Raw genomic sequence first — 144,179 nt, 5'->3', positions numbered from 1 at the left:
CTGGCGTGTATCTATATACTGTGTGTTCCACAGAGGATGAAACGGGGCTGGTAAAGGCTGTCGGGCGAATACAACTTGATGTGTTCCTTGCAGGTTGAAACGGGGCTGGTAAAGACTGTCGGGCGTGTAAGTATTAATGCGTTCCACCCATGTTGAAACGGCGCTGCTAAAGGCTTTCGGGCATGTTTGTTTTGAGGTGTTTCACAGCGATTCAAACGGGGCCGGTAAAGGTTGTCGGGCTTGTAAGTATTAGTGTGTTCCTAACAGGCTGAAATGGGATTGATAAAGGATTTCGTGCGAGTAAGTATTGATGTGTCTTACAGCGGTTGAAGCAGGGCTGGTAAAGGCTGTCGGGCGTGTAAGTATTGATGTGTTCCACACAGGTTGAAACGGGACTGATAAAGCTTCGCGCGTGTGTTTTATGATGTGTTCCAATACGGTTCGAACGGGGCTGATAAGGTATTTCGGGTGTGTTTGCTTGATGTGTTTCACAGAGGTTGGAACGGGGCTGGTAAAGGCTGTCAGGCGTGTATTTTTGATGTGTTCCACAGTGTTTGAACGAGGTTAATGAAGACTTTCGCGCGTGTATGTATAAAAGAGTTCCAAAGGGGTCGAAACAAGGCTGCTCAAGACTGCCGGCGTGTATATATAGATGTTCTTCAAAGAGGTTGGAACGAGGTTGTAAAAGGCTTCCGGGCATAAATGTATTGATGTGTTCCAGAGAGATTGAAACCGGGCTACCTAAGATTGCCGGGCGTATATGTATTGTACGTCGACAAAGGTTTGAACGGGGCTGTTAAACACTGCCGTGCGTGTATGTATTGATGTTCTTTAAAGAGGTTGGAACGAGGTTGTAAAAGGCTTCCGGGCATAAATGTATTGATGTGTTCCAGAGAGACTGGAACCGGGCTACCTAAGATTGCCGGGCGTATATGTATTGTACGTCGACAAAGGTTTGAACGGGGCTGTTAAACACTTCCGTGCGTGTATGTATTGATGTTCTTCAAAGAGGTTGGAACGAGGTTGTAAAAGGCTTCCGGGCATAAATGTATTGATGTGTTCCAAAGAGATTGAAACCGGGCTACTTAAGATTGCCGGGCGTATATGTATTGTACGTCGTCAAAGGTTTGAACGGGGCTGTTAAACACTTCCGTGCGTGTATGTATTGATGTGTTCTAAGAGGTTGAGAAGATGTTGCTTATTACTCCCTGATGTGTATGTACTGATGTGGTAAAACGAGGTTATGGTTACCTTTTTGTTCCTTGGAACAAGGCCGTTAAAGGTTGCAAGGAGTGTCCCTGTATTCCAATACATCATTAACAACACGTAAATACAATGCAAGTAATAATGTACAACGTACAATACCTCACAAACGTAAAATCAATGTAAAATCAAATACTGTAAAATGGAGGTGCAATTTGTCATTTATTTCATTAAAGCAATTACTGGATATAATAAAATAATTCATCACATTGAAAGCAAGCAAAATATAAATAATAAATATGCTATTACATTGTAATTACCACTATGCCACAATATGAACTACACATTTATTTCCACTGCACTTTGTTTCACATTTCCATTTGATGACTTTCCGTTATTTTTCATTATTGATATTTGAACTGTAACGTCTTTATAAACGCGAGACAGCCAGTAACGTTATAGTCGTTGTTGACTCATTTGGGGCTCCCGTGTACCTGTTTTTGTTAATAAGACTAAACCCGCTTGGCCTCCTTCATAACAAGGAGACAAGGAGAACACGAGAACAGAACCAGATGCTCAACAGGGACTTGTTGTCCCCGGCGACCACTTACCCCTGAGACCACACCCTTGCCCAGAGTCGTATGTCTAGAAGTAACCCTGGATACCACGCAGCAAAACTCTTCTAACAATGGGATAAAACTGTATCCTTTTCAAAGGGTGACAGATTAAATTATATCTCTCAACGGTAAAGACAAGCACGAGCATTGGCGCAATGAATTAAAAATGTTAGGAAACTTAAAGTAAATCCTTCACACATTACCGGGAAATTGAACGTGTTGACGTCCCAGTATGCATTTTGTTTATAGTTTAGATGTAGCATTAAGAATTTGCGTCCTGTCTACGCCAAGGCCACCAGGTAGACAACGGAAGAATTACACATTTTAGTCATATCCGTATTATAGAAGACAATACTGGTAGATCACTCGGAAACAATACATCTCGCTTTTGGGAAATTAAGTTGATTTTGGAATATAATTGGAAATTTGGTATTCATTAAATCATTGCAATTGGATAATTAATCGTGAAAGATCGTTCACTCTAGTCGGTTACTTAATTAGCTCAACATGTTAATCGTTAAAGGTATGATTTTTTTTAGGAAAAAAAAAACGACTAGAAACTTTCTAAGTTCAATAGTATTGTTGATACAGACTAAATAAATTTTATGTTTATTAAAGGATGGATTTCCGGTATCACATATCTTATTCAAATAATGCTTAATTAAACTGCGATTATTGGTTCCATAAGGAAGAATATACATGCTGTTTACCTTTGATGTTACACATTGACGTTGAGCGCCGTCCATTGTATCTTTACATACACATTTAAAAATCGAATACATATTGTATTAAAAACCAAAGTGACAGTTTTAAATATCACAGACACGTTTTAGGGTGCCAATAAATGCAAACAAGTTTAGAAACGCACTAGCAAAAACTGAGATTACATGCATTCTTGTTATAGTGTTTTGTGCTTAATTGTAAATTGTTGCTTTTGGCACTTCTTTTTATCACAAATCATGTTAGATCTATTGCTCGGATTTATTGCATTGATATCTCCCTCGCGGAGCCCAGGAGAACTCCGATGATGGGTTAACCACACTCCAGCAAAACCAGGAAACAATTAGGCTTGTTTGATTGCATCTGATTGAGATTCTTATCACCTATCACCTATCAGAAGTTCTGGTGCGGTACGTTATTCAATTGATCAATATATTTCATTCCCATATGTTGGGTGTCATCGCCGGTGTATTTGTTTCGTAACTAAATCAACAGTCGTAAGAATATTTCTGGTGAACTCTTATGATCAATTTTGAAATTGGAAAATGTTTATATCTGAGATAAGTTTTGCCGTAAACACTTTTTACGAACCTTGGTAATGATGATGTTCAAACAATTGCAATGTTAATCTTTATTGTGTCGCAATGAACATGCAGTCCTTTCTCAGTGTATTCCCAGGAAATAACGAAATCCCATATGTGTTTAACGTGTCTTCTTCCAAGAAATTAATCAAGACGCCAAAAGTTCAAACCAGTCAGATAAAATTTACAATAAGACACGGATTTCACAGTTGAAGAGATTTTTTTTCATCAAACATCAGAAGTCATTGCATCACCAGGATTACGAGAGCACCGCGAGAGCAGGGCCTGTCAACTGAGGCCGGTATTGATGTGTAAGTCAAGTAAATCAGCGGATCAGACCCCGATTATTATTTTTTATAGCAGGATCAAGCTAAGGCCACACCAAATTGAAGATTCGTTCCGAGGATTTACCTCTCCTATTTCTTTTTGAAAATGTAAAAAAAAATATTTCTATTTTTTTGTGCGCCCGCTACAATATTTTTGTCGCAAACCAAGTTTTAAGTGGGAATACTTTTTTCAAGGTTGAAAAAATAATCAATAAAAAATAACTTTTCAACGCTATTTTAAGTGTTTTTGTAAAGGGAAGTAACCGATGGGTGGTGTTTTATACTGTATATCTATCGGTATAGCATTCAATAAATTCAATCAAAATGGCGGCCTCCGGTATAAACACTGTAACTCGAAATTTGGAAATTTAACCTTATTTTTGAAAATAAATGTGTTTTGACCATTATGGAAGTCATTTTTATCGTCTCATGCACTAAAAGATCATTGATTAAATCAATAATTATGCAATAAGCATGTGTACCTGATACTGGTGGCTATAATATTGCGTTATTAGTGATTCTCTTTGGATGGAAATCGGAATGATGAACAATGACTCGATCAAGTATTATTTGATAAAGATAAAACGCAAAAGGTAAATCCTAATGAATGTCTTAATACTCTTGCAAATGCTGTTAAAGTGATTCAGGTAGATTTGTATAAGTTGTTTCAAACTTTTTTCCTAAAAGCAGCGTTCTCGCGTATTTGCTATATGAACGATGAGAGGCACGAGAGCAAACACCATAAAGCGCTTACGCTTTTTGAGCAATTTGCTCGCTTGAAATAATGCGTTCGTACAGCATAAACGCAAGAAAAAGTGCGATCAATACTTATATTTTCATTTTAAATAGTTATCCACTACGATTCAATCAATCGAACTTGTATAAAAGAATAGCAGATGATTCTAACGTCGTATATCATTGGTTAAACGACGTCACGCTAATCCAATTAGAGTGCAATATTAACAATAACGTCATGAGTGCTTACCTGTTATACAATATAAACGTCAAGTTGTATCTATACAAAGTACGAGCAGAATGTATATAAAATTATTTAAACTCCGATCAGCAGAAGTAACTTGGTGAAGAAGTTGAGAATAATTAATATAAGTAAGGCTTGTGTTAAACCAAAACACGAAAAGTTTTATTGAAAATGAACCGAAATAAACAGAAAATGTTATACGCATAACGACGTTATTAAGCATTACTTTGTTTAATACGGCTATTTACCACTCGAGCTATTCAGTATGTATTTGCTTTGTTTTTATAACAAAGTAATAAACTAATCACTATAGAAAAACAGTTATACACACACTCATGCAGGGAAATAGTAGCAACGGGAACTGTTTAAGTTTAAACCCATTATACGACATTTAACACATTTGGCTTCAACCCACTCCTTTAAAGGGTGGATTGAGAAGCCTGATAGGGAAATTTACGTTCATCATTGAATGAGGTATACTGTCAAAAAGAAAAGTTGGCGCCCAACATGTGCATATTTAACAACGGTGAATGGCATCTTATAAAAGGTTACACAACCGAGAGAAGAGTCGAAAGAGTGGTAAGCTCCGGTGAAATTGTGGCCGTCCTACCACCGATCAGGCTATATGCGCGTCACCTTGGTTGCAGAGCCTTGACTTTTATTGTCAATTTTTATACGATGCTTATCAGTGCCGACCAAAACGCTTTGAAAAATATCAATTTGTTGTTAATATGAATTTATAGGATACCTAATCATCAACAACCGTCATTCAACTCGCCATTTAAAATAGATAGATGGCTCTTCATTCAGCACGAGGTTCAAACTGACTTTCACAATTACGAAATCAAACTGTTGAACTGCCTCGACATTGTTATTGTCATTTCTGATGTAGAGTTGGATGTCGACAGCAAATATTTGACCCAACTTGATGCACCCTATAAAATAATATTGTATAAGGTTGTTTTTTTCTGTATATCCTTAAAATTCTAAAATGAAACCTGTTTCATGACAAACGCACTTACGATTAAATGTCGAAGTGTACAGGTAAACAAACCACCAGCAATTCTTGGTACAGCTCAAAAACGGGTTTGAAACAGTGACTTTTACTCACCATCGCATCTAGGTAGCGTGCTGTTGGGTAGATGCTTGAATATTGGTTCATAATTATTCATCAATTACTATTGACCAATACAATTATTTTTTGTGCAAACTAGTCAAGGGATTACCTGTGGATAACACTTCCAGTTTTATACAATTTGCAGCAAAAGAATTAACAAGGAAACATGTGTAACAAGACTGTAAAATGTGGTATGCGTATTTGACGGGGATCGCATCCACGACGTCTCTTTAGAGTCGGACACTCTATCGCTTCGCCCTAAAAACTAGCTCTATAGTGAGACAGTATAAGTGACGATATATATATTCATATTTAAGGTTACACATGTTAAGTAACAGCGTGTAAGAAATAACACTTTGTTATCTTGTTTTCATCGTGATGTTCTATTTAAATCCTCAAACAGCGAGAGCATGCGGTTATCTGACGAATTGATGTCTTCCTTAATTTCCATACACATAATATTTCTATATTAAACTTGATTTCAAAATTAATCTTCTATCCATATGATTGTGATATTACGTTTTCAAATATATTTAAAGTATAAAAGAACTTATTAATAGATCTTAATTTCTCATAATTTCAGGAGAGCAAAGCCATTAAGAATGAAAATAAACAGATGATGAGAAAATAGAATAACAAAATGTTTATATAACTTGGAACAAACCATCTGCCTTGTGTGGCTTCAACAGAACACAGTTTTCAGGAGATCTTTAAATCAATTATATAGCTCTTGCAGCAAATTCGTGCGTGCATGCGTTTTTGGTTGCTGTTTGCTCTGATGCTTTGATACTCTGTCAAACGTCAACAGACGTATGTTTTATGTATTTTGTATTTTTGGTTAGTTAAAAAATGCAAAAGCTAAAGTGTTGACAGAATGCATGACATTGATCCTAGCAACATTTGGAACCTTCCTATTAGTTGAATGTAGGCACCTTTTACTAGGTGAGCATTTTAAAATTCTTATGAGAAAAATGTAGTTGGTAAAAATGTTACCTCAGAAGTAATTTTATAACTTTAACACCGGTATAAAGATAACATATTATCAATTTACAATTTTTTGTTCAATAACTTTTACAGTTGAGATTCGTACGTGTTTAATAAAATCTGTAATTACTCAAGCATTATTTCAACGTTAACTTCGCCCCGCAAGATAAATGTCATCAAATCATCGGATGCCTAAATTTCAAAATGGCAGATATTTACTGTCAAATGAATAATGCTAACAACGCAACGCTGTTTTTGCATATATCAAATGTTTTCTGTTCATATACTTTTACGTCAGCTTATCATGTGTTATCATGAGAACGTTATTTTGAAATAAATACTGTTTCAAACAATGGTTCTTATAAAAATATTCGTATTGAGTGTAGAAATGCAATTACATTGCAACAATTTCTTAACATACAGGATTACAATGGCCTGCTAAAAATAAGCCAATTTAATTACTTACCTAGAATATAATAATTAATTTCAAACTGTCGATCTGTCAGCCCAGTAACCATCATAAGCAAAATAAGTTACTTCAGTGCCACAATCTTCCTGGAAACACGATGGTTTTGTCAAACTAATTTCCTTTTTTCAATGGTTGCAGCGTTTGTTTGTCAAGTATAGTTAATTAAGCAACAAGGGGAATCCTTACAACGCTTAAATGCAACCTGTTCCATGACAAACTTACGAAGTGTTTACATTCTATGTTATTGGCAATGCTGAGCTTACATGCTACCAGTTTTGCTATACCAGTTTGAGTTTTGCACTGACAATCACAACGCATAAAACTGCTGTAATTAAAGCAGTTGTTTGGTGTAATGTGTAGTTTTTGTTTTGTTTTGAGGAAATGGGCGAATAGTTGTGTTTATGCATGTAACGCTGTTGTGAGTGTTATGTCCCGTAAAGCTCGTGTTTTTCCATGTTTTATTTACCTTCAAGTGGTATCGGTACCTAATTTTATACCTTTACAATAAAGCTTCCATTCTTTGTGAAATTATAATAATGTTTTTTGTCATACCAGGGCAGGTGGTGAATACACATGCGTCTCAAACACAAGAGCTTAATTGTATTTGGTATACGCTGTTGCTTCCAAAGGATCCAACGGATCTATTTTCCAGAATTTATATATTACTACGCTGCGAACTAGTTCCGCTTTAATAGATACATTTTGAATGTTATTCAAATTAATATATCTCAATATATTTTGGGCACAAATTGTTTCTTCTACATATTTGTAAACAATTTAGTACGAAAATCAAAAATTTCTTAATTGGTTACATTCCTCCAATTTTTCTTATATCGAAACAATTAAAAAAAAATCTTGATATTTCCTCTTTTTTTCCAAAACCCATCTTCTTATCAATTACTTTAATTGGTGATTTTACGAATGAATATGGCACTTTAGAACACGTCTGATTTTCAAGAACACATTTTCATTAAAATCTTCTTTTTTTAATCTCTGTGATTTAAAATCGATTTTATTAGAATAAAATTGAATAGCTTTGGAAAAGATTGACGAAGTAGTTGTACGGTTAAAACATTAGAACCTGTCCATCAGAATCGAAATCAAGAAAACAGAAGTTAATGGAAAGTTATATCAAAATGATATCAAATGGAGGGTTAAACATCCTGTTTTTCATATGTCCTCCTTGCCAAACAATTCAAACAGCCATGTTTGGTTGTTATTTGTTAAGTTGTCGTATACACTACGAATCTTGTAAGAAATTTGTTAAAACTTGCCCTGAACAAGCAAGCACAACAGCGTTCCAAACCCAATGTCGACATATCGCTTATATTATCAGTTTAAAGCTTGCAATAGAAACCATTGTACTCAAGTGATGACATTTATTTTTTCTAGATTAAAAGTTTTTGCCAGTTGAACAATTAAAAATGATTTTATGTCTGGGAAAATATTCCAAATATTCCCATACTAATTGAATTTGTATGCACAAAGTAAAACGGTTATGTTTTTTAAGCAAATGCAATTTTACGATGGAATCAAAATCTTGGTCGTTGAATTAAAATGTGGATTTCATCCATCAAGTTCAAAGCCTGAGACAACATAATACATACACTCAATGAACATAATATTCTGGAGGAGCTATCTTAATAACCAGGCCCCTGACAGGTGAATGCATCATTATGACAGCTTTTGATATCACGTGTCCACTTCTGGCGGTAAGAAATGCCTTTGGAAGGTCGATACGTTTTAATGCTTTCCTTGTTTTAATAAAAGACACTTATGAGATGTCTGTCAGCTTGGAATCTGTGATGCCATTATTAATTGTTATCGATGACACATTTGAGAAGTATCATGGTTAGGTATCAGCATCAAGAAGCAAGGCGATGGCTCTTTTATTGCAATACTATTGATTAAAACGTTTATTAGAAGATATGTGCCTTAATTTCATAAAACATTGAGAGTTAAAGGGACTGTGTCATAGATTGGCACCAAAAAAAGTTTTTTTCTGTAACGAATCTCAGGACAATTATCTAATAGAATGTGTTACGCTTTGATATCATAATTGTAAAAAAAAAGTGTGTCGGAGACCGGCTTCGAACCCGCGTCGCCAAAATTGTAGTCCAGCGTCTTACTTACTGCGCTACAAAGGCTTATTCTAGTCGGGTGACAGAATTAAGCTATACACCTACCTCAGTAATATCACGTGATAACACCGACTAGCCAATCACGCATAAGGAATGAATTCTACCTGGTATACATACCCAGTAATCTTTTTTAATGGAAAAATACGAAATAACTGCTAAACTTAAACAAATTGTGAACTATGTGGTACTTCAGTTAGTAAGTTTCAATGCATTGTACACATCGATGCCAAATTTATGTCAGTATTCGACAGTTTTCTTCTTTTTTCGCTATTTAAGGAAGACAATAATGTCAAATAATTTCACTTGCATCTGCCAAAAAAAAATTAACGTCCTGAACCTAAAAAACTACGTGTGTTTTTTAAACCCTCTGGATGAAGTACTTAATATAATGTTCAATATTACAAGCATTCCCCACATTTACACAAAGAGTTTAAATTATGTACAAATAAGGTTTCGTTTACGGTTACGTTTACTATCGTGTATAAATCATTTGAAGATATGTGTTATTTTTATAATATGTGCTGCATGTCCCATCAGCTTATATTGACCTTGACTTCACAGTGAATGTGGTGTTTCGCTGGTATGTTGTTTTTTATGTGTCGTCGTGAATCTTCTGGTTGATTCTGGTGGTTATTCGACAGGTGTCAAGTTTAATTTTTAGATACTGATTCTATTGATATTTCTTTTATCATTATATTAATCGTGCCGCAAGCTCAATTATATATCAATGTCCTCCAAAGAGGTTGGAATAAGACTACAAACGACTGCCGGGCGTTTATGTGTTTTGTTCCGAAGAGTTTGGACGTGTGTGTTATGGCGCGTTCCAAAGCGGTAGGAATGAGGTTTTTAAACGGTGTTGTGTGTGTATGAAGTTGTGTGTTCCAAAGAGGAAGGAACACGGCTGCGAAAGACTGCCGGGCGAGTATTATTGACGTGTTCCACAGAGGTTGAAATAGGTTTGGTAAATGTGTTCAAGTGAGTTTGAACGAGTTTGCTAAAGGCTTAGGGCATGTATGTATAGGCGAGGTCCACTGAGACAGGAACAAGGCTGCCAATGCCGGGTGTGTTTGTGTTCCATAAAGGATGGATTGAGGTTGTAAAAGGCTTTCGGGCGTATACGTATTGATGTGATTCTTAGAGATTGAAACGGGGCTGCTAAAGCTTGCTGGGCGTGTATGTATTGGTGTGTTCTTAAGAGGTTGGAACTAGACTGCTTTTAGTTTTTCGGTGTGTTTGTATTCATGCGTACCACACGGCTTGAAACGGTCTGCTAAAGGCTTCCACAGAGTTGAAACAGGGTTCGTAAAAGCTGTCTGGCAAGTATGTATTTACGTGTTCTAAAGTAGTTGAAACATGTCTGGTAAAGGCTGCCGAGCGTGAATGTATTGAAGTGTCCCACAGTGGTGTTTGGTCGAGGTTGCTTAAGATTTTCTGGCGTGTATGAATAAGTGAATACCAGAATGTCAGGATCAAGGCTACTTAACACTGCCAGACGTGTATATATTGATTTATATCACAGAGGTTAGATCGAAGTTGTAAAAGGCTTTCGGGCGCGTATGTATTGATGTGCTCTACAGAAGTTGGAAACAGATTGCTAAAGGCTTTTTGGCGTGTTTGTATTGATGTGTACCACAGAAACGGGTCTGCTAGAGGCATTTGGGTGTATATGTATTCATGTGCTCCACAGAGTTTTAAACGGGGCTGAATAAGGCTTTTAGGTATGTATGTATTGATGTATTCCACAGAGATTGAAAAGAGGCTGGTGAAGGTAGTCGGACATGAATGTGTTATTGTGTTCCACAGAGGTAGGAACGTGGTTGGAACAAAGACTGCCGAGCGTGAATGGAATGTATTCATATGTTCCACAAAGATTGAAACAAGGTTACTTACATATGCCCAGTGGTTAGGTATTGATGTGTTCTAAATAGTATGAAAGAGATCGTTTAAGGCGTGTTTTTGTATAAGCTAGTTCCAAAGAGGTTTGAACACGGCTGCAAGAGACTACCGGGCGTGTATGTATTTCATGTTCCACATTCCGGACGTGTATATATTGATGTGTTCGAAAATGGTTATAATAAGGTAGCTAAACACTGCCGGACGTGTATGTATTTATGTGTGCAGAAGTTGTTACGGTTACAATTTGGCTACCTGATGCAAGGATGCTTAAGAATGCCGGACATGTATGTATTTATATGTTCCGAAAAAGTTTCTGTTTTATTCTGTTCCTTTGAATAAGACTGTTAAAGGGTGTCGCTGTATTTTATTAACATCAACAACAAGTAAATAAAATGCATTAAATACTCTAGAATGTGCAAGGCCTCACAACTATAAATTCAATATAAAACCAAATATTGTAAAATGAACGTGCAATTTGTCATCTATTTCATTGAAAGAAAATGCTAGGCAACCAAATGCTTTCGACAACGAGACGGTTTGGGATATCAGTGTGTTTCAAAACCATTCCCTTTTAAACGGATGACATATTGAACTATACCTCTCCGCAGTAAAGACATGCACGAGCAATGGTGTAGTATATTGAGATGTCTTGAGAACTATAGTAAATGCTTCGCATTCTACCGGGTCTTCCCAGTTTGCATTTAGTTCATAGCTTAGGTGAAGCAGTAAGAATATGAAGTCTGCTAATGTCAAGCCATCCAGGAAGACACCTAAAGTATTACACTTTTGGGGTCTTATCCATATTTTAAACGGCAATATATTACACGGTAACCCTACATTGAACATGAAAGGCGTTAATGTATTGTCAATAAAAAGGGCTTTTTTCGTATAGTTCCTAGGTGCTTGTCCCATTTAACACTACGCTTGTTGTGTTGAAGGCTCCCTCACCTCTCCGTGGCCATCTAAAAACACAAACACAGATAAAAAGCAAAATATTGTTAGACCTAAGAGCGCCACTTCTCGACAATGATTTTTAAGTAATTATCATGAAATGTTCATCCCATTGTCGGGAAATTAGTTCAATTTTGGAAAATAATTCGAAATTCAGTATTCATTAAATACATTGTAATTGGAAAATTAATAGTGACAGATTTGCTGTAATCGGTAGCTTAATTATCACACTATGTTTATAGTTAAAGCAGTTTTGAGTAAGAAAACCTACTTTAAGCTTTCTAAGTACAATATTATTGATGATACGGTACAGATTAAATAAACTTTATGGTCATGTTTACGCTGATAATAACTATGCGCTCTTTGTTAAGGATAGATTTCCGGGATCATATATATCATTTGAACAATATTTAATTAAACTAGAGAAAGACAAGGGTGCGGTTATTGGTTCTATATCGAGAAATATGCATGTTGTTTCCTAGAAAATGTTTACAAAAAAACATATAGCGTACACCTATAAAAAGTACAGTTTATTCCCATTGACGTTGAACGAGATCCCTTGTATCAAAACATACATATTTAAAAATACAATAAATATTGTATTTAAATCCAAATAATGACAGTTTTAAATATCACATACACGTTTTAAGGTACCACTTTAAGTTAAAAAGTTGAGAAACGCACTAGCCAGGAATGAGATTACCTGCATTCTTGTTATAGCGGTTTGCGCTTGATTGTAGTTTAGTTTAGTTTATTTCAGAATACAATAGGCAATACGCCCATGCGTACAAAATCAATTAAAAACGTTAATGTTTTTAACATAGTCAATGGTCACTCAATCTTCCAATCATACAGTTACAAATTTGTTTAACAATCACAGTTCGATACAACAACATAAACACAGCGAGAGGAATAACCAAATATTATCCGTAATAACTATAGTAGGCATTTCTCAATTCGAAAGCTTTGAAAACAAACATAGATAATTTTCTATTTACGTAAGTATTTTGAGAGGTGAATAATTCTATAAATTTAAGCATATTAGGTCTTGCAAAATAATATTTATCTATGTAAGCTTTTCTTATATCAGTATACAATTTACATTCAAGAACAAAATGATATTCATCTTCCAGTGAATCACATAAATGACATTTTCTTTCCGAATAATGTATAGCAGCTGGTATATGCCATCTACCAGCCTCTATCTGTAATATGTGTGCAGACATCCTTAATCTTGACAATGCAATTCTATACTTATTAATGTTTAAATATGTTGTTATGTTGAAATCTGCAAAAAGTACATAGGTTCTAGCTCTGGTAGACTTAATTCTGAGCTCCAACTCTGTATAAAAATATCAGTAACTCTTTGCTTAAAAACATTTAATAATAAAGATATATCCCCAACTCCTTAGTTTAACCATACATCATTGAATCCAAGCCTCTGTAATAATTCTCTTAACATGTATATCCATGATCTATTATTTGGATTTCTATCTACTTCTAAATACATTTTATCATATACAATTCTGACATATTTTATGGTTTGCATATTTACTATTTTAAGCCATTATCTAATCACATTTACAGAACGTTTACTAAACAATGAAGTCCTACCTAGTTTGTTTTCTTACTCCTAATAATTCTTTACAAAAATTTAAATGTACTCTTTCTATTTGCTGACTATTAAAAAGACCCCACAGAGCCGTAACTTAAAACTGATTATATAAGTTTATCAAAAATATCTAATCTATGCTTCACAGACAACGTCGGAAATTTGGATAAGCACTGTCTAAGTTTATATATACCCTTCATAGCCTGTCCTGACAATGTTTCAAAAGTACTAGTAAAGGAACCCCCTGGTGTAAATATAATTCCAAGATATGTAAACTTGTCAACAATTTCTAATTCCTGGCCTTTATACAAAAAATTTAAATTCCTCCTTAATCTACCGCCTTTCCTAAATATCATGACCTTTGTCTTTTGTGAGTTAACACTTAACTTCCATCTATCACAATATCTCTCTAGTAATAAAAGACCTTCTTGTAAACCAGCCTCTGATTCTGACAATAAAACAATATCATCAGCATACAATAATATAAATAGTTTAAACACATCTAAATCTATACCCTGATGGTTATTAGTCATGAAATACTCTTCTATATCATTTAGATACATTGAAAATAAAAATGGAGATAAGGATTCTCCTTGACGATCACCTAACAAACATGTAAAACTATCACTTAAAACATTGTCATATTTTACTCTAGACTTAACATTCCTGTACATTGAACGTATAATATCTAACATTTTACCTTTTACCCAAGTTTAATAAGTTTATCCAATATAATATCCCGTACCACATAATCGAATGCCTTGGTAAAGTCCACAATGCAGTAAATAACTTCTTATTTGTATTTGTGAAATAGTTTATAATGCCATGTAGAACAAAAACATTATCAATAGTTCCCATATTTTGCCTAAAGCCAGCCTGAGCCTCAATATATTGTACATTGTTGCTATTGGCACTTCTTTGATTACAAATATGTTAGATCTATTGCTCGGTTTTATAGTATTGGTACATCGCTTGCGGGGGCCAGGAACATTCCGGTGATGGGTTAACCACTCTCCAGCAAAACCAGGTAACAATAAGGCTTATTTGATTGCCTCAGATTGAGATTCTTACATCTGCACGTTATCACTTATCAGAAGTTTTGGTACGGTTCGTTATTCAATTGATCGATAGATTTCATTTCCATATGTCGGCTGTCATCGTCCGTGTATTTGATTCGTAAATAAATCAACAGTCGTCAGAATATTTCTGTTGAACTCTTTTTCTATTTTAAAAATGGGAAATAAGTATTGACGTAAACACTTTTAATGAACCTTTGTTATGAGGTTCAAACAATTTCTATGTTCATCTTTATTGTGTCGCAACGAACATGCGGTCCTTTCTCATTGTACTTTTAAAAAATAATGAAATCCATTAGGTGTTGTACGTGTCTACTTCCATGAAATTAATTATGACGCCAGTCAGATATGGTTTACAATAAGACACGGATTTCACAGTTGCAGAAATTATTTTCATCAAACATCAGAAGCTAATGCAACATCAGGATTGCAAGTGCACGGCGAGATCAGGACCTATCAAATGAGACCGGTATTGATAAGTAAGTCATGTAAATCAGCGGACCAGGCCCCGATTGTTAACTCGTTTAAAGCAGGATCCAGCTAAGCACACTAGTTTTGTTGTGATGTAGTTTGTGTACAATTGTCAGTTTTAAATACTTCTGAGAATGTTAAAAAGAGATTAACTGCTTTAAATCATATAAAAGTATATGTAATGATTTTAATCAAGATATTCACTAAATAGATAAGACACATAAGGATGAGAATCCTGGTACTACATACATTTATTCTAAAGAGCAGTTAAAACGTTGTGTGTAATAATGCGCAGTTAACATGTATTGTTGTATATCTCACCTCCTACATGAATGACGCCATCCGATTGGCCTAGAGCGGTCACGTGCACGACGTGTATAATCCATACCCTCCCCCCCCCCTGTAATTTCCATTATGTTTCATACCACCCCTGTAACTTCCATACTCCGCAGAAGACGTAACAAAATGGCGGCCGGATTTTTTTTAACTTCTCTCTCGGCTTATCTTTTCACTGAAGGGGAACTAACTCATGCAAGTTATTGAATATCCATTTTATTCAAGCAATCTGTTGAGTGTAACAGACTGTTTACATGAGTCTTTAGTCACAAAATGGCGACTAAAACGGTTTACTAGCACAACAAGTGACGAATCTGTCGAAAAAGGGTTAAAACTAAATTCAAAAGAGACGCTTCGATGCAACAAGAAATCTGCAAATGTGCTGAGGAGCTACCTTCAAGAAATTGTTAAAAAATAAGTGTTAAAAACAGTTAATTGTTAAACTGTTGTTGTTTTTCTTATTATTACATTTATTTACTGTGATAGAGAACATCTTTCTTGTATAGTTATGATATAATGTAAACTGACTGAGAAAATATATATGCCGTTAAACAATTTTATTACTATATTTACATTGTTATTGTATTTGCTCCAAATAAACCTGATTACATAATCTTTTTGTATTTCTTAAAAAATAATTTTGAGACAATATTAAAGCGTCACTGTATATTTTCATAACAAATACATTATATCTTAATACAATCTTATTATTAAAAGAACTCGGTGAGTGAGATATATTCGTTACACTGTTAGAAGCTGGGGGGGGGGGGGGCTCTCGCATGGTATGAAACCACTGGGGGTGTATATCACATACCCCCCCAGCTTCTAACAATGTAACTTATAATATACTGATGCGCAATTACGATAAAACGTTTTGTATAATAATTAGGCGCAGTTAACATGTGTTGTTGTATATACTGAGGCGCAATTACCATAACATGTTGTATATAATAAGGCGCAGTTACCATCTATTGACGTATATACCAAGGCCCAATTCCAATGGACCGTTGTGTATACTGAAGCGCAGTTATCATAGATCGTTGTGTATAATAAGGCACAGTTACAATGGATTGTTGGGTAAACTTCAATGCAGTTATTATAGATAGTTGTGCATGGTAAGGCGTAATTACCATGTATTTCTGTGTTTACTAAGGCACAGTTACCATGAAATAATTCAGTTACCATGGATCGTTTTGTATATTAAGGCGCAGTAACCATGGATTGTTGTGTATACTAACGTGCAATAACCATAGATTATTAAAATACTATATTAGTTTCCAATGCTACTTGGGTTGCGAATATAAAACTAGACAAGACGTTTTCCGTTTTGGGGTTATTTAAAAGTGGATAAGCCAACAGTCAAATTCTTTTGTACTCATTGAAATGAAACTAGTATCGAACGTTTACATGGTTTTATGTTACCTGACCTGACTTTGAAACAGCTCAAATTGGGTACATTAAATCATTATACTAAAGAAAAAATGTTCGTCGAACTGAATCGATCAATGCATTGTATGATTTTTAAATTAGAGTTGAATACTATCATGACATGAATTAACAATATCAAATATTTAATGCATCTTTTAATTTTTTAATGCAAACAAGGATGTTGGATCGGCTCGAAACTAGCTTTATAGGTCAACTGCTTCATGGAGTTTTGATTAGTAAATTATCAACCGCACTTCTAATGGTCCCATGTTTTAGAAACTTGCTTGTCAACAATACCAAACCCATTATTATCTCACGTTGTGTTTACAAAATTTCATATTCAGGATTAAATAGTGTGCTAACAAGTATTATTAGTTGGCGTTACACTAGTCCAGTTCATCACAGATTCTCACATTGTAATGTTATACTTTATCAATATACTACTGTTGAAACCCACCTCTACAGCATCTGTTAAAACAGAGTACTAGCCGTAGAAAACTTCCATGGCAATAAATTATTCGTCTGTATAGGGGCACCATAAGAATAGTGTTGTTTAATTGTCCACTGCGTACTTATACGACACTGGAACTGTAACGTTTGGTATTTGACATTGTGTATTGCCATAACACTGGAACTGTACCTTTTGGCATTGGACATTGTTCATTGCCACAACACTCAAGCGGTAACGTTTGATGTGCATTGTTCATTGCCTAGACACTGGAACTGTAGCATTTGATATTGGACATTGTTCATTGCCAAAACACCCGAACTGTAGCGTTTGATATTGGACATTGTTGCCAAACACCCGAACTGTAGCGTTTGATATTGGACATTGTTGCCAAAACACCGGAACTGTAGCATTTGATACTGGACATTGTTCATTGCCAGAACACTGGAACTGTAGCGTTTGATATTGGACATTGTTCATTGCCAGAACACTGGAACTGTAGCGTTTGATATTGGACATTGTTCATTGCCAAAACACTGGAACTGTAGCGTTTGATATTGGACATTGTTCATTGCCAAAACACTGGATCTGTAGCGTTTGATATTGGACATTGTTCATTGCCTAAACACCCGAACTGTAGCGTTTAATATTATACATTGTTCATTGTGAATATATATGTTTTTATCATAATTTGTATTAGGTCTAACTTAAGTTTAAACATTCTAATGAGTGACTTAAAAGGCAGGGCTGACATGAATTCATATATAACGTATTGAATCATCAAAGAGAGAGCCATGTTGTCAGAAACACGTTAAAGAGTAAATAAAACATGTACGTATATCCCCACCACCCGAATGGCAACCAATTAGTCATTTCGCAATAAATGTCTGCGGAACATTTTAGGAGATATTTGAAATATATTGCAATCACGTAAGGTAGATAAACAGGGCCTCTTTACCAGGTTTCCGGCTACTTCTCGAAGCGACGGACTCTTACATACTATTTTTAACAAACCTAAATCAAAATCGAATAATTTTATCGATCGGCGAGTATCGTTAACCCGCTCTGGGATTGACCTTTAGTAGATATAACGTCGGAAAAACCAAAGAATAGGATGCAGGCTCTTTCTGCTTTGAGCATTAACTTGTATCTACATTTAAACAGAAGAAGAAAACAAGAGAGAAACAGTGAAGTCGAATACAATGATGAGAATGCATTGGCAAAATTATCTGTACAGGCAATAATTACTATATTTATAAAAGGTCTTCCCTCTTTGCTTATCGTTACAATTTCCGAAAATTATGCGCGTGAATATATAGCATTTTTTTAAGATTGATTTTCAACTTTTAAAACTCGGTCAATAAGCGCATGCTGCTGCATGTTCGATGCGATAAAATAAGTAACATACCACCAACAAAACATGACACTTTATGAGAATAAATATTTATAACAATATTTACATAAACATGGAACATATAATAATTCTCTTGCTGTTGAGAAATATTTGTGGTAAACATTACCTCTTCAATTTATTGCCAGTAGGATAGCATTTGATGCCATCAGATTCATTTCGATTAGTTGTAAATGCATAACTTTGTCTTTGAAGTTATTTATAATGATTTCAAGGAGGTGGAAGCTCCACCGGTACGGATTCTCCCTGTATTGTTAACAGCTGCTGTTCAAGTCTGCAATTAGTGGGATGCGCTTAAAAACACTATCATCCTTTGTTTTCAAATATGACTCTTTGGCAATGAACAATGGTATGTTCATATTAAATGCTTATTGACGGAAAATATAACTTGCATCCAACAGAAAACGCTAAAAAATATCTCCAGAATGCTAGTGTTTTTGTACCGGTGGAGATCTTAGATGTTAAGCAAGAGGGAAGTACAAACCATCCATCGAGGCGGATTGAATACTGCTCATGTAAGTGTTTGGTCACGTGGTATCCTGTTAAACGATTAAGGTATTCGATGTACAAATATAAGGCTCGTGTTTCCCTGGCGACGCTGCATTACTTTGATATCTTTTGAAAGGGTTTGATGTGAGAAAAATCATATGAAAACAATAGCATTTTCTCCCACCTCAGAAAAATAGATCCATTAATTTAACCATACTAGAAATTCTTATCTTGCCCACGGGCGAAGATAAAATGCCCGTATGGAACTTCTTTTAATGGTCACCACATTGTAATTACCTCCCTTGTTGAAGACTGTCGTCTGTAGCGCATCATGGAAACCTTATCTGGTGGCAATATTTAGAACGCGAGTTAATTATTTCTCGCTTCAAATGTCACCAGAAAACAGTTTTCACGCACCTTTCAATAAATAATGTTTCACTCTTCTTAGAACTATTTAAAGACCGATCAGACCATTTACATACTCTGAATCACTGCGCGAACCATGACAACCACGAATAAATGCATATCCGTACGCAATTATTTTCACTAAGCACAAAAGAGTTCCGGCAAAAAAATACATTTTTACTTAATTTTGTTTAACTGAGGTGGGAGAAAAAGCATCTACCATAGCCGCTCGTGTAAGATAGGTTCATCCCGACCCTCGCGCAGAGTGTTTTGCGGAAACTCGGTAAACCTCGTTTCCGCAAAACACCCTACTCTCGGGTCGGAATGAACCTATCTTACACTCTCGGCCATGGAAGATTCTTATAATCTTAACCTTGAAAGATTGCAGAGTAGATCCATCTACGTCCGATTTAAGTTGAAATGAAGGACAAACACAAACACCGCAATAACTAGATATGTAAAAGTCACTGAACGACAGACTCAACACGTACAGACAATAGATACAAACAGACCACACAACGTACAAACAGCACAGACAGCCAAAGATTCTGCAAAAACCACAGACTGTCATACAACGTACACAACACACATATAGAGACACCAAGTACTCAAATACAGACACTCACAACGTACAAACAACATATACACACAAAGTATAAACAACACAGAAAGTCACACAATTCACAAACAAAACAGACATACAACACTACGTACACACAGAACAAACAAACCACACAACGTATACGCTTAACAGACAGACAACACAACGGACACTGACATTCCTCACAACATTCAAGCAGCACAGACAGGAACACAACGTAAAAGCAACACATATATACAGATACACCACACAGTGTACAAACAGCACAGATTACCAGATCAGACCACTGAACGTATACGCAGCACAGATTTCACACTTAACGTAAAGGCAGCACAGACATACCACTGAACGAATAAGCAGCACAGATTTAACACTCAACGTACAAACAACACAAACATGCCATACAGCGTACACGCAGCACAGACATGCCACACAGCGTACACGCAACACAGACATGCCACACAGCGTACACGCAGCACAGACATGCCACACAGCGTACAAACTGCACAAACATACCTGATAACGTACAAGCAGCAACAAAATACAATTACACAGCTATACCACACACCGAACAAACAACAAGGACAAAACTCACGGCGTACCAGCAGCCCAGATATGCCACACAGCGTACGCGCAGCACAGACATGCCACACGGCGTAAAAGCAGCCCAGACATGCCACACAGCGTACACGCAGGACAGACATGCCACACAGCGTACACGCAGCACAGACATGCCATATATAACGTGCATGCAGCACAGACATGCCAAACGGCGTACAAACAGCCCATCATGCCACACAGCGTGCACGCAGCACAGACATGCCATATAACGTGCACGCAGCACAGAAATGCCACACGGCGTACAAGCAGCCCAGACATGCCACACAGCGTACGCGCAGCACAGACATGCCACACGGCGTAAAAGCAGCCCAGACATGCCACACAGCGTACACGCAGGACAGACATGCCACACAGCGTACACGCAGCACAGACATGCCATATATAACGTGCATGCAGCACAGACATGCCAAACGGCGTACAAACAGCCCATCATGCCACACAGCGTGCACGCAGCACAGACATGCCATATAACGTGCACGCAGCACAGAAATGCCACACGGCGTACAAGCAGCCCAGACATGCCACACAGCGTACACGCACCACAGACATGCCATATAACGTGCGCGCAGCACAGTTATGCCACACGGCGTACAAGCAGCCAAGATATGCCACACAGAGTACACGCAGCACAGACATGCCATATAACATGCACGCAGCACAGACATGCCACACGGCGTACAAGCAGCCCAGACATGCCATATAACGTGCACGCAGCACAGACATGCCACACAGCGTACACGGAGCACAGACATGCCACACAGCGTACACGCAGCAAACACATGCCACACAGCGTACACGCAGCACAGACATGCCATATAACGTGTACGCAGCACATACATGCTACACGGCGTACAAGCAGCCCAGAAATGCCACACAGCATACACGCAGCACAGACATGCCACACAGCGTACACGCAGCACAGACATGCCGCACAGCGTACACGCAACACAGACATGCCACACAGCGTACACGCAGCACAGACATGCAACACGGCGTACAAGCAGCCTAGACATGCCACACAACATACACGCACCACAGACATGCCACACAGCGTACACGCAGCACAGCCATGTCATACAACGTGCACGCAGCACAGACATGCCACACAGCTTACACGCAGCACAGGCATGCCACACAGTGTGTACGCAGCACAGACATGCTACACGGCGTACAAGCAGCCCAGACATGCCACACAGCGTACACGCAGCACAGACATGCCATATAACGTGCACGCAGCACAGGCATGCCACACGGCGTACAAGCCACCCTGACATGCCACACAGCGTACACAAAGCACAGACATGCCACATAACGTGCACGCAGCACAGACATGCCACACGGCGTACAAGCAGCACAGACATGTCATATAACGTGCACGCAGCCCAGACATGCCACACAGCGAACACGGAGCACAGACATGCCACACAGCGTACACGCAGCACAGACATGTCATACAGCGTACACGCAGCACAGACATGCCATATAACGTGCACGCAGCACAGACATGCTACACGGCTTACAAGCAGCCCGGATATGCCACACAGCGTACACGCAGCACAGACATGCCACACGGCGTAAAAGCAGCCCAGACATGCCACACAGCGTACACGCAGCACAGACATGCAATATATAACGTGCATGCAGCACAGACATGCCAAACGGCGTACAAACAGCCCATCATGCCACACAGCGTGCACGCAGCACAGACATGCAATATAACGTGCACGCAGCACAGAAATGCCACACGGCGTACAAGCAGCCCAGACATGCCACACAGCGTACACGCACCACAGACATGCCATATAACGTGCGCGCAGCACAGTTATGCCACACGGCGTACAAGCAGCCAAGATATGCCACACAGAGTACACGCAGCACAGACATGCCATATAACATGCACGCAGCACAGACATGCCACACGGCGTACAAGCAGCCCAGACATGCCATATAACGTGCACGCAGCACAGACATGCCACACAGCGTACACGGAGCACAGACATGCCACACAGCGTACACGCAGCAAACACATGCCACACAGCGTACACGCAGCACAGACATGCCATATAACGTGTACGCAGCACATACATGCTACACGGCGTACAAGCAGCCCAGACATGCCACACAGCATATACGCAGCACAGACATGCCACACAGCGTACACGCAGCACAGACATGCCGCACAGCGTACACGCAGCACAGACATGCCACACAGCGTACACGCAGCACAGACATGCAACACGGCGAACAAGCAGCCTAGACATGCCACACAACATACACGCACCACAGACATGCCACACAGCGTACACGCAGCACAGCCATGTCATACAACGTGCACGCAGCACAGACATGCCACACAGCTTACACGCAGCACAGGCATGCCACACAGTGTGTACGCAGCACAGACATGCTACACGGCGTACAAGCAGCCCAGACATGCCACACAGCGTACACGCAGCACAGACATGCCATATAACGTGCACGCAGCACAGGCATGCCACACGGCGTACAAGCCGCCCTGACATGCCACACAGCGTACACAAAGCACAGACATGCCACATAACGTGCACGCAGCACAGACATGCCACACGGCGTACAAGCAGCACAGACATGTCATATAACGTGCACGCAGCCCAGACATGCCACACAGTGTACACGGAGCACAGACATGCCACACAGCGTACACGCAGCACAGACATGCCATACAGCGTACACGCAGCACAGACATGCCATATAACGTGCACGCAGCACAGACATGCTACACGGCTTACAAGCAGCCCAGACATGCCACACAGCGTACACGCAGCACAGACATGCCACACAGCGTACACGCAGCACAGACATGCCATTTAACGTGCACGCAGCACAGACATGCAACACGGCGTACAAGCAGCCCAGACATGCCACAAAACGTACACGCACCACAGACATGCCACACAGCGTACACGCACCACAGACATGCCACACAAGCATCAAACTATCTTCATCAATATATATTATAGCTAACCAGTTCCCCCGAACGCACAATGCACATAGACTTCATTCAGTATTTTAGTTTTTTATGTTAATTTAATTAAATTAATTAAACTTGTTTGAAATGTTGTTATATCAATTTTATTCTCCCATTGTCTGAAGCAGAACTCGTTTAGTTCAAACTAAAAGTAAATAAATGAAACGGAAGTTTTGTTATAACTTTTGGGACGTATTGAAAAGGTATCTCCCCTTGTGTATTAATCAGAATAAATGTCCAAATCATTACTCAACAGATGAAATAAAATAGATAAAACTTCTACGATGTACTGATTACAGTGAAATGGTTATAGTTCGATAATTATTTGCCTTTGTACTTAGGTTTTCTTCAAATTAACTTTGTCTGAGGTAAATCAATGAACTGACTGGCAGGAATTGAATACGACTTGGAGCAAAGATGACGATGAGGAGTTGTGCATCGCTCAATATTTATAACTCTTCAGCATAAGTTTGAAATTATACCTCATAGTTTATCATTTTATTAACATATTTTGCTCAGAGCATTACTCAAAAATTAGTTCAGATTTTTTTTGAAACTTCAGATAATTATACATGGTAGTGTGACATTTTTGTGTGACATTGTTGTTCAATATTTATTTACCTTGATCACTTTATACTATCTGCTTTTAAATGGTTGATGGTTGCACTCTCATCTGGTGTGTTGAACTAATTGTCATGCGAAAAACCACAAAACGAAAATAAAAACAGAATTACATTTCTTCAGGAATGCGTTCTCCTAGGTACACTTTTCGTCATATCTAATTTGCTCTGTAGAATATTATGTTCATATGATGCCAAAAAAACTAACTTTCAAGTCAGTCTCACTCAAACAATTTTAAAAAGTCCCATAATAAGTGTATGTCTTTCGAGGTAAAACGTCGTGCGGCAGCGATGTCGTGCAAAAACCTGAACCTTAGCTATGACTCAAAAACTTTCAAGATATTCAAATGAAACTTTGTGCACATCCTGCAAGAAACAATACGCACAATAATATCAATACACATAACTCTAGCCTTAATCTTAACTTCGAATGCCCGTATTCTACTGAAAAAAAAACAACAACATCAAAACTGACGAACGTTGGGATTCCGTCCGCGGCACTCTTGTCAGCTTAGTCTGTTATATGTAGAAAAAAAAAAAAAATTCTAGGCATTGTTATATCCTTTTATTATCAGTATGATCTGAAGTAATCGCTTTCCTTAAAGCAATATACTATATACTATAAAAAATATTCTCGCGATGTGGATAAAATGTAAAGCGCACGCAGCTTTGGTTTCGGGGTCGTCTCTCAATATAAAGGAGCTGGTACATATGTCGCCAGAAACAATATACTCATAACTCTTGCATAACTTCCTGGAAAAACCAAGCAGACGAGAACTGGCGTTCACTCCCTGGTACTCTCCGGTTTTGCCATTTCATGTCTCTAATAATGAATACACACATCAGTTAACAATTTAGAAACGGAACATTTCAAAAGATCTTTATCTTATCTTCATTCCATGGAACGTTTCAAACTGTCTCTACAGGCAACGTGACAAAGAACAGTGTCATGTTGTCAACCGTCCCCTGCAGAACCGGCATCACCAGGCAACGTAACAAAAAACAGTGCCATCTTGCTAACCGTCTCCTGCAATATCCGTCGTACTTCGATTATCGCTATGTGCTTTTTTAAACGTCTTGTTTCACAATACGATAAAATAATTCTATTTAAAATGATTTCAAACTAAGTGCCTTCTATTTATGAGATTTGTGTTATCTTAACTTTTCAACACTAATTAAACTATAAAAGTATTTATCCATTAATCTTTATTTCTTATTATTCCAGGGACGCAAAAACATTAAGGATAAATATTAACAGGTGATGAAAAGGCCCGAATAACACAATGTTTATACAGCAAGGATCAAGCCATCTCCCATGTTCATATTAATTCTAGAGGTTTTACCACAGCATCATTAAAATGTAAGAAATCTGTCTATCATTTCCATAGCTCTTGCGGCAAATTCTTGTTTATATGAGCGTTCGATTGTTACTAGCACTTGTGTTTGATTGCCTTGTTCCTTAAATGTGAAACGAAGAATGTTTTGCCAATAAATCGTGTGTACATTTCCATGTATAAAACCTTCAGTAATGTTCTTATAATGACTTTGGATGTTATAACAATATCAAATTATGTTTTATTTAATTATTTTAAAACGTATTTAATCATTTCTTTCAACCGCCAGCGAAATGTCATCCATTCACCGTATGCTTCAATTTCAAATTTGAAAGATGGATTAATTTGTTTCATTTCGACCATCGTTATATCTTTCGTAAAAGTATCTGTTAAATTTAAGGTAGACATTAAATTAACTGCATCAAAATAATTAATGCTGTAATATATAGATCTGTGAAAAAATTCTTCCCGGTTTCCTGTCGTCTGTATCTCAAACACGTTCGTTGGGGGTATCATGGAAAACAAGTAGGACGGAGACCATGTATAAAACATCTTGTAAAAAATGTTGAGCTTATGTTTGCGCCCTCCGTCATCTAGGGCAGTATTGGTGAATAGATTGGTTAAGGACACAAGACGTGTTGCATCGGAAATAATTTTTGCTGCTAAGATATTGTTCCAGGCGACATGTAAGTACTCGACTAAGAGTTTGAGAAAGGTGGTATGAATCATTTCTAATGAATTTTGATCGAGGAGAAATTTGTGAGATCTCATCATATGTATTCGTTTCATGGCCTTTGTTTGACAGCCTGAAAATGCTCATGCCAAGTGCAAGAACTTGAAGGTGTGACACCCTAGTGTGTATGTGAGGTAACTTCCTTGATTTGTGTATTACTCATAAAAACTGGTGAATGGGATGGTGTTTTTATCTTTCGTGCGAACAGAAGTGCCTCTGTTTGATTAAAAGGAACTAGCCAAGTTCTGCCCAGACATGAATCTTTGCCAAGTTGTCATTTAGTATACTTGCTGCAACAATAGGGTCATCGACAATAATGTGAAAGGCTGTATCATCTGAAAAAGGCGAATAGGATACCTATTTTCCTGCACATTGTCTTTTACATTTACTAGAAAAAGAAGCGGACCAAGAGTAGAACATTGAGGAGGAACCCCAGCTGTGACAGATGCATGTACAGTGTCAGATTTAGTATCCGAAAGAACAACTTTTACTTAGATAATCAGTAAGCCATACAAGTAATGCCCTCGTCGAGAGCAAGACAAAATGAGTGATAAAATAGAAACCAGTAGGGCTGATAATGGAGTCTTTCTGAATGAAACCTATCAAAAAAAGGTTTAAAATATTCAGTTGTTTTAAATAAGTTAAGACATAGTTAAATAAGGATATAATAATGCGTGAAACGATAAAGAACTTTGCTTGAGACACTAAGCAGGAAAGTTGGATGAAATTGCCCACGTCTTGGAGGTTCGACTTATACTGTATAGCACATACGTTTGCTAGTTTCCAAAGACGGGGTACTTTTACTGATCGGAGAGAATAGTTTAATAGGCTACGATTTCACAGAATCAGCCCCTTGCTTAGAACCATGATTGAAGCAATGACATCTTGACTGGCATAATGTATCAAGGTCAGACATAGATGGTCTATCCGATTCAGAAATATCAATGGTACTAGTATGACCAGCCGGGACATTCAATGAAGAATGGGTTTGGAAAATGGTATTTAGAAGATTGGCCATGTCGTAGTTGGATCAAATTTAAGTTCCTACACCATGGATAAGTGGGGGGAAGCTCCTTGAGCGAACGGTTTAACAAAGAGTTTAGAACTTTTAATAACTCGTAACGTCACGTCGTTCCGAGACAAACAGGTCAGATAAAACATAAACAATTACGCCTTCATGCGGATCAGAATGCCTGTCTCTTATATACCCGGTATGGAATAAGGGGAAAGTTAAAACTGCTGAATCAACGTTGTGTGTGTGTTTCGGTATAGGCAAGACTGTCAAAAATATAAATTGTAAAGGTCTGCATATATAATAATTTCCCCAAGGAAACATTTTAATGGACTATCTTCCGTTAGTACCAAGGACTTCGGATGCACCTGAAGAGGTTGATGACGGGAAAGAAGATACTGGACCCGGATTCTGGTCAATATCACCGGAAATGAATCGGATTATGGACAACCAGCAGACTAAGTGGAAGCCAGAAATAGCTTTCATTCCCTATACACGTGACTAGTAATAAAAGAACAGTCTAACACCTATCCGATACTTGCCCATATCAAAACTCATATAACTAGGTTATACCAAGATGATAGAACTGTATGAATGAGGGATATCTACCACCTGGATGGCATGTAAAATATAAAAGGGGTAGAGGAAAGAGAGGAGGATTAGGAGAAATAATTGAAAATCATATAAAAACAAGTAGAGTAATCTGAGTTGAAATACCGTGAACATCCACTTTCACCTGAATTCTTTTGATAATCAATTGTGCGTAAAAAATAAAAGTCAAGTTATTTTATTAAGAGTATATCGTATATTAATGTCCATATTTAATCAAAATAATAAGTTTGACGTGTGTGTAAATAAACGGATATTTGTCTTTAAATATATTGAAAGTGACCAAAATAAATAAATAAGTACCTTTAATCTTAATCACAACCGCAAAAAGTTGTTTACAGTTGTGAAATTAGTAAGGCCCCGATGTCAGGAAAAGCAAAATAATTTTTAGGTTTTTGTTTTTTGGCGACCGCGTAGCTAACCGAAATGTAATGAATAATAATAAAAAAAACGGCATTATACTGAGAGTCGCGTACCACTGACTAACGAGAGAAAAATAAAAAATACAAAACATGTGGTTGTTGTGGCACTCAATCCTGCTATCTGTACAGGTAATACGTGATCTCTAGCACACAGCGGTCTTTGCACACAGTGCGAACACCGGGATGGTCTGTTAAACGTTCAATGTCGTGCCCTTTTAGCCCTTGAATATATCCGGTTTAAAGTTTGTTCGCTCAACATAACGGCAGCATACCGATTTCCGCTCTGTTGGCATAGCAATTTAGCAATTGCACCTTAAAAGAATGTAATAGATTCAATTATCAAACGAATAACAGACTTACAATAATCAAGTCTTTCTGCTGGATATGGGAGATATCTGGCTAATCTTTCTTAAAAATTACTTGTACGAAATAAATTATTGACGAACACTCTATGAAAATTAATCTTCACACCTTACTATAGATACACCAATGATGTTACCCTGAGAAGTTTTCAATACAAATTTATATACAGAATTATACCTACTAACAAATTCTTATACAAGTGTGGAATCTCAAATTCAAGTTTATGTGACTTTTGCGGGGAATACATCGAAACACAGGATCAAATTTATTCTGGGAATGTAGAATTACACAAAATCTGTGGTCTCAATTAAAAAGAATAATTGATCAAAACCCAAACTCGATCAATTTAAACTTAAAAACCATAAGCTTTGGCATCTTTGAACAATTACAACATAAGACAATAAGTTAATTTATTTTGCTTAGAAATAAATTTTATTATTTTCGCGAGATTGAATTTAAGGTCTGTTGTTCCGTTGATAAGCAATCGGAACACTCTCGGCCTCTATCGGTCAAGTCAATGCGGACTGATTCTCGATATTTGACACTAGTTTAAAGTCCCCTTTTGAATTAAATTAAACCGGTCTATAAACGGGGAATCTTTCTTTGCTAGCGAAATCTTGTGCGGAGAGGACCGAAATTAAAAAGCTCTTGAATAAATAGGAATATAAAGAAGTTTAGTACTTTAATATCTGACACTCGTGGCTTAATACGCCTTACAACAATGCCGGGTAGAGGACGCCCTAAAGGGAGGAAAAGGAAGGTGGCGGAAGCAGCAGAAGTAAGGGAAGAGGGACAGCCACGTGCACGGCGGCTAAGGCAACCGCCTCGTGTCAATTTGGAAGCACAACTCCCACAGGCGCCACAGATACCCTTGCCAGACGCGGAGCTGGGAAACAACAATGAGGGTAATGTAATTGACTTCCATGATATCATTACTAGGTCTCATATTTTGCCCCCTTTAACCACAGAAACTGTGGTTCCTACGGGTAATAGGCAAAGTCCTTCAGATACTGAGTGTGGCTTAACGGGGTCTGGCCAAGGTGGAGAGTTCCAAATGGGTGCAAATTTTGATGGTAGCATGGACATGTATAGGTTAGCGAACGATGATCTTTCGTCACATGTACCAACGCAATTGAAGCAACAAATAATGAGGGGAGAATACATAAATTTGGCTATCTTGTTAAAAGGGGCAATTGAATTGAACGATATGTGTAAAAGTTCCACACTGTCAATATCACTAGATGGCTCCCAAAACAGTGCAAGGAAAAGGTACAATCCGTCGAAAAGTGGACTGATGCATTTTTGATTTACATGTCCATCTATCTGGCTTGGCAACCCCATGAAACAAACGAACTGTTACAATATATGTACAATGTTAGAGAGGGTGCTTCACGCCAAGGCGGCTTTGCGTGGCGTTCATATGATGAGCAGTTCAGGCTACGCCAGGCCATAACTCCGTCACCATGGTCCAAAATTAATAATGATCTGTTGTGGCGTTGTATGATTGTTCGTGACACGCCCCAGGAACTCGAACGGTCCCGGTAAACCATAGCCAAACACGATCGTCTACAAGTTTTGCGTGCATTGATTTTAATAAAGGGAATTGCTCATGGGCCATGATTAAATTTAACCATGTTTGTTCACGGTGTGGTGCAAGGCATGCTGGGATTAATTGCAGTCATTCCCCGCCAAACCCGAATGCAAATGTAACCCCTGCAAATTTCTCTCGAAATAATCAGGCCGCACGGGGGCCTATGGGTTACTCAACGTAGATATTTCACACGAGGATCGGGTTTTCCGCCCGTATAGAGTACATCTCGGCTGCCTGGGGGATTGGATTTACATTGACGCTTTAAGGGATTCGATAATGCATTACGTATAATTTCAAAAACATATTTTTTGGGGGGGAAATTGTTTAACAATTTTGTGGCGGAAAAAAAATCGCAAGCCGAGAGCTGGCTAGGCTGTCATCCATTTCAATTTAAAAATGCATACATATATAATTTATGATTTAGATGTATTTGGGCTTGTTGAGACCTTTTACCTCGGTCGAGCACCTCGGTGCTAGTTATCACTCGGTATGGGAATCAACAAGATGGCTATGCATGTGAAATTGGGAATTATAAACTAAAATCAATTAATTAGGATGAATATAGATATAAATAACGTTTATTATCCCGTTGCTGGAATAACAAGTTCTTAAGGAGTCTGTTGCATGTCTGTTGCTCAAGGCCGGGAACGTCCTAGTACTTGGCGTCCCGGTGGTTGCGTTGTTGCGTTGCATTGCGTTGCGTTGCCATGAGATTGCGGAGATATATTGCGGATGTTGCATTGGCTGTTGGCAATTGTGGGTTGCATTGTTGCGTTGCGTTGCGTTGCTATGAGATTGCGGGTATATTGAGGGTTTTGCAGTTGCTTTTGGTAAGGAGCATTTGCACGTAGACCGTAGTTGCTGGGTTGTAGCATTTTGCCAAACAGTCTATTCCAGCACGGGCATATCATAGGACACTATAGTATTTATAGAGTACACTTTGAATATACATTTAATACAACGGCTCAGCCTAGCCTCTCTCGGCTTGCGTGGTTCTTTTCCATTCGGACTTCCAGGCGTGTGTCACTATGACCTATCATGGAGTCCGTTCGTTTTCACGGCCATATTTTGCCAATCCTTTTATTTTTGTTTGTTAAGCTGTTGTACCAATTGTAGTTATTATATAGCAAGGCTATTATACGTTTATAATATTTATTATGCAGAAGTAAAACTTAGGAAATGTCAATGTTGTTTATTTGGTTTCTATTCAACGAACTGGTAAAATAATTAACTTTTTAATACTGCTAATGAAGTTTTTTTATATTTAGCATGAAAAACAGAAACACTTTACCAACCTTTACATCCTTTTTGAACTATGTAAAACTTAGAGAAAAAATAGAGCGCGAAACAGCTCTAGTCAACAACAAAATAAACTTCTATGAAAACAAAATGGCAGCTGTTGAATAACTACATAAATGCATAAATACCTCCTATCTATTCTATCTATCTATTTTATCTATTCTGTTTCTTTTCTATTCTTTCTATCCTTTCTATCCGTCCTACCCTCCTTCATTATTATCTTCTTACTTTTTATTTTAATACTTAAATATTGAAAGATTAAAAGACTGCTTCCTGCATTGGCAGCCACCTATATTGTTATGTACAATATGTTTTGCATGTGATATCACTCATACACCAATACTATATATATATATATATATGTGTGTGTATGTGTGTGTGTGTGTGTGTGTGCGTGCGTGCGTGCGTGCGTGCGTGTGTGTGTGTTTGCAATGTGTTGTGTTGTATAATATTTGTTAATATTGAATAATTAAAAAAAAAAGAGTTCAAGCGAAAAAAAAATATTGACCAAACCATACAATAGTAAATGAAAGTCTTCCCCCTTTACCTCACGCATTTTCAGTCATTTCACATATCTTCTTGTTTCAGACACATGCAATACAGAAAATGAAAAATGGAACGACTTTCAACCAAATTTGAAATAATATTTCAACTTATTTGAAAAGTTTTGAGAGTACAAGTTTGAGTTACCAATTCCATCTGCATCATAAACATTGTAAAGAAATAGACAATAATCGTTGTTGTCAATTAAATTATGCCAATTTAATGGTTCAAACTGATATGGAGTTAGTTTACTGGGGGTTTAAACTAGTTTGTGTACACAACCTCACTCTTATCCCAACAATCCCGAATAAAGTAAAAATGTTAAAGGTAAATCTTATCGAAGAAATGTTAACCTGAGGAACCATAGAAATAAAAAAAATAATAAACTAATAGGGAAACCCCAAGTATTTCTATGAGTAAGCCAAATGATAACTTGTGGATAACTGATCCAGTTTATGCAATTTGCCACAGAAGAATTAACCAGAAAACATGTTTTACAGACTGTAAAAGGAGTAATGGGCTTCTGATGGGGATCGCACCCACGACCTCTCGATCCGCGGCGCTCTAAACGCTAGCTCTTTAGAGAGACAGTATAAGAGACCCTATATATTTACCCGGTTACACATGTTAAGTAACAGTGTGTAAGAAATAAAACTTTGTTATCGTGTTTTCATCGGGATGTTCTATTTTAATCCTCAAACTGCGAGAGCATGCGGTTATCTGACGATTTGATGTATTCCTTAATTTTCATACCAATGCTATTTCTGTATTAAACTTGATTTCAAAATAAATATTCTATCCATGGGTTTGTTATCTTATGTTTTCAATTATAATTAAATTGTTAAAGTACTAACCAATCGATCTTAATTTCTTATAATTCCAGGTACGCAAAGCCATTAAGAACGCAAATAAACAGGTGATAAAAAAATGACGAAGAACAAAATGTTTATAAAACTTGGATCAAACCATCTGCCTTTGGTGGCTTCAACGAAGCATAACTTGCAGGAGATCTTTCAATCATTTATATAGCTTTCATGCTTTCGGTTGTTAATTGCTCTTGTGTTTGAATGCTTTGATACTCTGTAAAACGTCAACAGACGTTTTATATATCTTGTAGTTGGGAAGTAGAAATGCTTTCCGCTGAACAGATGACAGAATGCATGACATTGATGCTAGCAACATTTAGGAACCTTCCTATCAGTTGAATGTAGGCACTTTGTATTAGCTGCATATATACTAAATCTAATGACCAAAATGTCGCCATGTATAAATACCACAGAAGTGTTGTTATAACAATGACACCCGTATAAGGATAACATATTACTAATTTACTTGAACTCGTTCTCGTTACGTTCTGAAATGTAGCCGAACGGTCTCAAACTGTGTAAAAGTGCCCAGATCGATGAATAAAGTAGAAGCTTTAAACAAGCTGGTTCATGTAATAAAATGTTTGTTGAATACAGAACAAGAATACAGTGAGGCGGTAGAGCAATAGAGGAAAAGACCAAGATGATAACAGTTTGAAAGCGGCGAACGAGAATGCAGAAACGTGCTTGGGTTTTATAGCCGTCAGGGCAAAACGTGATAGCAATTACATTATAAACGTACTATGGACGAGATGGGAACGTGATCAGAACGTGTTAAACTGTCTGTGAACGAAGAGTTCGAGTCACGAACTAGTTAGGACGGATTTCTATGTATATAAAGGAACAAAGTAGAACATGTTACGAAACAGGATTGATTTGGCTACAGACTTGCTTGGACGGCATGGAAACAGTATCCCTTAAGGTGAAGGTGAAAAGGATAATTTAACCCGATCTGAACTTGATGTAAACGGAATGCAGACGACATGGAGTTATGTCGAACCGTTTATGAACTAGCCATGATATCGCATTTTAAACATTAACAAGTCGAATCAACGCGTTCTAGAGTGACCCGTTGTGATTTGGCCGTTTGAGATTTGGACGTTTTATTTATAGTTTGATCATAGGGAGGCGTTTTCGCTGTCACGCGCGATTGTGAAGAAAATCATAACGTCAACAAAGGTTGAAAGCAGAACATCTCAGCTAACTAATTCTATGAAATGGTATAATTAATATATAATTGGTCAATTATTCATTACAGGTTTGAGTAACAGTTATTGGATTTCTTGTTCTTCGGTGTCATGGAATTTTCATCATTCGTACTCTTTCTTCTTCGAACTATTACTTCTGTTAATCTTTACGGACTGACATTTACCATTTTATTTTTTTGCACTTTATTGTAACATTGCATTTTGTTATCACAGCCTAACATTTTGCAATAATTGGAAGTGGAAGCTGAGTAGAGAGAGGTTTTGGGTTACATTTACCAATGTGAATATGAAGAGATTATTTTAGTCATTTTTGATTCAAACAGTTTGTTATACTATGTTTCTAGTATAGAATTGTGTAGGAATATATTAATGTTTTAGATATGTATTGACTGTTTAAATACAAATTAGACACGAGCTGGGAAGAACCATTTTCATTTAATGTGATTGATAGTTTTGTATTAAACATTTGTATATTGTATTGCAAATGTTAAACAATGTGATTAGCATGCCTCAGAGTATATATTTGCAGAACCTGTTATCCAGTCCAGTTGTGCCTGACGATACAGATGCGTTTGAATATCATTTATACATCTTAGAAATAAAACACATGAATAATTATTATTACTTTGTGCAAACTTCACCCCACCGACTGAGCAGCGAGGATTACACTAACAAGACCACAAGCCGTTTCACGATTGTTGAGGATATGGTGGGACGTTTTGAGGACCAGTTTTCTGTAAGCGTCATACTAGACCATATATTTAAAACGAAACAGTTGGTATTTTCATTTACTATCAAAATCAGCATTCGGAGTGAGGATGTAACAGTATATTCTTTGTATATGACATTTTGTAAAAACACAAACATAAATTCGGTTTGTCGCACAAAATTAGAACAAAATATAAAACAACATTTAACCCTACCAATACAAACTATACTACTAGCAATCTATTACAGAGCTGCAACTCCGCGCGGTTATTTTTTGTTTTTGTTATTTATATTTAACACTACGCCTAGAATGTATATCATATTGGCATTGCATCACCTTAAACGTAGTACATAGATGATTTTAAGTGCTGGGGAATCACAAGAGTTGCCATTTAGACAAAACACAAAATGTATTGACTAAGACTAAGTTTTAAGTTTTATTGGCAATATCGACATTACATAAGCTGGCGGCTATAAACAATAACATATAAAATAAAATTTACACAACTTGTAAAGGTGGCAAACTACGTTTGACAAGTATACAATATACACACGAAATAGGACTACGAATCAATGCTGACGGAGCTTCTAAACATAGCATTGTACATCTATCTTGTATCAGTTTTGTTTTAGCTGACATTATGGACAAAAATGTATTCAAAGTGTTCCATGGTCGAAAAAAAGTAATGGTAGACGTGAATCGGAGTAAAATGGACAACATAACATTAAGTGGTATGCAGGTTCAGTCATATTAGTATAACATTTACGATCGAAATATGCACAATTACTATACCTTCAAGGTCTATTATTAGACAACACTACCTTACTCATTGTTATCAACGACCATATTTCTGTGCCCAGTAACAAAAACCATGGCATTGAACACAAGTGTGGCTTGTATTATTAAGTTCAGCTAAAAACCGAACCGCCTCTTCTCTCTCATGCTCATGTATTCGCTTATCTATATTTATCACATGCTATACCCTGCTTCCGGTTAAATACATCCATCACGTATTGTTATATATTGCACATGTGTAATATAACATTATCACTCCGTATTGTTACTTCCGCAATTTTGTAAAAAGGGGAAACAATAATCGCTTAATTGATACAATCCCAGCAAGCCATACGTTCATTTCTCATAACGATTTATTTAAATTAGGTACTTTATTTTCCATCTAACCAGAGGAAAACGTGATATTTCCTCTTCATTTCATGTAAAATATCTCGTTGTCACTTTCTAAGCAGCAATTAAGGTCATAAGCTTATCAACATTTTTATATCATTTATCCGGGTGTGATGTCACTATCTACAAACATAATTCAGTGCCTTCCACAGTGCAAAAGTTGGTTCGAAGGACCAAAACATAAAATGTTTCAAAACTACATTAAAAAATATTTTCTGATTAATTCCTAGCGTCATTACTTAGCAAGCATAATACATATATCCTTTGTATAATTGTATATATGTGTAGGTGTAATTACGAGAAAAATTTACGCATTTACATTTTTTAAAAGTCTTTGTATTCAAAGAATATGTATTTCCGTCAAAATATTCAAGACTTCCCAGTAAAAAATGTTATGTGGATGTGTGGTAATTACTTCTAGTCTAAAAATACTTTATTAAGTATTCAAGAATTTATTTCACCATGTTTCACTATTATAAAGCATCTTACTAGTTTGGAAAATACCATCGAGATATCACAGGACGTTGTTCTTTGGGTCGTCTGCAGCATTTTTACACAAAAATGAATCTAATATGTATAATTGACAGTCTTTTCCGAAACAATGCAAATGTTTTTTGAACCAACATCTGAGAATGTATTTTTTGCGCATATTTCCATAACAGTTACTCCAATCTAAATCAAACATGAATTCTTTAATATTTAAGTTTTGTCCTTCCCCATCTACGTTTGCACTGGAGAAGGCCCTTAAAAGTTAAAGTGTTTATGTTGTGTTTCTTACTGAATATCATCTCACTATTTCTACCTGTAATCCAATTTGTAGCTACGGAAATTGCATTGCTATGTCAGTTTGTGGAAGTCCGCTTTTCATCATCGCACATGAAACAAGCAGATATTTTCTGTTGTTTCTCCTAGAAAACAGTAATATTATAAAAGAATCTGACACTCGCCACCATATATAAATGTATTTAACAATGTAACCTCGCCGATCCTCTTTCAAACTTACAAATTTTCTAAACTTTCTAGAATAATTTTGTCTGTGTTATAGCGCTTCAGGACTGATCCTCTCTGAATTGCGTTCACATGGAGGAAGTTACAACACACATCTAGGCGTCACGCTTTCTGGCATATATGGATTATATTTGAATGTTTTACTTCTTGCCAGGTCCTTGTAGTTTTCATGTATTATTAAAATATTCAGTCAGTGAAATAGGTCCTTCATCATTAGTATTTGGAAGTTTTATATACAACATATAAGGCCGCTGTTAGAATATTCAGATGTTCGTTTGGGAAAAGCCACGCAATCAGACAAAGATGGCCTAGATGAAGTACAGCATCAGACGGTGCGAAACAGTTTCGGTGAAACACGACTTGTTCCCGTATCAAATCTTTAGGCCTATATTAACAGTGTGTGTATACCACGTGATAAATTTTGTCAGAAATGCTACGTAGGAAGGCAATATTTTGCATCGAATGAAGACTTTAAACAAAGATAACTTCACTATTTCTTCACACTTTAAAATGAAACATAGCGCAGTCTACGCCGCTTACAGAGCCCCGCCTTCGGTCTTGACCAGAGTTTGATTGAGAGTTTAGTTTCTTGAAACACTTCGAAAAACCTTTTGCACTAAACGGCCGTCTGACGGAGCACTGTCAAAACACTATATTGAAAAAAGGTGTTTGATGAAACTAATCACCTTAACAATCTTCGTTATTAAAACAAAGGCGGGGCTCTTGAAGCGGCATAGACTGCTTTTTGTTTTATTTAAAATGGTGTAGTAGAAGAAAAGTTATCTTTGATTTACGTCATTATTTCAAGCAAAATGTTGCCTTCCGACGTAGCATACATGACGTAATTTATCACGTGGTATACACACACTGATTAAAACAGGACGTTAATAGCTAAGGGAAATAATGCGGAAACATAAATTACCCTATTGTACTAGATATTTCATTCTCTTACTCGTGATTATTTTACTACACTTGTTCCATCAAGAACTGTCTACCAAATCACTTTAAGTAACCCACAGTCTCCTGCCTTCAACACTTTTCTGCCTTCAACACTTTGAAGAGACTCGTTTTTCTCCAACTTTGCCCTCCTTCAAGTAAAACCTTATCAAGAATAAAAAATAAGTTTTTCATTTCTACTATGAAGGTTATCACAAGTCTGCGGATGCACCGTATAAATCTTATGAACATTTACCTTTAAAGCATACTGTCAATAGCCTCAATTGTCAATTTCAAAAAATGAAAGGCACCTACCAATTCTCCACCTGTCCAATTTATAAAGCGCAAATATATCATCTATTCGACCCGTTACCCCCTGTTATACCTTTAATGGTCTCTTCTGCCACTAATGCTTGGATCAACAGAAGCCACGTATCACACAAACAAAACGATATTCAACCACGTTCATCTCTTCATTCTTCATACAAAACGCTCCCGACCTCCTTTATATTAATCAGAGCAAATTATAACACTGACCAGTCCATGTATATCCCTCCTACCGTTTATTTCTATTCGTTTCTTCCATGTCGTCTTTCCCGAAAGTATATTATGACTAAATTCATCACACTCAGATCCTTCACCTTTCAACATATTCACAGTGTCATTAACGATGATTATCTAACAAAAATCAAAGCAGGTTTTACACCAGTATAAGCAGCTTGAAAGACTGACAGAAGCAAGACATAGCATAGGCTGAAAAGCTTCCTTCCCTTTTTGTCAGGATTGTTTTTGCATATTCACAAGTCGTCATTTCATATATTATTGCCACAGGTAATCCTTTGTTTATTCTCAAATTGAAAATGTTATAAGGAAATGAATAATGTTTTAACTAATGGTTCTTATAACTGAATTCGTATTGAGTGTAGAAATTGATATAAGTGATAAATGCTACAGTGGCCTGTTAATAAGAAGCCGATTTAATTACTTTAGTAGAGTATAATAATTCAATTCAGACTGTAAATATGTCAGCCCAGTAACCATCATAAGCCATATAGGTAGTGCCATAATCTTCCTGGAAACACTATGGTTTAGTGTAAAAACAATCCGTGCTTTAATGGTTTAAGAGTTTGTTTGTCAAGTATAGTCCAATAAGCATCCATAAAACCTGGAATCCATAAAATGCTTAAATGGACTAGACACTAGATGGTCAATAAATCGGCATATACACAATTTCCACAAAACAAACCTAGAAATAACATTACGAGCTAGTAAAGGGCCGATAATGCATCATTTTACATGATAAAAAATATTTTTTATCGCTGTCTCAGTTGAGTTCAACCGTTTCTAAATAGCATAATGGTTTCCCAATTTAAAGTGTGTATGTTTATCATATGAAAGTTGCGTAAATAGTAAAGCTATATTATACTGACGCTATTTTTAAATTTACTGTAAGTGATGTGATACATCAGTAGATAAGATTCAATGCGTTGTTTACAAGGATATCAATTTCATGTGCGTATTTTTACAATTTTCTTTTTTTTTTCTTGAAATGGTATCATCTGATGCCTAGTCCCTTTAAATGCAACCTGTTCAACGTACCGTTTATATTCTAAGTTATTTGGCAATGCTAATTGTACATGCTACCAGTTTTGCTATACCGTGTTGAGTTTTCCACTGGTCATCACAACGCATAGCACTGTTGTTCATACTGCAGTTGTTTGATGTATTGTGTAGTTCATGTTTTGTTGAATTTATGGGTAAATAAATGTATTGATGCCTGAAACGCTGTTGTGATTGTAATGTCCCACAAAGCTCTTGTTTGTTTCGTTTTTATTTATGATCAAGTGGTCTGGCTGCCTAATAACATACTGTTTCAATGAAGCTTCCATGTCGTGTGAAATTATAATGTTTTGTCATACCAGGTCAGGTAGTGAATACTCATGCGTCACGAACCAAAGACTTTAATTGCTTTTGGTATATGTTGTTGCTTCCAAACGATCGCTTTTCCATTTTTTGTTTTATGCTACGCTACGCACTATTACGCACTATTGCCGGTTTAATACCTACTGTACTTTTAGAATTTTGCAAAATAACATTGCTCAATAGGTTTTGGCATGGCACCGTATCCATCCTTAAAGTTTTAAACAATTTAGTAAGAAAATCAATAATTTCTTAATTGGAACATTCCTCTTATGTTTTCATATAATACCCTTAAGTATTTAAAATAAAAAAAATGATAATTTCTACTTATTTTTTGCAAAACATGTCTAGTTCTCAATTTAATTCATTGATGACATTACGAATAGACATGGCACTACAAAAACACGTGCAGAAACAGGATTAACAAGAAACCCCTTTTCTATATTAAAACCCGGTTATTTTTGTTGTGATTTTGTTTCAATTTTATTTCAAACTGTATTTTTTATCTTAAATTGATATTGAATGAAGTTTGAAAAGATGATTTACCGGATTCTACATTTATGCAATAAAATACGAATCCGCAACAGAAGATATTGTGAGGGAACAATATTCAAAAAAGAGAGAAAAGTATTTTTGACAAAGTTATTGTACAGTTATTAAGCATAAAAACCTGTTTATCATAATTTAAATCTAGAAAAAAATTGTATTCAGGATAGTGATCTAGATCTACAAAATGATAACAAATATAAGGAAAAGATCGAATATTTCGATGTTCTTGTCATTCAATTTACACAGCCATGTTGAGCTTCTATTCGTTAAGTATTCATATACTCTTGCTATTGAGTTCAACTTTCGAACTGTTCTGTAAATCTGCGCAGACAAAACATGCAGACGACAGCGTGCAAAACCCAACCCTTTTCCATTTTTTTTTAAGCGATAAAATTTAATTGTTCTAGATCAAGCCAATTTCATAAATTGAACATAAATTTAAGTATTTGGAAAAAGATTCCAAATGTTCCCATTATAATTGAATTTGTACGCACAGAAAAAAAACGTTCACATTTTTGAGCACATGCATATCTTTGTATTTAAGTACATCATGAACAACACGTAAATAAAATGCATTTAATGATATATAACGTACAAGGCCTCACAAACTTAATTCAATATAAAATCGAATACTGTAACATGAACGTGCAATTTGTCATCTACTTCATTTAAAGCAGTTCCTGAATATAATGAACTGTTATCATCACATTGAAAGCAAACACTATAAATAATGAACAACCTAAAACATTGAAATAACCGCTATGTACTACACGTTTGTTTCCTCTGTATTATGTCCCATAATTCCATTTGATGATTTTCCGTTAGTTGATATCCGCACTGAAATGTCTTTCTTTATACTTGTTCGCAATGTTGTGTATTCGGTACGATCCTTTTCTTGAAAATACGATTTCTTTTGATTCATAAACATCTTTTGAAATTCGTTTCTAAACTGTTTACCGGTTATCATGTAAATATAGAAATTTAAGGCAAAGTGCGTAATGCCGATTTCTTCCACGACAGTTCGGACCAGGCGGTATTGCCAATACCTTGGCCAGGCCGGGTCATCGCAAGTTTCTCCCTCGGGAAAGTTTAAGCCTGACGTATAGGCGATCGTCACAGGTAATGTGGTTATAATGAGATAAAAGGAGACAACGAGTAACATTATTGTCGTTGCTGACGTCTTTTGGGAGCGTCCGTGTAGCTGTTTTTGTTCATAAGCGGAAATGCGCTTGGCCTCCTTGATAACAAGGATATTAAACACGAGAACACTTAGCGGCACAACGAGGAACATGAGCGTCTCCGTGATCCACGACCAGATGCTCCACAGGGACTTGTTGTCTCCGGCGACCACTGTCTCCCTCAGACCGCAACCATCCACAGAGTCGAATGTCCAGAAGTAGCCCTGGATACCACACGTTGCTAGGCAACCAAATGCTAACGACAACGAGACGATTTGCGCTCTCCGTGTTGTACAAAACCGTTCCCTTTTGAAAGGATGACAGATTGAAATGTATCTCTCCACGGTAAAGGCAAGCACGAGCAATGGTGCAATATACTGAAATGTCAGGAAAACTATAGTAAATCCTTCACATATTACCGGGAAATTTAACGTGTTGACTCCCCAGTTTGCATTGAGTTCATAGTTGAGATGCAGCAGTAAGAATATGAAGTCAGCTAACGCCAAGGCTGCCAGGTAGACACCGGAAGAATGACGCATTTTGGGTCTTATCCATATCAAAAACGACAATATATTACCCGGAAACCCAACAGCGTATATGAAAGGCGTCAGTATCTTGTCTATAAGAAGGGCCTTTTCGTATATTTCCGAGGTCTCATTACACACAACACTTGTTGTGTTCAAGGCTACCTCCCCTGGTATGTACTGTATCGTGTTATTCTGCGTGGCCATCTGAAAACACAGAAAACAGTTCAATAGAAAAATAACTACAGAAATAAATTTCCAAGAGTGCCATTACTCGATCATAATATAGCAATTATCTAGAAACTCTCATCTCACTTTCGGGAAATTAATTTGATTTTGGAAAATAATTGGAAATTTGGTATTCATTAAATACATTGTAATTGGATAATTAATCGTGAAAGATCGTTAGCTCCAGTTGGTAACTTAATTAGCATAATATGTTAATAGTTAAAGTAAAGCATTTTTGAGTAAGAATGACCTTCTATAAAAGTTTCAGTATTATTGTTGATACAGATTAAATGAATGTCATGGTATTTCATGTTCATTTTTAAACTGAACAAACATTCTATGCTCTCCTTGTTTAGGATATATTATTGGAATCATATATATTATTCGAGCAATGTCTAATTAAACCAGAGAACAAAACAAATGTGCGGTTATTGATTCCATATGGAGATATATAAAGGCTGTTTATTTACACCAACAACAAAATATCGCAGTCACGTTTTAAGGTTCCACTTAAGTTGAACAAGATGAGCAACACACAAGCAAGAATTGAGATTACCAGCATTCTTGATCAAGGGTTTTGTGCACTTTTGTTAATTGTTGCTTTTGTCACTACTCTGATAAGAAATCATGTAGGATCTATTGCTGGGATTTATTGCATCTAGGTTTATCCCTCGGGCGGCCCAGGAAAACTCAAGTGATGGGTTAAACACTCTCCAGCAAAACCAGGTAACAATTAGGCTTGTTTGATTGCCTCTGATTGAGATTCTTACATCTGTACGTTATCACTTATCAGACGTTTTGGTGCGGTACGTCATTCAATTGATTAATATTAAATAGGACGCTTCATTTCCATATGCTGGATGTCATCATCATGGTTGTGTTTGTTTCGTTAAACAATCGAGAGTAGTAAGAATATTACTAGCGAACTCATCTGATCAATTTGAAACTGGAAAAGGGTGAAAAGTGGCAAAGCTTTCCTGCTGTCACAAAGGCTAGCCACACCAGCGGCACGGACACCTGGCCTCTTAAAATGGACAGCAATGCTAGTTTCGTAACATAATTTAGTATGATTTTATATAAATTTGTATTCAAACTAAAGAAAAATAACTATGCTGAAATAACGATATATTAATTATTTTACAATTTAAGATTATTATCGTTTAAAACTTATTAGAATCTATAGTTTATGTGCTATTACCGAATGTCAAACTATGCGGAATCATGCTAAGGCGGGGTAACAAATCACCAGTGTCCCATCACAGTTAATGGCCACGTCCAGATAACGATAATGTGCCCCCATTATAATGTGGTCGTGACAGATGCGTCATCGCCACATGATTTACGGGAGGCATACACGCAAACATACAAAAGTACAGTCAGGACCATGTAACCCAAAATATTGACATGCATATATGCACACCAAAACACAACAACCGAACTAGGGTATATTTCTTTTAACCGCTGTTATTCGTTTTTAGATTTTTAAATGATACTATTGTGTTATTTCAGCTCTCAGTTATCATTCAAACTATCAACAACAAAACATTAGCATATTTTTTTCTGGTAATTCCAATAACCGTGGCTTGTCGCTGTACTCTTCATTGTATTATTGATATTTCAAGCAAATGTTTGTGTGATGTTGATTTAACTCGTTTACTTATGTTCTTGTAACACTGTACGTTTATGATGACATCCGAGATATGTACTTGTCTACTTCAAAGAAATTAATCAAGGCGCCAAAGGTTCAAACCAGTCAGATAAAATTTACAATAAGACACAGATTTAACAGTTGAATAGATTTTTTTCATCAAATAATAGAAGCCATTGCAACATCAGGATTGCGAGAGCACGGCGAGAGCAGGGCCTGTCAACTGAGGCCGGTATTGATATGTCAGTCCAGTAAATCAGAGGACCGGGCCCCGATTTGTTAAGTCGTTTTTACAGGATCAAGCTTAGCACACTAGTTTTGTTTTAGTCAAGTTTATATAAAATTGTCAGTCTGAAGAGTTCTGTGACTATTAAAGAACATTAGTTATTTTAATCATGATAAAAATATCTCTCATGTGTAAAGCCAAGTTTAATCAAGTTGTTTTGCTGACATAAGACACTAATGAGAGGCTGATAATTTTGGTACTTCTTTAATGTTTTTTTAAGTAACAGTTACCATGGATTGTTGTGTATGATAAGGCGCAGTTACCGTGGATATTTGTGCATAATAAAGCGCAGTTACCGTGGATAGTTGTGTATACTAAGGCGCATTTTCCATGAATTCATGTATACTACGGGGGAGTAACCATGCATTGTTGTGTATATCAAGGCGCAGTAACCATGCATTGTTGTGTATATCAAGGGGCAGTAAACCATGCATTGTTGTGTATATCAAGGGGCAGTAACCATGCATTGTTGTGTATATCAAGGGGCAGTAACCATGCATTGTTGTGTATATCAAGGCGCAGTAACCATGCATTGTTGTGTATATCAAGGGGCAGTAACCATGCATTGTTGTGTATATCAAGGGGCAGTAACCATGCATTGTTGTGTATATCAAGGGGCAGTAGCCATGCATTGTTGTGTATATCAAGGGGCAGTAACCATGCATTGTTGTGTATATAAAGGGGCAGTTACCATGCATTGTTGTGTATATCAAGGCGCAGTAACCATGCATTGTTGTGTATATCAAGGGGCAGTTTGTATATCAAGGGGAAGTAGCCATGCATTGTTGTGTATATCAAGGGGCAGTAACCATGCATTGTTGTGTATAACAAGGCGCAGTAACCATGCATTGTTGTGTATATCAAGGGGCAGTAACCATGCATTGTTGTGTATATCAAGGGGCAGTAACCATGCATTGTTGTGTATATCAAGGGGCAGTAACCATGCATTGTTGTGTATATCAAGGGGCAGTAACCATGCATTGTTGTGTATATCAAGGGGCAGTAGCCATGCATTGTTGTGTATATCAAGGGGCAGTAACCATGCATTGTTGTGTATATAAAGGGGCAGTAACCATGCATTGTTGTGTATATCAAGGGGCAGTAACCATGCATTGTTGTGTATATCAAGGCGCAGTAACCATGCATTGTTGTGTATATCAAGGGGCAGTAACCATGCATTGTTGTGTATATCAAGGGGCAGTAACCATGCATTGTTGTGTATAACAAGGCGCAGTAACCATGCATTGTTGTGTATATCAAGGGGCAGTAACCATGCATTGTTGTGTATATCAAGGCGCAGTAACCATGCATTGTTGTGTATATCAAGGCGCAGTAACCATGCATTGTTGTGTATATCAAGGCGCAGTAACCATGCATTGTTGTGTATATCAAGGCGCAGTTAACATGGACAGTGTTTTATGCTAAGGCGCAGTTACCATGCATTGGTGTGAATACACATGCGCAAAAACAATGGATTGATAGATTGAAACAGCTTTCAAAAAGTATATATATCTATATTCGCTACTAACGTTCATGTGTTTTTACGGACATTTTGTACACAATTAAACGAATCTTAACTTTAACTTTCACATATTTTTGTGTTATTATGACCTGGTTTTAAAGCGGTTGACTAACGTATATTCACTATATATGCTCAAGAAATAAAATCCACGTCGAACTGAAGAGATCTATACCTTACATGTTTTTGATATTAGATATAAATGATAATTATCATAAACAAGCAAAATTAAGTATTTTCTACATTGTTATTATTATTTTTATTATTATTTAAAGATGCACTATTACTCCCAAATAAGATTTAACACAATTAATACAATTGTTTTATATACCAAAAAGGATGAACAAATGAAAACAATGGTGCTTATGAGGATTTGGAGCTTAATTTGAAAGAAAGGTGCAGAAAACAAGGTATAGCTACCTTATGAGACGATAGTAGATCGCAGAAAATCTTTAAGCATTCAGAAATCATTTAATATTTTTGCGTTTTCAGCTATTAAAATACACGGTTATAATATTGTTATATTTAATTAATATTTTCCATAAATGCATTATTTAGTAAGTTTAGTTTAGTCAAAATTGATGATTGTTATACATGCGTACGTACTGATTTTGAAAAAGAGCGTCACTTTAAATACACTACCAATAATTCCTCACTTCTAATGTTACCGCTGATCAACAATAGGAAACATACTCCTTAGTACCTCACGTTGTTTTAAAGATATTAAAAATATAGGATTTATTAGTGCAATTATTAGTAATATTAGATGTTTCACACGAGTCACGTTCTTCTCAGATTAGCACAGTTTAAGCTATAATATAGGCAATTTACTACTGTTATAACACTCTCCGTCAGCATCTGTTGAATCATAGTTCAAGTCGTTGAAAACAAATACATAGCAATACAGGTATTCTTCTGCAAAAGGGCACCTTTGGAAGAGCTTTTAACTGATCAAATCCTGTTCTTGATATATATAAATATCCACTGCGTGTTTCTACGACATTTGTACCGTTAAGTCTGATATTGAACAGTGTTCATTACCACGACACTGGAACTGTAGCGCTTTATATTAGACAGTGTTTATAGCCACGACTATTGAAGAGGCGACACATTTGTCACAGAAACAATTGCAGCACAACATGCAACAGTTTGAAGCCCGCTCGTGAAACATGATACCCAATATAACGAACCTAATAGTAAACTTACGTCAAACGTTCTATAACGGTAATATGTTTCCTTGGGGAATGTCCTTTTCGAACGAAAACAGTTCAAAATAATGAAAAGATTCAAGAGGATTGGGTAGAAATGAACGCTACAAGAGTGAATTGTTGATCACACTCTACCGAAATAGTCACCGGGAATACTTCATGCGTAAGTGAATTAAAAGCGTACTTTGAACCACAGAAGCAACATGTTGTTCTGGATTCACGGCATCCAGAATACGTGGATAGAAGAAACAAACCAGACCTACATAGGGGCATCACATAGTGACAGGGCATTTGTCAAATTAAACGAATATATCATTTAAAACAAATACCTTATTTAGTGGAAAGTAGACACTCACATAACATTAGAACATGCTTTATCGCAAGGTTTGTGTGCAGATTTGTTAGATAATGTTGTATTTTATGGCGCAATAAATTTTGTTGTCTCCACGATAATGGTTTTCGTTGGAGGGCAGCATTACGCATTTGGCCATGCAATCCGCAGGAAGTAGGAGAATGGCTCTAAAGGCAAATTGAAACTACGACATAAAATGATTATATGTATCTTCCATGGATCTGAGTGGGAGACAGATGTATTCCCATCCCAAGTACAGAATGTTTAAAGAAAACAAGGTTTACCAGGGTTCCTTAAAATATCTGAAACAAAGGTCGAGATATATCTTTATTCCAGAACGGTCAATTGTAAATGTTTTTTTTCACTCTTCCCGTTTCCAATGAAACAAGATACTTCTTTTTTTGCTGGAACCCTTTTAGCACTTTTGCACTGATTTGAGCAGTAGTTTACGGCTAAACATAAATTATTTCCAGGTTTATAATCAGTTTACGGATGTCACAGAATTGTTTGAAATCCATTGATTGAGCAAATGCATCCTTAAAACCGACATAATTTGTTGTTTTGAAGATTTATGAAAGTACGATTGTAAAATTGAACATCACAGATCAGAGCTTGGTTATCAACCAATGGTACTACATCTTACCGTTTTACGCTTAATTATTTTATAATTTTAATGTTCTCTTTTCTTAACTGATTGCTGGTTAATTTCCATTTTATTAGATTTATTTATTTTGCGACTGAGTTTGAAATTAAAATCAGGTATTTTAGCATGTAATGCCCGAACATGAAATTATATCCAAAACATAGTCACTATCATTCCCCAAGAGTAAGATTAATACTCAAAGCAAATGGCACAAGTTAACAATTCCCAGAACATTATGCTATGAGAAATGACCAAATTACATGCCATGGTATCTTACAAAACCCCTAAATTCACGAAAAATAAACGATCCGAAAGGTTTGAGGGTTGCATGACCTCATATTCAATATAATTGAAGGAGAGCGTAAAATGTGTAAAAGGTGTAAAAGGTAAAACGTCTGGCGTCCTATATCAACCAAGATAGAACAATCAACAAAACATATAGTGATACTTTTCTTGCAATTTAACAACCCGACTATTCACAACTGATATAAACTGATATCAAAGTATTGATTACGTGTATTAAAAACTGCATTCATAAGATTACAACGGTGACAAAATGTACTAATAGTTATAACATGTATGATAAAATGTAAATAAATCAATTCTCCTACCGTCCGTATAAATTCGAGCACTTCATACAACACATTAAATTGAAAGCTCTCCATGTATGCGTTCGATTGTTGTTCTTTCTACTGAACTATAAGACGGTATTTGTGTCGGTTAATGTTTCTCATAAGTATGGTATGACATTCCTAATTACAATAATACTTAGCAACAGCTTGCCATTATGTTGCAATATTAACCGCAAAATGTCGGAGCAGGGGTCGTTCGCACGTACGGAGTAATAAATAATGATTTATTTCAAATTATTTCAAAACATCTTATATGTATGCTGCAAAATTAAAAAAAATCTGACGACCTGCCTTTTTTAAAATTTATTTTGAAACATTAACAAGGAGGTCACTAGGCGCGTCATGGTGCATTTTTGATGCAATAAAATAAATAGCATACCACCAACTAAACGTGAAGCTTTTAAGAATAAATAACTACAATATTTATAAACAAATGAAAGATATAATTGGGCCCTTGTTCTTGAGAAATATTTGGCGAAAGGAAAACATAACCTCTTCAATTTATTGCCTGTAGGAACGCATTCGATTCCATTAGATTAGTTCCGACTATTTGTATATGTTATAATTCGTCTTTGAAGATGATCATAATGACTTCAAGGAGGTGGAAGCCCCCCAGTAGTATTCTCCCTGTATTGTTAACAGCTGCTGTTCAAATCTGCAATTAGTGGGATGCGCTTGAAAACACAATCATCCTTTGTTGTTAGACATGACTCTTGGGCAATGAACATTGGTATTTTCATATTAAATACTTCTTGTCGGATATTATAACTTGCATAACAAGAATACGCTTTATATTACCCGAGTTTGTTTTATAGCGAAGAGTTCTAAGGTGTTTTAATAAGCCTAAAATGCACACAATCCATGGAGGCAGCTCAGGTTCTGCTTGTGTATGTGTTTGGTTACATTGTATTCTCTTTAATAACGAATTTGTATCAAACTTACAGTTATGTGTCTTGCGGATGTCTGGTGACCTCATATTAAATTGTTTTAACCTTGAAAGATTAAACAGAAGGACTCTCTACTTACTGTTACAATTGAAATGAACGACGAATACACAGAATCTGCAGTTACTCTTAATAAAATGTATTGTCCGACATTAACTTTACATTTAAGGTAATCAAGAAGCAATCCCCTATCAAATGAAACCAAAATTATATGGGCTTTACCAGGCATCAACATTTAACATGATGAACGATGGCATAAAAAACGAAAAGTTTAATTGTACATGGCCATGGGATATCTAAATAGGGCATGAAACATAATGTTCTCAGAGATTTTGTACTTTCCTGACATTGAACATTTGAATTTTGTATATATTACTTAAGTTTTTCTGAAAATTGTAAATAGTCGTCAGCACTTTAACAAGGAAATTTATTGTTTGAAATTACTTGAAACTATGCTAAATGACTACTTCACGTGCAGACATTTGCAGTAATTTTACCATTGTTAACAATTAACGATCGCACGAACTATGCAAGGTGGGGATAAGTGTACCCTTCAGATATGAAATCACTGCCACAGACTGCGCCTGACGTGTACAATAAATATCTGGCTGGGACCGTCATATTAAGAGAAGTAAGAACACAGTTCAATGAAGTTCCCACATATCAAGCCACGGAATGGATCCACAAGGTTTGCAAGACTGCCGGGTGAATCATTGGGGACTTTTAGAAAGTATCAAGTCAGAGATCGGCCCTGTATCACCTGGGCCCAACGGTCGAAAGTTTCTATTCAAACGAAACACTTGCTCTCTTTGGACTTCTCGATGATGAAGAAGAGACGAACGACAATGGGCTGAAGCTTCAACATACGCGTATACACGTTGAAGAAAATATATTGCTTCTTTTGATGTCTTTGGCCTAACAACAAAATCCAAAACAGCAAATGAATCTAATCATGAAACGAAATTGATATCTATAGCAATAAAAGACGTTGCTGCAGACGAAGTCTTTTTCCGTTTTCCGACCTGTTGAATTGTGCAGTAAGGGGTCGGCACTTTGAAGTTGAAGACTTTGAAGTTAACCGGTTGATAGAGGAAAAAAAACAGAAGCAATTTTTCGCATCAATAAAAATGGTCAAATCAAAGACATTCACTGATTTGTACATGAAAACTTTACGAGATAGGCAGAAAAATGACGCAGTAAAAAAGGGCTGACATAAAGTTGCTACAGCGGATTTTCAATGCCGTAAAGTCTGACATGTCCAAACTGCTGAATAGTAACAACATGAACTGGCGTCTGTTCCTCTCTCCTTGGCCAATGTGAGTGGAAACATACAAAACAATGTCACAGATTATCCTTGCTTTTTACCGCTGATTAAGGAGTTCAAGCATTTACAGTGTCAAGCATTTGGTGACTATGCACAAGGGTTGACAGTCGGTATTCGAAAAGTTCAATGACATAACTACGTACGTTGTTGTAACGTTCGACCGGTTTTGTCGTGGCAATTCCATCAAGAATGCAACTCGAAGCAAGCGGTCTGGAAAGCGACGCCTTATGTGAAAACTTATTACCGGCCCAGAAACCCAGAGGTTCCCCTTCCTTGGGTATGGAAATAGTTCATTAGCCTAAATGAAATCATATCCGAAATTGCAGGATTTCTTTCCAATGATGTATTACTGCGTGCTGAAACCTTGCCACCTGCATCGACACTTGATACTGGAAAGGCTACACAAATGATGTCAACGCGAACTCAAGTAGCCAACTTCTTGTCCGTTCCGTCAACTAACGATGCATGCACATTATGCGTTTAAGTTATCAAGCAAAGATCCGTCAGCTGATGCAGATTTCGAGCCAGAGGATCCGACTATAGGCTGTTGGATTATAGAATAGGGTGTAATGAAATAGATGAGCAAACCCTCGGTACCTGTCTCCTGTTTGCAGTTAGTTGCATGTGAATGTGGATACACCAAATGCAGCACATCAAGATGCAAATGTTATGAATCTGAGATGATGTGCATTGTTTTGAATGTTATTGTGAGGCATCAGGATATGCCAATCATGTTGGGAATGAAGAATGACTGAATATTGTGGAATTCCATAGTTTGCCGACATTAGTTTTGATGATTAAAAAACACTTTCGCACTAGTGAGATTCTTAGTTTGTATATTTTAAACATGTGTTGGAGTATGTGTTATATAGATGTGGATAGATGTGTTTTTGTCGAACCTTTGACATTTGACATTTAATTATCTGGCGATACTAATAATTCACATGTTTTCAGATCAGGCCCTTCTATTGCGCAATTCAGTGCTAAAATACACAATAACTTTGCTTTATGTTGAAATTAAAGTTTTATTTTACCTCATTTGCATGTAACTATTTCTGCAAAACAAAGTGTTGGTGTTTACAATACTTTTTTATGACTTTCAAAACTGATAAATAAGCACTATGATCGATTATATCCATAAACGGTTAAATGCACCTAAAGACCTTTGAACTTTTAAATACGTTTTTTTTTCAACAAAGCATGTTTTGATATAAATTAAACTTTAAAAATATGAGAATAAACAGATTTTGCAAACGCAAATAATATTTTCTGAGATCCGAGGCACACAAAAGTGTAGTTTAACATATTGTTTGCAAAGATGACTATATCAGCGACTCAGTATGTAAACGATTGTTTTTAATTACCAACTTTTCCCCGAATAAATGAAGGATACACGGTACTATACCAATTTCCCATGTTTTTCAATCTCAAACGCAGTTATCTCCCTTGGTAAACAGCGACAAGGGGAGTTAATGATTATACGTAAAAAAACTTATTGTTCCTTATTACATTCGTCACTCAACCTTTTTTAATTAGATGAACTTATGAACTGTAATAATAGACCTAAATTAATTAGGCATTGTTCTGTAAAATCATCTTTCTGAAATTCAGATGACTCACTCTCCATACTCAAGATCTGTTGATGATAACAATCCATTCCAATGTGTCTTTTTACTTCATATTTTTCACTGATGTTGTTAAGTAAAGTTTCTTTTTGTGTGTTTGACATGTTTGATCACTGTTTTATTTGATGTTAATTAATATGTGTTTCATTGTTTTGTTATATCACATAAATATTATATGCCTTGATGAATAAAAACTTGAACTTAATTGTTTGGGTCGCAAATGTCATCCAAAAGAATAAATTCCACATTATTCCCTCTTAATGTTTATTCTTTCCCCCGTTCAATTTATTCATAACAGTAAAGAGTGTTTTCAAAAACAAATACAATAGTTACAGAAGTATTAATAATAATGTCTTTCGAACATATGTATACTTGACATGTTATCATTGAAATATATAACAACCTTTTTTTTGGGGGGGGGGGATCTACAAGCATGTTTTTTCTTAATATTTTTATCGCGCCTTCTTGATGCAGTGCATGAATATTATTGTACTTTACTTATTTGTTTATTTATTTACCTTGTTTATCAACTTGTTTGCGTTACAACTGCAGAGTTTATTTTACCTGCATAATGTGCATTAAATCACTATGTAATTGCGATAAAGAAAAAAACGCTGTTATTATTTACTGTCGTGCGCAATAGAATGTACAATGGGTAATGCGTATTTTATTCAAGAAGCAGTCTCATGTTTAACATTGTACGTTAAAAGTCTGAGTTATATTACTTCATGTTATATTACTTCATATGTAATATAACTTCATTTTACTTTACTTCATGTTATATTACTTCATGTTATATTACTTCGTGTTATATTACTTCATGATATATTACTTCGTGTTATATTACTTCATGGTATACTACTTCATGTTATATTACTTCATGTTATACTACTTCATGTTATATTACTTCATGTTATATTACTTCGTGTTATATTACTTCATGGTATACTTCTTCATGTTATATTACTTCATGGTATACTACTTCATGTTATATTACTTCATGATATATTACTTCATGTTATATTACTTCATGGTATACTACTTCATGTTATATTACTTCATGTTATATTACTTCGTGTTATATTACTTCATGGTATACTACTTCATGTTATATTACTTCATGTTATACTACTTCATGTTATATTACTTCATGATATATTACTTCGTGTTATATTACTTCATGGTATACTACTTCATGTTATATTACTTCATGTTATATTACTTCATGGTATACTACTTCATGTTATACTTCTTCGCGGTATATTATTTTATGTTATATTACTTCATGTTGTACTACTTCATGTTATATTTCCTCATGTTAGATTACCTCATGTTATACTACTTCATGTTATATTACATCATGTTATACTACTTCATGTTATATTACTTCATGTTATATTACTTCGTGTTATATTACTTCATGGTATACTACTTCATGTTATATTACTTCATGTTATACTACTTCATGTTATATTACTTCATGTTATATTACTTCGTGTTATATTACTTCATGGTATACTACTTCATGTTATACTACTTCGCGGTATATTACTTAATGTTATATTATTTCATGTTGTACTACTGCATGTTATATTTCCTCATGTTAGATTACCTCATGTTTTACTACTTCATGTTATATTACTTCATTGTATATTACCTCATGTTATACTTTATTACTTTATGATATACTACTTCGTGTTATATTTAAGGAATGAATCGCGGGGTTGATGTCATTATCGGGGTATGAACGCAATTGGGTTGGTCAATGTGTGTGGAGTCCGAAGGACTCCACGCATACTTTGACCAACCCAATTGCGTTCATATCCCTGATAATGACATCAACCCCGCAATTCATTCCTTATATTTACACCAATAGTTCATTATTTCATTCAAGAATTGTTAAAAAATACTTAATTTCATTTAAGAAAACCTTTCAGTAATCCGTTCTTACCCATTCGGTAAATAGAACGACCCGACTATAACCGGAAACATTTTTTTCAAATGACGTCACAATAACGCGGGAAAAGATCAATCACTTGAAATCACTTTAAAACGTAAAATTGAAACACTTCTGGTACCAATATATTTAAAATATAATAAACTAACACTTTTAAAAATGTTGATCTATATTTTACGGGACCTGCAGACACAATACAATCAATAACAAGATCAATAGCTTTCATGTATATTGTTATGCAATGAATTACGATCCGAACATATCCGAAGATGTTGCGTTCATCGATTGATGATCGCAATTGCCGAAAGGCCGTTCATTTAAGGAATGGAAGTTGAGGTGTAAATATTACTAAATGTTGTATAACTTCATGTTAGATTACCTCATATCATACTACTTCATGTTATACTAATTCATGTTTTATTACTTCATGTTATACTAATTCATGTTAGATTACCTCATGTTATACTACTTCATGGTATATTACTTGACTGTAACGTAAATAAGGAGTAGGGGTATTTTGGAAATAAATCAAACAAAAATCAGGTCGCCATGCAAGTGGTTTTCAAACTTGTAATGAAAATATGTAAGACCTATGTAGAAGCCGCCATAGCGAGAGTAAAGGCCATATAACTATTAAACGATTACGTCCCAAGTATACCAAGGGTAAGTTAGTAAAATAGACATGCAACACAATCATTGGATCATTGCAAGGGCTATTGTGTTGGTCGTAAAGTCGCGTTCTAAGTAGTAAAAAAGTATTCTTAGCTGCCAGTATATATCATTTATGTATGTAAGACAGACATGCCATTGAACCAGTTTATCCTGATGCCACGGGAGAAAAAAACGGATTTAATAAAGTATTGTGAAGAAAGTTTGGCACTGGTTGCTGTTTTACTTCAAATGGTTAGCAAAGACAGACCTCGTTTACATGCTTGTATTTAATACGACTGTTCGTGATGTTGCAGTGTACAAGTGATCTGAGAGTTCCACAAAATTAGTACATGCTCATAAGAAAATGTAATTGATTCAAAAAACCGATTTGGTGTATGACCGATTCAGTTGTTGTTGTAATTTAAATGCTAAGAACTATTTGTGTCTCTGGAAAGACCACATTCTGTATTTTAAACTCTAAACTATTTCCAGCACCTAGCACAATGTTTCTAACGGTATCCTTCTTATAGTAAGAGACGTTTTTGTCTAAATTAATTGCAAAAAAAGAGCTCTTATATAGAAGCCAATTATATATATATTGCTCACACAAAATAGCATGGGCATGTTTGACATTGTTTGTCATGCAAAACAAGCTACTGCTGAGATGGTTACAAGAAGCATATTCATGCACGCCATACAGACATTATCAAGCCTGGACATTAATGCATTTGCAAAAAAAAATATCATTATTATAATAATAATAATAATAATTATTATTATTATTATTATTATTATTATTATTATTATTATTATTATTTATTTTAGACATTATTTAGGCTGGTCCTTCACAGCAGCCATTTGTATAAATCTTGGATAAGTTATCAACATGTTGTATTGAGGAAAGTTTGCACATTTAAATGAATTGTTGGTTAATATCACGTTTAGTATAAATATTGACCAATCGCAAACAATTTGGCTAACTTTAGAGAACTAACCAGTTTTATATAATTGGCTACCGGTCTTCATTTACGAAATCTTCTTTAAATAAAGACAAAAAAGCTGGAATTCTTCTCAGGAAATATTACAATCATTAACTTTTTAATATTTTGAAATATGAGGCATATGACTTTTTTCATTTTAAACGTACTCATTATGATAACAATTGGAAGCAAATTACTTTGAAATAAAATCAGAAAAAAATGTGAAATTGCAGCGATTTTATGTTAATTGGAAGATTTAACATTTATTGCAAATATTTGAACTGCCTGCTTTGACGTTACTTTTTTGTTTGTTGTAAAATGGTAAAGGGTTAAATTTTAAGTTGTAACGATTTGTTAAATGTAAAAATGTTCGTGTAATCATAACTATGTAAACTATCAGGAATATATTTGTTCAGACAAAACAAACATATTTGGTTTTCTTAAAAGAATTTTGATAAATCACATCTTACTGCCAAATTTACAAAACTTAATTAAGTTGTCCAAAAGTCGTCTTTTGGCTAGTTCGTACATTTAAACTACTTGATTGGTTATTAGTCATAGTTAGATAAATATTGACCAATCAATAAATAGTTTGAAAAACTAAGCCTAAACATAAAAAATAACCAAAATATACAATTGGCTTCTGACTTAACTGTTTGATTCAATTTCATATCTTTGAAAACACATGCGCTCTAAAACAACTGATGAATGTTCAATGACGGGTTTTGACGGAGTTTACACTACGGCAAATATGTCAGCAACCATTCATCGTCAAACCTTGAAATGTTGAGGTAGTTTGAACTTTCTAGCAACAAAGTCTCATTCAGGGGTGTACAACTCTATAGCAAACTAGTCATGGCTTACAAAATATGTAAAGACCAGTCATGTCAAGTATCACAAGTACTTAATTGACACCATGGACGAAATTGCCTCCTCGAACTGGGCCCTATTAGACGCGACCGACAGAAAAACCAATCCGCGGTATAAGCATGTATACACCTATTCAGACCATAAGCGCGGCAATCAAAACAATATTACTGTTCAAGAATGTACATGTCCATTTTCCTTTAAGATACTCAACAACGCGCGGTTTCCCAGGAACTGAGTTCTGTAATTATTCATTGTTAATAACGCAAGCTACTCGAGCGAGAAAGACGACGGCAGACAGAAAAACAACTCCAAGTGATATTATAATAATAGTTTCAGGTTTCCTTTTTCGATCTAACCAAGTGCTGACAGACAATCAAGTTGAAGTTAATATTGTGCGAAATTAAATTAGTTACAACAGTTGGAATAAACGAGTATGGGCATTTGAAGAATTAGTCTATTGATTTTATGATGGGGAGTCGTTTGATCAATATAATGGTGTTACAACGTGAAACAAAATCTCAGTTAAATAATAGTAATAAGGCCTTTACATGGAAGTAGTGCATACCTTATACCACAGAAGACACGGCGTCCTATATTGCTTATAAACACGTCGATTCAATAAGACAAATGAGTGGATGGAAATGTTGCTCTACAGAATACGGCACCAATACGTCAGGATTTTCACGGAAATGTCGGTTTCGAGAGGGCTGAAAATAAAGGAATCGAAGCATGAGACAAACCATACATTTTCTGAGAACATTTCAAAGAAAATTTCATATGCATGCGTTTGTGGATAGGAAGCCTGAAAAGAGGTTGACAGTGTCACTGACAGGAACGGAAATATAACACTGTAAAACGACACCTGACGTCACCGATTCTGAACTGAACTGGTAAACACTCCCCATTCTTAAATATAAACTCTTTGTTGTAACATTCAACGATAATTGTATTAGGCAAATAGTTATCCGTAATTGAAACGGATTCGGGGTGTGATCTCATTTCCCAAGAAGTGTTATATCAGGATTGTTCTATGTGTGAACGTCTCTAGGGGTCAGGGACTCGGTCTTACATTCAGGAAATGCCATGGAATATATTAACGCCAACTTACTACTATTGCTTTCCTATTTTTGTTTATTTTATTTATTTAAAAAAAGCAATCACGACGATGTACGAATTTAGTTCGAGTCGTCTATCTGCACGTGTAGTTTGCCATCAGTCACTCACATCCATGCTAATGCAAATGAAAAAGTTGAAATATAATATATATATATATTGAAATATTGAAATATATATTTTTTCCGCCGTAAAATTTAGTCATGAAATTTAGACATCATTTACTATACTTTTTGTAACCTTTAATACTTTAAAACAAATCGAAACTGAGTATAAAGATTTTAACATTATTCAGTTTGTACACAGTCGTACATCTAACATTTTCACCACAATGAATGAAGAGAAATTGCTTGCAATAGATAAAGGTGAAATGCAATAATACGGAAGTAATTGTCGCCATACATCTTCAGCGCTGACAACTGGTCATCTCGCGTTTCGACGACGTTAGATAGATTACCATATAACGTGATAAGCCGTGGTCAGCAAACAACTGCGCAACCGTCCTGTTAACCAAAACTTCATACAAGTATTGAAGTAACAAATCTATTTCAATATCGACTTCAGAAAACAACGTCGGCAAAACGCCATTATCCCCGACAAAGTTTCCATCATTCCAGATCATTTGAATAAAGAAATACACAAATTCCCTTGCTCCTCGCAGTTTTCCATCTCTGATCGACATCAATAGTTCCCTCTTTGAATACAAAATAAAAAGATAACTTACTCGTAAAATCTGAAGTTAACGCTTTTCTTTAACACCACCCCCATACACATGTAGCCACAGTTACACCTCAAATGCAACACAAAATATTCACATGGTTTCCTCAAACATTCAGATCTATGTAGCTATCATTATCATTGATCAGGAATTACATTGTGTATCACATATCCCAATGTAATCAAAGTTGTAATGTGATCAATTTAGTTTCTATTTATTTGTAAATGTGGACTTAATTTGCCTAATGAATAACGAGGAAGATAAGAAATGAGGAAACGGTCATCATGGTCTAATGGTCAAGTGATGCTTTATTGTCATATTCTTCATACATACGCAACATACCCGAAAGCTTACCGCTCGTCTTGAATAAAGCGATGGGGTCATATAACGGAAAACAGGATGAGCTATGTGTTCCTTATGTGAGTATATAATATACATTGGACTCTGTTGGATCTATGTTCGGGAATGTATTCTTTGTATTCTTAGACAACAGAGCTTCTTTTTTCTAAATTGTATGCAATAATCAAAAAAGGACATTCACTTATCACTTAAGACAAACATTTAAATGCGAAAAATTTCTCTTACTGAAAAAGGACAATGTATTGGAAGAAATTGCAATCCTTAGTTGACACATCCTTATTATATTGCGGCTCGCTTTGCTATATAGGCAGTTGGCTATAACACTGTGGCATGGCAATTCTGCACAGCGTCACACGTTAACGGGAAGGTAACCTAGGGTTCAGTCCACTTTGCCCGTTACCCGGAAGACATGCAGAAAGAACGTAGCAAATACCTGTCCAATTGGTACTTTTAGAACAATAAAACGTCTTTGAACTATTAATCCCGATAATTCTTACTTAATTTGTTTTGACATCATGTTTGGTGAAGATTTGATCAAGTTAAGCAAAAGCTATTTAAGTTTGTAAAATGCCTTGTGTGTGCTGGTCTTGTGCATAAGTTTGCCTTGTATGTTGTCTTGTGTATGCTTTCTCGTGTGATGTCATGCGCTTGTGTTTGACTTGTGCATGAGTTTATCTTGTATGTTTTCTTGTGTATGCTTGTCTTGTGTGATGCCATGCACGTGTGTTTGTCATGTTCGTGAGTTTCTCTTGTATGTTGTCTTGTGTATGCTTGTCTCGTGTAATGCCATGCGCGTGTGTTTGTCTTGTGCATAAGTTTGTCTTGTATGGTGTCTTGTGTAGGCTTGTCTCATGTGATGTCATGCACGTGTGTTTGTCATGTGCGTGAGTTTGTCTTGTATGTTTTCTTGTGTATGCTTGTCTCGTGTGATGCCATGCACGTGTGTTTGTCATGTGCGTGAGTTTGTCTTGTATGTTGTCTTGTGTATGCTTGTCTTGTGTGATGCCATGCACGTGTGTTTGTCATGTGCGTGAGTTTATCTTGTATGTTGTCTTGTGTATGCTTGTCTCGTGTAATGTCATGCACGTGTGTTTGTCATGAACGTGTGTTTGTTTTGTACGTGTGTATGTATTGTGTATGTGTTTGTCTTGTGCATGTGTTTGTCTTGTGCTTGTGTTTGTCTTGTGTGTGTATTTTGCTTTTGCGTGTGTTTGTTTATGTGTTTGTCGTGTGCAAGTGTTTGTCTTTGTATGTGTTTGCCTTGTGTATGTGTTTGTCATGTGTATGTGTTTGTTTTGTGTATGTGTATGCCTTGTGTATGTGTTTGTCATGTGTATGTGTTTGTTTTGTGTATGTGTTTGTCTTGTGTGTGTATTTCTGCTTGTGCGTGTGTTCGTCTTGTGCATTTGTTTGTCTTGTGTGTTGTTTTTCCTGTGTACTTTTCTTGTGTATGTTTGTCTTTTGTGTGATTGTCTTCTGTATGCTTGTCTTGTATGGTGTCTTGTGTATTTATGTCTTGAGCGTTTGTCTTGTGTGTTGTTATGTGTATGTTTGTATTGTGTGTTCTTTTGTGTATGTTTGTCGTGTGTGTTGTTTTGTGTATGTCTAGCTTTTGTGTGTTTGTCTTCTGTATGCTTGTCTTGTATGGTGTCTTGTGTATTTATGTCTTGAGTGTTTGTCTTGTGTGTTCTTTTGTGTATGTTTGTCGTGTGTGTTGTATTGTGTATATCTGTCTTGTGTGTTGTTTTGTGTATGCTTGTCGTGTGTGTTGTTTTGTGTATATTTGTCGTGTGTGTTGTTTTGTGTATGTTTGTCGTGTGTGTTGTTTTGTGTATATTTGTCTTGTGTGTTGTTTTGTGTATGTTTGTCGTGTGTGTTGTTTTGTGTATGTTTGTCGTGTGTGTTTTTTTGTGTATATTTGTCGTGTGTGTTGTTTTGTGTATATTTGTCGTGTGTGTTGTTTTGTGTATGTTTGTCGTGTGTGTTGTTTTGTGTATGTTTGTCGTGTGTGTTGTTTTGTGTATGTTTGTCGTGTGTGTTGTTTTGTGTATGTTTGTCTTGTGTGTTTGTCAGTGTTTAAGGAGGATCGTACTATGGTAATTTTATGTGTGTATTCCCGAAAATATTGCCATATTTTGGGTTTATTAAAGAAAACACCACGATCACGGCAAACGTTTAAAGTAATTTCATGAATTGAAAAGATCGTACAAAATCTCGTTTGTAGCATCTCGATATTTTTCTGGCCCCGGAGAACCTATATGTATAATTACAAATCTACTTTAGAGAAATCAGTCTCACGCATAAACAACAAAAGTAAAGTGCATTTCCTCGCGGATTTATGGGCTAGACACAGTGTTGCAAACTTCCAAGAGGACATGCAAGAGCTACACATATGCAAACCAATGACCATTTACATATATTGAAGCCATGAAAAGAGCTTATGAAGGATAAAGCTAATGTCCTTTGTACGTATATCAAATTTAATGTATAACATTAAAACGTGTCAAAATTTTGGTCAATATCAAAGGCTTATAGCGTCATTGTATGACGCCTAGTTTATCGACGACGCCCACACCGACACCAATGCTATGACAACAACTCATATTTTTTCTTCCAACGACAGACAAGAAAAACGCTTACTAACGAAAGCATTTATAAGTACATCATTATCTATGGAATGTGATAAAAAGTCAGAGAGTGTTTGCTGAAGTATTAATTTTATGAGACGGTCAAACTCAGTGCACATGCTTGCCGACACTTGGACAAGTTTAACGACTGTTAACAACCATTAATCCCTAACCTCCGATATATCTCTCTATCCATTTTAACTTTAGTTTCATTTTATGATTTCATTAATTTAAACGGATTTATTTATTAACTTTATGGTTAAGCAGCCAAATATAGAACATCCAGATCCAAATATATCAGTTTACGCAAATAAATCAGACGCAGTTACAGTTTACATGATACCGTTGAGAATAAAATAAATTGTAAAGTTGTTTACTTTATCAAACATGCCGTACATGCGAAATGAAACTTATACCTTAACAACGATAATCACTACCACTCTTGCAGACGACAACACTAACCTTTTTGTCAACGTCAATACAGATGAAGTGTTCGGTGTATCCAGTTTGTCTCTATTTGTGTAATTAAAATATTAACAAACTTATCGCAGTTAACCATTCATTGTTTTCTATTACAATGTCAGTATCTGACATTGTGTAAATTATTCCGTTTGATAGCACAGCTCGGATTATCGGAGCGAATGTGCTCGCGCGCGCCTCTCTCGGCTTATTGAACATCGGCTTTCCCCACAGCACAACCACTATCTCAAACATCTTTATCAGGTTCAAAGATTAAACCTGTAGAAATTCCAATAGAAATACGTTCAGGCAATTAAATGAATATGTATTTTGAAGTAAATTGTTTGATAATTTCTTCCAATAAATGTTATCAGATAACCTAGTTGACGATTTGTTTTTTCGTTATTTGTCATCGTTATAATACTCAAGTCTGTGTAAGGGAAAGCGCACGGGTACATGGACCAATGTCCACTATAGGATCAGATCTCGAAATTCAATCTGAGTTTAAGACGCTGACTCAGTTTATCGTGTTTTGAATGTTTCAAAACTTAATTATATTTTTTGTGTTCAAAAAGCAGCTTTAATTTAAAGTATTTGAATACCTGTTTGAAGTAAAATTATAGAATCTTGCTTCGGCTTGAAAGCATATGTGGTGATATACTTTTACAATTTTTCCTTCAATTATAAAATTGATATATAGTAATAAATTCCACCATTAAACGTTACCATAGAATGTGCACGTTGACAGATGTATAGCGACATCATGATTAATCCAAACAGACATAATTGGATGAAGTGAAACATTAACCGTTTTTGTATGTTATAATTGACAATTAACCACACGTATTTCGACATTTGTTATTTTTTGAAGTTGTAAGTGTGTTTCTTTGAAGATTAAGAGGTTAATGTCGTTAAGGAAATTGAAAAACTCAGCGTTAAATGTTGTACCTACAATGAGTAGTTCCCAACCTTTTTGTTTATTGTTTCCTCGGCTTTCAGGTAATCTAATTTGGATTCAATACTGCAGTGTAGTTATTTCAAAGCATTATAGGTGGTTAACTTATCACATGTAGCAATATTCTAAGACGTTTAAAAACTAACCCATATGTAACTTGTTTTCTTTTCTATCTGCGTTGTTTCTGACATATGTCCTTGCCAGAATGGGTCAAGGACTTAACATCCCGGTCGGTGGCTTCCGAACCTTATACAGCTCATGGGAGCTATGCCTTCTATGGTTGTTGTTAATGTTAGCATTCGCGTTTTGAACTCTGAAAAATACGGGACGCATGCAGTTTTCATTGTCAGCTGAACGGAGCCACTAAACGATCAGCTAATTTGATATAATCAGAGACAATTTCTTTTCTCATGAAATATTGACATTGCGATCAAATTGCATGACGCTTAGTTGTTAATTATTTATAAGTAAATAACACAAGGATCATAAAATTGATTTGAACACTTAAAGAACTCAAGAAAAAAAGAATGGAATTGAAATATGTTCAAAAATAATTAAGTAAATGTACGGGTGTTTATGGAATAAGTTTAGTTGCTGAACTGTGAATCTTATTTGTTATGAGATTTTAACTTGAAATGACATCTGTTAAAAACAATTGCCCGAGAAAATGCCTTCGATGTACCTTTTTTTAATCTAAAATCAAGAAACAAAGGTTTAAGGTAGCGGGGTATACCTTATTTAGGTACCAATTAAAAAAATAATGACACGGGTTCTAACCAAAACTATCAATATACATACTGTAGGAAGTAATGTAAATGAATACTGAGCTGTCACACATACATTTGTTTTTGTGAGTCCGGCAAAGAAAGCATTGCAGTCGAATATGTACACCCCTCACACTCTAAAGACAGACCCATTAAGCAAAAGACAGCCAAATGTGTTAAATATAAACCTAACATAAAAGGCACACATTATCGAGGTAATTTTTACTGTTTTTAAATTTCATACGCATTGCACTTTCTTAAATTTGTCATAGCTTAGAGCGCGACAGCCAAACCACATAATATAAAATCGTCTACCAAACCCTTACTCCGTGTGTTCAATACTTATTTAAACCTAAAACATTTCGTTGCAACGCATGTGTTCAAAGCAACTATTTTACATGTTCAATTTCAAAGGTACCTGTTCACAGCCAAGGATGGCATATTCATTTTTGCAGGTTCAAATGAATAGACAAAATGTTAAAATAACTGTGTAAGATGGGCAAATCCTTCGGACCATGATGAAAGTGATTAGTCCAAGGGGTATGAAAGCAGGGCCATATTTATTGCGCCGTTGGCCAAGCTGCCATTAAATCTTAGAGTGCTGTACAGGCCCTGAATGGGCTGTGTTTTCAAGAATATTTTTTTTATTGTTGTCGGCATTGTTCATCGAAGAAATATTACTCACGTGTGTTTTTTTCTTAATGCAGATTTTATTTTAATTGCCATAAATCAATGCTGCTTTTAGTTTTTGTCCCATATCGGTCTGACATGTCGTTAAACAATGATGCACGCCACTTGGAGATCAACGATAACCTAACAAGGTCACCGTGAACGCTTCAATGGAACGTCTGGCAAGTAATTTTAGGAATTATACATTTTAAGTCACTTACTATAATTATACGATTAAAACTCTGCTGGAATTTTAAATGCTGTCTTTCCATAAATTTAAATATTATTCTAGTTATCATGTGCAGGTATTACACCAAAGTTATTCAAGCATTATTCACTGTGAAACTAAGGGAATTTCTTTTAACATCATAAAATACTGGATCTGAATATGACTTGATATGTACATTATTAAAAGCCAAGGTATTATGTTTAATATAGTTCACACCACGTGCAAAAAATAACTCAAACCTGCTGTTTTGCCTGGTCAAACCCAAAATAGTTTCGATAACATGAGGTGATCAGATCCTACTTCAAAGTCCTTCTCCAAGTGCAAACTGATCGAAGCATAAAGATACACTCAGCTTTTTAGATATATTTTCTGAGGGAATAACATTCAAATTAATTAAATTAAATGTCGGCCAAAATGTTTTTTTATGAAAACAGACGCTTAGAATTGATTTTGTTATGAAAAATGACAGATTAAATCTGCAAAGCGCATTATACCGAGAAATATGATTTTGCTGTGCCTCGCTCCACGCTCTTTGATTTTATAGTGAAAGGAAACCCTAACCCCTATACAAGGCATTACGAATTGTTATTAAGCCGTATCAATATAGACCTAACTCACAACAACTAAGAACAAACACATTTTAGCATTTAAAGGTCATTTAAAATCTATTAAAATCTCATTAAAATTAAAATAAAGAAGCTATTCATATCATACCTATGTCATTTAATATATTTAAAAGACTGTTGATCACTGTCGACAAAAACAACACACATTGGACAATTATATCGATGGCGCCGCGTTGAACCATGGTACATGCGTTCTGGGAGAGGTAATACCTTTGGAGGAACGAACTACTTCCCATAAACAGGGAACCAACAGTTTCGGCTGGATTGAGACTGTTATTAATATAACTTCACCGTTCGTGCTTTTGTACCATAAACAATGAAAACTACACGGAAATCCAGTAGTCAAAATTTCAAACATAAACATTGTTTAGAGGCCCAAGGTGAAGGCCGAAAGGACACTGAGCGAGAAACACAATCGTATTAACATTGAACTCAGACCACACACCCATCAAAATCGCTTTCCCTATTACTGATAGGATAACAAAAGATCAAGGTTGCCCTTAACATTTATATTTTATTAGTCGAAAGTTGAGATACAGAATGGCACGGTATAGAATTGCGTGTTGCTTGGAAACGTCACCAAAGAAATGACAAGTCTTCGGACAGAACAGCATTGTAGAGAAAATATCCCACACTTGTCATAAAGAACAAACATATAAGGGAAAATATAAACAATCTAGCAAGTATATTTAAGGACGTCTTTCGATGAACGACCAGACAGTATTGAGCTTAAAATCGATATTATATGGAATAAATGCAAGAGAACAGCAGTTGAGAATGACTCAGATCAAATTTTCAAATTAAATACGAAAATATACAAAACATGATAATGGAATGCATATTGCTGAAAATTAGAGATAATGATGTTATTTAACGAAATTAAATGATTCCAGCAATAGCTCAGACAAAAAGCTATAAACGTGCTATAACAAAGTGTGCAGATATCAAATATGCTTGAGCACCACACTCATGATGCGGGTGTGTTCTTTTGAAATTATTTGCTCACATGAATTTGAACGTATTGCTGGAATTGTTGTTATTTCATGCATTTTCTTTAACAGAATGCCATCTCAACTATTAAATATGTTTAATAGTGCACAGCTAAAATGCACGCGATTTAAACATTATTTACAAGAAATATACATATATATTTGAGCTGTCCGGTAAGCGCAGTGGTTACTGCACTCGCTTCTCACCTAGGCGCCTCTAGATCGATTCCCGGCATGGGCGCTTGTGAGTTGGGTTGGGGGTCACCAAACTGGACAAGTGGGTTTCTTCCTGGTACTCCGGTTTCCCCAACAACACAATACCACACTATGGCGTAATATCGTGCCAAGGAGAGTGATAAATATAACTTTTTTAACAATCGTTGTAAAATTAAAGTATAAACTAAGAAAGATACAAGACAACACAAACAGTCAGAAAAAGATCATTGGAACGACAGCCTTTGAACAATTTAAGGGCACCCATGTGATAATACATCTTTGAAATGGCAACTTTTGAACGGTTGTCTATGATACTCATGTGATAATACATCATTGAAATGGCAGCCTTTGAACGGTTGTCTAGGACACCCATGTGATAATACATAATTAAAATGGCAGCATTTGAACGGTTGTCTAGGACACCCATGTGATAATACATAATTGAAATGGCAGCATTTGAACGGTTGTCTAGGACACCCATGTGATAATACATCATTGAAATGGCAGCCTTTGAACGGTTGTCTAGGACCTATGAACTTTAGTCGAGCAGACAAATTGGTTCTGCGACCATAGCAATCCTTTAGTTTAATAAAATAGTCAAAGTATTAGTACAACTACATGGTAGGAACGCTTTTCACTTCATTAGGATATACACTTCTATGTGGACCATTGCAAAATGCGTATTATTCAAATTTCGGCGATTTGTATTCTATAGAACGATTTGTCGCTGACTAGATTTCGTAGAATGAATTTACCTACAATAACTTTGTGTATGGTTTTTAAGAAAATGTTATTGACAGAATGATGAGGTCTTGGCGAGATTTCAATCTACGATGAAATAATATTCTATTACGAGTAATCAAGAAAACTGGGCCAGTATTCAATATTGGTCTTAATCGGATCTAAGATCGATGTAGCTAATGGGATTGCTTGTTATTAATAACTGACCAATAGAGTGAATAATGTCAATGATGTATGACCATACGATTAACTTAAGTTTTATATGGAATACCAACCCAGAGCTTGTGAAGCGAGCTGCGATACAGAAAATAGAATTTGACTCGATTAGCATTGGTCCACTAGTATCCAAAGAACATAATAGTACATTCTACATAAAATTGAAGGTCACAATCGAGCTGCGGCCTCACTTCAGAATGTTCCGTTGCTTGTAATGCGTCGAAACTATACACAGTAGGACAAGTAATATTTGGCACATGTGTTTATCTAAATATGTGTATTATAACGAATTAACTTTCATCTAAACTTTAAAGGAAAGATAAAATACTATACTAACCTTAATTTCAATTTAAAGTAATACAATAACAGAAAATAATCATAATATAATGATTGTTATCTTGTACAAAAGACTCCTCAGAGCAAATCAAATTTTCACAGCAATTTCAACAAGGAGCATCAATACCACATATCAAATATAAAACACAACAACAGCCAAACTATTTATCAAGTTTTGTAATCAATGTAACAGTGCTTTACTTTGTTCTCAAAACGTGCAATTTAAAAAAATAGGTTATAGCTAGAAACCAAGTGATTTCTGAAGATCTTAAATGTTTTTTCCATTAGGAAGACATGATTAAATGTGCCTCTTAATTTCCATTTGCATCTATAGCACATGTTTTAACATTTCAATAAATCAAAATGACGCCCTTTCTATTGTCGGCGTGATGCAAATGTACTCGCCTCTCAAGTCAATAAGAACGATCTTACAACTAGACTAATCAAATCAAGACTTACGTCTTCATCTAAATTGATGAACATACAAATGGATCATGATCGTATTTCAACAGCTCGCAAATACATATTGTAATTATTGCCTCGTGGTTCCAGTGAGGCATATTTCCAAAGCAATACTGATTATAATTATATATACTTGACTAATAATTTTCGATCGTCGATTGGTTTGCATTGGAGGGAACATTATTGTACCTATGCAAGCTAACATCAGGTTTACGGCCGTTCAAATTTGATCCAAAGTGAATGATGGTTTAATGCCTTCAAACATATTGGAAAGCTGTTATCAAAGAAGGAATTTCAAAGACATACTTCTAGTACTCTGATCATCTGTTTCAAGGAATATTATTTTTTTCCAATTGAAGCCGTTGTATGCTGTAGGTTTCGGACAATGGTCAGAATGAGGATGAACTGAGGGGTGATTATGCAGGGTAAACATAGGACAAATGGGATACAATCATCAAACCACTACCTAAATATCAAACCAAAGGACCAGTACAGAATTTACTTTCCCAATCTGATCCAGGATGAACATGTGCTTCCTGAGTCGTAGGAACAGTTTGTTTACTGATTGTCAACCTCAAATGGGTAAAGTAAACATGAGCTTTAAAAGCATAACTGTAATTATTACATTAAATGTAAACATTCGATTGTACTCTCATCTGGTTGGCAAATGCATTTGAGGAAAGTTATATATACATAAAACGTTTTTTGTTTTTTTTTAACATAAAAAATCCAACTTACTTTTAACTGCAATAAGTCCTTTTGCCGTACGTTCTACTTTAGCATGGCAACAATCATACTTAGTTAATTATCCAGATATCACCAAGTATATTGAGGACGTTGTGATCAGAGTAAGTATCAGGTATGATCTCCTATATTCCGAGTCTTTCAAATATTCTTCGTCTGTACGATCATCTACATTCCGAGTCAGTGTGAACTTCACTTTTCTGGTACGATCTCCTATCTAGCAACGGAAACCAAACATCAACGCGCATATCAAGTTGAAAGATAATAAACACTTATTTGCTAAAATGGTTCATATACTTTCACAATCTATCGTAGATGTATTTTGCAATGATTTGTTTGATTAATGTGTTCTTATCAAACCAACCGTTTTTAAAGCATTAGTTTTAACAAGGTTTCGTCATTATATCTTGTTTTCAATAGAACTTTGAACAGCTACTCGATTCTGTGGGTTCGGATATTTTTAATCTATTTGTTATCGTTCCAATAAAGTAGGTATTATTTTAAGTGCATGTAGAATAAAATGCCTAATACCAAACTAGTATTGTCAGTGTTGTCTAAGGCTAGTCACCTATATGTTGACTCGCAGTTTAAAAATTATCTAACACTGTTCTTTGCAAACTGACGTCATGATTTCACGATGTATTATATAATTATGTTGTGTGTTGTTTGTAGATGTGTGTGTGTGTGTTTTAGTGTGTTTGACTTGGCCCTGTGCCATCCAACGGAAGTAATGTTGAAGCTATGACTACTGGACTTGTTTCTGCAGTTTTTCATATACATATATGCTATACTACATTGATAAAAACTGAATGTCATATCTATGTATTCAAGTATTGTATTTGATCAACAAAAATGATTGAAATGAAAACAAAACACAGACAACACTTAAGCTACTGATTACATAAATGTACTTAAAGAACACCAATAAAACCGAGGGGCCCAGAAGTTTAAGGGCCACAGATTACAAAAGTAGTAAAATATTGTTATCAATTCATATTCTGTTTAACAATGTGGTTATTAGGAACAGCAAAAAACCAAATCAAGAACGATTCAACAGGCAAATACACGTTGTGTAGTCTATATGAATCAAATATTATGATTTATCAAAACATTTAAACATTATCTCTACAGAAAAGGCATTCCAATGGTAAGTTTAGTTTTAATTCTAGCAAACATTCGACACCATTTCGAGCACCATTCTTGAAAACGCAGCATGAACCGCACATTTTCCAATTTCTGTTCAATTTCACCGCCGATTTTTTATTTTTTCTGCCTTGTTTGTGTTACTTCAAAGAGCGTTAAAAGTTAGATTAAAAACCTCTCAAATGTTTAGGGAATAACATCCATTAACTAACTAGACAATCTTTTATTCCAAAATTATATATATTGATCAAGATATGGGGCAACATTATCTTATTGTACTATGTTAAGACATAGGACAAGATGAACTTATTTACTCACGCCTTCGAGTCAGACCTATTTTGCGCGAGATTTCGCCAAATAACCTATTTTTAATTGATTTTAGATTTTTAGTAATATTCTAAAAGTCGTATTGTTGATTAAGTTGGAAACCGGGTGATTGTGTCTCGTAAATTTTCTCATTTTTAAATGGGTAGGTAGATGTTTTGTATTTCCTCATAGTGGGAGAGCATACATAACTGTTTCTACTTGAATAGATAAAACATTCAACAAATTGAACAATAGCAGGGTAAGGATGCGTTACATAAGATAATGAAAATGTGTTTCTAAAACAAAGTTTTATGAAACATTATTCTTATACTAATTGTAATACTTATTAGTTATTGACATTTTCATTTGGGCAATCCTATTTCATTTAATCACATTGTTTCCGGTTCAATGCAACAATCACATTTTTTTTATGAATTACACATGTGTAATAAAACAACACCCTAGGCATGTTTTAAACCATTAAATTCGAACAGGAATTACTTAAAAGGAATATTGCTTAATTGGAAATATAAAGCAAGTCATACGTTTATTTCTCATTTTTGTTTTTGTGACAAAAAACTATTTGAATAAAGTAGTTTTATTTAAACTATAAGATATTATTCGTAAGGATATTAATTTGATAGTAAGAACAAATCCCTGCAGTATTGAATGGATAGGCAAGATACCATTCCTGGAAGCATTCAGTTCAAAGACAAGACTTGTTATCAAAGTTTAGGCGTTCTGTCGGAATCCATCACTCAAAGGAAGTAGTTGCAGGTCCCTTGTTTCCCTTTTTTTTGACGGCTGATTAAAAATTTCGTACAAAACCATGGATAAATCATTCTACCATCAATTCAGAACTTCGCGCGAATGAGTGAGGGCGTTGTCCTTTAATCTTTGTTGTGGTCTTCATGCTGACAGGTAGGATTTAAACCATTAATAAATCGTAAATTTTCCTGATAATATGCGTTTAGAAGTTTTTAAATTGCAACTTTATTTAGCAGGTGTACACACAATATCATTATCTAATTAATTCAAACACTTCATGCAATTCCATTGGCTAATATTGGTTTAATGCGGGATTTCCTTTATCTGATCATCAAGAATTTCCTTGTATCGTTATGACGATGAAATCTCAGCTTCACGCTTTGTAAAGTGGATTTCAAGATAAATATTTTGTTCTTTTTAAATGCTTTCTAAAATAATAACTATCATGACGTAGTTCGAGGGATGAAGGCGAAAAGGTTATAAGTGACATTAATTAAAGAAGGATATATAACCTTTTCGCTTTCGCCCCTGGAATTGGAACATATAATTAAGGATAGAACGATGATCGAATATTGTAGAAATCGATCGTTTGCGATCCTGGAATCGATAAGCTTTGTCTAAAAATGGAAGGAGTAAACAACTGTCATAAAAAAGCACAGTATAAATCATTTGGTATTCAGCTATAACATGAATATATCAATGAAAGTTACTTTCTACACTCAGACTCAGTTAAGTGAGGTATTCAATGTTTCAGAATCTATTGCGACAATTCAAGCAATCAAAATTCAAACATAAACCCTGTTTAGAGGCACTCGGTAAAGGCCGTTAACATCTTGGTTCAAAAAATTATATTACAAATTTTTTTGTAGGTACAGATACATGTAAATTTCATTTTGGCACATGTTGGAGTTATAAGTTAGTGGACACTAACTGAATCGGTTGATATCATGAAATGCACTTTACTTCATCAAATTTTTCCACTCTTTACTTAAAAAGTTGCACGTTGACATATTTGTAACGAGATGATGACTGAATCAAACAAATTTAAACAAACAAAGTAAATTATATGAGTAATCTACATCATACGGGCGGTGCCTTTTTAATTGTTGTTAAAGTAAGGATACATGTTTCGAACTCCTAATAAAACAGATAACATGTTGTTTTCATTGTTCGCTGAACGGAACCACATACTTAAAAGACGATCAGCCCATGTTATATAATTATAGACATGTCATTTCCTCAGAAGATATTGACTTTGTACTCATACTGTATGATGCTTGTTTGTAAATTATTTATATTCGTATTACTCTAAAATCCTGAAGTTTATGACACAGAGAAAGGAATCTAAAAAAATCACAAACTCAAGAATTATCAGTAAAAAGAATGGAATAAAAATATGTTCAAAAATAGTAGCGTAAAAGGATGTTAATTAATGGAATATGTTCCGTTGATGAAATGGGAATCTTCATGTTTAGGCGTCTTTAATTTGTAATGGCATTTTTTCGACACATTTACCCGACAAAAGGCTGTGGGGTATAGAATTTTGTAAATATTTAGCAAGAACCAAGAAACTTATTCCCTTCGAAACAAAATTGTTAAAATACAATTTGGATAATGACACCGGTTCTAACTATACACATCGACTGATGCAGAAGTTCTGCAATTGGTCTTTGCGAGGCCATTCTATTTCAAGAAAAGGAAGCATTGCAGTCGAAAATGTACAATCCTGACACTTTAAAGACGATAACCCATTAAGAAAAAGACAACCAAATGAATCAATATTAACATCACACAAAAAGACATTCCGGATCAAGTAAATCAGTCTGTGTAATTATTTTGAACGTATTATACCTTCCTACAATGGGCTTGAAAAAAAACATGTTCAAAGCAGACAGACATGTTCGTAGTTGTATAGTTTACGATGTATTAAAGTTAATGTTAGGGTGGTCATATCCTTCGGACAATCGCTTAGATTAGGCATAAGTCTTTGGTCAAGCTGCCATTCAAGTCTGTGATTTCAAGAACAATTTCATTATTCAATTGTTGTCGTCATAGTTTATCAAAGAAATATTATTCAAGTGGAAATTTCTTAATGCAGATTTTATTACGATTGCCATAAATCAATGCTGATGTTAGTTTTTGTTCATATCAGTCTGACATTAAGCTAACAATTGATGCAAGTCACTTGACGATGTCTGTAAAGGGCAGAACATACAATTCAATGGGATGTCTTGCTAGTATGGCTAAATAAATATACACCTCGAGTAACTTAACTTAATATACGATTTAAATTCTGCGGGATTTTGACATTTCCATGCATATTAATATTATTTTAGCTGTTTTCATATATTATATTTGCTCTGTTTTCTGTTGATGCAAAATGAACATATTTACGAGTAAAAGCAAACTTTTATTCACAGAAGTCTTCTATCATTATTGCATTGCATAAATATGTCTTTGTTTGCGCGTTACTAAAGTTATTTGACTAAAATTCACAGTGGAACTAAAGGACTTCTGTTATTTATCTGACATTACTGGTATGTTTTTTTAGTGGAGGAATAATAAACGTCATGCCAAGATAACGACCATATGACTTTAGAGCTTCTGTCTACATATTTTTTTAATTCCAATGTTGAATCATCTTAAGTGGGTGTTTTTGTTGTTTTGATTGTTTTTTGTTCCTGGTATATGTATATTCCGATTTACTTAGTATGGACAGTATTGTAGGCCAAGTTTATATTTTTAAGACGTGCACAAAGTACTAGAACTTGCTCGTAAAGGTGATTCATTTGGTTTTTTACATCTCGAAAGATATTCGACAGCATTTATATACATATTTCATTGTTTTGTTCTATTTTCATTAATAGTTAAAACATAAGCAATTTCCAATAATTATTGCATGACAAGGTATCATGAAGTAACACTCGGATTGTTACATATATTTCCTAAAGGATTTAATCAAGAAGAAAAGCATTTAAAACATTGTATTATATGTCGACCAAAATGCTTCTTGATAAACATACATACTCTTATAATTGATTTTGTTTTTAAAATTACCAATTAACCTTCACAGCTCATTATAAGTGTGATTTTTTTGTTACTAGACCCAAGCTATAAAAGTGTGTGTTGAATGAAAACAGAATTGAATGACATAATGACACGTCATATCTGTCTGAAGGTTAAGCACATAACTGACATAACGATTTGGTCTTGGTCAACCGTCATGAAATAGACGGACAGTTTGGGAGAACGGACATCCTGTGCTTAACAAAATATGTTGTGAGGTTCCATCAAGATAGAAGTACCCCATTACGACTAAAAGACAACACAATTTAGCATTTAAATCAATTGATAATGTCACCAACACTCGAAGCCGCAATTCAGCATGTATATGTAATTTAATATATTCAAATGATACCGAATATCATTTTCAACTTGAACGCACACATTGAGCAACTATATTGTTCTGACACATATACATGGTACATTTAATCTGGAAGAGGTTGTCTTTGAAAGAACAAACAACTTCCTATTCACTGGAAAACAACAGTTAAATTCAGAATGTTATTGACGGCAACAGTAAATACGGCATCGTCAACGTTGTTAATACTTGATGCTTTAACAATCAACTGATCGACACTGCCCTTTCGATTTTTGTTTTATTGGAAGGTTTAGAACTTGAAATACATTTTATGATACCTGGCAAAAATGCAAGTTGTTTGGAAACGTCACCAAAGAAATAACGTGTCTCTGGACAGAGCAGCATTGTAGAGACAATATAAAAGGAACTACAATGAAGAAAGTTTGTGAAATAAAACTGACATATATTGAGGAACAAAAAAGACGGTATTGAGCATAATAGCAACGCCGAATAAACGAAAATGACCACGTTTATGCGGTGATTTTCAACGCATAAACAGGACTTTCTTATGTGGCAAAAAGGCACACTTTCGCTACATAAAAACAATTAAAACAATAGTGGTTGATAAAGTTTCATCAAGATCGGACTTTGAATTAGACTTTTAGTGGCGTAAGTTCTAACAAAGATTTAGTAAGATCGGTTTAAATGTGAACCAAACCAATCGATCATTCTGTGAAAAGGTTTTAAATGACGTTTGTCCCGACTGATAAGACTATTTTCCAAACTTTACTTGTTCCAATGTCCATTGCAATAAGTCAATAGTTATGCACATGTGATTTGTAACAACTGCACCCACCCCGGGGGATATTGGGGCTTTTGAACCAATCCCTTTTGAATATTATTCTGAAAAGAATATCTTAATTTTGACTGAATCAAGGACCATAATTATTTCGTTACTGGAACAATAGAAATAAAATAATTAAAGCAGGTACACAGCTTCATACACCAATGAATAAATGTAAGTGACTCTGGAGACTCCCATATCACAAGATATCGGGACGGACGGACATCACATCATCATCATCACCATCGTTTTTGTTGAAATATTAGAACTCTTATTTTTGAGCTTTATGATAAATGGTTAAGTTAATCTTCTTTATGTGGCACAAAGGCACAGTTGCGCCCCATATAAGCAATTTCTGCTTTATGCGTTGAGCGTCGCCGCATACACGTGGTCGTTACAGAGCTTATTATAATATAAAAATATATTAGAAATATATTAGAATAATATTATTTACGAAAAATAAGTGAACACAGTTATATATTTAAAATGATAGCTCAGACAAAAGAAAAAATATTGGCATTCACCTTGTCCATTGTATAGATAAAACGTCACGTTCATATTGTGTAACACGCAATGATTTATGACGTCATTATTAATTTCAAAATTGCGCTTGGATTAACACAGAATCATTTTCGGGGTTTATGTTTAAAGATTTGGCTACTGAGCTTGTTTCTGTAGTTTTTCATATAAAATTGACACGTGTATACTTAACGTTTTATTCCGATATGTGTCTTCAATATAAACTTTAACGAAAGATAATCTGACTTCATTAACTTTCATTTTAAAGCAAGGAAATAACAGTAAAGGCTAATTTATAATGGCTATTGTGAATGTTTTCCTATACAGAAGACTTCTCAGAGCAAATTAATTTCTCACCACGATTCCAACAAGGAGGATCACAACATCATGTATCAAATGAAAACAAGGCCCAGCAATAGATCAAGTTTTATAATTAAAGCGGTATTGCTTTGTTCTTCAAGTACTCAAAACGTATATTACATTCATGTAACCATAGTTAATTGAAACCAAGCGAGATCTTTCAAGTATTTCCATTATAAAGACAATTTATTGTTCCGGCTTCCTTCCATGTTAACCTAGGAGACATGCTTTAATAATCAAACTGATATTAATGTTAACACTCGCCTTCCCAGTATTAAGAACGAGCCCACAGCTAGCCTGGGCAGTCAAGGCAAATGTACTTATCCGAAATAATGGAAATACAAATGTATCATAATCATATTTCCAAAACAGTTCGCAAATACTTTTCGTAATGATTGCCTTGAAGTTTCTGAGAGTTAAATTTCCAAAGAAAGACTTATTATAGATGATGGACTTACTGTCTTTGGTCGTCTATTTGACTATGAGTAGAGGGAAAATAGCCGGACTTTGGCAGGCTAACATAAGGTATAAGGCTATTGTGATGATCCAACGTGGAACATACAGTGATGCTCTCAGTGATCTTGGAGTATGGTTGGTGATACATTTTAATTAATCTCCCTTTACATTTAATATGAATTCAATGCAAACATACAACACTTCGGATTGGAAAACAATGTTATTTCTAGCGCTTTACAACAACCATACATTTCCTTAACAATCAGTTCAAATTCAATTGATCTATAAAATAAAAAATGTAAGTCGCGTTTCTCTATCGACATTTTATAGGATAAGAAGTTTTTCACCGTTTATTCTCAAAGAATCCATGTAACAGTTTGTGCATCACTCAGACATAAACAAAATACCAATCTGAAGGGCTTTCTCAATCTTAAAAATAGAGATGGCACCCTCCACATCATCCGTTATTTTGGTTTTAGTTATAACGAATCTATAATTAAAGAAGATAAATTGGAACTACCTAGTAACGAGTTCCAAATTGGTCAGTGCTGTGACGAAATAAAGCAATAATGATCAGGAGGGTATGAGTGTATTAGCCGCCGGCTTTCCTCACTCTATTCTGGTTGTCTCGTTTGTTGGTCTTAATTTTAAGTTCTGATAGAAAAAGCAGCATTGAGCGATAAGTACCGTGTATAATTTTATAAACATTTACAAGTTATATACATATATATGTATGTATATAATATCAGTCCATTCCTCGTATGTTCTCTAATAACATGGCAGCAATTTTAATAAGTTAATTTTCAAGATATCGCCTTGTTTATACAGAAGACTGTGATCCGAGTCAAGGGCAGACTTTCTGGTACATTCCGAGTCAGTGGCAGACTTTCTGGAACATTCTGAGTCAGTGTGGACTTCACTTCTCTGGTACGATCTCTTATCTAGCCATGATAACAAACATCAACACTCAAATCAATTTCAAAGATAATAAAAACTTTCGAAAATTGTTATTTACATTACTTCCACAATCTGTTTTTAATGTGTTTTACAGGGAATTTATTGTGATGTGCTTATCAAATCACTCGTTTCAATAAGGTTTCGTCATTTCATCTTGTTGTCAACAGAACTGTAAAACATGCTTTATTCTGTGAGTTTGAACATTTGCCATACATTTGTTATCGTTCCAAAATGCCTTAGACTAACACCATTTGTGATAACTAATATATAGTTTCAAGTTGAAACTTGAAACTAATATATAAGATCTCAATGACGCTTTCTTATGCAAAATAGTGTCACAACATGAATATATGCTATGCTAATTTGATTCAAACTACATGTTAAACGATATATTTTAGAACTGAACTTGATCTAGAAATATTATTGAGCTGCTAAATATAATAAAACTGTTCTTCAATGGCAAAAATAATACGATAGTAACAACAGGATGAGCTTCTGAATAAGAACGGAGACATAACCGGTAAAGGTTAATGTGCATAAGCGGCACCAATAAAACGAGGGTAATAATGGGGACAAGCCAAACAATCGAACTATGGGCTTGTATAAGGACACAAGCATCTACCACAAGACAATAGAAACAGATTACCAAACTAATAAACTATCGTTTTTCAATAAATGTTGTATATGACTACATGGTTTTTACGTACAGCAAACCTATTAAGAATAAATCAACAGGCAAACACACTATGTTATATATATTAATCAAAACTTCTTTAGGCAACTTGATTGATACAATTGCTCTAAGTACAGTTCGTATCGCTGTTTACTTGAGAAAATGATTTTCAAGACAAAAAAAATGAAAATAATGAATAGGCATTCCAATGGTAGGTTAAGTTTTAACTCTAGTAATTATTATACACGATTTTGAGTACCATTCTTGAAAACACAGCATGGACACCTAATTTAAATTTTCTCTTAGAAAGTTTCTGCTTTATTTATAGTACATCAAGCAGCGTTAAACTTTATCAATTTCAGGAGCTATCTTAGCGTTAACAAATGCTTTATATGCTATTAAACATTAGTTTCATTTATTAATTAGTTTTATTTTAAGAAAAAATTACAAACCATTACCGTTCTTTTTAAATATACTTATTTTAATATTTCCACATGTAGACACCAGATGGTCCAAAAATGGGCAAATACAGCATTTCCTCAAAACAAGCTTAGAATTTTAAATGCGAGCTAGTAGGAGGCCGATGATACGTCACTTTAAATGGTAAAAATAAAAACGTAAATATCATGTTGCTGCTTCATTTGTATTTCCCCGTTTTAAATAGCGCATAAAGGTTTAAATCATATCTGTCTGAGTTCAGATAAATATACCGATGCTATTTTTAAACTTACTGGAATTTACAAGATAGATAACAGGAGTAGATTTCGAATTGGAAATTGCGCAAAAACTGCGAAAGATGCATGTGTCGTAAGCGATGTGTTACATCGGTTAGTAAGATTCAATACGTTGTACACAGCGAAGTCAATTGTATGTATGTGTTTGATAATTTTCTTTATATTTTGCAATTGTATCATCTGGTATCTAGCCCTTTTAACAACCAAGGTCATGATTGTGATTTTGCACACAATAAGGTGTTTCATTAAATACGACAGTTTCAGTTGCAGTCGCAACAATACATTTCCTGTAAAGTGTAGTGTTACTCATAAAGATATAGTCCATGTTACCAATAAAACACTGACAGGTATAATGCACAACCTAACTTAACCGTTAAAATAACATTTGAAAGTAAGTACAAACTCCCTTCAGAACCGGATGAGAAGGCAAGATAGCAGTAGACTTATATCAACGTTTAAAGTGTTCTGTCGGAATCAATCACTCAAAGAAGGTAGTGGTAGGTCGCTTATTTCACTTCTTTATTGGCTTTGCAGATGTTAGATTTCCTTCGTAACCAAGTATGAATTAAGCTACATAATTAACCAATTTCGGAAATGAGTGAGGGTGAATTTTTTATCCTTAACCCTTTGTTGTGGTCTTCATGCTGACAGGTAGGATTTCAACCATTAATAAATCATAAATCTTCCTGATAATATGCATCTAGGTATCTTTATATTGCAGCTTTATTCAGCAGGTGTACACACAACCGCATTGTCTAATTCATTCAGACACTTCATGCAAATTAACTCGATAAAATTTGTTTGATACAAACCGTCTTCTGTATCTAATAATCAACATTTTATGGAAATGTCATAGTGTCATCACGATAATGCAATCTTAGCTTCATGCACTTTGTAAAATGGTATTTAATATGTTTTTTGTGTTGCTTAAATGCTTTCTATTATAATTATTATAATGAAGTAGTTGGAACATAAAATTAAGGACAAAACGATGATAGAGCGATTGAGAAAGCATATTAATGGGTTACTGATATTATTAGGGCGATACATTTTATTGATGTGGTAAAATTAAACATTAATGTTTCGAATTCTGAATATATAATACAGAACATGTATTTTTCATTGTCAGCTGAACGGAGCCATTAAACAATCAGCTCATTTGATATTATCAGAGACATGCGATTTTCTCAGGATATATTGACACTGCACTCCTATAACATGAGGCTTAGTAGGAAAATATAAATAGGTTAATTACACAATAATCTGGATGACACAGACAAAGGAGTCTGAAAATTGCTCGTACTCGTAAATTGTCAGTAAAAAGAATAGAGTCAAACTTACACGAATAGCATATCGGAGGGAGTTATTCAGACCTTATAAAATATGAATGAACGTATACCACTTTCCCTTGGAATGTAACAGCAGTTTGTTCATTTACAATTTCGAGGGTATAAAAATGGCAGTAAGCTGATACATTCATTTAATAATTGTAAGATTTGATTTTTTTAAGTGAGGTAGGTCATATCCTTCTGTAAGAAGCTTAGATTAATCATTAATCATCAGTCAAACTGCTGTTCAAGACTATAGCTACTATCTGTGATCTCAAAAACAATAATCTTCTACTGTTGTCGTCATTGTGTATCGAAGATACATTATTCAAGTGGTATTTTCTTAATGCAGATTGTATTACGATTGCTATAACTCAATGCTGATGTTAGGGGGTTTTGCCATATCAGTCTGACATTTCGCTAACCAATAGTACACGCAATCATCGATAACATATAAAGGACAGAGTATACGATTCAATGGGATGTCTTGCTAATATGCTAAACAATCATATATTTCAAGTCACTTAATATACGATAAAAAAACGCTGCGGGAACTTTGAATTTTGTCTTTCCCTGCATTGAAATGCTATATTAGCTTGTTTGTTCACAAAATATATTTGCCGTTATTCGGTCGAGGCAAAAAACAATTTGATGTCTTGATGGTATGGCTTGTATAGCTTGTATTGCTTTACACTTATACATATAAAGTCATTAACTAAAATAAACGATTAAAACGCTGCGGGAATTTTAAATGAATATTTCGCTGCATTTGAATAGAACTGGCGTTTCTTTTAACATATTGTATTTGCTATGTTCATGTCGAGGAAATTTCAACCAAGTTTAGCACGAGTAAAAGTCAATCTTAGTTCACCTAGATCAACCGCCCTCTTAGATTTTCACTTTACTTCTTTTACTTAAAAAACTGTTTGTATCTTTAAAGCTATATAAGTGAACGCCAAGGTAAAATACTTAACAATACGCGCACGTGCACATATATTTCAAACCGACTGTCTTCCACATTGATCCAGCGTGTTCAAACGCAACATGATTTCATTCTCCACCTATTTCACCTTTTTTTCGCAAATAAAATTATAATAAAAAAGCAATTTTCATTTATCACTGCGTGAATAGGAAACATAATTAAAGTAATCAACGAGAAGTTCAAATGTAGTAGATCGACGCTCTTCAAGTTGATGGTGAATGGGAAAAAAATAATTGAAAAGGGCAGAGACTAGACCGGTAGTCAAAACCTTAAACATAAACCCTGTTCTGAGGCACATGGAACGGGCCGAAACGACACTGAACGAGAAACACAATTGTTCACACACACGAAACAGACCACAAACGCATCGAAATAGCTTTACCGATAACTAATGGGTTTACCAAGGCCACTGATCGACATTGCCATCTCGGTTTTTATTTCATTGGAAGGTTAAAAACGTGAATTTGATTATGGTAGTGGATAAAAACGCTAGTTGCTTGAAAACATCACCAAAGAAATTGCGTGCCTCTGGACGGAACAACATTGTTGAGAAAATATCCTACACATGTCATAAAGAAGAAAATGTAAGAGAACATATCTTCAATATGACAAGTTTGTAAAATAAACTGATGTCTTTCTAGGAACGACCAGACAGTTTTGAGCTTATTATGGATAAAATATGGAGTAAATGCAAGAGAACAGACGTTTAGAATGACTCATATCAAATGTTCAAACTAAATCAAAAAGTACACTAAATCACGATGATATGTGTAAGGGAAACCGAAATGGATCACATTATGCTCAAGTTTAGAGGGAAAACTGTTATATAATTAAAATAAATGATTGAAGAAATTTATTCAAAATGACAGCTCTGACAAATGAAAAGCTATAATCACGAGAACCCAGTGTGCAGATTTTACATATTCGTGAATACCACAATTATGTTATTATAAAGGGTGTTTATTCATTGTACTCGGGAATTTCTGTACGTGTTGCTTGATAAGTTGTTATTACCCCATTACAAAGAATGCCTTCTCAACATTTTTATGCAGGAAAGCCCGGTGCAAAATAACTGAATGGTGTAAAAATAGTAAAAAGACAATGATGTAAAAATATCACAATAAATATAAAAGATAACACACAGTAAACACAATTACAACCTAAATATAGAGTAAAAATCATAAATATACCTTGGCGAGGAACCGAGAGGAATATATTTTTACGATAATCACACAGAAAATGAAAATGTGTTGACTAAAAGACTCTGCTTTACTAAACCTACAACAAAAAGTCAAAACGCCCTCAGTCAATATCGCGTTTAATTAACTTTACACTAGCAATTAACTTGCAAGATGAAAGCGATGTTCATATATTCTAGTAAATATAGGTGTATCAGTTACTATTATGAAAGTAGCTAATTGTATTACGAATTCACCAATTAACATAACTTTATTTTATGTAATAACAGGAACCTATCGGTACTCAAATGATTTTTGGATTCAATTCTGTGAACAGAATTGTAAATAGCTTGTCGCGCCTACAGCTTTTCAACGCTTTAAGCGCTTTCATTTAAGATAATATGTCATTATGCAATTGACAAAAGTTTGCGGGTTTGGTGATATTCTAATCTACGAAGGAATTATCCTATTTATTGTTATCCGAACAGGCTAAGCTGTCGAGAATTACATAATCCGCTTTTGAAAAGTTTACTTTGGCTTTCTGATGCTCTTACACGGAAGTTTGAATATATCTCGATTATGATTGGTCCAAAATTAATTGCATCCACGAATCATTATTGTAGATTTTACATAAATATAATTCCTTATCCGGGCTGCGCCCTCTCTTCGGAATCTTCAATTCCCTGTAAAAAAATTATATTTAAAGCAAGGAAACAACAGAATTGGTTTACACGTTTGTGATGGTTTCTTGAACAAAATACTTTTCAGAGCAAATTGGTTTCTTGAAACAATTCCGACTACCTGATCTCGTATAAATGAAAAAATCCGAGCGATATATCAAGTTTTATTATCAAAGCGGCAGTGCCCCTTTCTCTCCGTGTCCTGCAAATGTACAAAACATACTCTATACATTCATTGATAGTTCATTGTGTGAAACCTAGTATAAGCAAACAAAGCTTACATGTATAATAATCATATTTCCTCACCAATTCGCTCATACATTTTGTAATCAATGTCTTATGGTTTCAGAGTGGCTGTATCTAAAGAAATACTAATTATAGATGATGGACTTATAGTATTCGGTTTGCTATGGGCGTCATCGGAGGAAACGTTACCGGACCCATGCAAGCCACGTCTTAGGCCATTCAAGTTGGGATCAATGATACCTTCAACGATCTTGGAATGCGCTAATGAAAAGAGGCAAATTGGCAATACAAAATAACGAGCTCCAAATTGATGACGCGCGTTGACGAAATAAACCCATAATGATAAGGAGGGTATGATTGTATTAGCCGCCAGCTTTCCTCACTCTATCCTGGGTGTCTGAATTGCTGATCTTGTTGTAATCTTCTGATTTTAACAGTGACTAGTTGATATGTAAAGTGTATTACTACATATGGGTTGTGGAGGAAAGTTATATAGACATTATACACGTTTGCTTGTGCTTGCTTCAACATTTAAATAACAACTTACTTTTAACTGCAATAAAGTCTATCAGTCGATTCCTCGTATGTTCTCCAGAGCAACACTGATAATCCAGATATGTCCATGTACTTGTAGAACGTTGTGATCCGAGTAAATGTCTGATATGATCTTCTATATTCCGAGTCTGTTCGGACTTCTCTCCTAGCCACGGAAACCAACATCAACGCTCGAATCAACTTCAAAGGTAATAAAAAGATAATTCTAAAATGGTTACATACTGCTACAATTTATCGTATGAATTGGTTGATTAATGAATGCTTATCAAACTTCTCGTTTTAAAAGCATCAGTTTTATCAAAGGTATCGTCATCATATCTTGTTTTTCAATGGAACTGTAAACAGCTACTTGATTTTTTGAGTTTGGATATTTTGATCTGTTTGCAATCGTTCCAATAACGAAGGTATTCGTATAAGTGCACGTAAAATAAAATGCCTACGACCAAAATATTATAATCGGCTCAGTCTGAGTGTTGCTGTGCTGGTTAACCTAAATTTTGACTTATATGATCTCGCAGTTTAAGAATTCACTGAAGCTTTGTTTTGCAAAGTATGGTCATGTTACGAAAACCATGATATGCTTTGCTTCATTGATGAAAACTGCACTTTCAAGTCCATAATTATAATATAATTGTACCATATTTGGTCCACAAAAATAATTGAAAGGGTACAATAAACAAACGTAAAACCTAGTTGTACTTAAACGGCACCATTAACACAGTGGTGACCACAGGAACGAACCCAGTCACTTCACGTTTGGGATTATATAAGGGCACAAGGGTCCTTCAAACACTGAAAATAGCATCACCTGTAAGGTATGATTGTATGGAGACAATGTCCAACACCACACCAATAAAGATGGATTCAACAGGTAAACATACGCTGTGTGGGTACATGAATCCAAAAAATTTTTGGCATCTTTATTCATACGAAGGTCAGATACTACGGTTTAAGTACAGTTCTTATCATTGTAAACTTGAGTATTTGATTTTCAAAGAAGATAAATTGCAGATTTATCAAAACATTTAAACATAATCTCAACAGTATAGACATTCCAATGCTTGATTTAGTTTTAACTCTAGCAATTATTCTACACCATTTTGAGCACCACTCTTGAAATCCCAGCACGGATCCCTCATTCTTCAAATTTCTGTTATTTTGTTCAATTGTTAAGGTGATTGCATCCATAAATTTTTACCAGACAATATAATATTCCAAGCAAAAACTATCATACAATTTATTTAGAATTCACCACATGAAGCAACAACATTAGTTTACACTATTCTTTTTATTTACTCTCGCCTTCGGGCCTATACAATTTGTCGCAATTCACCATTTGTATAGATCAAATCAAATATTTTAGTTCATTTAAGTACTGTTGTGAAAGTAATATATTTGACTATGATAAGGAAAGCGGCAGATTATTTGTTATTCATTTATCTCATTTTGAATGAGAAAACAGATATTTTATTCCCCCCATAGTCGGAGAGCTTACATAGGAATTTAACTCTTTCACTTGCTTAGATAAAACTTCAACAAATCATTCAATTTAGAGGCTATCGGTGCGTAAGAAAAGGCTGTATTTTTTCCCTAATTGTTTGTTCATATGTTAAATTAATACGCAACTACCCGTACACTGATCAAATACTACGTGCATCTATACCTCCAGCAGAGTGTATTGTTCCTTCATATTAGTAAAGTTCCTGTTACCAATAATGTATAAGAGACTACGTGCATCTATACCTCCTGCAGAGTTGATTGTTCCTTCACAGGAGTAGAGTCCATGTTACCCATTATACATAAGATACTACGTGCATCTATACCTCCTGCAGATTGTATTGTTCCTTCACAGGAGTAGAGACTATGCTACCAATATTCTAGCACAGCGGATAAGCATTTCCGGTGAATTCAGCCGTGCTGGAAAACTCTATCTGGCACCCCATGCTAGATGAGTCACGCGCTGTGACGCAAAACTTTTTATCGCTTTTATTATAAACTTGATGTAAGCATAATTTTGATATTTCAATAGACGATTTCTATAAACATTACTAAGTATACAAAAAATAGCTGCAAAACAAAACAAAATAACCTTCAAAATACGTTATATTGAAGGAACTTCTTGACGTGTGCAGTGAACAAAAATACTGTGCGACATGAAGTCAGTAAACATCATTGCATGCGCTCCGGGAATATACAAAAAATGCATTTATCTATGACAATACATAAGAGACTACGTACATTTAAACCTTATGTAGAGTGTGATGAATATAATAGAAGATTTTAATAGAAATAGCTCTATGTTAATTATAATACACTGACAGTTGCAATATGTAACTCAACTTAACCGCTAAGTAATTATTTGATAGTAAAAATAAATCCCTTCAGTATTATATAGATAGGCAAGATAACAGTGCTGGAAGCGCTCAGAAAAAATAAGAGACTTGTTATTAAATTTAAGGCGTTCAACCGGCGTCCATTACTCAAAGGAATCATTGACAGGTCCTTTGTTAAGCTTTTTTATTGGATTTGCGGTTGTAAGATGTCCTTCAAAACTATGCATGAATAAAGCTACAACATATTTAACCAGTTCCGAATTTGGCGTAAATGAGTGAGGGTGGTGTCCTTAAATCTTTAGTGTGGTCTTCATGCTGACAGGTAGGATTTAAATCATAAATAAATCGTAAATCTTTCTGATAATAATGCATGCATCGAGATATTTTTTTTCTATTTTGCAACTTTATTGTGGTGTTCAAACAATCACTATCTAATTCATTCAGACACTTCCTGCAAAGCAACAGGCTAAATTTTGTTTAATGCAGCCAAATAACAGCATTTTCTTATCTGAGTATTAACATTTTATAAGCGTTTTCTTTTTTGTCATTACGAAGATGAAATCTTTGCTTCTCGCACTTTTGTAAATTGGTTCTCAAAATAGATATGTTTGTTCGTCGTTAATCCTTTATTATATGTTTGTATAATTAATTTGTTGGAACATATTATTAGTGATAAAACAATGATCAGGTATTTTCGACCCCATTACGTCGTTGATAATCGATTACATACTCGTAGAATCGAAAATCGCTATATTTGCAGTCTTTTTTAAAACAGTACAATTTTGTGTTCAGCTTAAAACCACAAGCTTTGAATAGAAAAGTACACGAGAAGGGATTTTAGGGTTATTTAATAAGCGGATTTTAACAATTATATTCGAAAATACTTTTGATAATTGCTTAAAAAAATAAGTTTATTTTATAGTTTCTCTTTGCTCTATTAAATAATAATATTAAGGCGATGTATTTTATGGTTGTTGTTAAAGCAATCATTAATTTTGCAAAATCTGAATAATACAGAACACATGTAGTTTTCATTACCAGATGAACGGAACCACAGACTTAATAAACCATCAGCTCATTTTATATTATCAGAGACATGCGATTTTCTCAGGAAATATTGACACTGCACACAAATTGCATGACGTTTAGTTGCAAATTATTTTAAGGCAAATTTCGCAAGAATCTTAAAAATGATGACACAGACAAGGACTTTACAAACTTCATGTACTCTTTAAATACAAGTAAAACGTATGGAATTAAGATAATTTTTGGAATTAAAATAATGTTATGTTAACAAAAAGCTAAGTAAAGTACGGGCACTAATTGAGTATGTTCATATGATCCAAAGTGAATCCTATCTGAATTACTTTAATTTGTAACGGTATCTTTTAGACTCAATAACTCGACAATATACCATTGGTAGTATATTGTGATTAAAGAGCAAAAAAACTGTTTGAATACCAATTTGCAATATGTCACCGATCTAACCATACATATCAATAGATTTAGGAGAACTGTAAATATACATTTCACTGTCACACAAACATTTGAGTTCTGCGCGGCTATCCTTTATTTCAAGAAGCATTTAAGTGCAATCTGAACTTAACCGACACTTTAAAGAAGATTTCCAATTAAGGAAAAGACAGCGTTGTGTGGACAGTTATACCTAGCATAAAAACGTATGTCGCATCGAATTATTCATCATTTTTGATAATTTTGCATTACACTTTCCTACAATTCAGCTAAAACAACAAACATGTAACGAACGTGTTCAAAGCAAAAAACAGACTACGTGTTCATTCACAGTTTCGAGGGTACCTGTTCACAAACATGGCAGTAAGCTGACATATCCAGTATTGGTAAGATCTGGTTTAGGATTGGTTTGTTTTATAGTTAAATATATTTTTACAAAATATAAAAAGAAGTAGTTATATCTTTTGGTGAATGACTCAAGTGATTAGTCCTAGTAGCATAAAAGCAGTCACATTTATTGTGATATTGGACAAGCTACCCTTCAATACTGAAGTACTGACTGTACTGAACGGGCTGTGCTTTCAAGAATAATGCGGTCATCAATTGCTGTCGGCATTGCTCATCGAGGAAATATTATTCAACTGGTGTTGTTTTTTATTACTGCAGATATTTTTTATGATTGCCATAAGCCAATGCTGTTGTCATTTTTGCATATCAGTCTGCCATTTTGCTAACCAATGAGGCACGACAATTGGCGATCAACGATAATCCATTAAGAACAGAACGTATGGTCCAATGAGTATGGCTAAATGTTTTACATTTCAAACGGCAATGAACAAGAGACACAAACGTATTAACACCATATACATGAATACAAATACCACAAACAAACAACACTGCGGATATTTTTTAACTTTATCTTTGCCTGTGTTAAAAAAGTATTCCGCTTTTTTTTTTGTTCGCATACAATATATGCTGTGTTCATGTCGAGGAAAAATAAACAAAGTTACGAGTATCACTTAATCTTCTCTTCCCTTCAGTTTCTAGTCCGCCCGGTTAGCTCAATCGGTAGAGCGTTGGACTGTGAATCGGATAACCCGGGTTCGATTCCCGGGCAGACCAGGTTACTTCTGTTGTGATTAGTTATGAACTCCTTTCTACGACTCTTCGCACTGCACACCAGGCAAGTCAGGTAGCTGGAATGTCGCTAAGAGGTAAACGAAGTGAAAATTATGTCGATTTGGTTGACATATCACAGTGAAGCTAAGACTTCTGTAAAGCATCGAACAATACTGATCTGTACTTTTTAGCGAAGAAATAATAAATGTCATGCCAAGATAATGACCAAATGCTCTTTGATCCTCGCTACTTATTCTATGTGCATATATTTTAGCTTTATTTTAAAGACTAAGCATGTCAGTTAGATGGTTTTCTTTTGTTCCCGGTATCTCACATTCAGTTGTTTCTTAATTGTAAGCCAAGGTAAGATATAATTAACAATACGTACATACACAACTTAAACCTGCTGTATTTCCACGTTGACCCAGCGCGTTCAGACGCAATATTATTTCGCAAACATGGGCTGTTCAGAGCCTAATCCCAAATCGTTCACCAAGTTCAAACTAATAGACCAATTTCTTGCCAATACGATTATAATAAAACAAAAACAGAAAAAGCAATTTCCATTAATCATTGCATGAAAAGGAGACATAAAGTAACACTCGGATTGTTAGAGATAATTTTTAAAGGATATTATAAAGATGAGTCAATTTTAAAGCATTAATTTAATTGACCAAAATGCGTTTTATGTACTTGCAGACTCTTATAGTTGAGCCTTTAAAACGATTGATAGTGTCACGAACAATCGAAGCCGCAATCTGACATTTCTTTCAAACTCATTAAATCAATGAAGCTATTAATCATGTATATGTCATTTAATATCATACTGAAAATGTCGTCTAAAACACACACCTTGAGCAGCTATGTCGATGGCGACCGGTTGAACTTTATGCATATACATTGTACATGCAACCTGGAAGAGTTTGTCTTCGGATGAACGAACCACTTCCGTTAAAAAGGAGAACGGCTGTCTCGGTTGGATTGAACCTGTTATTGACTGCAACAGTAACTATACCATCTTAAACAGTAACTATACCATCTGCAACAGTTACTATACCATCTGCAACAGTAACTATGCCATCTTCAACAGTAACTATACCATCTGCAACAGTAACTATGCCATCTTCAACAGTAACTATACCATCTGCAACAGTAACTATGCCATCTTCAACAGTAACTATACCATCTTCAACAGTAACTATACCATCTGCAACAGTAACTATACCATCTGCAACAGTAACTATGCCATCTTCAACAGTAACTATACCATCTGCAACAGTAACTAAACCATCTACAACAGTAGCTATACCATAGTCAACAGTAACTAAACCATCTACAACAGTAGCTATACCATCTTCAACAGTAACTATACCATCTTCAACAGTAACTATACCATCTACAACAGTAGCTTTACCATAGTCAACAGTAGCTATACCATCTTCAATAGTAACTATACTATCTTCAACAGTAACTATTCCATCTTCAACAGTCACTATACCATCGTCAACAGTAACTATACCATCTTCAACTGTAGCTTTACCATCTTTAACACTAACTATACCATCTTAAATAGTAACTATACCATCTTCAACAGTAACTATACCATCTTCAACAGTAACTATACCATCTTCAATAGAAACTATACCATCTTCAACAGTAACTATACCATCTTCAACAGTAACTATACCATCGTCAACAGTAACTATACATCTTCAACTCTAGCTTTACCATCTTCAACACTAACTATACAGTCTTCAACAGTAACTTTACCATCTTCAACAGTAACTATACCATATTCAACAGTCACTATACCATCGTCAACAGTAATTATACCATCTTCAACTGTAGCTTTTCCATCTTCAACACTAACTTTACCATCTTCAACAGTAACTATACCAACTTGAACAGTAACTATACCATCATCGTAACTGTTAATACTTGCTGCTGTTATATGATAATACACTAAAACTACAGGAACAAGTCCACTAGTCATTAAAAATGTATATACTGCTTTAGAGGCACAGGGTTAGGAACAAAACAACAATGGACGAGAAACACAAACGTTAAAACACAACAAACAGCCGACACACTTCAAAATAGCCTTATCAATATCTAAGAGAAAATATCCACAATGAAAGTTTGTAAAATAAAATGACGTCTTTCGAGGAACGACCAGACAATAAAGAGTTATAAATGATGATATGTCGAGTAAATGCGAGAGAACAGTAATTTAGAATAACAATTACTCAGGTTAAATTTTCAAATGTACCCTCAGTCATTATGATATTTATTAAGGAAAACATATTGACATGTCCCTGTAGTTTTCTTTAAATTATGATCATGCATATTGTTCAAGTTCAGGGAGAATACCGTTATATAACGAAATTATACAAATGCAGTTATTTATTTAAGATGACAACTCAGACAAAAGAAAAGCTTTAAAAACGGGAACAAAATTTGCAGATATTGAATATGCTTGAACACGACAATAATACATTGCTCTCAGCATTTTCTGTATGTTTTGCTTGAATTATTCCATGTATTTACCACACTTTTGCAAACAAAATGCCATCTAAACATCGTCTTGAAGAGTACCAAACAACTTCATTGATATAATCTTGTGTAATGGTGCAAAGAATGAAATATATCAATAACACACACTAACCACAAGTATTAACCTAAACTAAAAATTATCCCATCTATTTCTTTGAAGTAATTGACTGATTTTTTTAAAAATATAAAGCAACGTGTATAACAAATAACAACGACCGGTACAACCTCTCCTTTAGTATTAAAAACGTACGCTCAACATAATCAAAGCGCTTAAAGCGTTATAAGTCTGTCGGCCTGAGTATAATGATGTAATGCCGAATAGAACGGAAAGAGTCTTAAGATTTCTTATTTTGTCTATGTATGTGCAGCCCAAAGTCTTGAGCATATTGCATATATGCATATGTATATGCAGATTTATTGAGTGGACAAAGGGAATGGACACATTATTTTAGCTCTGACAATTTTATAAGTTTATTCTAGTTTAAGAAGGAGTTATGTGGACATATTTATATCAATTTAAAAAGGATAAAATATTCTTTTCATTGGTGGAATTATTTAGTAGTTATTAACAATAAAAAGTGCATAAATTTGGAATAAAGTGTGCATTGTGCGTATAAATTCATATACATGGATGTTATATTCTGTTAACTAAATGTACCTGGATTATAATAGTGACAGGTGGTGAACAATAGAAGGATTACAGTGTATTGTTTGACCGTCGCTTCTCACCGGTAGATAGCAGAGGTATACAAAGGAACTGCAGTGATGTTGTTATAAGCATCAGTTGACTTTGCTAGAGTGAGCGATTACATGTTTGACCATCATTTGTACATATATGTACATGAACAGTATTTCCTACCCGATCTATGGTAAACAATTTGTTCCTACCCGATCTATGGTAAACAATTTGGGCCAAAATGGGTATTGATGTATCACTGTATAGAATCCGCATTGGTTGTTTCCCACCCAGGAAAAAGCGTACCACAGTCAAAAGTAAATCCAGATATGACAGATATTGCAAAGGAACTGATATCCATTTATTGACTTTTGTATGTGGTATATTCACAATAGTGACACTTCTGTCTATGTATGGCGTCTGTCATGGAGTACGCTTGCTCGAATCATACCAGCATAACATTGTAGCATATTGCGACCCCTGTGCTACCCAAGGCGACTACTACAACGTTCATACCCATACTTCTTCAACGTCTAGCAGCAACAACTTGCATTATCACAATGTTGCTGTTCAGCTATTGTGGTTGTGCGGCGACGTCGAGACCAACCCTGGACCAGTTACCGACGAAGGCGAGGCGCGTATTCTTGAGGCTATTAATGGTGTCATGGCTGAGCTGCTTACAGTTAAGACAGAGATCAACAGTGTGAAGACCCATATCCAAGGAGTTGAAGATAAATGTGATCATGCATTAAATGAAATTAAAACGCTGAAAGTAGATTATGGTTGTATGAAAAATGATCTTTCCGAGATAAAGCACGACATTGATGAAATGAAACAGCATTCTGAAAATTTACAGTTAGATATTGATCAAGTGAATGAGAATACTGAGAGAAATACAGATGCTATGAATGAAGTTCAACAGAGTATCGAAAAGCTTGAACGAGATGCGATCAAATCTAATATGAGGATTTTTAATTTGCCCTTGTCTGAATCAGCGTCTATTAAAGAGGTTAAATCTTCTATTATAGAAAATGTTCTAAATGCTGCTAGTCCCAATGATATTTGGATCGCTGATGATTCAAAATATGTCAAATGTATTGGCGATGTGAAAGATGGTAGACAGCCGTTAACCGTAGTTACATTTCGTTATGATGATGATAAGTATAGGATTTACAAAAGCAGAGATGAATTACGTAAGCATAATGTACGCGTTGGTGATGATTTAACAGTAAAACAACGCCATCAGTTGAAAACTCTCAAGTCTAAAGGCAAGGTTGGATATTTCTTTCGTGGTGAATTGAGAACTATGGATAGTAAAACGGACCATGCTGGCAAAACAGAACGTGCAGTTAAACAAGCAAGAAGAATGCTAGATCAACCGGCCCAATCAACGACTGGAGATTATGCCTCGGACAATACTAATGTTGAAATGGGCGAAGCTGAAAGTATAACGGACACACATATGCCACCTATTATATAGGACGGCGGCCAAGGCCAGGGCAACAGTTATTCGGATTTGAAAATAATATCCTGGAACATTGATGGTCTTAAAAGCAAGTGTTATGATGAAGATTTTATCAGTTACTTTAAAAACTTCGATATAGTATGTTTTATTGAAACGTGGATAGAAAGCGAATCTGAAATTCCAGTATTTGGAAGTGGTTTTAAATCATATTTTTGTCCAGCAATACGAAATAGTACACGTGGCCGCGCAATGGCAGGTATAATTATATATTACAGAAATGAATATCAACTTTATATCTCGAGAATATATGAAGAATGTGACTTTGCCATATTTCTTAAAGTTGACAAGACATCTGTAAGGCTGCTTGAAGATCTTATCATTTGTTTTGCATATATACCACCTATTAATTCTCCATTTTATGAAGGTAAAGATAACTCTGGTGTTGACCTACTAGAGAGCACGTTACGTGAATATGATATTCAGACTAGTGAAAGCTTCTTACTTATGGGAGATCTTAATGCGCGTACTGGAGATCGAATGGACTATTTTACTTTTGATAGGAATATACCAGAATTGCAAACAGTAGAGGATTTATTAGACGATTCACATATGTCCCCACGTGTATCAAATGATAAACATGTTAATAACTTTGGTGTAAAGCTTATTGACTTTTGTAAAGTGAATACACTCAGAATAGCAAATGGTAGACTATTTAAGGATCAGAATGTCGGAGATTTTACATTTGTTAATCATAATGGTTGCAGTGTTATAGACTATTTGCTGTATACGGATAATATAGTTAAATCTATAAATGACTTCGGGATTGAAACTCGTTCTGAATCCAGTTATTTACTTATTCGAGTACATCTTAAATGTTATACATATAACTCAGATCATCATACAACCGCCACTTCAAATATAAAACAGAAATATGTATTCAATCAGAAGAATTGTAATGCGTTTGAAGAGAAACTGTCATATGTATTTACTGATGAACTTTATAATGAAATTGACTCTTTGCTTGAAAGCCAGTTAACTGATATAGATACGCTAGTGTCTACTGTAACTGATTTGATAAAGGAATGCAGTCAGACTTGTTTAAAGACATTTAAAAGTACACAACAGAAAAGTAGTAATTGGTTTAATAATACATGTAAAACATTAAAGTATAAGACGCAGCGGGCACTGAGAATGTTTCGTCGTGATAGAACAAATGTCAACTTATCAGCCTATTTAATAGCGAAAAACGAGTATAGGGAATATTGTAAAACTGAAAAGGACAATTTTAATAGTAATGTACTGATAAATCTTGAAAATAGCTGCTCTGATGGTCAGACATTTTGGCAAAAATTTAAACGTCTTGTTAATAAACAATCCAGAAGAGAAAATATATCTATCGATCAATGGAAAGATCATTTTGAAGGTCTCTTTCAGAGTTTGACTCTCGAAGATAGTGAATTACCATATCCAGATGATGTATATACAGGTGAATTAACGGATGCACTTTTTAATGACTCTATCACGGACGATGAAATTATAGCCGTTATTAAAGATATGAAAAAGGGTAAAAGTGGAGGTAGCGATGAATTAGTACCAGAATGTTTTATATATAGCCTGAATTACTTACTGCCTGTTTTGCGAAAATTATTCAATCGAATATTTTCTACTGGAACATACCCAAGTCAATGGCGTGAGACAATTATTATTCCATTATACAAAAAGGTGATCCTGATGTAACTGACAATTATCGAGGCATCTCATTGTTGAATGTTATGGGCAAAATATACACTGGCATTATAAATAGGCGCCTTACATTTTTCATTAATATATTTAATAGGCTAAGTGAAAATCAATCAGGTTTCAGAGAAGGATACCGGACTGTCGACAATGCATTTATATTGCATTCTCTTGTTAATAAACAATTATCTACACTTGGTAAAAAGTTATACGTGGCCTATGTGGACTTCCAAAAAGCATTTGATGTTGTAAACAGAGTCAAGTTATTTAATGTCATGTCGACCAACGGTATACATGGAAAACTTTATTCCTCATTTCGAGCTATGTATTTGTCAGTGAAGGGGAGGGTTCGCGCAAATCATGGAACATTGTCTGAAAGTTTTAACTGCCCTCTTGGTTTGAGGCAAGGATGTATAGCGTCACCTGTTTTATTCATTCTCTTCATAAATGAATTTATCAAGCTTATTGAACCTCCGGCATTTAATGGTATACAGCTATTTCCAGACACTACCCAGATAAACTCTGTGTTCTTTGCAGATGACTTGGCTTTGCTTGCTGACACTCCGTGTGGTCTACAACGCCTTTTAAATGCACTAAGTGAATTTTGTTATCAGTTTGGTTTAAATGTCAATATTAAGAAAACTAAAATTATGGTTTTTAAGAATGGAGGTACCTTGTCTAAATTTGAGAAGTGGAACTATAGAGGGACGTTATTAGATGTTGTAAATGATTTTACATATGTCGGGGTACTACTTACAAGACAATTATCTTTAAATAGGATGGCGTCAGATCAAGCTTTAAAATCAAAACGAGTGTTGCTAACTGTTTTATCTAGACTATATGACTATGGACAAATGAATAAATCTACATTTTTCAAAATATTTGATACTAAAGATGTCCCAATCTTGTTATATGGTGCAGAAATTTGGGGTGCAGAAAGGATGGTACCAACAGAACAAGTACAACTATATGCCTGCAAACGTTATATGTGCATACCAAAACATACGATTAACTTTCCGGTGCTTGGTGATTGTGGACGTTTTCCCATGTTTATTATCGCTATAAAGCGTGTTTTGAAATATTGGATGAGAATAATTAAACTTCCTAATTATAGATTTGTTAGGAAAGCATATGATTTATTATATTTGCAAGACCAAATTGGCAACAGAAATTGGGTAACCAATGTAAGGAACATTTTATGTCAAAATGGTTATAACTATGTGTGGTTAGAGCAAAATGTGAACAATGAAAAACTGTTTATATCACGTATTATACAAACATTGAAAGACCAGTACTTGCAGGAATGGCGTTCTGCAGTTATTGACAGTCCTAAGTTAACTTATTACTCTTTGTTCAAAGATAATTTGTGTCATGAAAATTATTTAGACATTGTAAAAATAAGAAAATTTAGAAATGCGATGGCATGTTTCCGTTGTTCTTCTCATGACTTAGAAATCGAAAGGGGTAGATATATAAGCACCCCAAGGGACAGACGCATATGCAAACTCTGCAATATAGAACCAGAAACTGAGTACCATTTTATGTTTAAGTGCCAACACTACAATGATTTAAGGTTGAAATACCTGCCTAGTAAATATTATACTGATCCCACTGTTAACAAATTTACTGTACTGATGTCTTCAAGAAATGAACAAATTGTATTAAATGTATCTATGTTCATATTTTATGCTATGAAATATAGGAAGTTGTATTTAACAGATAATAATTAAATGCATAATGTTATATATGTGCCTTTATGTATACTTTTGTTGTGTATTAGAAAAAATGTTTTCTTAACAGTTGGAAATATACATGGTATATCACGAGCATTACAGTAGTAGTACTCTATATGTTGAAGCATTTTGGTCATGTATTTAGTTTCCCTCATTTCATGTATTATTAATGGCATTATTTTAGATTTATAATTGTGACCATAGTTTGAAAATTACCATACTATTTTAGTATCTAGTACTATCTACCATCAGATTGTCTTGAATTTAATACCTAATATTATAATATTTTGACTCAGAGATCCACATAGTAATGCTACAAAGGTCATAAATATGATTTGATGCAATATAATACACTTTTTATGTTGAAGTAAGCCGAATGTTTTATATATTAATATATATATATATATGTCTTAAATATATATTGTTTCCTATTGACAATCTATTTTTTCGTTTCGAATAGGCTGTCGGGTAAAGAATATAATTCCATGCAGTAATGGTGTCTTACCGTTAGGTTATGTTGTCATAGTTGTTCTGTTAATCAGTTCAAATATCAAATAAGTCTATATCAGGTTATATACTTTTTATGACATGTGTTCTAGTAAAATAACAATAAGACAAGATAAGTCTTGTTTTCAACAATACCATTTACAAATTTTCATATTTATAATCATGGAAAATCAATATGTGTATATGTCTGTAAATTTACTTAAACAACATTAAACAACCTAATTACAATTGTTATTATATTTGCGTTACAATGTCATGCATTAGTGTCCGTTCTTTAATGTAAAAATCTTTTGTTTTTGTTTTAACAATTCCTCTTCACCATATCTATATAATTGCATTAAATTGAATGTTGTTTTATATTGTTGAATGTATATTGTATGTATATCCAGACAAACAATTTGAGCATATTATACTAGTATTAAAATACAAACACCTTAGTTGTACAATTAAAATCTCTTAAGTATTGGTAAATGTATTATAATTATATTCCTGGCATCTAAATACGTAATTAACAGATATATAATAATTAATTATTGATAAGACTTGGTTGATTCACATAGTCAATTCTAATAACTTTTATTTGACAGTTCTAACATTATTTATTTATTTTTGAACCATGTTTATTATCAACTATTATTTGCTTGCATGTAATATTTGTGTAAAGCTGTATCTTAGAAGTTTGAATATTAACATTGTCATAACCCTTTTCCACTCATTGTGTACATATATGTATATGTATAATATGTTGTCTTGGGCCGGAGGCCTTTATCAATTAAATAAATTGAATTGAATTGAATTGAATTGTATAAACTACTGATATAAATATGTTCATTTTCTCACGAGTGACATAGGTTGAGAGCATTATTTAGATACATCAATACATAGAAAATAAATAGTATATGTTGATTCGATCAAGGGAATTTCGCGTGAGGTTTCGGTCATTGAAGAAAGGCACCTTAAACATAAACTATATTAACATGTCGAATGCATTTTATTGGATGAATTTGGTTTATTGGGCATGGTGAATTACATACCACTCGTGTTTACAGTAGATTTTATTAAAGAAATGCCTAAATGCTTTACTATGCAATGAAGTATTACTTCGTATGTTTGTAATCTTTTTTGGTTTTCCACATATTTAATCAGTATTTCAAGTGACTGTAACTCCATTGTTTTATTCTAATTGAGTATCAGCATTATCAATCTAAAAGAATTTGCGAAAGAATTCATGAGCAGTCATGTACTAAGCTCTAAAGCTTTACAAATTACATTACTAAACTCACATAACGTAGCAGGCAAAAAACCTTTCAGCGATTTAAGCGCTTCAAACATAAATCTGGTGTCATTTTACAACATGATTTGATTGTGTTGTAAAAAAGGGTGTGTAAGTTTATTTATACCCGCACACGGGTAAGGCCAATTTGGGTAGTGCTCCGATAAGATTGTTTGTCATATTATGTTTTTGGGGCATAGTGCACAGACAGAATGTAACCCTGGTAATATTTACCCTAGCTCTTTAACGTTCACTAGTGTACAGCACTGACACAAGGGACCCCATTCAACATTGCGATCGTATTTACTCAGCCATCAACGGTATGCTGCTTGAGCCGTAGGCTGAGGTCACCGTTAATTTTCGGTTTGGCTCCGACAAATCGATCATCCAATGCAAATGAATTGTCAAAAATAAATATATTTATTTAGGTAAAAAAATCACTTCTCCAAAATTGGATTTCTTTTTGATTTCCATGTTGTTGTTTTTGTATTTTTTATCAATTTCATTAAACTTTGAAATATAGTCCCATTATATTCAAATATATGTTCAATAATAAAAATTGTCAACACATTGATTTATTAGTGAATTTCACCTTTCCAAAATTCGAATTCACATCGATTTCTTTTTAAATATATTTTAAAAAATGTTTTTAAAAATGTATTGCCGATATGCCCATGGTAGATTTCGATTTGCAGTTATAAAAGTCTGCATACGAACAGCCTTAAAACTCATGAATCCATGGTGGCTTTCACTACGCCCGAACATTGTAAACTAATGTGAATGCCTATGTGATATAGCCTCACTACATCAAAGTGGCAGTGCCTTATTCATGTACTCAATACGTACATAACACATTATATGCTAGTATTGACGTTTTTCATGATGAAAGAAATAATTTATTGTTCCGCTAAATTCCTTTATTCACCTATGACACATAATTAAACACATCTTAATGACGCCGTTTCTCGAGTCGCCATGTGGCAAATTTATTCGCGTCTCCAGTCGTTAGGAACATGCTCACAGCAGTCAAGACTAACGTGTTTATCTGAATTGATGAAAATACAAATGCATCATAATCATATTTCCACAATAGTTCGAAAATTCATTTTGTAATTTTGCACAGTGATTGCAGAGGAGCATACTTTCAAATAAATATTAATGAGATACAAATATATACAATTTATATTTTTATAATGATTCGCAAACATATTTTGTTAAAATTGCTTGTTGTTTCAAAGAGGCATATTTCGTACGCAATAATGACTATAGATGATGGACTTATATTATTCGTTCGCTTATTGGTTTCACCGGAGATATATCATTACAAAGATAACAAGTCCAATATTAATTTGATTCAAATGTGACGGACTGTTTATGCTTTCAAAGATCTTGGAAAGCCCTTATTAAAGGAGATAAATTGGCATCACCTTGTAACGAGCTCAAAATTGATGTGTTCGGTAAAAAAATAAAAGCAATAATGATAAAGTAGATATGAGTTTATATGCCACCAAATTTCCTTTCTATTCAGGATATCCTATTTGTTGAAAAAAATGTGATAAACTAGGTGGGTGTACGTAGCGCTTATATAAACGATTGTAAAGTCTGATTGAAGAAACCCTATGAAGGTCCAATTGGTTTTACAAATGACATTAATGTGAAGAATAGAACCCTATTCGTCACATTTTCAAATGTTCCTCTGGGGTATGACTTAATGGTGTTCATGTACAGCAGACAATCAGATAAACTCGCGCTCTGGGGTATGACTATATGGTGATCAGGAACTGCAAACAATCAGGAAAACTCGCGCTCTGGGGTATGACTATATGGTAATCAGGAACTGCAAACAATCAGGCAAACTCGCGCTCTGCGGTATGCCTATATGATGATCAGGAACTGCAAACAATCAGGCAAACTCGCGCTCTGGGGTATGACTATAAGGTAATCAGGAACTGCAAACAATCAGGCAAACTCGCGCTCTGCGGTATGCCTATATGGTGATCAGGAACTGCAAACAATCAGGCAAACTCGCGCTCTGGGGTATGACTATATGATGATCAGGAACTACAAACAATCAGGCAAACTCGCGCTCTGGGGTATGACTATATGGTAATCAGGAACTGCAAACAATCAGGCAATCTCGCGTTCTGGGGTATGACTATATGATGATCAGGAACTACAAACAATCAGGCAAACTCGCGCTCTGGGGTATGACTATATGGTAATCAGGAACTGCAAACAATCAGGCAATCTCGCGCTCTGGGGTATGACTATATGATGATCAGGAACTACAAACAATCAGGCAAACTCGCGCTCTGGGGTATGCCTATATGATGATCAGAAACTGCAAACAATCAGATAAACTCGCGCTATGGGGTATGACTATATGGTGATCAGGAACTGCAAACAATCAGGAAAACTCGCGCTCTGGGGTATGACTATATGGTAATCAGGAACTGCAAACAATCAGGCAAACTCGCGCTCTGCGGTATGCCTATATGATGATCAGGAACTGCAAACAATCAGGCAAACTCGCGCTCTGGGGTATGACTATAAGGTAATCAGGAACTGCAAACAATCAGTCGAACTCGCGCTCTGGGGTTTGACTTTATGGTGATCAGGTACAGCAAACAATCAGTCGAACTCGTTATCCGGTGTATGACTATATGGTGATCGGGTACAGCAAACAATCAGGCGAATTGGCGCTCTGGGGTGTGACTATATGTTGATCAGGTTCAGCAATCAATCAGGCAAACACGATCTCTTGGGTATGACTTTATGGTAATCAGGAACTGTAAACAATCTGGCTAACTCGCGCTCTGGGGTATGACTAAATAATGATCAGGTACAGCAAAAAATCTGGCTAACTCGCGCTCTTGGGTATGACTTTATTGTAATCGGGAACTGCAAACAATCTGGCTAACTCGCGCTCTGGGGTATGACTATATGGTGATCAGGTTCAGCAAACAATCAGGCAAACATGAGCTCTTGGGTATGACCTTATAGTAATCAGGTACAGCAACAATCAGGCAAACACGAGTTCTTGGGTATGACTTTATGGTATTCAGGAACTGCAAACAATCTGGCTAACACGAGCTCTTGGGTATGACTATATGGTGATCAGGTACAGCAAACAATCAGGCTAACACGGGCTATGTAGGTAGCATGAATATAACTGTTTTTTGTTTATGCTCGATAGTGACGAGAATTACGCACGAGTTTGTTTCTTGTTCAGACAACCAGTACTTGTGTCCATTTCGAGATGCCAAGTGAAGCTACCTCGTGTTGTTATCGAACAGAAAATCTCTTTTAAAAGCACTTATACCACTAAAAAAGTATCACGCTGAGAACTGCCTTTGGCATATTGTTTCATACAAAGGTCACGATCTTTTGGTTTGATACAGTATTCATCTTTGTTAACTTGAACAATTGGTTCGCCAGAGAAACAAAAAGCAGATTTATCAAAACATTTATACATAAGCTCTACAGTATAGGCATTCCAATGATTTTTTTTTAATTCTAGCAAGTAATCTTCAGCATTTTGAGCACGATTCTTGAAATCACAACAGGCACGAATTCCTTTAAAGATTTCTTCATGCATGGTTCTTCAAAGAGCGTTAAAAAGAAAACTTATTGATTTCTCAAATGTTAAGGTTATAAAATTCATGATAGCATATCAGTCGAAAAAATTCTCCAAATAAAGCAAAAAAAAAAGAATAAAAAGATTTTCTAATTCACCTCGATATCAACCAGCATTACTTTATTATACTATGTTTTTGCACTTGGATATGTTGCTTATTTACTCTCGCATTCGGGTCCGACACATTTGGCGCGAGAGTTCGCAAATAGTACAGTGTGAAAATAACCTATTTTGACTTCATTTTAAGCAATATTTTGAAAGTCATATAATTGATTATGACACGTAAAACGCTAGATTGTTTGTCATTTATTTTTCTCATTTTTAAATCAGTAGGTAGATTTATTTTCCCCCATAAAAGAAGAGCATACATAGGACTTGTGTTTGCATTGATACTAACTTAACCAAGTTTCCTATTATCAGGAGTTATGTAATGTTAAATTTCTATATTCATTTCATTTGTTTAGGGATTTTGTATGAAATATTACTTTTATACTGATTATAAATTGTATCACCGATTGACGGTATTATGTTGGGCCATTTTATGACATCATACAACTTTAAACAGCTGGGATTGTTCTTGTAGGCCCTGGTGTCCCTGTAGTTTTCATTGTATTATTGAATTCGATGGAACATTGTTCCCTGTGCCACTACGTTCCATTTGTGTTAGTATATCGCTTTGTACATGTATGCCAAAGTATAAATCAGCATATATCGTGAGAACTAGTATGAGGGCGAGTTAATACATAACAGACAAGACACTTGGTAATCAAATTGAAGGCGTCCTATCGGCATGAATCAAAAAGAAAATAGTAGTGGCAGATCCTGAGTTTCCCTTCTTTATTTGCTTTACATCTATATCATTACATTCGTAACCATGCATGAATTCAGCTAGATATTTATTCAATTCGGAACTTGGCGTAAATGAGTGAGGGTGAAATCCTTAAATCTTTGTTGTTGTCTTCAGGCTGACAGGTAGGATTTAAACCATTAATAAATCGAAATCATTCTGTTATGCATTTAGGTATTTTTTTAAATTGAAACATTATTCAGCAGGTGTACAAACAATCGCATTATCTAATTCATTCAGACACTTCATACAAATCAACCGGCTAAAATGTGTGTTAATGCAGTCAGATATACAGAATTTATATAATTTATCTGATTATCAACGTTTTCTGAAATTTTAGCGTCTTGCACTTTGTATACTTTTTTCATGATAAATATTTGCTTTGGTTAAACAATTTCCAATTTAATTATATTAAAATGAATTAGCTGGAACATATAACCGCGTTTAATATATGCAGATGGTTATTGCCTTAAAGACGTCTGTCTGTATTTTTACCAGTTTTGCATTTCAACAGAATCAATTGATTCCTATTGCAAGGTCATTGAGTTTCATAATATGACCAGAATCACACATTACTGACCCTTATGTATGCATGATTTACTAAACAGTTCTTCTGAACCTTGACCCCCGTTTACGAAGGAGAGTTAGCCGTACTCCTATCTTTATTAACTGCGACTTACAGCTAATCATTCCATTAGTTATATTTGTGGCTTTGGTGATGCAGTCTTTACTGTTCTTTTTTCACCACATGCTCTAGTACCATCATATTGGACGTTCGTTTACTCTCCGTGTCTGAACTGGATGCAATCAAAGGATGAACTTGAGTATGCAAATATCCCACGTATATAAAGAGAACTTAACGTCCAAGCTGAATCAGCATTGTTTTTTTGCGTTGTCTTCAATATTACCCTTTCTTGGATTTATAATGGACTTCAGTTAAGTCACTGATGGGAATTATGGAAATACAGGTGTTAATAACGTATAATAACTTCCTCGATTATGGATTAAAGAATCATACGTTCTTTGATGTTGGAAATTCTAGATTAACCTTCTATTGTTCTTAGTGCCATTGTTATACTTGTTTCAGATCTAGTTCGGAATTGCATACATTTTCCTTATAGTTAGTCTTTAATAATTGTTGATATATTGTACGACAGTGACAAGCCCAGTATTCGGATAATAAAAGAAATAAACCTTGTTTAGAGGCACATGGTTATGGCCCAATTGGCATTTAAACTAGAGACACAAAAAGAACACACACACACAACAAACATCAAAAACAAACCACACATGCAGTGGAAAGGTCGATGGAACAGTCTTTACATGAGCACGAGTCTACTGGGGCCTCATATTAGATTGTAAACCGTAAATCGTATAAATTATATATATGAGATGGTGGTTGATACTTAAAATCAAAAGTTTACATTTTCATCCTTCCACTGACCTGAAATCCGATCAAATACGTTCACACAAAAAATAAATTGTTAACTTTAAGGGCCTTTGATTTCTAGATGGGTTAATGGTTGTTAATAACCGTTGTGCGAATAACTGAAGGATTACATGCAATACATCGAATGTGACATTTTTTATAAAAAGGTTAATACAAGCTATTAAGAACATTGTTAAAGACATTTTAATTTAAGTGGGAAACATCTTTCCTTACTTAACGGGTAAGCGTTATTTTATCTCTACAATCTTCAAAGACAAAATCAAACATCTAAATCATATTCTTCAAGTGTGTTATCCATTTCGCTCAATGCTTTAAAAGTAAAAACTCTTATAAGTTAAACTCAGGGACTAAATATAAACAACGCATGCTGAGCTTATGTCGATTGAATACGTTAAAAGACTAGTTGTTTACATAAATTTTACAGTTTCGACGTTCTAAAGCCCGTCGAGCCGAGACTATTGCAGGAGATATTTGGACCTCATAGGTATATTTTCCTCCACCAAAAAAAAGAACGTTCTTAAGAAAGACATTGTGTTTGGACAGATTATACTTATTTCGATAATGAAATTAAACGGTTCCTAATGTTTATAAATCTATTTAACAACATTAACATTAAACCATGAGCGTTTCACAGTACGCTTAACAAAATGCTGCTGTTTTTTTGGTCCGTGTTTTGTGCATTGTAAAAACAAATATGTTGTGTCCGTTTCTTCATAGTTACTATGAATTGCTATTATATTTCCTGGTTTCTAAAATATTTTGCAGCTACAGTGTTAGGGTGTATCGCCTTGTTACTTGTGACGCTCAGTTACATTAATAGTTAAAAACGAGTTGTATATTATTTTATATATTTTAGTGGTTGCAAAACATAGCACACATCCCAAAAGGTACATTTATAGTCCAACAGAAACATGGTTAAGACCAGCAGCCAAATACTAAAAGAGGCACGGCAAGTAATTTAAGGCCTAACATACACTCAACTCAACAAGAGACGTCACAACATCACAATAAACCAAACGCTCATTACATATAAAACATTAAAATATCTTAATAAAAATGGGCTACCGTATAAGAACGACCATGGAAACAAGATTATTGCTCAACCTGACTCGAGATCCAACATTTATCAGAATATCTATGAATAAATAATCATAGGCCAAATTGTAGCCAACATCAACTTGAAAGAGGTAAACGTCGTAGATGGAGTGATTCTTGCGGTATGTTCAAAAAAGAGAAATAAACTTAACAATTTTTACTGATAGAAAGAAAAGATGTACGCAAATACAATGCGCACCTGACATTACTGCCCTTGTATCCACTGATGACAAATACTTTTCCTTATGTTGTTGTATTGTTAGAGTTTTCAATTTTCTATGAATTCAATAAATAACATATTGCAATAGAAGTGGCTTTACAGACGGCGGCCTATAAATAGTTAAACAATAGTTTAATAATGAATCATTCTGATAACGGTTGACAGTATTTATTCGTGATAAAGGAATACTAATACAAATTCGTGTTTTAGAATTAATATTTCGATATATTTTATTTCAAATAAAGGAATGAAGTGTGTTCATAAATAATACTTATAATGATCGATGGAAATATATCGTAATGTCGAAATAAAAATTGTTTGACTATTTTGTTTTAATCGTGCATATTTCATGATTTAAAAAATGTTTTTCAGAATAATCAATGACAACATGGGCAGGCTACGTAGTTCAAAACATAATTATTCCCAGGCGTGTAAATAGGGGAAATAGGGGAAATGTAATCACAATAATTATACTTTTTGATATTTGTATTCTTTTCTTTTTTACTCATTCAAAATTTGTTTTTAATCCTGTTACAAAGCGCACTGGTACTCTCGCTGTGGCTACTTTTCGATTGGATGCAATAAATTGCTTTATCTATTTGAGATATAAGTATTTTGTTTATACCTGTCAAATATAAATATTCTATTTTGTTTTGAAGTCCAATATTTATAATATAATAGACGGTTCTTAGCCATTTACTCTGTCACCACGTTCGAGATGATTCATTGTATATGCCATAACGTTCTATTCGTCTTAAGCACATTTGGGATAAGGCCTAAAAGATGGCAAAACTACCCGCGTTTATGTAAAAATTATTATTTTATTATACACGTTAAAACAACTAATGATTTGACAACAAAAATAATATAATGTTATGAATGATGGAAAACCAGACTTTTCATTCATCACTTCGACGTATGATGTCAAAATCCTTCAACGTAAATTTGTATAATGTACGTTGAGACATGAAGTCTTACAAAAATACGGGTTTTGACAAAACGGTTTATTTTACGACGGTGTTAAACAGACAGTGTCCAATGTTAAATAGAATTCCTCTACTTTGCCGAACGACGTAATTGAAATTGAATCATTTTTGGCTTGGAGTTACTACATTCTGTTCAAATGAGTAACTCACAATTGATGTTTGGTTTTCTTCAAAATAGTAGGTAGAATACCTCAATATCAACCATTTTTAAAAGATTTGCCAACATAAATTTTATGAAAAAGACTGTTTAAACCATTCCTACAATTTTAACAGAAGTTTCATTCTATAAATATTTCACATAGTTTGAATGCATCAATATTTTCCATGAATAGATCTAGTCACCACAAAAAGGTCAGCTTGAAAACATGAACGTAAGCATACAAAATGTTTGGTATAGTATAAGAATTTTAAAAACTGATTAGGGCCAAATGGCATGATAAGGATAGTCCAATCAGTCCACGAAGAACTAAAATTTAATTCAGTTTTATTTCCACAAAGGACTGATGATTATCAAAATGTCAACACAAAGTGCAAGAAAAAAAAACAAATTACAAACAAACATAAATTAGCACTGATTTATTCTGATAACTACCCGTATAGCCTCACTACAAGTTGTTTTTAATCAAAGCGACAGTGCCTTACTCTTCATGAACTCAATACGTACGAAACCCATTCTATGCTAGTATTGACTTTATTCATCAAATGATAGTTCATGGCAAGAATTCAAGCAATTGTTAGTATTTTTATATGTTTTCATGATAAAAGAAATAATTTAATGTTCCGCTAAATTCCTTTTTTTCACCTAATGACACATAATCAAGCACATCTTAATGACGCCTTGTCTCGAGTCGACATGTGGCAAATATGTTCGCGTCTCCAGTCATTAAAACCGAGCTCACACCAATTAAGACTAATGTGTTTATCTGAATTGATTAAAATACAAATAGATCATAATCATATTTCCACCACAGTTTGAAAATCATTTTGCAATTACTGCATTGTGATTTTACAGAAGCATACTTTCAAATAAATATTGATGAAATTCAAATATATCATATTCATTTTTTTAATATTTCGCAAACTTATTTTGTTATTAGTGATTGTTGTTCAGACAGGCATATTTCCAAAGCAATAATGATTAAAGATGATAGACTTATATTATTCGGTTGATTATTGGTTTCATCGGAGAAAACATTACCAAGATAGCAGGCATAAGTCAATATAAATTTGAAACAAATGTGACAGAGATTTTATGCTTTCAAAGATCTTGGAACGCGCTCATTAAAGGAGACAAACTGGCATCACCTAGTAACGGGCTCAAAATTTATGAGTTCGGTAACAAAATAAAAGCAATAATGATAAAGCAGATATGAGTGTATAAGCCGCAAAATTTCCTTTCTATCCTTGGTATCTTGTTTGTTGTAGGTTTCTGATACAGTAGGTGGGCGTAAGTAGCGCGAATATACGCATTCGATTGCAAAGTCTGATGGGAGGAAAGCTATAATTGGCAAAAAAATCACATATCACATTTCTGTGAAAAAATGGAAACCTATTCTTTACGTTTTCAAATGTGACATAAGTGTATGTAATAAAATGGGTATTATAAAAAAATGACGTGTTTCACAGGAAGAGAGATTAATGTGACTGTATTGCGTGAAAAAGATGCCATCCTTTACACCTCTGACAAATAGGATCATGTGCTTCATAGTTGAGAACAAATTGGATCTGTAAAGGATGATCCTTGTCAACATACTTGTATATAAAATATAGTAAAATTGGTTGAAGTAATATGTTGTGAATCTTCGGCATGCTAATGAAAATCCCTATTCTCCCACTTCAGATAAGTAGATCCATTAATTTAACCATGCTAGAAATTCTTATTCTTCCCACGGGCGAAGATAAAATGCCCGTATGGAACTTCTTTTAATGGTCACCACATTGTAATTACCTCCCTTGTTGAAGACTGTCGTCTGTAGCGCATCACGGAAATCTTGTCTGGTGGCAATATTTAGAACGCGAGTTAATTATTTCTCGCTTCAAATGTCACCAGAAAACAGTTTTCACGCACCTTTCAAGAAATAATGCTTCACTCTTCTGAGAACTATTTAAAACCGATCAGACCATTTACATACTCTGAATCACTGCGCGAATATCCATGACAACCACGAATTATTGCATATCCGTACGCAATTATTTTCACAAAGCACAAAAGAGTTCCGACAAAAAAAATACATTTTTACTTAATTTTGTTTAACTGAGGTGGGAGAAAAAGCATCTACCATAGCCACTCGTGTAAGATAGGCTCATCCCGACCCTTGCACGGGGTGTTTTGCGGAAACTCGGTAAACCTCGTTTCCGCAAAACACCCTACGCTCGGGTCGGAATGAATCTATCTTAAACTCTCGGCCATGGAAGATACTTATATTCATCTTTTGTTATGAACCTTCTTTTCTCTAATGCGATATCATGTCACACCACAATATTTATGCGAAAAGCTACAGAAACAAGCAGAAACAAACATGTATCGCTCACAAATTTCACAGAAAGTGTGACATATAAAATATGTGACTGCGTTGTGAGACAAAAGGTATCCTATCAATCACAAATGTGACGAATATGGTCCTTAGTGTGGATAATGTGACATGTGAAAATTATGCTCCTACAAATCTATATAAACACCTCACACCTGTGGGTTTGTTGTTGTTTGATTTACACCAAAATTCGTAAATACAACTTACTTTTAACTGAAATAAGTATATCAGTCCATTATTCGTTTGTCCTCCAGTAACATGACAACAACTTCAATAAGTGAATTATCCATATATCTCTATAACAGGTAAATAGAGAGCGTTGTGGTCTCGTGCTTTCATTCCAAGGTAGTGTGAATTCACGTACACTTCCCTGGTACGATCTCCTACCTAACCACGGAAACCGAATAATCAACGCTCAAATCAATTTCAAAGATAAACACTTACTTGCTAAAATGGTTTATATACTTTCGCATTCTTTCGAAGATATATTTTGCAATGAATAATTTGATTAATGTGAGCTTATCAAGCCAATCGATTTTAAGGCATTAGTTTCACTATGTTTCGTCATTTCACCTTGTTGTCAATGGAGCTGTACAGAGCTTCTTGATTCCAAGGGTTTGGATATGTTTAATCTATTTCCTATCATTTTTATAAGTGCACTTAAAATGAAATACCCAAGTCCCAATATATTTTATTGCCATACTGCTGTCCTAACCTAATTTCTGATTAATGTGACCTCGTAGAACAAGAATTAACTGATGCCTTCTTTTGTAACGTCAGGATATTAAGAGAAACCGCATGCCAAATCCTGATTATAGAAATGCATTTGATCTATTATGAACCTAGATCCAACTAGACACAACCAGAACGCTGAAGATTACATAACTGTCATTAAACGCCAATAATGCAATGGGTACTTCCTAGACGAGCCCTGCAATCTAAAGCTTAACTATGAGCTTCAGTATATTAACGTAGACAAAACTAAATCACTACACATAACATTCTTAAGCGGCACCAATAATACAATGGTAATAACAGAGACGAACTCAATAGTCAAAACCAAGACCATGCGCTTATTTGAGGACACACGTGTCAAAATACTAAAATACTAAACATAACATTCTTAAGCGGCACCAATAATTCAATGGTAATTACAGAGAGGCGATCAATAGTCAAAAGCTTAACTTTGGGCTTATATGAGGGCACACGTGTCAAAATCAAAAGACAATATACACTGATTATTTAACTATTACTTTTTAGAGATCGGTATCAGTAGATAACACTAGCTTTGTATGCTTGCTACCTGAGTATAACTGCTTTGTGCTCGATTGTGATGAAGCTGACAGCTTATAGAATCACGCCCGAGTCTGGGTCTTGTGTAGAAACCAGTACGTGTGTCCATTCTGAGAGGCCATGAAACGGAACCTTGTGTTGTTATCAATCAGAAAACCTTTTTGAAAGACACCTATACAACTAGAAAAGTCTAACGCTCAGAACTGCTTTTGGCAAATTGTTTTAGTTAAATACAGTTCTCATCATTGTTAACTTGAACAATTCGTTTTCCAGAGAGACAAATTGCAGATTTATGAAAAGATTTAAACATACTCTCTACAGTATAGGCATTCCAATGGAAGATTTATTTAAATTCTAGTACGTAATCTTCACCATTTTGAGCACGATTCTTGAAATCGCAACATGCACCTCTCCTTTTCGAATTCCCTTTCCATTTTCCCTAAGATTTCTTTATTTATGGTACTTCAAAAATGCGTTAAAAAGGAAACTTATTGATTTCTCAAATGTCAAGGTATATAATTCATAACAACATATCAGTCGAAAATATTCTCCAAATTAAACAAAAAAAGAATAAAAAAATATCTGTGATTCACCCCGATATCAACCAGCATTTCTTTATTTACAAAAATATACGATGTAAATACATTAAGAAATACTAATTGGAGAGACCGAGCATGTTAAGGCAGTTTCTATGTTTTAAGTATGAAAATGCGAACATCTTAAAAAAATGCTGTATATATATTTAAATGCATTTGAAATAAGGAAAATGTATGTTCAGGTATAGATTTATAATGAGTAGGAAATATGCGTGCTTTCATCTGTATAAGATGCTCTTTAAAAATACAGCCATGCATTTTATTTGGTAACCAAAATAATACTAATATCGACATAGCTTTACCCTGTAAACCCTTCTTATATTTCGTTTTCGCCATTTTAGTGGATTGGGAATTGGACACATTCATTTAAGTTAGACACGTTTGTACTTATAAGAATGTAATGCATTAGTAGTTCATTTTGTAAAATAATTAAATCTCACATTTAATACATACCATATGCATGTTGTATTATCTTTTAACGTAGACATTATAGTAAAGACAATTATGCAATAGTTGAGTTATTTTGAAAGAAATTTTATGGTATTAGTTCCGTTTAGTTGATCCAATGCATGGATATAGTGCACAAGTCAGGTGTCTTTTATGATATGTTTATCAAATTCTATAGATAGTGTTGTTAATTATATGATACAAATATACTATTTCATATATTTATTTATGATCTGTATATCAAACTCTAAAGGTACAGTTGCTATTTATTTGATACAATTATACTCGTTTATAGTTTGCTTGTTCGCTATTGGTATTTGTACATGTAAGCCATTATGATTAATTTGATCACGGGTCATGTTGGCCTATTTCAAATATATTTTGTGCGTTATATTTCCTTGAATAAACGTTCTTCCTTTAATTTACTATGTTTAAGCACTTGGAAATGTTGCTTATTTACTCAACGGTATAGGTTGAAAATAACCTATTTTGACTTTATTTTAAGTAATATTCTGAAAGTCATATGTCTGATTATGACACGGAAAACATAAGATTGTTTGAAATTTATTTTTCTCATTTTTAAATCGGTAGGTAGATTATTTATTTTCCCCAATAATAGGAAAGCATACATAGGACTTCAGCTTTTCACCTGCATCGATACTCACTTTCACAATTTGATTAGGGATTTAAAACAAAATGTTACCTTTATAATTGATATTACCTACTGACGTTCTTATTTTGAGCCATTTTATGACATTAAACAACTTTAAACAACTGGAATTGTTATTGTAGTCCCTGTGTCCCTGTAGTTTTTATTGTATTATTGAATTCGATGGAACATTGTTCCCTGTGCCACTACGTTCAATTTTTACTAGTATTTCTCTTTGTACATGCCTCAGTGAAAATCCGCATATATCGTGAACACTATTATGTGGACCTAACGTCCGAGTAAATACATAACAGACATGAAACTTGGTTATCATATTAAAGGCGTTCTATCGGCATTAATCAATAAAAGATAGCAGTGGCAGGTCCCTTGTTGCCCTGTTTAAGACAGTGTACTTTATAAGACGGAGAATAAGCTGTACTCCTATCTTTATTAACTGCTACTTACAGCTTATCAATCCATTAGTTTTATTTGTGGCTACTGCGATGCGACTATTCTTTTTTCGCCACATGATCGTAGTACCATCACCATTTGACGTTCGATGAACTGGATGCATTCAAAGGATGAACTTGATTATGCAAATATCATCCCACGCATATAAAGAAAAGCTAACGTTCAAATTGAATTAGCATAGTTATAAGTGTTGTCATCAAAATCACCCTTTCTTGGATCTATAACGGACTGCAGTTAAGCCACTGATGGAATTTATGGAAATACAGGTGTTAATTACGTCTAATAGAATCATTGATTATAGATTTAAGATTCATACTTACTTTGATGTTGAAAATTCTAGTTTTACCTGTATTGTTCTGAGTGTCATTGTTATATTTTTTCAGATCTAGTAAAGAATTGCTTATATCTAAAATACAAGCTTAAGCTTAAGTCTTATTGTTTATATATTGTTCAAATTACATTTGAAACTACAGGGACAAGCCCAGTATTCGGAAAATAAATTAATTATCCCTGTTAAGATGCACCAGGTTTCTATTGGCCCGATTGGCAGTTTACGTGTAAAAACCATATACACTAATACAAACATAAAGAATAAACCAAACACGCATTGGAATTGTCAGCGAAACAGGAGTTAATTGGAGGACGAGTCTTATCTGGCGTTGAACAAGTCTGCGAACCGTAAATCGTATAAACTATATACTTGAAGTTGTTGTTGATACTGAATATATAAAGTTTACATTTTGTATCCTTCTGCTGACCTTAAATCCTATCAAAGACGTTCGCACGATTAATAAATTGTTAGCTTTAAGGGTCTTTGATTTCTTGATGGGTTAAATGGTTGTTAATAACCGTTTTGCGAGTAACTGAAGGATTATATGCAATACATCGAAAGTGATATTTCTTTTATAAATAGGTTCATACAAGCTATTAAAAACATTATAAAAGACATGTTTTAAGTAGGAAACATCTTTCCTTACTTAGTGGGTAATTGTTGTTTTATCTCAAGGACTCTAAAATCTTCAAAGACAAAATCAAACATCTTAATCACATAGTTGAAGTGTGTTATCCATTTCGTTCAATGCTTTAAAAGTAAATACTCTTATAAGTAGAACTGAGGGACAAAATATAAACAACGCATTCTGCGGTTATGTGGAATAGAGACGTTAAATGACTACTTGTTTACATATATATATATTACAGTCAAATGAGCGTCGAGGCGAGACGTTTACAGAAGGTATTGGGACCACATAGGTAAATTTCTCTCTTCCAATATAAGGACAGTTACTCAAACAAACAATGTATTAAGACACATTTTACTTATACTTATAATGTAATTAAACGATATCTCAAATTAATGTGGATATACTATATACCTAGTTTACGCTTTAACATTAAATCAGGAACGTTCCACAGTACGCTAAACAAAATGATCTTTGGTTTTCTTATACATGTAGTTTCGTGCATTGTTAAAACAAACATGTTGTGACCGTTTCTCATGGCATAAAATTAATGCAGTTGAACTTCCTGGTTTCTAAAATATTTGGCGGCTATATTGTTAGGGGCTTCCGCCTTGTAACTGTCAGTGACATTAATAGTTCAAAACGAGTTGTATATAATTTTATATAGTGGTGGGTATGCAAAACAAACCGTACATAAATAATCCAACAGAAACTACATGGACAAGCCCACTTAAATAGGGCCGGTCAAAAAATTAAAAGCCGAACAGACGCTTAACAAGACACGCCAGAGCATAACAATAAACCAAACACTAGTTACATATATAACTACTATCTAAGAACAAGGTATTCACTCAACCTGACTCTCGTTTCAACATTTATCAGAATATATATAAATAGATAGTCATAGTCAAATAGGCAAAATTGTAGCCAGCACCCTCTTGAAAAAAGTGAAACAATCATATATAAATTAACAAATTAATTCAATTACTCAACGGACAGAAACTTACATCTCATGCAAACTAAACGAGAAAAAATATCTTTAAAACGATAAACGACATAGATAGCGGTATGTTAAAATAGAAATGAACTTAAACGACTTTTACTGGTATGCAGAAAAATTGTATTTATCCATTGATGACACAATCTATTCTGTATGTTGTTGAATTCTTAGAATTTCCAATTTGCTATGAATTCAAAAATAACATATTGCAATAATATTGCCTCTACAGACGGTGGCTTATGAAGATTTCGAAGATAGTCTGATAATGAATAATTCTCATAACAGTTGATTGTATTTATTCATGATAAAGGAATAGTAATACAAAATCGATTTTGATGATCGGTATTTCGATATATGTTATGTCAAACAAAAGAATAAGATATGCTCATAGAGTATAAAAATTTCATTTAAAGTAATTTGTCGTAATGGCAAACTAACCATTTGTTCAACTTATTTGTATTATAATGATCATAGAAAAATTATTCACTCGTGACTTTGCCACTCAATATATTTCGTAATATATAAAAAAAAAATCTTTATTTCAAATAGATTATCAATGACCACATGGGCAGAGTAAATATTCCAATGGTATACATAATGATAGAGGAACTGTAATCACAATAATTATAGTTTTTGATATTTGTATTTTGTGTTGTATTAATCTTTTAGAAATTGTATTTAATGCTATAAACAAAACGAGCTGATGCTCTCGCTGTCGCTGCTTCTTGATTTGATGCAATGTATTGCTTTAATTATTTGAAATATATAAATGCATTTTGTATATACTTGTCAGATATAAAATATGCTTAATTTTTGAGATGCCATATCTGTATATATATAATGTTTGTGTTTGATCAAAGGCTTGTAGTTGCTGATGTTGTCAATTAACTGGAACTAAACTGTAACTGAGTATTATGCTTTATTGTTAGAGTGAGCCAACTATTTCCCTAGATTTTCCCAACGGACAATGTTCAAGAGACCATCACTTTGTCCAATCCCAATCAAACTGATCAATTTTGGGCTTTACTTCAAGAGTAAGTACCACTTTTTAAGAAAATAAACACCTTTACGGAAGTTAAAAGCCATTATAAACCCGAACTGCGCGAGTGTACTACTTATGCGCATGTGCAGTCCCTGCATTACTACAAGCTAGTATCGATATAAAATTCTATATTTTTGAAAGTCCTCGACAAAAACAGTTTTGCGACATGGTGACCAAATAAAATGTGTATGTTTTGAGGTCCAATATTTCTTATATAAAAGAAGGTTCTTAGTCAGATATTCTGTTGCCACATTTGAAACGATTCATTGTATATGCTATAATGTTCTATTCGTCTTAGGCAAATAGGGGTAGGACATGGAAAATTGCAAAGCTGCCCGTATAAATGTCAAAAAGTCGCTTTTATCATACACATTCCGTATGGATGCTATGTTTTAGTATTTATTTATTAATGTAAGCTGATATGACGTGTGAAAAGTTTAAAGGCGTTGTTGAAGATAATTCAATGATTACCGGTAGTTAAAGGATACTTAAAGTAAAGTAATAAAGAATACAGTTAATAGCACTGCTTGTTTTAAAAGATCATTTTAAAATTGCTCGGTTGTTTATTAAAATACCGTGAGAGAATATTAAGTGCACATCTCAAAAGATGTTTCTGGCAGCATTTATTTCCAGTACAAACACAACACATATTCTAACAAATCTGGTAAATGAACACTCAATAGCATGTACTACTTCATGATATTATAGGGTTTCATTATCCATCAATGTAATTTAAGCTGATTCAACTTTTAATATTGGCCACATTTGCCGCGTAAGTTTTATTATTAGTTTGATCCATTAGAACTAATTATTGTGTTGATGTCTTATGATAGATCAGTATTTTGATATGTCTAATGATAGGTCAGCAAGGACAACAATTGTCCGTATACACTAATGATAGGTCAGCAAGGACAACAATTGTCCGTATACACTAATGATAGGTCAGCAAGGACAACAATTGTCCTTATACACTAATGATAGGTCAGCAAGGACAAAAATTGTCCTTATACACTAATGATAGGTCAGCAAGGACAAAAATTGTCCTTATACACTAATGATAGGTCAGCAAAGACAAGAATTGTCCTTATTCACTAATGACAGGTCAGCAAGGACAAGAATTGTCCTTATACACTAATGATAGGTCAGCAAGGACAAGAATTGTCCTTATACACTAATGATAGGTCAGCAAGGACAAGAATTGTCCTTATACACTAATGATAGGTCAGCAAGGACAAGAATTGTCCTTATACACTAATGATAGGTCAGCAAGGACAAGAATTATCCTTATACACTAATGATAGGTCAGCAAGGACAAAAATTGTCCTTATACACTAATGATAGGTCAGCAAGGACAAAGACTGTCCTTATACTTGAACAAGAAGAAAACAAATAGTGCTCAGTCTCATGCCTACTGACAAATCCAGAAATCCTTTAAGCAGATTTCAACCGCCATATTTCCTTTTAGTAACAAAAACAGCAGCAAAATTTATATTTAGTCATTAATTGGTTTTTATTAGATGAATTATTTAGAAGCTCGCACATGCGCACTGACTATTATAGATAAATTCTAAAGGCATTTCGCGCTGAACACTAGGAATGTGAGCATTTTTGTTTGATCTTCTAAAAGTAAACACTTTCTTATGTCAAATGACAGATAATCCTACAAGATTAGTGTTGTTCCATTCGGCAAATTGGTTATATAATAAATGAACATAATTAGCAAATTTACAAAAGTAAGTAAAAGAACAAGAGCGCCATCTGTCACAATATTCGCGAGTACTAAGTTAAGGACACCAAATTTGGTGATCAAAGTGTGTACGTTAAGCCAAAACGAAAGCACTGTTAATACAGTTGTTGCCAATTCAAGGGTCATCACTTTGGAGTGATTGAGGAAACATAGTTTGTTATCGAACCTGACCGAGATATACTTCCCACACACATTCTGACCAAATTTAGTGATAATTTGACAAATGCTTCTTAAGCCATTGATCGGACAAGCCCGATTTTAGGTAAGTTCTATAATGAAAGGGCGATCACTCTTCCTTGACTTAACCGATTTGGCTAGTTAACGAACTTGTCCATGAAATTATTCCAAAACACTTTTGATAAAATTTGATAATGATTGACAAAGGTTTCTAAAGAAATTGATAAGACAATACCGATTTTAGGTTATTTCTACAATAAAAGGGCGATAAATCTTATAGAAATTACCTAAAATTGTTCGTGTCCGGTCAATTATTTGAGAATCCTTTGTCCATTACAAAAAATATTAAAATTACTGATCAGACATGACTGGTTTTAGTCGATTTTATTCAATAAAAGGGGGTTAAATCTCGTATAACTCAAGCGTTACGGCTGGTTATGAAACTTGTCCGAGATAGTGTGTCCATACACATTCTGAAAAAAATGATGATGATACGACAAAGGCTTCTATAATGATTGATCATACAATACCGGTTTTAGGTTATTTCTATAATTAAAGGCCGATAACTCGATAGACCCAATTAATATCGCTGGTTATTGAACTGGACCGAGATATTCTTACCAAATTTGGCGATGATTGGACAAATGGTTCTAAAACTATTGTCCGGACAACATACTGCCTTACTCTTCATGTACTCAATACGTACATAACAAACTGTATGCTAATAATGACTTTATACATGAAATAATTGTTTATGGCGAGAATCAAAGCCATTGTTAGTGATTTTCTACGTCTTTCATGATGAAAGAAATAATTTAATGTTCCGCCAAATTCCTTTTTCGCCTATGACATATAAATAAACACATCTTAATGACGCCTTTTCTCGAGTCGACATGTGGCTAATGTATTCGTCTCTCCAGTCGTTAAGAACGAGCTCACAGCAATCAAGACTAACGTCTTTATCTGAATTGATTAAACTACAAATGCATCATAATCATATTTCCATAATAGTTCGAAAATTCATTTTGCAATTATTTCATAGTGCTTGTACAGAAGCATACTTCCGAACAAATATTGATGACATACAAATACATCATATTCATATTTTTGTAATTATTCGCAAACTTATTTTGTTATTATTACTTGTTGTTTCAGACAGGCATATTTCCAAAGCAATAATGATTATAGATGATAAACTTTTATTATTCGGTCGCTTATTGGTTTCATCGGAGATACCATTACCAAGATAGCAGGTATAAGTTCAATATAATTTTGATATAAATTTGAAGGAGATTTTATGCTTTCAAAGATCTTGGAACGCGCTCATTAAAGAGGACAAATTGGCATCACCTAGTAACGGGCTCAAAATTGATGAGTTCGGTAACAAAAAAAGCAATAATAATAAAGCAGATATGAGTGTATCAGCCGCCAAATTTCCTTTCAATCCTGTTTGTTGTAGATTTGTGATCTCTAATGCAATATCATGTCACAGCACAAACCTGTTTCGCTCACAATTTTCACAGAAAGTGTGACATATAAGATATGTGACTGCGTTGTGTGTCGAAAGAGATCCAATTTATCACTAAAGTCACAAATAGGGTCCTTAGTGTGGATATTTTGACATGTGAAGATCATGGTCCTACAAATCTATACAGACACCTCACATGTGTGGGGTTGTTTTTTGCTTTAAATCAAAATTCCTAAATACAACTTACTTTTAACAGCAATTAGTCTGTCAGTCCATTCCTCGTTTGTGCTCTGATGACATGACAACAATTCCATATATCTCCATACCATGTATATAGAGAGCGTTGTACTCTTGTGCTTTCATTCCAAGTCAGTGTGAATTCACGTACACTTCTCTGGTACGATCTCCTACCTAGCCACGAAACCCGAATAAACAACGCTCAAATCAATTTCAAAGATAAACACTTACTTGCTCAAATGGTGCATATAATTTCGCATTCTTTCGAAGATATATTTTGCAATGAATAATTTGATTAATGTGCGCTTATCAAACAAATCGTTTTTAAGGCAGCTTTTACACAATGTAACGTCATTTCTCTATGTTTTAAGTGGACTTGTACAGAACTTCTGTGAGTTTGGAAATGTTTAATTCTATTTTATCATTCCATAACGTGTATGTATATCTATAAGTTCACTTAAAATGAAAAACCTCATTTCAAACATATGTTATTGCCATATTGCTGTACTCACATACATTCTGATTAATGTGACATCGTAGAATAAGTATTAACTGGTGTAAAATAACGTCAGGATATTGAGGGGAGCCGCATGCAAAATGCTGTTTATAGAAATGCATTTGATAAAATATGAACCTAGACACAACTAGACACAACCAGAACGCTGAAGATTACATAACTGTCATTGAACGGCACCAATAATGCAATAGGTACTTCCTAGACGTGCCCTGCAATCTAAAGCTTAACTATGAGCTTCAGTATATGAACGTAGACAAAACTAAATCACTACACATAACATTCTTAAGCGGCACCAATATTACAATGGTAATAACAGAGACGAACTCAATAGTCAAAAGCAAGACTATGGGCTTATTTGAGGACACACGTGTCAAAATACTAAAATACTAAACATAACAGTCTTAAGCGGCACCAATAATTCAATGGTAATTACAGAGAGGCGATCAATAGTCAAAAGCAAGACTATGTGCTTATTTGAGGACACACGTGTCAAAATCAAATAACAAAATACACCGCTTACTTAACTATTACTATTTAAAGATCGGTATCAGTATGTGTTTGGTATGACTATATGGTGATGTGGTGATCAGGTACCGCAAACAGTCAGGCAAACTCGCGCTCTGGGGTATGACTATATGGTGATCAGGTACAGCAAACAATCAGATTTCACTAGCTCCGTAGTTTACATAAATATTATTGCTTTTTGTTAATGCTCCATTGTGACGAAGCTTGCAGCTTAAAGAATCACACCCGAGTCCGTTTCTTGTGAAGAAACCAGTACTTGTCCATTTTGAGATGCCAAGTAAAGGTACCTCTAGTGGTATTCGAACCAAAAACCTATACCACTAGAAAAGCCTCGCGCTCAAAACTGATTTCGGATATTGTTCCATACGAAGATTACACTTTAATACAGTTCTCATCCTTGTAACCTTGAACAATTCGTTCTCCAGAGAAACAAATGCAGATTTATCAAAACATGTAAACATAATCTCTACAGTCAGTATAGGCATTCCAATGAAAAAAAAAATCTAGCACGTAATCTTCACCATTTTGAGCACGATTCTTGACATGCAAATCTCATTTTCGAATTCCTGCTTCATTTCCCCTAAAATTTCTTTACTTATGGTACTTCAAAAAGCGTTAAAAAGAAAACTTATTGATTTCTCAAATGTTATGGTAATATAATTCATGATAGCCTATCAGTGGAAAATGTAATGTTATATTTCTATATTAATTTTATTTGTTTAGGGATGTTTTATGAAATATTACCTTTATATTGATTATAATTTGTATCACCTATCAATGCTATTATTTTGGGTCATTTTATGTCATTATACAACTTTATACAACTGGAATTGTTTTTGTAGACCCTGTAGTTTTCATTGTATTATTGAATTCGACGGAACAATGTTTCTTGTGCCACTACATTCCATTTGTGCTAATATTCCGCTTTGTACATGCCAAAGTGGAAGTCAGCATATATCGTAAAAACTATAATGTGGGCCTGACGTCCGAGTATACATAACAAACAAGATACATGGTCATCAAATTTAAGGCGTCTTACCGCCATTAACCAAAGAAAGAAAAGTACTGGCAGTTCCCTTGTTTCTCTTCTTTATTTACATTGCATCTGCATGATACCTTCGTATCTATCTAGCTAGCTAGATATTTAGCCAATTTGAAACCTGGTGTAAATGAGTGAGGGTGAATTCCTTCAATCTGTGTTGTGGTCTTCATGCTGACAGTTAGGATTTAAACCATTTATAAATCGTAAATCGTCCTGATAATATGCATCTAGATAATGTTATATTGCAACTTTATTCAGCAGGTGTACACACAATCGCATTATCTAATTCACTCAGACACTTCATGCAAATCCACTGGCCAAAATGGGTTTTAATGCAGTCAGATATACAGTATTTATTTTTATCTGCTTTTCAACGTTTTCTGAAATGTTAGCTTCTCGTACTTGGTAAACTGTTTTCCAAGATCAATGTTTTTACTCTTGTTAAACTATTTCTAATATATTCGTATTATAATGAATTAGCTCATTAGAAACACACATTACTGACCCTTATGCATGCATGCATGATATTTTAAACAGTTCTTCTGACCCTTGATCCCTGTTTAAGACAATGTACTTTATAAGACGGAGAGTCAGCCGTTCTCCTAACTTTATTAAATGCCCCTTAAAGATAATCATTCTATTAGTTATATTTGTGGCTACTGTGATGCAGTCTTGACTGCTCTTTTTTCACCACATGGTAGTACCATCACATTTTGACGTTCGTTAACTGTCCGTTTCTGAACTGGAGGAATTCAAAAGATGAAACTGATTATGCAAATATCATCCCACGCATATAAAGCGAGCTTAACGTCCAAGCTGAATTAGCATTGTTATTACTGTCGTCTTCAAAATGACCCTTTCTTGGATTTATAACGGACTGCATTAAATCACTGATGGAATTTATGGAAATACAGGTGTTAATAACGTCTAATAACTTCCTTGATTATAGATTTAAGATTCATACTTTCTTTGATGTTGGAAATTCTAGTTTTACCCTGTATTGTTCTGAGTGTCATTGTTATAAAAAAAATTCAGATCTAATAAAGAATTGCTTATATCTTAAATACGAGTTAAGCTTAAGTATTATTGTTTATAGATTGTTCAATTTACAATGAAAACTACAGAGACAAGCCCAGTATTCGGAAAATTAATTAATCAATCCCTGTTTAGAGGCACCAGGTAATGGCCCGATTGGCAGTTTACGTATAAAGACCGCATACACTAAAACAAACATAAAAATAAACCGCACACGCATTGGAATGGTCACTGAAACAGAAGTTAAATGGGGCACGAGTGTCATGGGGGATTTATCTAGTAAACCGTAAATCGTTTAAATTATACATTTAAAGTTGTTGTTGATACAAAATATCAAAAGTTTACATTTGTATCCATCCGCTGACCAGGAATCACAATTATTGATGGGTTAAATGGCTGTTAATAACCGTTGTGCGAATAACTGAAGGATTACATGCAATTCATCGAATGTGATATTTTTTTATAAATAGGTTAATACAAGCTATTAAGAACATTATAAAAGACATTTTAATATAAGTGGGAAACATCTTTCCTTACTTAACGGGTAACCGTTGTTTTACCTCAAGGACTCTACAATCTTCAAAGACAAAATCAAACATCTAAATCACATACTTGAAGTGTGTTATCCATTTCGTTCAATGTATAACAGGTAAATACTCTTATAAGTTGAACTTAGAGACAAAATATAAACAACGCATTCTGCGGTTATGTCGATTGGAGACGTTAAATGACTAGTTGTTTACTTAGAGGTTAACATACGGTGTAGTTGGGCCGTTGAGTGATAATTGGGCCGAGTGCCTCAAAATGGCCCGAGACGTAGTAACCTCTTTAATACGTATGTTTGTTTACCTTATTTTGTAAGTTTAAAGTCTTTTTTTGAAAGTTTTAAGTTTGCCTGCAATCTATAACTTCTTGTTTACATATATATCACAGTCCTGACGTTTTAAACAATTTCTCAAATTAATGTAGATATATTATATAACTAGTTTACGATTTAACATTAAATCAGGAACGTTCCACAGTACGCTAAACAAAATGCTCTTGGGTTTTCTTGTACATGTAGTTTCGTGCAATGTTAAAACAAATACGTTGTGTCCGTTTCTCATGGCAAAATTTAATGCAGTTGAACTTCCTGGTTTCTAAAATATTTGGCGGCTATATTGTTAGGGGCTACCGCCTTGTAACGGTCAGTGACATAATATTGTTCAAAACGAGTTGTATATGATTTTATATAGTGGTGTGGATGCAAAACATAGCACATATCCATACATTGATAATACAACAGAACTACATGGACAAGCCCAGCAGCCAATTACTTAAATAGGGCCAGTCAAAAGGTTCAAGGCCGAACAGACACTAAACAAGAGACGTCACCAAACAGTAATTACATATATTACAACAAAATATCTTAATAGATAAATGGGCTACCATCTAAGAACAAAGTATTCCCTAAACCTGACTCGTGTTTCAACATTTTTCAGAACATCTATAAACAAATAGTCTTAGTCCAATAGCCACAATTGTAGCCAGCATCAACTTGAAAAAATATAAAGTGAAATAATCATACATAAATTAACAGATTAATTCAAGTACTCAATGGACAGACACTGACATCTTCTGCAAACAAAACGAGAAAAATATCTTTAAAAAGATAAAAGTCGTAGATAGCGGAATGTTAAAATAGAAATGAACTTAAACGACTTTTACTGATATGTAGAATAATTGTATAAGTCCATTGATGACACAATCTTTTCCGTTTTTTGTTGAATTCTTAGAATTTCCAATTTGCTATATGAATACAAAAATAACATATTGCAATAATATTGCCTCTACAGACGGCGGCTTATGAAGAATTCAAAAATAGTTTAAGGGTTGTATTGATTCGTGATAAAGGAATAACAATACAACATCGATTTTAATAATTGGAATTTCGATATATGTTATTTTAAAGAAAAAAAATGAAAATACGTTAGGAAAATCTGATTTTTCACGCGAGACTTCGCCACTCGTGAACCCATACTGTATGTTTTTCTATGACGCTGGTGAATTTGAAAACGATCCTGCACCATAATCAACAAATATCCTCAGTATTTCTAAATAAATAAGAATATTTGTGTAATTCAAATAGGTTGTCAAAATTATCAAATGACCATATGGGCAGAGTAAATATTCCCATGCCTATAAATAATGATAGGGGAAATGTAATCTCTTTATCTATAGTTTTGATATTTGTATTCTGTTTTTCACTAATCTTTCAAAAAGTGTATTTAATGCTATAAACAAAACGTACTGATGTTCTCGCTTTCGCTGCCTTTTGATGTTATGGAATGTATTGCTAATGTGTGTGTGTGTGTGTGCGTGCGTGCGTGCGTGCGTGCGTGCGTGCGTGTCAGATATAAATATGCTTATTTCTTTGTGATGCCATCTGTGTGTGCATGTAAATTTTGTGTTCGCCCAAAGGCACGCAGTTGCTGATATTGTCAATACACTGACCCTGAATTGTAACCGAGTATTCGGTTTTATTAATTTTTAAAAAAGGGTCCATGTGCCATATCATTTGACTTTCAGTCAATCGTTTGAATCGGGAATCAGATGATGGACAACTCTCCCTTTGTCCTGTCTTAACATGGTTGAGCGTTGTACATACTGCATGGGTGGAGTTGCATGTTCTTTATTTTATTTTTAAATCAAGAAATAAAGGTCCATTAAGTAGTTACATTCTCTTGCTTGCAACACATTACCATTGAACAAGTATTGCATGTAACATACGTACATCACGTAACAGACTGACGTCGTATTTCAGATTTGGCGCTCGGTTGAATATATACATTATAATGTCTTATAAAATGCGTTTTACCATAACCTCACAACCATGGCCATATATTATAAGTTACGGGGTCAGCTGATGACCCGATATGGGATTTACGGGGCAAAGGAAACCATATCGGGTTAGAGCGAAGGTGGAACCCGAATATGGTTTCCTTTGCCCCGTGTATCCCATATCTGGTCACCTACTAACCCCGTAACGTATATATCACGTCGACAACCTGTTAACATGTTGAATTGATTAGCTTTGCCGTTTTAAGGAAATAACGTAATCTGTGTTACCCCAACAAATACTTTTTAAACGCTTTAAACGATTAATGAATAATATTTCACTTATATACAGTAGGTATGAGTTTACATTTTCCAAAAATCTTAACTATAAATCTGTGACTGATATTTGTTTTGAAACGCGTTGTCGCATAAATGTTTTACCGAGTTTAAATGAAGCAATTTGGCTGTGTCGTTATAAGGAAATAACGTAGACTGTGTTACCCAAACAAACATTTTTAACACTGTAAACTATCAATGAATGGTATTTTACTTACATTTAAGAGGAGATAAGAGTTTACATTTTCCAAAAATATAAACTATAAATAATTATGTGACTGATAAATATTTGTTTTTGAAACGCGTTATCGCATGACTTTTTTACCGAGCATAAATGAGAAAAGTCTTGAGAGTCATGTGTAACCGGACGTTCTTGTTTTATATCCAACACTCACCTTTGTTGATATCCATTTAATGTCAATATTAAAGCTACACATAAGTTCCGTGTGGATGCTATGTTTTAGTATTTATTTATTAATGTAAGCCTATATGACGTGTGAAAATTTTAAAGGCGTTGTTCAAGATAATTCAATGATTGCCGGTAGTTAAAAGATACTTAAAGTAAAGTAATAAAGAATGCAGTAAATGTCACTGCTTGTTTAGAAGATCATTTGAAATTGCTCGGGAGTTTATTAAAATACCGTGAGAGAATATTAAGTGCACATCTCGAAAGCTGTTTCTGACAGCATTTATTTCCAGCACAAACACAACATATATTCTAACAAATCCGGTAAATGAACTCTCATTAGCATGTACTATTTCATGAATGCAGGTTTCCATTATCCATCAATGAAATACAGGTTTATTCAACTTTTAATATTGGCCACCTTTGCCACATTAAGTTTCATTATTCGTTAGATCCATTAGAGGTTATAACTGTGTTGCCGTTTAATGAAAGGTCAGTGTTGTTTTGACAAAATTGTTCTTTTATATAAACAAGGAGGAAATTTGGCGCTCATGTTCATGCCCTTGCCAATAGCGCGCCGGAAAGATCCACATGTAATCATTCAGAAAAGCTATTACAACCAGAAAGCCTTTAAGCAGATATCAATCGCAAAAATCCTTTTAATCACGAAAACAGCCGCCAAATTTCTATTTAGTCATTAATTGGTTTAATTAAGTGAGTTATTTAGAAGCGCGCACATGCGTACTGACTAGACTAGTATAGAGACATTCATTAGGCATTTCGCGCGCTGAACTCGGGGAATGTTAGCAATTATTTTTGAAATTCTGTACGTAAACACTTTTGCTACAGTCGTCAAATTGGATAAATAAGATATGAACATTTCACGAAAATTAACAAACTGAATGTAGCAATAAAATAAAAACAACGCCAACTGTCCCAATATTCTTACGCCCTTATTTGAGGACACCAAGCTTGGTGATAAAATAGGATGTACGTTAAGCCTGATCGAGATATACTGCCCATACACATTCTGACCAAATTTGGTGATAATTTGACAAAGGTTTCTTAAGTTATTGATCGGACAAGACCGATTTTAGTTAGGTTCTACAATTGAAATCCGATTACTCTTTAGTGACTTGAGCGATTTGGCTGGTTAACGAACTTGTCCGTAAGTTATTTATCAGACAAGACCGATTTTAGGTATTGCCAAAGGGCGACGACTCTTTTGTCCGATACAAAGAATACTAAAATTATTGATCGGACAAGACCGATTTTAGGGAATTTCCATAACTAAAGGGGGTCAAATCTCGTATAACTCAAGCGATAAGGCTGATTATTAAACTTGTCTGCGATATTATGCGAATACACATTCTGAAAAAATAGTAATTATTGGACAAAGGCTTCTATAGTGATTGTTCCGACAAGACCGAAAGGGGGATAACTCTCGGTAGATTCGATAAATATCGCTGGTTATCGACATTGTCCGAGATAGTATATCCATACGCATTCCGATCAGATTTGGTGATAACTGGACAAATGATTCTAAAGTTATTGTTCGGTCAACATACTGGACGCCGAAAGCACGCAGGTAAGCAGGGGTATACAAGAAATGTTACGGAACAGCCACATTTAAAACAAAACAATATTGGATTTGCAAAATAAGGTATTGCTTACTATTTGAGTCAAGTTACGAAGGGATACATTTATATATAGATATCTGCTATGCACAGATTAGTAAATGTAAGTGGTTACGCATTATGTGCCTTAAAAGAACATAGGCCGGGTAGTAAACCAGTGTTACTAAACATAGGCTGAGTAGTTGGGCATCTATAAAAGCCTGGGTTGCAATGCTGTGTACCTAAAAAGGCTGGGTTGTTATGCTGTGTACCTAAAATAAACTGGGTTTTAATGCTGTGTACCTAAAATAGGCTGGGTTGTAATGCTGTGTACCTAAAATAAACTGGGTTTTAATGCTGTGTACCTAAAATAGGCTGGGTTGTAATGCTGTGTACCTAAAATAGGCTGGGTTGTAATGCTGTGTACCTAAAATAGGCTGAGTTGTAATGCTGTGTACCTAAAATAGGCTGGGTTTTAATGCTGTGTACCTAAAATAGGCTGGGTTTTAATGCTGTGTACCTAAAATAGGCTGGGTTGTAATGCTGTGTACCTAAAATAGGCTGGGTTGTAATGCTGTGTACCTAAAATAAACTGGGTTGTAATGTTGTGTACCTAATATAGGCTGAGTTGTAATGCTGTGTACCTAAAATATGCTGAGTTGTAATGCTGTGTACCTAAAGTAGGCTGGGTTGTAATACTGTGTACCTAAAATAGGCTGGGTTGCTGCAATGCTGTGTACCTAAAATAAACTGGGTTGTAATGATGTGTACCTAAAATAGGCTGAGTTGTAATGCTGTGTACCTAAAATAGGCTGAGTTGTAATGCTGTGTACCTAAAATAGGCTGGGTTGTAATACTGTGTACCTAAAACAGGCTGGGTTATAATGTTGTGTACCTACAAAAGGCTGAGTTGTAATGTTGTGTACCTAAAATAGGCTGGGTTGTAATGTTGTGTACCTAAAATAGGCTGAGTTGTAATGCTGTGTACCTAAAATAAACTGGGTTGTAATGTTGTGTACCTACAAAAGCTTGAGTTGTAATGTTGTATACCTAAAATAGGCTGAGTTGTAATGTTGTGTACCTAAAATAGGCTGGGTTGTAATACTGTGTACCTAAAATAGGCTGGGTTGCTGCAATGCTGTGTACCTAAAATAAACTGGGTTGTAATGATGTGTACCTAAAATAGGCTGAGTTGTAATGCTGTGTACCTAAAATAGGCTGGGTTGTAATACTGTGTACCTAAAACAGGCTGGGTTGTGATGTTGTGTACCTACAATAGGCTGAGTTGTAATGTTGTGTACCTAAAATAGGCTGGGTTGTAATGTTGTGTACTTAAAATAGGCTGAGTTGTAATGCTGTGTACCTAAAATAAACTGGGTTGTAATGTTGTGTACCTACAATAGGCTGAGTTGTAATGTTGTGTACCTACAATAGGCTGAGTTGTAATGTTGTGTACCTAAAATAGGCTGGGTTGTAATGTTGTGTACCTAAAATAGGCTGGGTTGTTATGCTGTGTACCTAAAATAGGCTGGGTTGTAATACTGTGTACCTAAAACAGGCTGGGTTGTAATGTTGTGTACCTACAATAGGCTGAGTTGTAATGTTGTGTACCTAAAATAGGCTGGGTTGTAATGCTGTGTACCTAAAATAGGATGGGTTGTTATGCTGTGTACCTACAATATGCTGAGTTGTAATGTTGTGTACCTACAATAGGCTGAGTTGTAATGTTGTGTACCTACAATAGGCTGAGTTGTGATGTTGTGTACCTAAAATTACCTAAAATAAACTGGTTTGTTATGTTGTGTACCTAAAATAGGCTGGTGTGTAATGTTGTGTATCTAAAATAAACTGGGTTGTAATGCTGTGTACCTACAATAGGCTGAGTTGTAATGTTGTGTACCTACAATAGGCTGAGTTGTAATGTTGTGTACTTAAAATTACCTAAAATAAACTGGTTTGTTATGTTGTGTACCTAAAATAGGCTGGGTTGTAATGTTGTGTGCCTACAATAGGCTGAGTTGTAATGTTGTGTACCTATAATAGGCTGAGTTGTAATGTTGTGTACCTAAAATTACCTAAAATAAACTGGTTTGTAATGTTGTGTACCTAAAATAGGCTGAGTTGTAATGTTGTGTACCTACAATAGGCTGAGTTGTAATGTTGTGTACCTAAAATTACCTAAAATAAACTGGTTTGTTATGTTGTGTACCTAAAATAGGCTGGGTTGTAATGTTGTGTGCCTACAATAGGCTGAGTTGTAATGTTGTGTACCTATAATAGGCTGAGTTGTAATGTTGTGTACCTAAAATTACCTAAAATAAACTGGTTTGTAATGTTGTGTACCTAAAATAGGCTGAGTTGTAATGTTGTGTACTACAATAGGCTGAGTTGTAATGTTGTGTACCTACAATAGGCTGAGTTGTAATGCTGTGTACCTACAATAGGCTGAGTTGTAATGTTGTGTACCTATAAAAGGCTGAGTTGTAATGTTGTGTACCTAAAATTACCTAAAATAAACTGGTTTGTTATGTTGTGTACCTACAATAGGCTGAGTGGTAGTGTTGTGTACCTAAAAAAGGCTGAGTTGTAATACTGTGTATCTACAATAGGCTGAGTTGTAATGTTGTGTACCTACATTAGGCTGAGTGGTAGTGTTGTGTACCTAAAAAAGGCTGAGTTGTAATGTTGTGTACCTACAATAGGCTGAGTTGTAATGTTGTGTACCTACATTAGGCTGAGTTGTAATGTTGTGTACCTACAATAGGCTGGGTTGTAATACTGTGTACCTAAAACAGGCTTGGTTGTTATGCTGTGTACCTAAAATAGGATGGGTTTTAATGCTGTGTACCTAAAATAGGCTGGGTTGTAATACTGGTGTACCTAAAACAGGCTGGGTTGTTATGCTGTGTACCTACAATAGGATGAGTTGTAATGTTGTGTACCTAAAATAGGCTGGGTTGTTATGTTGTGTACCTAAAATAGGCTGAGTTGTAGTGTTGTGTACCTAAAATAGGCTGAGTTGTAATGCTGTGTACCTACAATAGGCTGAGTTGTAATGTTGTGTACCAACAATAGGCTGAGTTGTAATGTTGTGTACCTACAATAGGCTGAGTTGTAATGTTGTGTACCTACAATAGGCTGAGTTGTAATGTTGTGTACCTACAATAGGCTGAGTTGTAATGTTGTGTACCTAAAATTACCTAAAATAAACTGGTTTGTTATGTTGTGTACTTAAAATAGGCTGAGTTGTAATGCTGTGTACCAACAATAGGCTGAGTTGTAATGTTGTGTACCTACAATAGGCTGAGTTGTAATGCTGTGTACCTACAATAGGCTAAGTTGTAATGTTGTGTACCTATAATCGGCTGAGTTGTAATGTTGTGTACCTATAATTACCTAAAATAAACTGGTTTGTTATGTTGTGTACCAACTAAAGGCTGAGTTGTAATGTTGTGTACCTACAATAAGCTGAGTTGTAATGCTGTGTACATACAATAGGCTGAGTTGTAATGTTGTGTACCTACAATAAGCTGAGTTGTAATGCTGTGTACCTACAATAGGCTGAGTTGTAATGTTGTGTACCTAAAATTTCCTAAAATAAACTGGTTTGTAATGTTGTGTACCTACAATAGGCTGAGTTGTTATGTTGTGTACCTACAATAGGCTGAGTTGTAATGTTGTGTACCTAAAATTACCTAAAATAAAATGGTTTGTTATGTTGTGTACCTGAAATAGGCTGGTGTGTAATGCTGTGTATCTAAAATAAACTGGGTTGTAATATTGTGTACCTACAATAGGCTGAGTTGTTATGCTGTGTACCTAAAATAGGCTGAGTTGTAATGCTGTGTACCTAAAATAGACTGGGTTGCAATGCTGTGTACCTAAATTAAACTGGGTTGTAATGTTGTGTACCTCAAATAAACTGGGTTGTAATGTTGTTTACCTGAAATAGGCTGGGTTGTAATGTTGTGTACCTAGATATAGGCGGGCTAGTTTGGCAATTAACCTAAACATAGGCTGTCTAGCTAGGCTGTGTACAAATCACAAGCTGAATTTTAAGTCAATGTACTTAAACATGAGCTAGCTAGTTAGGCATTGTGCCTGAACATAGGGTTGCTGTTTAGACAATGTATCTAAACATAGTCTTCCTAGTAAGGCTTTTTACCTAAATATTGGCTGGGTAAAGATGCTGGGTAGGTAGGCAAAGTACCTAAACATAGGCTGGCTAGTAAAACAATGTGCCTAAATATAAGCCGGCTAGTTAGGCAAAGTACCTAAACATAGGTTGGCCAGTTAGACAATGTGCCTAAACATAAGCCGGCTAGTAAGGCAAAGTGCCTTAACATAGGTTGGCCAGTTAGACAATGTGCCTAAACATAGGCCGACTGGTTAGGCAATGTACCTAAACATAGGCTTCCTAGTAATGATATTTACCTAAAGATCGGCTTGATTAAACATTTGCTAGGTAGGCAGGCAATGAACCTAAACATAGGCTGGCTAGTTAGGCAATGTACCTAAACATAGGCTGGTTAACCTTTACATTGGTTGGGTATTTAGGCAATGTACAAAATATAGGCTGGCTGGTTAGACAATGTCACTAAACATAAACCTGCTAGTTAGGCAGTGTACCTTATAACAGAACTTTCATTCATCACCATTAATATCAACATTACTGAAACAACATACCCAACTAGAATCTCTTTTTTTAAATCGTCATTTAGATATAGACGTGACAGAAAATAAAGCTAAACACGTTTTATTCCTTTAACGTTATGTGTACTTCAGTAAAGGCTCTTGACATTAAGACGTTTTTTTAAACAGTTCTATGACTTTCTAGAAAAAGTCCTGAAATTCTGTAACATTTTTAAATGGATACCTATGGATTGTATCCGTATCGCCAGTTCTTGATAATTCCACAACTGAAGGCCTATATGAGGACAATAGCCTCCGGTGATCCCTAGCAAATATCTCCCAAAAGAGAAATATATTATAGGCTGAACTTCATTCTTCGCTTATGCCCGATTTAATTTACAGTTTTTACATGATCAATTTGGTAAAAACGACTTTGAAATAGGATCGCAACACTGCCTTGCAAGATCGACGAATTTAGATCGAAATATACAGGAAATAATTCATACTGATTGACTTCAGAAATACCAAAATCGCCAAGTCTTCTTGACGTTTCACGTATGTGAAATCAAACATTTCAAAAAAGTAAATTTATTTGAAGATGATAAATGTTATTAGTGTTTCCAAATGGTGACACATCCAAATAAGCGGTAGAAATGTTCAATCTGTTAAAATCTACAATGGGCACTTTATGAGTCCGCTATATTTCGTTTGCTAATGTGACAAACCTGTCAATTTAAATTAATATTTGGATGCATTTTTCGTTTTTGTGGAACTCTGATGTACTGAATAATTCATCATGATGCGACAAGTACAGGGCTGGATCGTTTCAAATTAAATAAATACGCAAACACATGTGTAACAGTCCAGTGTCACGTTCAGTTGTTGTGGCAATATTAAGAGTAATACATATTAATAAAAAGATGGTTATTTACTAAACGTTAAGCTTTTAATTAATATGGGATTTTGATGGGATTGCCAATATAAGCTCCTGACTATAGTAGCCGAAATGTTTACACTTCTGCTTGCCAAACCTAACTTTCCGTGGTCTGTACAGATTGAACGCTTGCGTCTATGAATGAACTCAGTGACCAAAGGTACTCATGCAACCCAAACTTTAAGTAACAGTAAGATGATAAAGTTAATTCTTAAATGATTAAGAATGGGCAGAGTGAGCGTAGCGAAAGAGTCCTTCTTAATCATCAAGAATTAACTTCAGGTTATCAAACTGACTTGGAATACAACGTTATTGGTTGATACATTGTCTTAGCAAAATATGACATAGGGAGTGTGTATCGCATGAGTGACAGTAAGCAGAAGTTTAAACACCCGCGAAATTTGAACATCTTAATGATTAAGCTTAGTAATGATACCTTAGCAATGATTGCCATTTGTACAATTCCATTTGCTGGAAATGTAGGTTGTATTGTTGTATAAGTTAACAAGTGAGATATCACACAATGATATACGTAACCTAGAAACGCCTGAGACCAAGGCTTTGTGGTCGCTGCAGTATATTAAAGTCTAAGATGTTCTAAAATAACTATAAATTCTATACAAAGCATTTTATGTGTGTATTTTTTCGTATAAGAGAAAATTAAATGTATAAAAAACACTGTTTAGTATTTTGTGTTTTCCGAGTGCTTTCTCGGATGGTGGCAGCGATAGCCATTAGAAAAACTATAAACAAAAAGGAAATACACTCCCAGACAAGGGTAAACTGGGCGACATTATTGTCGGTAAACGATTTAGTGGATGATTGTAGTAGACTAGTTTTTCACCGGACAACTGCAATGTGAAGGATACTGAAGCCAATGTATTCGAGTGCAGAGGCCTAGCACAGCCGTAGCAAATTAAATGTGTTGACAAGCCTGTTACAACCATGTCCAGAGGCAGATCTAGGAGTTGACATTAGAAGGGCATAGGATAAAACCTAGTATCTGTGCACTTTAGCCCGCTTCAAAAAGAAAACTGAAAACTACAAACATGGTATGTGGGCTAACAATAGCCTAAAATGATGCATACTTGTGTAATTTATGTCTATTTGTTCAACTATATTGACATATGTAAGGGGACACTCACTCAAGGATCAGCTACTGATGTTCATCAATCAACCGCCGTAAAGTATTATTTCTACTATGCGTTGTGTACGTACATGTAAACTTTACGCAATTTGTGTACCACATCAATCATAGTTGAGTGTTTAGTGTGCCTACGAGAAACTTTCGCCTTAAATAGGAATTCATAATGAGATTTCCCGGCAACATATCTGCTTTTCAAGTTACCAATCTTCTATTCCAGTGATGTTTGATTTTCCGACACCATTAGGCCCATTAGATGGTTCAGGTTTTCCACAACAGAGCTAAATAAGTAATACAATAAATAAAGCATTTCAACAAGATAGATCTCTAGCAAATTAATAAGCTGTTATTTCTACCCTTTAGATATAAAAAATCGTGAAAAAAATATTTCACACGTTGTACTAGCAGGGTGGGGTCACCACGGGTCACAACCGATGTAAACACACAAGTGAGTGACGTTCATTTCTAAATATCTTTTTGACAAGAACGACCTGAGAATATATCTTAGGCTATAAAAAATATGCAATTTTCTGCATTTACACGTGTGAAATATTTTAGATTTGCTTGTATTTTAAAGATGCAATCCTTGGCCAAAATTTCAACTTGACGAAATTTTGTAGAATGATGGAACGCTGAAATATTGGCCGAGAATTACGTGTACGTGTACTAAGTATTAACCTTTCTGATGGTATTGTGATTATTTTCTCATCTGCATACTAATGCACAGTCTAGTACTTTGGACAATATATTTAATTACTGTAAAGATACGTGGCGTTGTTAAATAAATGTGCATAGAGACAAACGTTCTCACCAAGTTCCGTCAATCTAATGTTTTAACTCAGACGGAGCATGTAAAATACCTGTTGGTGCAAATGTTATGTTGAGCTCTAGGAAACCGATAAATGAGCCGACATGAAGTCCTAAGGGATTTCATTAACCGTCCTAAAGGCGTTACCCAAATAGTTATCAGTTGACGAAGCGATTGCGTTATTGTTTTATTGTTCTTCTGTCTTAGAATGTCATTTTTGTGACGTCTTGTGTTGTGCCAGTGTGATCTTTCCACTTTGAGGATAAATGATGAGACTAGTGAGCGCTCTCAAACTGCTGTAAATCCCCGGTGGTTTCTTAGTGTTCAATGATCGTGCCAAGGCGGTACCCTCATAGTGTTCAATGATCGTGCCAAGGCGGTACCCTCATAGTGTTCAATGATCGTGCCAAGGCGGTACCCTCATAGTGTTCAATGATCGTGCCAAGGCGGTACCCTCATAGTGTTCAATGATCGTGCCAAGGCGGTACCCTCAACGTTTACCGTTTTTGTAATGATGTGTCTCTTGTTTGGTGTGTATTGGTCTTGATAAGTGTGCCTTTAAATATGAGCGTGGTAAAACTTACGACTACTGTGATTGTGTCTGTCGTTGTCATTGTGTTGTTACAATGTGGCCTTCATAATGGAAACCCTTTCTATCGTTTGACAAGATGTACTGACGTTTTTCACCTCGGGAAACGTAGTATCAAAGTTTAAATATAGATAAAACTGTATCAAGCGGCTCTTGCCAAATGCCAGGTATCAAGGCACTGATCAATCATCGTCGATATTTTAGACATATGTAATACCATTAATGTCAAGTCATATTTATAAACCTTTTTGAAGAACAATTTCGAGGGTAATGAAATCGATAAGCACACCATATCCTAACAAATCTAAAAAAAAAATACCATTCTTAAAAAGTGGCCGACTTTATTTTCAGCTGCTTTTTAGAAAAAAAGTATCCATACATTCCATTCTGAAAACTGAGAGCAATTAGTTTCAAGTGAAAGTGGAAAACAAAACCAATGTATAAGGAGCAGACACTGGCGTATAAACTGACGTTTTTCGGTGAGGAGACTGTAAATGCTGACCTCCGTCAGCGATGCCCACTGGGTCTGTCCCTATAATCTCGATTGTATCAATTTGAATTCAACTCGGTGAGAGTACCTACAGACTTGTGAAAGCATACGTTCATGGTAATGTCAATAGTACAGGTGAAATACACGTATATGTATACATTGGTTGTATATTTCGTTGATAGTATCTTCTTACTATAATATTTTTTTCTATGTTAAACAAGAACATTGTTACCTTTTACATTGTTGAATACTATTAATGTCGCTTCATTATGCGGGAAAAAATAACGAATCGTTCTCTGCATACGTCCTGTAGGGAGTGTATCAAGGTGGACATATATGTAGATAAATTATTATCTATCAAGTCAGAATCTAACATATTTTGTCCATATAGCCTACGTCACGTATGCCCGATTTCCATGATATATTTGCCAAAGCGGGATGTCAGCACTGTCTTACAAGATCGATGACTTTATTAAAATATACAGGAAAATAATCATACTAATTGACTTCAGCAATTCCAGATTCGCCCTTGCTGTTTTTAATGTTTTGCGCGTGGGAAATCAACTCAATAGTTAAAATGGAGATCGTTCAAAAATGATAAAAGCGATTAGGTGTTGTTTTTTTAATGGTTATGAGTTTAAATTTTAAATAAGATCTTTTATTTCCTCCATATATGGAGAGCATAACATAAATACAGTAGGTTTAGTTGGTACCATACAGTACAATACAAATGTCAAATAATGCATGGTTTTACATACACAACAGAAACTGTAGGGGTTGAGCTGTAAAATATTGCAAATTCAAATCCATTGAAGATTTAGGGGTTGCTTTTTTACATGTTATTTGCTTCAAAAAAAGTTTTTAATTGATTTATAAATATAAGTTCATAATGTAAAATACCGGCCGCTGGGTGGGGTAAGGCGATACAACAACAGACCGGACATTGTACATTACTATGTGTGTTTGAATTTTGTCGTGGCCAAGGTTGCATGTTCAATATTGTTTTCATCACATGTTCCACAACAGTGTAATCTACCCAGTAGCTCAATTTTCGAATCAGAATTTGAACCATATGTCACTTTTCAGTTGCCGTTTATGGTAATATACGTCATACATTTTCCACTTCAACATACGTTAAGTATATTCAACTTGGACTGAATACCAATATTTTCAGCGTTAAGCTATATACATTAAAGCTAATTACTGTGTTTATGTCCGAGGTATAATGGTCAGTATTGTTCCGGCCTGTAATTACCGCGAAATGGTTGCCGGCTGGCAAAGCTCCATTATGTTCTTCAGACAACAAATTGGCCTTAACTATAGACTAGACCAAACATGCCATTATAGACAATAAGGATATTTACGTCAAATGGCAGGAAAATCAAGCATTGTTCAGCTTGTCCATTCGTCAGTGCGATTATATAGCCGATCCATTGCAACTTAGAAAACAACCTACATTCTCAGCCAATGGAATTGCAGATAGGCATTCATTAAACACTAGGCATAATCATTATGAATTTCAATTTACGCGGTGTTTAAAGGTCCACCTACTGCCACTCATCCGATACACACTCCCTGCGTCCGATTTTGCATTTACAATGCGTCAGCAATTGAGGTGGTTTCTTAAGTGAGTAAAATGACCTGAATAAATATTTCAATGATGAAGAAGGGCTCGTTCGCTACGCTCACTCAGCCCATTCCTAATTTTTAAGATTTTACTTCATGTCATCTAACTATATCAAAAAGTGTGCACGATGTTGAACGTATTCAACTTAAGAAATAGAGCTGATTTGTTTGAAACGTTTAGTAACATTCTAAGGGACTTGAGTAGAAATGAATTACTTCTGATTTGGTAAAAGTTACAAACCAATTTTGTACTGAAGGGTAGACGAGAACATAATAACCTACCAAGGTCTAAATTATCCACAGAAAAGAAACATTGATAGCGTTCATTACATCAGTTGCCAGGGTACATTTGGCAATGATGGCTTCAGGTAGTATTAAATTCTTTCTGAGATCGATGACTTAAGATTAAATTATGCGGAAAACATATCCTACTTATTGACTTCAGAAATATCCCCAGCTGCGTCTCCCCAGGGGGAAATCAAACAAAGTAAACAATAATGAATGAATATAAACTTCAATTTTGCGCGCAAACGTTCGGTTAATCAGACAATGGACAATATAAAAAAACATGAGGCCAATATGCTTCGTTCGCTTTAATGCTACGTTTACACTATGTTCCCGGTGGCCACGGCAGCCCCGTTTAAGACCACCCTGGAGAAAACGGGATAAACGTGAGACAGCGCGGGGGAACGAGATATGCAAACGTGACAGACCGTTATTGCCGTGCATGCCGGGCCAGAATTTTAAACTGTCAAAAAATTTGCCACGGCAGCCACAGTAGATGATACACGCAGTAGGTCATAGTAAAACGGGGTAAACGTAATGACACGTGACAGTACGTGACAGTACGTAATAGGCCGTAACACAACTTATAAATCGTCCGTGGGGGGGGGGGGCGGGAATCACATGTAATCCCCGGCATTTTGTCACGTTGTGCTTCGTTTTGTCACGGTTTTCACGGCAAGCTAGGGTGAACGATAGCCGTTTCGTTAAGTTTCATTTGAGGTGAAAACACAAAATCTTCTTCATCTTTGGGAATTCATGTTTACTTGTCGAAGTATTCTGATACAGAGATACAGTGATTGCTGATGTTTGGGGGATTTTATTTATACCGTGGACACAAACGTAATCCAAAGTTCTGCGGTGTTCGCGTTTGAAGGAAGCCTTGACAAAACGTGGAAAACGCACAACTGGATGAAGACGTGAACAACGTGAGGAATCCCATCAGAACGTATCGGACCGGGACGCAACGTACATGCATCCCTGGTAGACCGCGCCCGGACCTTAGTGCGCCTTGGACGAACCACTTGTTCGCCCCTACGGCTTGTCACGGTTACCTTGATAAAACGTGAGGAAACTTAGCACAACCTAACAAAACTTGTTTATGGAGACAAAAATGGCCAAAATCACACGGCGCATTACGTTTCGGGCAAACGGGGCTGTCGTGGCCACCGGGAACATAGTGTAAACGTAGCATAAAAGAGCACAAATAAACATTTAATTATAGGTATTTTAATTATAATGTTATTAAAGATGCGCATTTATATATCAATGTTACACCATGTTGACAGTCGGTGGCTATAAATAAATAGTAACGTTCTACAATGAGTTTATTGGCCGTGTATCAAATTTAAATTTACTGCGAATTGCAAATGAACGATATTTTGTGCGACATTTTAGTATTAGAACATCATATCAATCATTTTTGGTTTATTCACTATACATGTATATGTACATGTAACCAAAGAAATAAAAAATAAATCAATAAGTTTTTTTAGTTTCAAATGGTATATTTGTAAATGAAACGTAAACAACGACATTAAAATTTAAGCATTGCCGTTTATGAATGCTGTAATTCGAACGCCCAAAAGCAAACAAACAACAACATCTTAAGGTTTGAACTTAGTGAACTAGTTTTCAAGGTAACAAATTCTTATGTTTACTCTCCTCCATGTTTTGAACATTGATTATCCGACATTCTTTCAGCTAGATTGTAATACAATACTCAGAACGTCTAAACGAGCTGGATTTTATTGATGATTAATGAGGTTTCCTTTTTTTCTTATATGCAAAACAAAATCAAGAGTAAATATTTGACATATAATGTTCGCTATTAACAATATTGATGTAACAATTTGACTCATGCAGGGGAAATTGATGGTAAGTAGATTTAGCCTTTTAACCAGTTCAAATGGTGAAAGGACCCACAATACAATAGACTCTCTTGTTCAAATTTAATCTAAAGGAAAACATGTTTTTTCAACTGGGTCAATATTTAAATATCGTATCCATGAAAGTAATACATTATATCACATGAAACTGTCAAAACCGGTGAGTATGGACGAGCATTTAACTTCACTGGTTAGAAACGAGTCGCCCTGATGTTGACCAGTCTTATGTATTCGATAGCGAAGCTTTGCGAAAACAAATATTACAACTATATATATTTCATATACGTTAACATGTATGCCAATTGGCGAACACGTTAATTTCCATGTCGCTTCCCTGTCACGTGTTCTGTGATCAGTATATGTTCCCTATAGCATTTAAATTGTGTCTTTGTTTTCGGAGAGGAAAGAACAGAAGATAAATACAAACATTTGTACATGGATAAGGCAAGCAAGATAATTCAACGGTGTCAGTGACAAAATTACCGGAATCAATGCTGTGAAAGGCCTCCTCCACAACCAAAACAAGACACACATGCAAACATTCAAGAACACATGTATACACATTTTCAGGATTTTTCCTGTGGTAAATCGTATCAAATCTCGACATATCGCGAACTATGATTAGTGTCGAAATCAATAAACCTTAATGATATGGCACTCTACCAGCCAATTATACCAATCATTAAACTAATTAAAGAAAGCGGAACTGGCCGCTCATGAACCCCCGGCCCGGTGTTATCAGGCATGATAATCTGATAGGAACACAGGTGCTGCCATGGACGTGGATGGACGGAGATAACAATATGGCCAACAACCGCTCACACAACACTGCCGACCATACCTGATTTCCCCTAAGTATATGGTATATATATATATATATACAATGTTTGTTAGTATATTGAGTAATCGTAGTGCATTCTCGTGCATTCTAGCAGAACTACCACAAAGGTAATAAAGATAATAAACAGCTATTATGCACAAAAACCTATTTTATTGCGTTTTTATTCGTTTTAAATTGCTTTGTTAAAGTAACTGAAGTAAATAAAGGAAGAAATAAGTCCCCGTAACTAATATATTATATTAAAGAAACCTTTTATAACGCAAACACTTCAAATAGCTCGAATTAAGTTCATTAATGTTGTTCAGTTTCGTTTTAATAAACATCGCGTCCCAACCAAACATAATTTGCATACATTACATTTTAAAAGCCTTACTAAACTTGTTTTATTTGCCTTACATTTTACTTGTGCTATCATTATTAAAAATACTTAATAGGACTAAACAAACATTTTTGCGTTATAAAGCAGTTTTTGTGTGCATTATTTTTTACCGTTTTAAGTTAGGTTTGATAAAAAGTTCATTCATGAAATGGGTGAGTTCTTTTAGATACGTTACAATAGACATTTCCGCTGTTGAGTCCACATACAAATATTTCAGAGCCTTGGACGATTGCATCTAATGTAGAAACAAATATGAAACCCGCCTTTTTAACATACACGTATTCGGAATGTTCAAGCTGAAGATGTTGTTGTTGTTTTTAAATTAAACAGTATAATAAAATTCTTACCTTTTGTAGGAATTCCGTCACAGCTAGTTCATGTGAAGCACATATTTGACCACCCACATAAACCTTGTAACTGCACAAATCACCAGAAATCAAGATTATTAAACACTGAAATGTAAGCCACTAGCTGATTGCTCATTATACTGTTCATGCATCACGAGGGCTTAATTACCGTTGTCCTCCGCGATCATTGTATCGGCTATGCGAGTGGGTGCAGCGTTCTCTATCGAACCTTATAATGAGCTACAGGTATGGTCGCTTCGATTGAAAAGTGAACCTTCTTAAACGATTTTAGTTGTTTTATAAATCTAAATATTAAATATTCCTATCCTTTCAGAAACATTATATATATTATATGCGCATTGTTCGTCCGTGTGTTTAAAACTACGAGGAGGGACCGCTATTCCATTTAGTTCATCTTTTCCCATCTCGCAGTTACAAAGAAGACATTATATACAAGGATGAAGTGAAGCTGCACCGCCCATCATTACAACAGTTAGATATCACTTTCAACTCAACGATTTGTATATAAGTGAAGTCCATGCCATTACGATGTCACTTGTTCAAGCTACGATTACCATTAGTATACAAATTATATTCCAGACAACATAACAGTAATTTCAAATTGCGTTTTGTCGATCCTCAACTGACTCCATAAAAGATCAATCGTATTTATGGAAATGCAGAAAAATAATATGTCCTGAAACAATGTTTAGAGAGCTACTTTGTCATAACAAAGCTTGTGCTTCATCGAGTGTAAACATTCCTACCGATGTCCGTCTCTGGAGAACTGTATAATCATCAGAATTGTATTTGATTGTTTAATAGAGATGCGGTGGTTTTGTCTGTTGTTACATCAACTATCTAAAATGGTCAAATGCTTTTAAATGTTGATGTAATGTTACGCTGCCGTTTGAATATGATAAAACGAAACCAACCGCGAATAATTGTGCAAAGACAACGTATAATTGCCACGTGGACATTACAAGCCTTAAATTTAATTATATATATATATGTTGTTTATTAATCACATGGGAACTTTTGTATGTTATGGTGTAATACAACATGTATTCTAGTATATGTTTTACAAAATAATATAATGTGAAACTGGAGAAAATTCTCATGTTCCAAGACAGCTTAGCAGACACTGCGACATAGTGTATGGTAAGTACACACATTTTACGTCTACTAAGGCATTGAGACGTCGAAATGGACGATTACGTTTTGCTTGGATCTGGACGCAAAACGATGATGGCCTGTTACGTTTCGCCATTTGCACTCCCTGAGAATCTCGGATGATAATAATGATGACGGTAGTACGAACAAGATAACAGCGTTCTAACGAGGGGAACAGCAATTTGTAATTAGATGGGTCAAGACTATATATCAACCGAAATAGTCTATAATGGTATACTAAATGAAGTACACATCATTATTTCTGAAACATCCCGACTGTCTACTGATACTGAGGGCCAGGAGGTAATAATGATGATGTTGCAGTCGAACATATAATTATGGGAACGGTTG

General features: G+C 35.0%; 1 protein-coding gene and 1 non-coding gene across 7 annotated transcripts; one reads left to right on the top strand and one right to left on the bottom strand.

Annotated features, from left to right (window-relative positions):
* Positions 1–41,358: 41,358 nt before the first annotated feature.
* Positions 41,359–142,819, bottom strand: LOC128229259 (FMRFamide peptide receptor frpr-18-like). 6 transcript variants are annotated; one of them, XM_052941054.1, is made up of 4 exons: positions 142,656–142,819; positions 84,672–84,859; positions 57,931–58,072; positions 41,359–42,705 (listed from the first exon to the last, which is right to left on the bottom strand). In XM_052941054.1, exon 4 carries the CDS (start codon positions 42,703–42,705, stop codon positions 41,563–41,565), a length of 1,143 nt encoding a protein of 380 aa, XP_052797014.1. In that variant the 5' UTR covers positions 57,931–58,072; positions 84,672–84,859; positions 142,656–142,819; the 3' UTR covers positions 41,359–41,562. The 6 variants fall into 6 exon arrangements, with proteins under 6 accessions (XP_052797014.1, XP_052797016.1, XP_052797015.1 ...); XM_052941056.1 differs by lacking the exon at positions 142,656–142,819 and adding an exon at positions 127,068–127,197; XM_052941055.1 differs by lacking the exon at positions 142,656–142,819 and adding an exon at positions 110,522–110,661.
* Positions 89,536–89,611, top strand: Trnah-gug (transfer RNA histidin (anticodon GUG)). Its single transcript has one exon. It is a non-coding gene; the product is annotated as a tRNA-His (tRNA).
* Positions 142,820–144,179: the final 1,360 nt, after the last annotated feature.

Source organism: Mya arenaria, chromosome 3 (genome assembly GCF_026914265.1).
Source record: "Mya arenaria isolate MELC-2E11 chromosome 3, ASM2691426v1".
In the NCBI taxonomy this organism is placed as follows: domain Eukaryota; kingdom Metazoa; phylum Mollusca; class Bivalvia; order Myida; family Myidae; genus Mya; species Mya arenaria.
This window is presented reverse-complemented; position numbering and strand designations above follow the sequence as displayed.

Bases quoted from the DNA above. Each gene is read 5' to 3' on its own strand.
- LOC128229259 (XM_052941054.1), bottom strand. From the start codon at position 42,705: ATGGCCACGCAGAATAACACGATACAGTACATACCAGGGGAGGTAGCC.